Raw genomic sequence first — 121,785 nt, 5'->3', positions numbered from 1 at the left:
TTTGAGAGAACCTCAGACACACACATCAGAAACATACACGATGTGATGCCTTTTACTTCAATTCCCCTCTCCACATAACATGGGTTAAAGCTGGTTTATGATACGCATGATACACATTGAAAGATTCCAGCCTCTTATTTTCATTGTGATTGTTGTATTACCTGTTATGAGGTGATGATCGATATTACTGATATGGCTGTAGTAGGCATTGGCATGTCATCAGCCTTTGACACACTCATATCTCAGGTATGTACCTAAACAGGTGTGTCTCTGGGCTCCTGTGGTTGTTGTTTCTGTGTAACTATGCTGCCTACCTGCAGTAATCTAAAGTACGTGGGGTTTCCTGATTCATTTTTATGTATGTTTACAGTATATCCGTGTGATGACATTTGGGAGCAGTATTCCAAGTGCATGGGTGTTGTGTTGAGTCTTGAGAACAGTAACTGTGAAGGGTTTATGATACGGACTCTACCTCAAGTCTACAGGTTCTATCTCTACAGGTGCATTCATCCCATACTGTCTTTGTGCCTACCCTGCTTCCCTGCTAGGACTGAACTGATGGTAATATGACACAAATAAGATAAGCTAATTAGCCATATCAAAGAGTTCCACTGAGCCCCAACCGACCAGCAGACCAGGGAAAGGAATGCAGCAGCTGGTATGAATAATTAAAGTTAAGAAAAAGCACAAAACATTTTGTCCTACTTCTTTTCAACGCCTGCAATATTAATGGCCACAAGTTAAACAGAACACTGAAGGCCAACGGCAAGAGCTTTCCAGCAAAACAAGACCTTGTTTTCATTTTCATGTCTGATCCAGCCAGGTCCCCTGAAACTATATCAAAGCTTGGGTTTGATCCCAGAGTACACAGACTAACAGAACCTTAAGGTCAGTGAGGAGAGGAGAAATGGGGGGAACTTGACAAAGTGACAGTATGGGAGAGGACAGAAGACTGGAAGATGTACGGTGCAGGGGTTGAGGGGTATTGTGGAAGTATGAAGTATGTTTGGATATGTTAGATAAAGATAGAAAGATGAAGTGAGTGAGATTAGAGGAAGCAGTGAAGGATGGATGAAGAAAGAAATGGGGTTGCTCTAGTTACCACCATCCCTGGAGTCATTGTGGCCCAATACTAAGTCAGTGCTGAGAAGGAAAGAGAGAGAGAGAAACAGAGAGAGAGACTACGGGAAAAAAATCCCTCTAAAGAACCTGAAAGACATTTTGCTCTACTTTTCGCTAATCCATCATGTCTTTTCCCGCTGGGCACAGACGTCAGTTCAACGTCTAGTTTTGATTTACATTTGGTTGAGTTGTCAACTAAATTTTACCATGTCTTTGCTTTTAGGTTAAAAGTTGGGTGAAAGAAATATGAAATGCCCTTATGTTGATGACTTTTTGCTAATACTATTAGTTTTCGACGTTGATTCAACATAATCACATTTTTTTTGTCTAAATTATTTGGAAACAACATTTGATTCAACTAGTTGTTACCAAGTGGGTTGTGCTCTCCCTCTACCTGAGCCTGTCTCTCCTTGTTCTCAGTGTTTCTCTCTCTCTCTCTCTCTCTCTCTGCAGGAGCCAAGGAAAGAGGAATCAGAGACGGGTCACTGTGAACATGCTCAGATCAATGGAGTCTGTCTGTGTTCTGTAGTGCCCTCAAGGTGAGAGTGGAGCTCTAAAGATATACAATGACAATTCTTTCCCTCCTTGGAAAGTTTTGGATCCACAATCAGGAGAGAGTGATTCATTGACTGGTGGAGGGATGTAGAAAGAGAGAGAGTCAGAGAAAGGTTGTTTAATTGAGGCATTTTTTAATTAAAAGGGCTTCTCTCTCCAGTGGTTCCAGTGTGACCTTTCCTCCTTGTCAGCATTCCAGGGATGGTCCATCCTTTACACTGCAGATAGGAAACACCTGACCAGGCTTCAGGATCAGGGGTCAGTTAATCATCAGGAAGCATGGTGTTTATTTGAAAATAAGTCATTTTTTTTAAAGCAGGGCGTTCGATTTCTGTGAAAGTCCAAAGTAAGAAATGGAGAGTACAGTACACAGGAAGGGATAATGTGTTTACCAATAGAACATCTAGTTCAAATTTAGTACAGAACATATTTTGTGCTTCAGATCAGAATGTACTAGTGTCCATTCGATAATCAGGCCATCTATGTCATCTACAGTATAGGCTAGCATGGCATGTAAAGCATGTCAAACAGATGGACAAGCCTCTAGGTGTTTGTAATTTCTTCAAAAGTTTTCAAGATAAAAAAAAATCAGTTAGTCAGTGGCTAAAATAGGAAAGTAAGGTTTTGCTGCTTTTCGAGAGTGATAAGTGTTCAATAAAGTGTTTCAATGTTTGACACTCACACTGTCTCCATGTATGTGTAAAACATCTCAGTGTTGGCCAGAGCAAAATAGATTGGTTTATCACATGCTTGTGTGTAAGCCAATTTAAACGGGAAGCTGATATCTTACTCTCCGCGTGTGCGCACACTCGCACCACAAATAGTAGCCTATTCGTACAGAAAGCCACTGTGTCAGTTTAAGAGCAATGTTATGGTTTGATGAAGCTCACATTAATAAAGACAGGCTTTAGGACATGTGAAGGAAGGAGACAAGAGGAAGTGAAAAATGACAGGAGGAGACGAAGAAGAGAGAATGGATGGAATAGTAAGAGAGGAAGGACATATAGAGAAAGGTTTGCTTCTTACATTTACATTTTTACATTTAAGTCATTTAGCAGACGCTCTTATCCAGAGCGACTTACAAATTGGTGCGTTCACCTTAAGACATCCAGTGGAACAGCCACTTTACAATAGTGCATCTAAATCTTTTAAGGGGGTGTGAGAAGGATTACTTTATCCTATCCTAGGTATTCCTGAAAGAGGTGGGGTTTCAGGTGTCTCCGGAAGGTGGTGATTGACTCCGCTGTCCTGGCGTCGTGAGGGAGTTTATTCCACCATTGGGGGGCCAGAGCAGCGAACAGTTTTGACTGGGCTGCGCGGGAACTGTACTTCCTCAGTGGTAGGGAGGCGAGTAGGCCAGAGGTGGATGAACGCAGTGCCCTTGTTTGGGTGTAGGGCCTGATCAGAGCCTGGAGGTACTGAGGTGCCGTTCCCCTCACAGCTCCGTAGGCAAGCACCATGGTCTTGTAGCGGATGCGAGCTTCAACTGGAAGCCAGTGGAGAGAGCGGAGGAGCGGGGTGACATGAGAGAACTTGGGAAGGTTGAACACCAGACGGGCTGCGGCGTTCTGGATGAGTTGTAGGGGTTTAATGGCACAGGCAGGGAGCCCAGCCAACAGCGAGTTGCAGTAATCCAGACGGGAGATGACAAGTGCCTGGATTAGGACCTGCGCTGCTTCCTGTGTGAGGCAGGGTCGTACTCTGCGGATGTTGTAGAGCATGAACCTAAAAGAACGGGCCACCGCCTTGATGTTAGTTGAGAACGACAGGGTGTTGTCCAGGATCACGCCAAGGTTCTTAGCGCTCTGGGAGGAGGACACAATGGAGTTGTCAACCGTGATGGCGAGATCATGGAACAGGCAGTCCTTCCCGGGAGGAAGAGCAGCTCCGTCTTGCCGAGGTTCAGCTTGAGGTGGTGATCCGTCATCCACACTGATATGTCTGCCAGACATGCAGAGATGCGATTCGCCACCTGGTCATCAGAGGGGGAAAGGAGAAGATTAATTGTGTGTCGTCTGCATAGCAATGATAGGAGAGACCATGTGAGGTTATGACAGAGCCAAGTGACTTGGTGTATAGCGAGAATAGGAGAGGGCCTAGAACAGAGCCCTGGGGGACGCCAGTGGTGAGAGCGCGTGGTGAGGAGACAGATTCTCGCCACGCCACCTGGTAGGAGCGACCTGTCAGGTAGGACGCAATCCAAGCGCGGGCCGCGCCGGAGATGCCCAACTCGGAGAGGGTGGAGAGGAGGATCTGATGGTTCACAGTATCGAAGGCAGCCGATAGGTCTAGAAGGATGAGAGCAGAGGAGAGAGAGTTAGCTTTAGCAGTGCGGAGGGCCTCCGTGATACAGAGAAGAGCAGTCTCAGTTGAATGACTAGTCTTGAAACCTGACTGATTTGGATCAAGAAGGTCATTCTGAGAGAGATAGCGGGAGAGCTGGCCAAGGACTTCTTTAGCAGAGGTCAGGATGAAAGGACAATTCTCTCATTTTTTAGGTGTTTTTGCTTTGCCCTCCATCTATTCCTTCCTCTCATTACTCACCCTGATGTTTGCCCTGGCACCATAGGGACAACAGCAGCAGGCATAACCGCAGGAAACGTCTGTGTTCCCTGCCCTAACGTCCAGTGCCAATATGAAAACAAAGTTACACTGTCTGGGGCAGGACACACACTCTAAAAAGTAAAGATTCCTGGAGGATCCTTTAGGGGCTCTTCAAATTGAAACTGTGGGGGAACTTGTAAGTTCTTCAAAGAACCCTTTTTAATGGATCCCCTAAGCAGAATAAAAAATCTTAATACGAGGTAAACTCACAGCAGAGCCCCAAGTCCAATGGGTATATCCTCTGGCGTGTTGATGTTAGTGTGTTGATGTTCTCCGTATCCACAGCCAGAATGATTTTGCTGTTCATGGTGATCAAACAGGTTTCCTGTTATATTCATCAGAGGTGAAGTCTGTGAATCGCCCAAAAATGTGTTATATAGATGTTTAACAAAACATGCGCCTCAGCTACTAGCCTTCAACATATTCTTATAGCATACATATTCTTACCTCTGTTGAATTTCTGTTTTAGAAAGATTTGCACTTATATGAAAAGATAGATGGAATCATCATAAAACAATATCAACTTAGACCATGCAAGGGACAAACCTTACCTTAAATTGAAGTGTAACGGCAGTCCTCTTCGTCTGAGGAGGAGTAGGAAGGATCGGACCAATATGCAGCCTGGTAAGTGTTCGTCATCTATTTAAAATGCCCTGAACACTAAAATACAACGTAAAAAAAAAGAACACCCGAAACAGTTCGGTCTGGTAACTAATACGAAGACAGAAAACAACTACCCACAACCCATAGTGGGAAAACAGGCTGCCTAAGTATGGTTCTCAATCAGAGACAACGATTGACAGCTGTCTCTGATTGGGAACCATACCAGGCCAAAGACATAGAAATCTAACACACAGAACAAAACATAGAATGCCCACCCCAACTCACGCCCTGACCAAACTAAAATATAGACATAAAAAAGGAACTAAGGTCAGGACGTGACAGCATTACTACAACCGATCGGAGAGTGGACCTAAGTTCAGTTAAGTTCATCTTTCAATCACACATATGCTCCTAAAAACCAATGAGGAGATGGGATGCCGGACTTGCAGTGCTTTGAGCATCACAAATAGAACCCATTTCTATTTTAGCGCCTGGCCACACAGACGGTCGCAGAGGTACACGAGTGGTGTGGGTGCAATGATTGAATAACATGTATGTGTACATTTATTTTGCAACGCTCGCGCACGAGATGCAAGCCATGTGGTCAGCATGTAAGGTTCTTCAAAGAACTTTGAGGGTCTTAGAAGAACCCTTGTTGAGCCCCTCATTTTTTAGAGTGCACAGAAGTGGTATCCCACACATCATAATCAGAGCTAAATTAATGGTATAGAAGACAAGTCAAACGTACCACTGTTTTAACACTGGAATGTGATGACAGCACAGGAGAACAATCTGACAAAAGTAAGGTTAACAAAAGCCAAGCATCTCTTTCACACTAAGGTTGACTGTACATGTCAAACACATGCATACTTTAGGAAAATAACCAACCTAAAATATATTGTGTGTGCAAAATAGTACAATAACATTTACATGACCTTACCTTGTCTAGGGAATGTGCTACGTCTATACCATTTACACAAGACAGTACACAAACACATTAATAACACACTTTACTTTCTTCTCTCACAGCAGTGCCACGATCATAGGTACGACATAAGCATTAGGAGGTTGAATATGATTACTCAACCACTGGCACCTCTTATTAGAAACCTCTGTCTTTTATTTAAAAGTTGGGAGTACAACACCACACCATGGTGATTATGGATATGATTGATGAAAAACCAAATCTGTGTCAGCATTCACTTCCAATTAGAAATACAAGTCTGTGTGACACCAATCAACTTTGAATGGGACTACAAATAGCCCTATAGAAGCTGGGACAGATTGGCTAAATTTAGAAGCTTCTTGTCTCTTATAGCCAGAGAGGTGGGCGGGTGGGGTATGATGACTCTTGATTCACTGCCTTGTATGGGTGAGGAGGATGGATGGCTGGGAGCATGTAGGTGGGACTGGGTTGGTTTAACCAAGCCTCCAAAGGCAGTTTCTGGCTGCTCTAACCCAGGGATCATCAACTAGATTCAGCCGCGGGCCGTCACTTTCTTGAGCGGATGGTCGGGGGGCCGGAACATAATTATAAATAATTTATAGAATGCAAATTGACCGCAAGAAGCCCAAACAGATGTTTGACTAAAACGTAATCTTTTCAAACCTTGCTGGCATTTGTATACAATCACTTCCTGTCTTTCTATTACATGTGGGAATACTTGGAAACAGATTTCTTAAATGAAGATCACTTAGAGCTGATTTTTTATATCCAACAATAAAAATTCCCCTAAAAAAAACTAATATTTATTTATTGCTCAGAAAACTTGGGGGGCCAAATAAATCCCTGCTCTAACCTATGGAGTGAGGGACTACATTTTCTCTGTGTGTGTGTGTGTGTGTGTGTGTGTGTGTGTGTGTGTGTGTGTGTGTGTGTCTGACCTCTGCCAAAAACATGTTTTCCTGGAAAGAAAGTTACAGACGCAGCCTTGAATTCTGTGGCCTATTTATGAACTTTACTGGGTTTTATTTTCAACATATAAACATTGGCTAAAAGTCCATTGGAACATTTAGAGGACTGAATCGTGTTGATACTGTTTGTTACAAAAAAAAAACATCAACCTGAATATTATTCTTTGGAGGGATGTCTCCAAGCAGTGAAAAGGACAAATGTGGTAAAAATAGATTCTCAAGGGCAGACAAATCACAGGAGCCCGTCCTCCCCAAATGAGGTGCCACTGGCCACCTGTGGCAAACATTTAGATGACTGCATCTTAGGTACCATTGTTGATACTGTTTGTTACAACAATAGAAACCTGTATGTCTTCTTCAAGGCATGTCTCCAAGCAGTGAAAATGACATATGTGGTAAAACTAGATCCTCAAGGGCATTGTACTGTGCTGGTAAATGTACAATCTCTCTATCTCCAATTGATTGTACAATATACATACATACAGTACCAGTGAAAACTTTGGACACACCTACTCATTCTAGGGTTTTTCTTTATTTTTACTACTTTCTACAGTGTAGAATAATAGTGAAGACATCACAACTATAAAATAATACATCATGTAGTAACCTAACACAACGTGCCATTAGAACACAGGAGAGTGATGGTTGCTGATAATTGGCACCTGTACGCCTATGTAGATATTCCATTAAAATTCAGCCGTTTCCAGCTACAATAGTGATTTACAACATTAACAATGTCTACACTGTATTTCTGATCAATTTAATGTTATTTTAATGTACAAAAAAACGTAATTGTCAGGGACAGGGACATTTCTAAGTGACCCCAAACCTTTGAACAGTAGTGTATATATTATATTTGATATTCTTCAAAGTAGCCAACAGCTTTGAACACACTTAATATTCTCTCAACCAGAATCACCTGGAATGCGTTTACAAGAGTCTTGAAGGAGTTCCCACATATACTGAGCACTTGTTGACTGCTTTTCAGGTCAGGTAATTGTGGAGGCCAGATCATCTGATGCAGCACTCCATCGCTCTCCTTCTTGGTCAAATAGCTCTTACACAGCCTGGAGGTGTGTTGGGTCATTGTCCTGTTGAAAAACAAATGACAGTCCCACTAAGCCCAAACCGGATGGGATGGCATATCGCTGCAGAATGTGGTGGCAGCCATGCTGGTTAAGTGTGCCTTGAATTCTAAATACATCAGTGACAGTGTCATCAGCAATGCACCCCCACACCATCACACCTCCTCCTCCATGCTTCACGGTGGGAACCACACATGTGAAGATCATCGGTTCACCTACTCTGCGTCTCACAAAGACACAGCGGTTCGAACCAAAAATAAAATTTTGGACTCACCAAGCAATTCTCTCATTATTATTGGTGTCCTTTAGTTGTGGTTTCTTGGCAGCAATTCGACCATGAAGGCCTGATTCACGCAGTCTCCACTGAACAGTTGATGTTGAGATGTGTCTGTTACGGAAACTCTGTGAAGCATTTATTTGGGCATCAATTTCTGAGGCAGGTAACTCTAATGAACTTATCCTCTGCAGCAGAGGTAACTCTGGGTCTTCCTTTCCGGTGGCGGTCCTCATCTCATGAGAGCCAGTTTCATCATAGCGCTTGATGGTTTTTGCGAGTGCACTTGAAGAAACTTCCAAAGTTTGTGGGTGTGTGATATGGAGGTTGGAGACATGTTTATTTTGACAATATAAATAACAACTTCTATAAGCAACTGCAACACTGCCATGTTGCACTGAGTCTTTCTGTTGGAAAACCACATTAATGTTCGACTTTCGGATGTTGCAGATGCACCTCCCCCGACTTCACTCCTCGACTTTCGTGTACAGTCGGTTGCTTTCGCATCACCACTCAAACGAAACCCCTCTCTCTCTCTCTCACTCTCTTGGGAATGCACCTGCCCGACGTCACCAATGACAAGCCTGCGAGTGAGCGAACGGTCGAATGTTTCCTCAAACACACTCTAGATGTCCAGTGTAAGATACCTGTCAGTCTAGGTGCCGAGCACAAGGGAAAGCAAACTTGATCAGGAACACTTTGAACACGAAGGTAAGTCGACTCCCTAACTTTTAAATCATTGCAACAGTATTGGAAGAAATCTTCAATAGTTGACAGAATTAAGATACTTGACAAACCAGACAGTATAACTGCACATTGACAGCACCAGGGGAGGACTTACTTTCGATATTCGCACACGTGCATTATATATATTTTTTAAACTAATTTTAGTGTATTTTAAAGTTTGAGTGAGACTTTGACACTACCGCGTCTGCTGATTGTTGAAAATGAGCAAGTTGGCTACAAAATAATCACTGCGGCAAAGTGTTCGGTAACCTATGCGCGCTTCAAAGCACAAAAACCGTTGCGAGAACCCTCCATCTCTGTTGATGTAGGTAATCTATGTTCTGTAGGAATCCTTACACAAACTTTTCTCGATTGCTCTTGGTAGATTAACTGTCTTGTCAAATGTTTTTTGGTTAGTCATTTAATACGCATTACTCACGCTTAGTTTCTGTGAGAATGAAGTTGAGCAAAAATAAACATCAAGCAATGTATCCTTGTCTAGTGTATTTCTTTCCATGGGTCTTGATGCTATCATGGTATTTAGAATGGATTGTTATTTGTGCGGAGGGATCTTGCTAATTTCAGCCACCGCAAGTCCTTGATGTGTGATATTTCACTTAAATTTTTCTCCACACATACCACAATATTCGAATTATATATTACCATGTTTGCCACAGATATGAGTCACTCCTGTTTGCTAGTGCCACTTGTGATCTAGGAATGTTGCACCACAAGTCCACAACCCCAAATTGTGTAATTTGTTGTCCATGGTGCCAATCACCACATAGTACAGTACATTTATACAGTATGTGATTTATAAATTAAAGATTTGTAGACACTGGCCCAGTTGTTTTTCAACATGTGTCTGTGCTGCCTACTGAGAGGAAATTTGCAGAAAGATGGTCAACTAATTATTTTGGTGAGGTTGAATTCCTTGTACTCAGTGGTGTCTGGAGAAATTAAGATACTAAAATGTTTCCCAAACAACACGCCAGGCGAAGGAAAGCTGCCCTGTGTGAAAAATGATTTGAGAAACAGTGACATGTACTCTTAAAGACCTAAAAGGCTAAATCCCATATTGGGCCAACTTAAGATGTATTGTGCAGGTAGATGAATATTAGGCATACTATTGAAATTGATAAATGAGGCCGTCACCTGAGTCAGAAATTCACAAGTTTCAGATTCTTTTTTTTTCTTGACAACAACGTTGGATGTTTTAAGTCCACAACAATGGGGTCTGGGAAAAATCGAAGAAATTAGGATTTGTGAGTGTAGTTACCCTTTAATTGAAGTGGCAGCCACCTAGCATTGTTTGGTTAGCGGTGTTTCTGTAGTGCACATGAGATGGAGTTTGCAAAACAGATGGCCACTGGGTTCATGCAAGGTATCATGATATCATTCTACCAGGTAGGCATAGGCTACTTTGTAGCTAGTTAACGTTTAATTGAGAAGGTTTCTGGGAAAGCCTTTCCATCTACGTGTCAAAAGACAGTACGGCCTATCATTAGCATCACTATATTTTCCCTGTTCCTTAATTGTTTGAAACCTGGATGTTTTACTTTATATTATGAGGCATGTCTTACTGTCATATCTGCTATGCTCTTTTAGTGAGAGATGTAACGACAATATTTGAAAACGGTGATTAGTAAAGCCAATGGGAGCTCGCCAGAGGAGAAGCCAGTGAGATGATGTTGTTGTATCGCGTCACCCAGAATGTGTAGACTCTCGAGCAGGAGCAATGACTGCTACTAGTATGCGTTTGTAATTTATGCCGTAGTGTCAAATCTTACAGCTCTGACAAACTCTTTACACACAATGTTATTCAATTCCAAATGTATTGGCTAGATATTTAAACTCTGCGAGACAGCGTGGGTTCCAGAATCCTCAAGACCCTGTGAAGAATGTTGTGGTGTGTGACCCTCCCCCCTGTCTGTGCCACATCATTTAGAGAGTACAGGAAAGAAGTTCCTTCTTTGCTGTCTTATCTGTTAGCCTTCGTTGATACCTAACCTGACCGTTTTTGTACTTGACCATACTACCTCATTGCCTTGCCAATGACTTGTTTGGCAAGACAACAAGTCGACTAAGGCAGAAACAGTGTGTCACCCAGGCTACATATTTTGTCAGATACAGTTTTTCATTATCTCTTTGACAGGCCACAATAGCACAGTAAAGGTAATCCTATACACAGTAGGAGACAGGAGAGGTGTGTCTACTTGCTACTACCTTTGTAACAACTGCTCAGTGAAGAGCTCCCAAACAAGGAAGCACAACAAATATGGCCAGCTACCCTCTATGGATCTGCTAGAGCACAATGTGTGAGCTTGTACATGTGATTTATAAGTAGGTTTAATTGACTCTGCTTTGATTCTCTCTCTCAAATTGTTAAGCTGAGGCTAAAGACTACTAATAACACTCTACACTAGCATAGCCAATAAGGCAAACTCTTTTTAAGAGGGTGAGTCATCTTTTTGAAGCGCAGCTGTCTTTTTGTCCTTAATCTCTGGAAGGAGAGAGATGGTGGTTAGAGCAGAGGTTCCTAAACTTTTTTCGCCAGTAATGACCCCACCATGTAAAAAAAGTGATACAATCAACGGGCAATGTTAACTTTTTTAATTGAGCCTATGACAGTTTATTAGTAATCCGTTGGCCAGTACTTTTGACTATTTCAATCTGAAGGAAGTATGGTATGAAGTGACTGAAATGCATCAGAAAGGTATTGGGAAGTTCAGAAGATCATTCAGGCAATCATTTTGTATGATCTTCTGTGTGGAAAAGGACGTAATCATTTAATGACAATCTCTCCCCCCCCCCCCCCCCCCACTCTGATTTAGTTAGTGTCTGGTCTTGTCCACCTTGTTATAATGAGTCGTGCGCAGCTTGTGGGCATTGTATGACAGACTGTGTGTTTTATAATCCTGTTTGCCACCCTAACACAGACCTTTTGTTGTCTGCTCCGTTGTGGTTTAGGCTACATGGCAATGATGTATTATTTATTCATTTTGACCAGAACTGCTCCCAGGCATGGCTCTCAGCACATCACACACAGCGAGAGTGAGTAGAAGAGAAACACGGGTAATTGGGCTGAATCTACAACACGCTCCCGTACTCCATTATTTATCCCAGCAGTTAGAGAGGTGATGAGTTAGCTTCTTTTTTCCCTTTTTTACACGTTCTGCTACTTATAGTGACACTCTCGAAACACGTTCTCTCTGTCACCCACCTTGGATGACAGCAGTCTAGTAGCACCCAATGTTGCCTTCTTACATCATTTAGCATCTCTCTCAGCACCATGCTTGTCTCCATCCCACCCTGTGGTGTATTGTTTGTCGGTCTACCTCAGTCCCCACTGTGCTCTCTGTTGTCTGGCCATTGCACAAGGCTGTCTGCGGCTTGTGGTAATCAAGACCGTGTCGACTGTGAGCAAAGCAGAAATGGATACCTTAATGCAGAGAGAGAGGCGCCTACACGACCACACGCACTAATGAGCAGCATTCCTGTTATACTGAGTGTGAATGAGCAGGTTTAAGGCATGCAGCAGAAACTAGATTTTTTATATTTTTTTACATTAAATGCATTATGTGGGTGGAATGCTGTAACAACACAGAATAGAACAAATAATAAAAGTCCCATGATGGTAGTGACTTCCCATTACTCCTTATTTTATTAACCATTTATTCCCATTCATTTCCTTTTAATAAAATATTTATTATATTTGACTTTATTTCATTATAAATAATCTGCTACCTATGCTGTCTGACAAAATCACTATTTTAGTAGTTATTTCAAGTAAATAAGGCATACTTTTATCAATCACTAAGATAATGTATTTTCAGGTAGAGATACCTCGCAAGTGACTGCTTTCTATCCCTCTCGTGCGTTCTCTCTTCTCTCGATTAACAGGGTCTCCGTGTCTGCTCACGGACGAGTAAGCGGACGTGCAATGGATTATGGTCATTGTAGTTAGTTTAGCACTGGAAATGTGGTAATTATGTAGAATGTTGGCTTGTTGGAAACTTCAACTCCCTACTACTACATAGCACAGCTTGATCTGATTTATCTCTTCAGAAACGGAGCATCGAGTTCACAGAAGGGGAACAAAACAATGAAATGTAATTCAAATAATTGAACCTACGTCGGTCAATTAGTTGTTTAAAAACCGAAAAATGACCTTTTTGAACCCATAGCCACAGGCAAAAAGCTTAAGGCCGTCGCTCAAAAATTATAATGGCAACAATTTAGTGTAACCCTTTATGTATTACAAGGACATTGTGTAAGTGTTTGTATTGATTTGAGAGTCGGGTAAGTACGGTGGGGAAATTGAATGCGAAAGCACTCCATGACCACAGACACGCTGCTCTGACCTTGAACTTGTTATTCCACCCCTCTCCCTCTGACTTTCTCTGTCTGTCTGGTTGGAATGTCTCATTGACCTGTGTGTGTTGGTGTCTGCCCATGTGCGCTCTAGGCTGTGTCTGCTGTCATGACCTCTGTCAGCGTGTGTGGTGTAGGTAGAGTGATGCATTATCATCTGATGGACGGGAAAGGAAGGTTTTCATTTACTCAGTATAGTCTCTACTGTAGAATACTTCCTCACACTCAAAGTTATAAGGGGTGTTAAAGTGATATGCAAAACTGTGGAAATGGGTTTACATATTATATGTGAGTGTGTTGTAAGACAGGTCCAGATAGAATCAAAAGCCCAAAATGCTAGTAACAGTATCAAATCTAGTCCAATCAAATCATCTTAATACTTTCTTGCCACAGCAGTAGTTACTATTAAAGAGAGCATGTCATGGTAGTTTTTATTTATTTTGTTTGTCAAAGCTTAGGTGAAAGTGGAACACTTTATAGGGGATGGTCATATTCCAAGTTGATCACAAAAGTGTCCTTAAATATTCACTAATCATTGTAACCCCCCTCCCTAAACGGGAAGCCTGGGGGAAGTCCAATGCACAAAATCAGCTGGAAAAAATGGTGGGAACCTGGTCTAAATTGGTGGCGCCTCGCAACACATCAAACCAATCAAATGCCTTGTTTGGGCGGAGGAGCTCAATAGATTAGTGTCGTAGGTGCAATTGTGCATGAGTATGGCTGTGAAATCGCAGATTAAGACCCCATCAAAATATGTTGATGTAGCCTATACCTTGTTTGTGGTGAACCGTATGACTGTAACAGGAGCAAACAACCTTTTGCAAAGTAAATCTTCTTTATTGCGACTTGACTACACACGGGCTTTAGAAGAGATAATGGGACCTGTCACGCTGAGTGATGGGTTTTCAAAAGCAGAATGTGACTCCTGTCGCAATCTTCTACTCATATAAAAGTATATACAGTGCTTTCGGGAAAGTATTCAGAACCCTTGACATTTTCCACGTTTTGTTACATTACAGCCTTATTCTAAAATGGATTAAATTATTTGTTTCCCTCATCAATCCACACACAACATCCCATAATGACAGCAAAAACAATTTTTTTGAAATTTTAACAAATGTATAAAAAATTCAAAATAAATATAGAATGTGCATAAGTATTCAGACCCTCTACTCAGTACTTTGTTGAAGCACCTTAGGCAGCAATTACAGCCTCAAGGTTTTTGGGGTATGACACATCTGTATTTGGGGAGTTTCTCACATTCCTCTCTGCAGATCCTCTCAAGGTCTGTCAGGCTGGATGGGGAGTGTCGCTACACAGCTATTTTTAGGTCTCAAGAGATGTTCAATCGGGTTCAAATACGGGCTCTGCCTGGGCCATTCAAGGACATTCAGAGACTTGTCCCCGAAGCCTCTCCTGCGTTGTCTTGGCTGTGTGCCTAGGGTCGCTGTCCTATTGGAAGGTGAACCCCCTGAACACTCTGGAGCAGGTTTTCATCAAGTATCTCTCTGTACTTTGCTCCGTTCATCTTGCCCTCGATCCTGACTAGTCTCCCAGTCCCTGCAGCAGAAAAACATCCCCATAGCGTGATGCTGGCATCACCATGCTTCACTGTCATTTTAAAAATATATTTTTTAACATTTAACCTTTATTTAACTAGGCAAGTCAGTTAAGAACAAATTCTTATTTACAATGAAGGCCTACCCCGGCCGAACCTGGACAACGCTGGGCCAATTGTGTGCCGCCCTATGGGACTCCCAATCAGAGCCGGATATGATGCAGCCTGGATTCGAACCAGGGACTGTAGTGATGCCTCTTGCACTGAGATGCAGTGCCTTAGACCACTGTGCCTCTCAGGAGCCCAACCACCGTAGGGATGGTTCCATCAGACCAGAGAATCTTGTTTCTCATGGTCAGAGTCCAAGCAGGCTGTCATGTGCCTTTTTACTGAGGAGTGGCTTCCGTCTGGCCACTCTACCATAAAGGCCTGAGTCGTGGAATGCTGCAGAGATGGTTGTCCTTCTGGAAGGTTCTCCCAACTCCACAGAGGAACTCTGGAGCTCTGTCAGAGTTACCATCGGGTTCTTGGTCACCTCCCTGACCAAGGCCCTTCTCCCCCGGTTGCTCAGTTTGGCCAGCGGCCAGCTCTAAGAAGAGTCTTGGTGATTCCTAACTGCTTCCATTTAAGAATGATGGAGGTCACTGTGTTCTTGGGGACCCTTAATGCTGAAAAAAATTGGTACCCTTCCCCATATGTGTCTCGACACAATCCTGTCTCGGGTCTCTATGGACAATTACTTTGACCTCATGGCATGGTTTTTGCTCTGACATGCACTGCCAAATGTGGGACCTTATAGACCGGTGTCTGTCTTTCCAAATTATGTCCAATCAATTGAATTTACCACAGGTGGACTCCAATCAAGTTGTAGAAACATCTCAAGGATGATCAATGGAAACAGGATGCACCTGAGCTAAATTTCAAGTCTCATAGCAAAGGGTCTGAATACTTATGTAAATAAAGTATTTCTGTCTATTTCTAATAGATTTGGAGAGAAAAAACAACAGTTTTTGCTTTGTAATTATGGGGTATTGTGTGTAGATTGAGGGGGGAAAAATATTTTAACCATTTTAGTATAAGGCTGTAACAAAACAAAATGGGATTAAGTCAAGGGGTCTGAATACTTTTCAAATGCAATATACATAAATGTGCCAATGACATGGAAATAATTTCTGTTTTGTGAGGGAAAGTGCAAATTCTAGAGTTCGAACGAAAAGATGTGTCGCAGCTGTCTCAAACGCCAGAAGTACCAAAATACTGTCTGTTCAGGAAAGCACTGAGAGTCTGGCGAGACGAGGCCTATTCAGGGACCCAGAGACAGATGACCGCACGCCAGATATAGGAATTCAACTGCTATAAGCATCGTTTTTGGTGCAACCTCGACTAGAAGTGACAACTAAAGTGATCAGTTTTGGGGTGGAATTGTCCATTTTAATTGTTTCATTAGTCTGTTGTTGGCGTAGTCCCAAAATGTTTCTCTTTGTCAGCAATCAAGTTTTCAAAATATGTAACTTTCAAAATACAGAAATCATCCCAGCATGATGCAGTGGTATATGTCTTCAACATAGTCAGCCCAGAGCAATACCAAAGTATTTGATGCAAGAATTGCAAACATCATGTGCGCCTCACAAAATACCTCATCCAACATCCAGGGGTCCATGTCCAGTTTGACATGGCACAGAAAGACAGCAGGACCGTTGCAGAGCAGACAGACCTCATGCAGTGATTTGATGAAGACTGTTAGCTGAAGCCAGAGTCTGGAAAGCACTTAATCTCAAGTAGATCTGAGACATCTACCATATAGTATGTGTGCTTCTTGATCAGAAGGTGTTTGCTTTGACACCTGGAAGGTGCTACCCAAGCTTCCAGAACTTTCAAATAAATCTGTTGCACAAATTGAACTACGAGGAACTAGTGTGGTGGATCAGCAACCACAAACTGAACTTACACCGGGAGAAGAAGAACCGGTCTGCTCGTTTGGCATGCAGACAAGAGGCACAAACGTTGACGGTTGATTTCAGCTGTAGTGCTGAGACCCTAGAATGGAAATGATCTTCAATTCCACAGAGAAGTAATGTAAGAAAGAGGAAATAAGACGTAGTACTGAAACCAATGACAATGTAGACTCACAAAACACGTGTATTTACTTTTATAACGTTACATTCTTTGTTGTGTAATTATTTGAATAGAACATATTCTGTGTTCCTTTTTTTACTGTTTATTTTGGTCATAATTTTTTTACTTACAATTTGATGTACTGTTAACATCGTTCCTGTTGTTGCTGTCTGAAACTGTATATCGGTATATGTTTTATGGGCTGTGACGTGTACACTGCAAAAGCAGTAACACAACGGCTATAGCCTTTTCACAATTCTCTAGGCCAACACTGGGGGGAAAGCCCACACGTTTTCTGTTTTGAAAGTTGTGTAGTACACTTTACTTGTTTCATCCAGAAATGGCAACTACAAGTTAATTTACAATAGAGTCATAACATCCACTGAACATGGATGTTTCCAAATATGGATTTTATTGGTCAAGTGAAAAGCGAAAGATTAAAACAAATAACTTTATGAACAGGTAACTATGGGTGACAGGTCACATCTTGGCCCACTCTATACTTTAAATCAGTGGTTCCCAACTGGGGGTACTTGGCTTATCCACAGGGATTCATGAGACCATAGGCTTACTGGTAAAATGCACATAATTCAGTTAGTGGTACAGTAACTGAAAAAGGTTGGGAACCACTGCTTTAGATAAATGAGTATTAGGACAAATCTTTAAGCTAAATTATTTATTTACAGTGTGTGTATGGCATACATTCTACTCTTCCATACAGCTCAATGGTAAAAGGGCCTGTTTCCACAACAAGAATATCTTAGACTACATACCGTAAGGCTTTTGAAGTGTTAAGCAGATGAGACGATGCCTACAGTATTAATCCAAAGCCCTAAATTGTCATAAATCATCATCACTTAAGTGTTCATCATCCTCCAAAACCTCAGTGGTGATAGACAGTAAGGCTATTGCATGTCTCATTTCAGTAATGGGCAGAGCAGATCATTTTTTCCTCATTTCAGAAAATTAAAAGAATTGCGCTCAGAAAGTTGACAATTTTGTCACAGGTACCCTCATTGGCTGATGTGCAATAAACAGAGACACTCCCATGAACACCTGATGCTCCTGATACTCAACTAGTCTAAAAGGCCAGTTTTACTGCTTCTTTAATCAGGACAACATTTTTCAGCTGTGCTAACATAATTGGAAAAGGGTTTTCTAATGATCAATTAACCTTTTAAAATGATGAACTTAGATTAGCTAACACAACATGCCATTGGAACACAGGAGTGATGGTTGCTGATAATGGGCCTCAGTACGTCTATGTAGATATTCCATTAAAAATCTGCCGTTTCCAGCTACAATAGTCATTTACAACGTTAACAATGTCTCCACTGTATTCCTGATCAATTTGATGTTATTTTAATGGACCAAAAATGTGCTTTTCTTTCAAAAACAAGGACATTTCTAAGTGACCCTAAACTTTTGAACGGTAGTGTGTATACTAAAATGCACAAGCACAACTGATCAAAGAATTAGCAGATAACACACATCAGACACTCATTTTACAAGTCAAATAATACCAGGGCATATCAAATCATAGGTACATACACATACACATGGTATGTCCCCCACCCCACATAGCTGCAACCATATCCACTCACCACTCCCTCTCTCACCATATAGCCATACCTCCATCCCCCCAAATCACCATTGAACCATTGTGTGGACCTCATCGACAGCCAATCCAATGAGACGCTCGTGGAACAATGACGTTTAAAGTAGGCCTCACCATTTCTCTGAGCCAATTTAAAGTTTCCGGAGTCCAGAAGACAATCGTGTATTCACCCGTGGCAATTTTCTTACCCTTCTTCTCACTTTGACCTGTGTATGTGCCTGCTATTCCTTCAGAATACAAACCTGATCGTTGATTATTGTGAAACTACTATTAACATCCATTTATCCACTTTCAATAAATCACAGACTGTTGGCCACACTTGATACACTACATGTTTACCATAGCCTGTAGGTAAACTCACCAACATGTCTCTTTTCTTTGAGTGTTCAAGCAGAAGAGGGAGGGTCCTTGAAATGTAACAGCCAATCAAAATCTTGCATCTGGGAGCCAATGGACCATTCAATACAATACAGAATTCTCCAAACAACAATGTGATTTTGGAGGTATGGCAAAATGAGACTACCCCCCCTACCTAATTTATGCTTGCTCTATTGCTCTAGTTGTGTGTAAGGACATGGTTATCTTGCACAAGCAGCTGCCATATAGTTTAACCATATTAACACAAAGAGATGACGTATTAACAGACATAGAGTAGTAAATTACACTGACGCCCTTTTTTTCCAAAGTCAAAATGGTAATTTCAGTCACAAAGAGCAATAACTTCAGTAGAAAACATTATTCTTTGAGTTGACACACACAGTAGCTATTATCTAATCCAGGCTGACGTAGGTTCAGGTTCATTATTGCGTGGAGGCTGTTTGCTTAACTGTAATTGCTAGGGCCTGGGCCTGGCCCTGCTCAATAGACCCTCCTTGTCCTCTGGTTGGAGACGTTTGTCCCCCCCCATCTCTCCTCTCTCACATCTCAGGTTCCAGTCACTCTGGCCATCTAGGTCTAAGTAGAACTTTGTCAACAGCACAGAGAGCCTTTTACCGTTCAGAGGACACAGTCTTCGCTGCTCAGTCTTGGAGTCAGAGTGACAAAATGCTGTTTGAACTGAATTGAGCTTGGCCTGGAATAGCCTGGGTTCTAATCTCATAATCCTGGTGCTAGAGGAATCCCACGGCTTGGGAAATGGTTTGTGTAATATTGATTCTTAACATTGTGCACCAGCTGTGTTTATGTCATATTTCCCGGGTGAGTGAACATTTGGTTGTGGTGGGGCCTGTGCATGTACTCTACACACTCACTGTGAACTCAGACAGATTGACGGATCCATATTCTGTAGTTGAACAGAGAATTCACATCAAGGCACCTTGATTAATGGACAGGCCAACACAGACCCTGAGCCAGCCCAGCAGCAGACAGTGTACAGTATGAGAGAGAGCGTGTTTGGTAGAGCGATGAAAAAGAAGATGAGACTGACTGTTTATTCGTCTACAGTAAACAGACCATCGGGTCAGCTGTTTGGGTCCACCCATTTTGTCCTAAAACAGCCTGCTGTATGTGTGGTCAGAGAGGATTCCCACAAATCTTAGCATGGCACCCACAGGGCATGATTGGAGAACCAGGAAAACCTGTCACATCTGTAAAATTAGAACAGCAAGGGGATTGAACAGGTATACAATTTGGTTTTGAATAATACAATGTACAATGCAGCCGTTTTTATCTCCATCACATAATTTCTGGGTAACAATGAATGACTTTACTGTTTTTAAATTATTTCATAGCAAAATGCAATTTCTCAAGCAAGAATTTTGCTCGGACAGTGGGAGTGGTCTGAGAGAGGGGTCTAATGGGAGGGATGTGTAACCTTAACTAGATGTTATTGGCAGAGAGCATGGCTAACTCTCTTTTGTTATTGGTTTATTAAATGATACGTCCAAAAACCTCACCCAGCCAAACAAGCTGAAATTTCAGCCGGTGTTTTCAAACAGCTCTTACACTAAAGGGGCATTATCATAATGTTCACCATTTCACAGTATTTTTCCAACCTCATATTGTGGACATATATATATATATATATAAAACACACAACTCCACATTTTAACTGACCTGCCCCTTCAAAGCAGGTCTTTCCGCCCACCTAGTCCCACCTTTCACCTGTATCTGTATAATAAGAGCAGAAAACTTAAGTCTTTGATTTAGGGTGTTTTTTAAAGAAGCTCCAATGGTGTTTGCAGAGTGGAAGGTTGGTGCTCAGTGGGTGATAGGGCTGTTTATAGTAAATGGAGAGAGTGGAAGGTGGGTGAGAGGGCTGTTTAGAGTAAATGGAGAGAGTGGAAGGTTGGTGCTCAGTGGGTGAGAGGGCTGTTTATAGTAAATGGAGAGAGTGGAAGGTTGGTGCTCAGTGGGTGAGAGGGCTGTTTAGAGTAAATGGAGAGAGTGGAAGGTTGGTGCTCAGTGGGTGAGAGGGCTGTTTACAGTAACTGGAGAGAGTGGAAGGTTGGTGCTCAGTGGGTGAGAGGGCTGTTTAGAGTAAATGGAGACAGTGGAAGGAGAGAGGGAGGGGTTGTCCAGACTGTTTTCACAGTCTTGCTTTGACCACCAGATGACAGTTATGATAAGAAAACAGTTAGGAGCTGAACATGACAGTATGCCAGTGGAGGGGAGGACAGTAGCAGGTGACCCAACTTTGGTTTGTCATAGCGATGTGCACTGTTATTCACATTTTTGAACGAACGTTAGTATTCAAATAGTTTTCTTAGTATTAATTTTTGCGAGCTAAAAATATATAGCCTAATATACAGTGCCTTGCGAAAGTATTCGGCCCCCTTAAACTTTGCGACCTTTTGCCACATTTCAGGCTTCAAACATAAAGATATAAAACTGTATTTTTTTGTGAAGAATCAACAACAAGTGGGACACAATCATGAAGTGGAACGACATTTATTGGATATTTCAAACTTTTTTAACAAATCAAAAACGGAAAAATTGGGCGTGCAAAATTATTCAGCCCCTTTACTTTCAGTGCAGCAAACTCTCTCCAGAAGTTCAGTGAGGATCTCTGAATGATCCAATGTTGACCTAAATGACTAATGATGATAAATACAATCCACCTGTGTGTAATCAAGTCTCCGTATAAATGCACCTGCACTGTGATAGTCTCAGAGGTCCGTTAAAAGCGCACAGAGCATCATGAAGAACAAGGAACACACCAGGCAGGTCCGAGATACTGTTGTGAAGAAGTTTAAAGCCGGATTTGGATACAAAAAGATTTCCCAAGCTTTAAACATCCCAAGGAGCACTGTGCAAGCGATAATATTGAAATGGAAGGAGTATCAGACCACTGCAAATCTACCAAGACCTGGCCGTCCCTCTAAACTTTCAGCTCATACAAGGAGAAGACTGATCAGAGATGCAGCCAAGAGGCCCATGATCACTCTGGATGAACTGCAGAGATCTACAGCTGAGGTGGGAGACTCTGTCCATAGGACAACAATCAGTCGTATATTGCACAAATCTGGCCTTTATGGAAGAGTGGCAAGAAGAAAGCCATTTCTTAAAGATATCCATAAAAAGAGTCGTTTAAAGTTTGCCACAAGCCACCTGGGAGACACACCAAACATGTGGAAGAAGGTGCTCTGGTCAGATGAAACCAAAATTGAACTTTTTGGCAACAATGCAAAACGTTATGTTTGGCGTAAAAGCAACACAGCTCATCACCCTGAACACACCATCCCCACTGTCAAACATGGTGGTGGCAGCATCATGGTTTGGGCCTGCTTTTCTTCAGCAGGGACAGGGAAGATGGTTAAAATTGATGGGAAGATGGATGGAGCCAAATACAGGACCATTCTGGAAGAAAACCTGATGGAGTCTGCAAAAGACCTGAGACTGGGAAGGAGATTTGTCTTCCAACAAGACAATGATCCAAATCATAAAGCAAAATCTACAATGGAATGGTTCAAAAATAAACATATCCAGGTGTTAGAATGGCCAAGTCAAAGTCCAGACCTGAATCCAATCGAGAATCTGTGGAAAGAACTGAAAACTGCTGTTCACAAATGCTCTCCATCCAACCTCACTGAGCTCGAGCTGTTTTTCAAGGAGGAATGGGAAAAAAATTCTATCTCTCGATGTGCAAAACTGATAGAGACATACCCCAAGCGACTTACAGCTGTAATCGCAGCAAAAGGTGGCGCTACAAAGTATTAACTTAAGGGGGCTGAATAATTTTGCACACACAACTTTTCATGTTTTTGATTTGTTAAAAAAGTTTGAAATATCCAATAAATGTCGTTCCACTTCATGATTGTGTCCCACTTGTTGTTGATTCTTCACAAAAAAATACAGTTTTATATCTTTGTTTGAAGCCTGAAATGTGGCAAAAGGTCGCAAAGTTCAAGGGGGCCGAATACTTTCGCAAGGCACTGTATATATATATATATATAGGCCTATTTTGACCTGATTTTAACCCTGAAAATTATATTTCTAAATGAAATTAAAATATCCTCGTGACATTGGTACATACAAGGATTTACCATGACATTTCAAATAATACATTTTAAAAAATGTACAACTTTTCAATGTATTTTTTATGATGTGTGTTGTGCCCCCATAAAAAGACATGTAGCCTTCACACGTGTAGCTTGTTTTGCTTGGCCAGACAAAGTGGAAAAGAGAGGCTCAATGTGTATGTAGCAAGTGGAGTGAGAGTTCACTAATGCAATATAACATTTAGCGAAATGAGAAGGAGTAGTCTACAACAAGCTGTTCTTTTAACGGAATGGGGCTGGGGAGAAAGTGCAGCATGTGGCCTCAAGCTACTCTTAGCTGTAGCAGAGTTGTCTGCTTGCCCCGTATAACCTCCGCAGCTGCAGCAATATAGTGCCAGCCTCTCCCTCACGCAGCAGTGCTCAGGCTAAAAACTACAGTACCAGTCAAAAGCTTGGACACACCTACTCATTCAAGGGTTTTTCTTTATTTGGACTATTTTCTACATTGTCAACACTATGAAATAACACATTGGAATCATGTAGTAATAAGTAAAAAAGTGTTAAACAAATCAAAATATATTTGAGATTCTTCAAAGTAGTCGCCCTTTGCCTTGTTTTTTTTTTTTTTTTTTTTACCTTTATTTAACCAGGCAAGTCAGTTAAGAACATATTCTTATTTTCAATGACGGCCTGGGAACAGTGGGTTAACTGCCTGTTCAGGGGCAGAACGACAGATTTTTACCTTGTCAGCTCGGGGGTTTGAACTCGCAACCTTCCGGTTACTAGTCCAACGCTCTAACCACTAGGCTGTTGACAGCTTTGGTAACAGAATGACACATTTTAGTCACTGTGAACTCTCATTATCCTCCCTCCTCATGAAGGACAGCATTTGAAAATATCTTAAAGATATGTGGGGTTTTGGCAACAGAAAGACAAGACACTAGGTAATATTTCTTCAATTTATAGAAGGCAAATCATTTCTGCTAATCTAAATATAAATGTTGATAGGGTTCTTCAACATTATTGTGCTTTAATGTATTTCTAATACTTTTAAAATACCTTTTCTGCAAGATGTTTCCTAAAACCTTGTTTCCATTTGTGTGACCAGAAATCTAAGCTTAGTCCTAATTTTTAGGATGGAAAATGGTTGAAACATTTTACATATGGAAATTCCCTCAGTTGTTCACCTTTATAAACCTAGTCATCTGTATTCTCCTGGAACTCCTTATCAGCCTCAACCTCCTCCACTCATTATTTAACTAGGCAAGTCAGTAAATAACAAATTCTTATTTTCAAATGCGGCCTAGGAACGGGCAGAACGACAGATTTTTACCTTGTCAGCTCGGAGATTTGATTTTGCAACCTTTCAGTCACTAGTCCAACACTCTAACCACTAGGCTACCTGCCGCCCCAAATATGGCATCCACAGTAGAGGGAAACGGCGCCCCACAGACATTGTAATTGTTATTGGGTTTTCTTTGTTCAGTAACTTTTTTTGTTAATATAATATCGCAAATGGACGTGGCAGTTTCATCATGAAGGATTCCAGCTTTAAAGGGAATTTTCACCATTTTCCCACATCAAATTAATTATCTCCAGCCACCCTCCTAACATCAACATGTAAAAGTTGCAGGTACATGTATCTGTGCTTTTGTAGTCTAAAAGATGGAAGATAAGTGTTTCAGTGGACATCAGCCGGTGACATTGATAACATCTGGTGTGCATCATGCGACTTTAACCAACTATGAGCAGGCAAAGATTACTTTACTCATCCATGTATGTAGGTAGCAGCCAGGAGTCAGCAGCTACTGAAACACTGCATGATGACATGATGGAAACGCACAGTCATTGCCATTGCCCCTGTCCCATACTGTAGATAGCAGATCAGCTGAAAGTAATGATGATTGAGCCAAACAGAAGCTCCCAGTCTAAACCTGCCAGTCCTGCTTGGGCAGAGCCCTGTGCTGAGGCCACTGCCTCCCTCTCTAATGACATCTCTCTTGAATGCCAACCTTTCTACGAATGTACACTGGTCTGTGTTGTTCCACTGAATATTCCTTCCCTCAAGATATATACATTGAGAACACCTTCCTAATATTGAGTTGCACCCCCCTTTTTGCCCTAAGAACAGGCTCAATTTGTCAGGGCATGGACTCTAAAAGGTGTCAAGCTTTCCACAGGGATGCTGGCCAATGTTGACTCCAATACTTCCCACGGTTGAGTCAAGTTGGCTTGGTGTCCTATGGGTGGTAGACCATTCTTGATACACACAGGAAACTGTTGAGGTGTGAAAAACCCAGCAGCATTGCAGTTCTTGATACAGTCAAACCGGTGCACCTGGCACCTACTACCATACCCCGTTTAAATGCACTTACATCTTTTGTCTTGCCCATTCACCCGCTGAATAGCACACATACACAATCCATATCTGAATTGTCTCAATGATTAAAAATCCTTCCTTAACCTGTCTCCTTCCCTTCATCGATACTGATTTGAAGTCGATTTAAGTGACATCAATAAGGGATCATCACTTTCACCTGGGTTCACCTTGTCAGTCTGTCATGGAAAGAGCAGGTGTTCTTAATGTTTTGTACACTCAGTGTATATTAACACGTACTGTACCTAAATGCGATATTTTAGTTTTATATTTATGGTTACTCTGGCCCTTTAATTTCAGCACAACAGCTAAATAGTTACTTGAGTGCCTAATCTAAATAGCACAGTTGAGGCCCTCTGGCTCCAAGTCATATTCCCTAAAGAAAACACACACACAGAGAAACCTATTCTACCCACAGCCTCTTCAAGTGGACGTCTCTGTGACTCCACTCTCGAGAGGTCTGAAGACTGTATATGTCACTAATGTTTGATTTTCACTCCTGTCCACTAGCCTGCCTTTCAGTATGCTGCCCACCTCCGCTGTTTCCCTCCGTCTCTCTTTCCCCTCTCCTGTTATTTTTGCACACTCCCTCCCCGGCTGCTTGGGCACACTTTTTCCAGTCTCTCTGGGGAGACAACAGTCTACAAGAGAGCGCAAATGTATTTACTATGTCTATGGTATATATCAATGTTATGCAATGTACTGTAGCTGTTTCAGACCGCTGGCATCCAGTCTTTAGTTGCTTTTGGGCTTATTTCCAAGTCGACTCCAAAGTCTACTTCCGGAAGCAGGGATTCCCAATTTCCCATGCAACCATATCTTTTGTGTTTATCTACATGGGTAGCGCGTGGGCGGAGGAAGACAGTGGGAGAGTTTCACTCACAGCTGTTTCAGCCCTCTTGACCTCAGGCCATTAGGCTCGGGTGATATACTGTATACCGGGGTATTTCAAAATACCGATGGTATGATTTTCAATACGTGCTGCGTCACTGCTTATAACTATAAGAAATCTAAGCTGTGTCAAATAACTTCTATCCAGCTCAGGGCTCCAGCTATGCATTTGGTTTGCTAACTTGCTAGCTAAGTGGTTAGATGTCAAGCTTCTTGGTTACAGCCGATGCATTCAATCCCCTCCTGGATCAAGATGCCTATCATGTTTTGGGTGCACATTTGGTAATACTGTATACCCTGGTATGGTACAGAAACGGTATGAAAATCAGGATATCACCCAACCCTACTAACTACTATCTCTCAATGGGATCAGATTCACAGTTCACTTTAAGTCCCGGAGAGGGAGTGAGTGAGAGCAGTACCATTACTTAACCTAATGAAACCAGAACCCGTTCTGACTTCAGACATGTACAATACCAGTAACTGTGAGCTGAATGCTCCTCAATGCCACAAGGTGTTCCAGTCTACATGACTAACCCAGATAATGACTGACATACAATAATGTAAAAATGAGCATGAACACAAAGCAGTGTCTGACTGATTTTTCTCTTTACACACAAGGACACTTGTACCACTACATTGGCAGTACATACTGTATGTTATGTTGCAGAGAAGTTAAAGGATAAGACCATATCATATCCTTAGCTAATACCACACTGTACCAACACACAACGCTTTGATAAGAACAGCCACAGGACATCTGAGTGGCTGGAGTCACGAGATGTCACATTAGTTGGGTTACGGGGGAGTAGTACTTCACTGAAATCACTGTTTGTTAATCCACATGAGTATTGCCACAAACACTGAAAAGAGGAAATTGGAGTAGCTACAACACAAAGCTCACAAGAAAACGGCTGTGTGGAAATTCTTGAAGGAATTCTGTAGGATTTCATGGCTGCTTGGGGAATTATGATGTAGGCTAATGCCGCCTCCCTCTTTGGCATGCTAACGTTAGCTCTGTGACGAACTGTAGCTCTGCTGTTCAAATGTTTTGTTCTAAAGAAGCCTTATGTAAGAAGGTAGTTCACCATTCACTCACTTACCATTAGCCTTAGTGATGAGGGGGAAATGGATACAGCTGCATATTATTTTTGACGATATATCGTATAGTTTTGACGATCTCGCAATATTTTTTTTGCGCTAGTTGTCTGCACCCTCTTACCTATTTTAATTGGGGTGGGGGGTCTACACTTTCAGCAGTTTTCTCATGGCTCTCTTGTCCCTCTGCAGCAGACAGGATGAGCAATATATTTGGGTAATGTAAAGCAGGAGCTGGCGCACACACAGAGAAAAATGTATTTAGTTTAGAGGTGCTAACTAACAGTGAATAAACTGTAAGCTATTAAAAAAAAAATTGTCGCTTACTCATATATGGAGTACCAGTCAAAAGTTTGGGCACACCTACTCAGTCAAGGGTTTTTCTTTATTTTGACTATTTTCTACATTGTAGAATAATAGTGAAGACATCTATTATGAAATAACACATATGAGAACATGTAGTAACCAAAAAAAGTGTTAAACAAATCCAATATTTTAGATTCTTCAAAGTAGCTACCCTTTCCCTTCATGACAGCTTTGCATTCTTTGGCATTCTCTCAACCAGCTTCATGAGGAATGATTTTCCAACAGTCTTGAAGGAGTTCCCACATGTGCTGAGCACTTGTTGGCTGCTTTTCCTTCACTCTGCGGTCCAACTCATCCCAAACATCTCAATTGGGTTGAGGTCAGGTGATTGTGGAGACCTGGTCATCTGATACAGCACTCCATCACTCTCCTTCTTGGTCAAATAGCACTTACACAGCATGGAGGTATGTTGGGTCATTGTCCTTTTGAAAAACAAATGATAGTCCCATTAAGCACAAACCAGATGGGATGGCGTATCGCTGCAGAATGCTGTGGTAGCCATGCCGGTTAAGTGTGAATTCTAGAATTCTAAATAAAATCACAAAGCACCATCACACCTCCTCTTCCTCCATGCTTCACGGTGGGAAACACACATGCGGCAATCATCCGTTCACCTACTCTGTGTCTCACAAAGACACAGCGTTTGGAACCAAAAATCTCAAATTTTGACTCATCAGACTGAAGGACAGATTTCCACCGGTCTAATGTCCATTGCTCGTGTTTCTTGGCCCTAGCAAGTCTCCTCTTCTTATTGGTGTCCTTTTTAGTAGTTTTTTTTGCAACAATTTGACCATGAAGGCCTGATTTTACACAGTCTGTTGGAAAAAGCATTCCAGGTGAAGCTGGTTGCGAGAATGCCAAGAGTGTCCAAAGCTGTTATCAAGGCAAAGGGTGGCTGGCTACTTTGAAGAATCTAAAATAAAATATATTTTGATTTGTTTAAAACCTTTTTTTTGGTTACTACATGATTCCATATGTGTTATCGTAGTTTTGATGTATTCAATATTATTCTACAATGTAGAAAATAGTACAAATAAAGAAAAACCCTTGACTGAGTAGGTGTGTCCTAACCATTGACTCATACTGTATATAGTGTGCAACTCTCTTTATTTTTATAGAGCAATTTATTTGGAACATTGAAATCTCAATATATAGACAATCTTGCAAATTGCAATACATATTGCACTTATCGTGATAGTATTATATCGTGAGGTCCCTGACAATTCCCAGCCCTAATTAGACCCGTTGGGTTATGAAAGACATTGATTCCCCGAAATGACATGTAGGAACAAAAGGTGTCCTAATCCGGGAAACTGCTGTCACCTTTTCAAATTGTTGGTAGCAGTAAACTGATGAGTGAGCAGTCTTACTGGACTTGCCAGTTCACATTTATCCAGCCAACGTCATGGATCCTTTGACAGTGAGTGCAGCCTTCATGAAAAAATGTGGTTTGTTTAGCTTTGAAGCTGTATGGGAAACATTGTCAGGCCTTTTGTGGTCTGTAAGATTGTGGAGTCCACAAACGGCATGCTGGCCACAATCTTTTGTGTTGCTGTGCTGTGTATCCAGTCAGCTGTCTCACAGCCTTGTCTCCTCTTTCCTCTATGCTCCTGGTCTCCGCTTTGGTAGAGGTTTTAGTCACTATATCGTCAAAACCGACCTCATCCTTTCTGGGTTTCGATAAGGTTTTTGCAGGTGTAGGGATTTGGTTGGCCTCATGACCCAGGGAAGGACCCCTATGACTACATCTCAAAGGCGTGTCTAAGTCAGCCAACAAAAAACTATTGGCAGAGGGAAAGGAAAAGCCGGCGGACCAAATTTAGAGCACTCTCCCTCTCTGTGACTTAATGTGGCGTGTGTTTCTGATCCCAATTATTTTCTGTCTGATTCTCTCTTCTTCTCCCGCTGTCTTATATTGCTCTCTCTCTCCAACTCTCTCACATAGTCCCTGGGACAGGAGAGGAATTTCTTCTTCTCCTGAGTCTTTCACAATGGTCTCTCTCCCCTCTGATGTCGCAATGTAGGGTGTTATTTTAGCATGGTACGTGACAGTGGGTAGCTTCCACTTCCTCTGTATTTCCTGTCTCTTTGGTGGCCCACAGCTGTGCCTTTTGTGTTTTTACTTTGTGTTTTTAGGATATGTGTTGAGTATGAGTGTTTGTTTGTGCTGTGCAGCCTTATGTCTTTCATAATTGTAACCCTGACTGCGTATGTTTTACAGGAGGCTGCTGACTGAGTGGTCACCATGGAGCCCTTCCTGCGCATCGCCTTTAATGCGTTTGATGTGGGAGTCCTGGCCCCCTCGACTAACGATCCCTTCTGTGCCATTAAGATGAAGGAGTCCCTCAGCACTGGTCAGTAGCACTACCCATAGAGTACTACCAAACTGTACATACACACCTCTCACTCTCACCTTTTTCTCTCTCTCCCTGCCTTTCACATGTACACAACCACACTTTGTGACAAGCACATGTGTAATCTGTATGTAGTAGTGTAACTCATCTCCCTCCCTCTCTCCTCTTGCTCTCCAGAGCGAGGGAAGACCCTGGTCCAGAGGAAACCCACTATGTACCCAGCCTGGAAGTCCTGTTTCGACGCCCACATCTACGAGGGCCGTGTCCTGCAGGTGATTCTGATGAAGACCACAGAGGAGCCATTGGCCGAGGCCACGGTGGGCGTGTCCGTGCTGGCCGAGCGCTGTAAGAAGGGCAATGGCTGTGCTGAATTCTGGGTAGACCTGCAGCCTTCTGGGAAGGTTCAAATGGCCATCCAGTTCTTTACGCAGGACACAGACACAACAGGTAGTAGCCCAAACATACATGCTCTCAATCTGACACTTACTGTATATCTCTCTGTCTCTCTCTGTACTCTCTAGCACTCATAAACACTGATTAGACAGTAAACAGTGGCCTCTAGTGGTAAATGGATAATTGTGCTGGAGGGAATGGCCGCCGTTTTACGGGCTCCTGAACAATAGTTAAACATTTTTATTATTATAATTATTTCGATTTTTATATTTTTATCTCCCAAAATTTTGATCTTGTCTCATTGCTGCAACTCTCCAACTGGCTCGGGAGGTGAAGGTCGAGTTATGTGTCTTCCGAAACATGACCCACCAAGCTGCGCTTCTTAACACCCATCCGCTTAACGCAGAAGCCAGCCGCACCAATGTGTGGGAGGAAATAGTCTTTCAACTGACGACCATGGTCAGCCTGCAGGCGCCCGGCTCGCCACAGGAGTCGCTAGAGCGCAGTAAGCCAAGTAAACCCCCCCCCGGCTAAACCCTCCCCTAACCCGGACAACACTGGGCCAACAGTGCGCCGCCCTATGGGACTCCCAATCACCGTCTGTAATGACTCCTCTAGCACTGCGATGCAGTGCCTTAGACCACTACGCCACTCGGGAGGCCCCGGATAGTCATACTCAAAGCTGCTCCTGATCAATTGTGCTATTTTGTGTGTTTTTTTCTTTTGCGCTGCTTCTAACATGTTTCATCCATCGTTTCATATGATTGAAAAGAGCTTCTTGACATCAAAACAGAGATCAATAACCTCGATTTGGATAAGGACTTCTATTTCAACGAATCAGAGGGAAAGGACATAATGCTCATCCCAGAACGGTCCCAAATCCCCGTCACTCGGAGGCGGCGGCGCTATAGATAAGCTGTAGACCACACTATTTACCAAGAGAGTTTTTTATTTTTTATAGTTGTCTATTTACCACCACAAACCGATGCTGGCACGAAAACTGCACTCAACGAGCTGAATAAGGCCATAAGCAAACAAGAAAATGCTTACCCTGGACCCACTCCAAATCACATTCCGCCCCAACAGATCCACAGATGACGCAATCTCTATTGCACTCCATACTGCCTTTTACCAACCTGGACAAAAGCAACACTTAGAATGTGGTTCATTGACTACAGCTCAGCATTCAACACCATAGTGCCCTCCAAGCGCATCACTAAGATAAGGATCCTTGGGATTAAACACCTCCCTCTGCAATTGGATATTGGACTTTCTGACAGGATGCCCCCAGGTGGTGATGGCAGGCAACAGCGGTAGGCTTGACTGGCTGCATCACCGCAAGGCTCTACAGAGTGTAGTGCGTATACCTCAGTACATCACTGGGGCCGAGCTCTCTGCCATCCAGGATCTCTATACCAGGTGGTGTCAGAAGAAGGCCCTACAAATTGTCAAAGACTCCAGCCACCCAACTTAGTCTGCTCTCTCTGCGACCACACGGCAAGTGGTCCTGGGGCGCCAAGTCTGGGACCAAAAGGCTCCTGAACAGCTTCTACCCCAAAGCCAATAAACTGCTGAACACTTAATCTGCTTTTCACCCCCTACCTACATATTACCTCAATCACTCACCCAACTCCCTCAAACTCTAGTACACTGACTCTATAGGTACTCCTTACACATAGCCTCGTTATTGTTATTTTATTATGTTCATATTTTATTTCTGTCTATTTGTTAATTTTCTTACATTGCAACTGCATTGTTGGAAAAGGGCTCGTAAGTAAGCATTTCATGGTAAAGTCTGCACTCGTTGTATTCGGCGCATGTGAGAAATATATTTGATTTGATTTAGAGAAATATGCTGCTGCACAAGTCTGCCAGGCCAGCTCGTCACATTGAGCTCAGCCTAACCCAGAAGCCCTGCAGGCCCTGAAAGGGGGAGTGTGTGTATCTACCGCTGGCATATGACCCAGGCCTAGGGAGGGACTGTATGTGGGAGTGTCCCATTCAGGCTGCAACTGCTCTGGCTTGGCCTGGGCTAGGCTAGGCTGGAGCAGCATCCATCATACCCCCTCTCTCTGCAGGTTTCCTGAAATGCAGCCCAGACTGTGGTATATTTCGTCCTGTGTGTCTGAGTAGCCCCCTCTGCCTGACTCTGTCACCAGCCTGTATCCAGAGCTGGCAGGCAGGAGCAACTCCTCTCTAAACATACACACCAGTCAATGGAATGAGATCTTTTTTTCTTCTTCTTGATCTATTCATCTTCCCGTCTGTCTGTGTCCTCCCTCACTCTCTTTTGTGTTTTCTCACAGTCCTCATATCAGTTTTTATTTTCTTTGTTTACCTCTCTCACGCCGCTCTCATTTTCTTTTCATGACCTTTGACCCAGCCCCCTTGGCTTCCTCCAGCTGCATCCACATTTCCCAGAAGGTCGTCACGGTTTACTCTGAAAGTCAAACAAGTGTGACCTCAGTCTGTAGATCTCTTTTCCTTAATCTATCCCAATTTGATGGTTCATGTTTTATAAATGGTATTTCTATAGCAAATAGATCATCTCTAACTCTGAGACTCAACTTATGCAGGTTTAGAATATAACAATGTAGATACAAGGTGCATGAATTTTTGCAATTCCATTTATTTCATTTTTTTTACCAAGGTGCCATTTGTAACAATGTTTCCATCACCAGTTTTCCACCATTTCATGATGATTTACCTGACACATGAAAAAAGTCACGATCAGGCTGATGGAAATGCCAACAGACAATTTGTTCATCGACATGGTGGGATCTTTTTGTCTCTGTAAAATGTATTATGCGAGAAATGGTGATTGGAAACCCCTTTTTATGTGCAAATATTGAACTAAAAACCATCATATTGGAGTAAACTTGGTCTTCCCACTATGACTCGGGAAACCATACAGTTTATTAGGCTACAGATGAAATAAGTTATGAAGAACTTTACAGGGTGGTGAAAGTGCAAGGCTTTGATGCTCCTTTGCAATAAATATCGAAGGTGACATGATGATCGATGCTTGGCTGCCGTTTGACAGTATTAATATCACTGTTAACCATAATAATGTCATAATGTGGCTACCCGCTGCAAGCTGATGATTTAAAGTGCACGTGCCGAAACCATTGTAGGCACATTTGCTATATAACGCAACATTTGTTGTGACAAAACCATCGGTAGAGTTGAAAATGCCATGGAAACCCATTTAACTTTGTATTTCTCCTTTGGTACATGGGATTTTAACAGCAAAAGTTATTTTTATGTGCACTACATCAACACGGACAGCCTTTTATATGCAAAAAGTCATTTTGATGGAAACACATTCTGGTTGAAAATGCGCTTATAGTTTTATGCAGATTTGTTTATGTTTGCATGAAAATCTGTCGCAAATTGGATGGAATCCTAGCTACTGTAACAAAATGTCTCAATATCACCCACAGACACAATGGTATGACTGAGAACATAGAATCATTAGCTTGATCATTTTCATGTGTCCCCAGCAGCGTTTAAATCGACAGTGAAGATGCGCGAAGTGGAGGACGAGCCGAAGACACTGAACCGAAGGAGAGCCATTAAACAGCCCAAGGTGCACTTCATCAAGAACCATGAATTCACCGCCACCTTCTTCGGACAGCCCACCTTCTGCTCTGTCTGCAGGGAGTTTGTCTGGTGAGAGACGGAGAATACCTATCCTAACACCACCATGACCAAATCAAAGTGTATTGGGCACATACACATGGTTAGCAGATGTTAATGCGAGTGTAGTGAAATGCTTGTGCTTCTAGTTCTGACAGTGCAGTAATATCTAACAAGTAATCTAACAATTCCACAACAACTACCTAATACGCACAAATCAAAGGGATGGAATAAGAATATGTACATATAAATGTGTGGATGAGCGATGACCGAGCAGCATAGGCAAGATGGTGTATAATACCATCCATACTGACCATGGAAAAAGAGCATGACTTTCTCACACGTCATTACTACATCAAAGAGTGGGCTTTCAACCTGGTTTACTTGTGTAGTTGTTTGTTTTACACGCAAACAGTATTATGCCTTGGCCTAGCAGTAAACCAGAGTACAGAGAGAGTTGACTGATTACCCCAAAACCAGCCCCCATGGGGTCTCTAAGTAGACCCATTAGCAGTCCTAATTGTTCCCTGACTGGAGGAGCCAGGCCAATAATAACAATAAGACTGGCTATCGCGCGACCTGTAATGTGAGCTCTGTAAGACACTGTCTTGGGAAAACCCACAGGGTGTTCCAACAAGGTCAGCAGCTCAGCACAATCCCCAGGGCAGGGCTGTCCCCTTCCGACCAGAGAAGAAAACTGTTATTGGTTCCTAATGGTGACAGGTTGAGGAATGACCAATGTCCCTTTTGGCCTTCGAAGTGTGTGCGGACGGTGTTTGTGCAAAAGATGAATGAATGTCTCTCCTCTCTTTCATTCTGTTAAGCTACCGTTGTTTATTGTCACCATCAATTATTTTCATGAGGTTTTCTCACCTTCTGGGAAAAGTGCACAAAGATTAGAAATGTATTGTATGACTCTTACACCCTGTTTTCTTTTCAAACAGGGGACTCAACAAGCAAGGCTACAAGTGCCGACGTGAGTGTCTCTCTGACCACTTGCTGTTTAGATTTTTCCACTATATGGACATTGTTTTGTAGCTTGGAGGCATCCTAAACGTTCGCTGTGCAATCATTCACTCCCAAAAATATACACATTTCTCATATCAATAGGTGAATGTCTCAACTGTGAGCTTGCCCTAATGTGGCTTTATCTCTGTCCTCAGAATGCAACGCGGCTATCCACAAGAAATGCATCGACAAAATCATTGGGAGATGCACCGGAACAGCAGAGAACAGTAGAGACACTGTGGTAAGCATTATGACCACCTGTCATAATACATTGCAAATAGTAGTTGGTGTTTGAAGATCAGTTTTCAACGAAGCATTTCCCTTGATCAATATGTTTACTTGGATCGTCATTTTCCCACAACAATTCCTCTGATTGCATTGCGGTCATGCAGCTGTGAGGGAACTGTGTCACGCTTCTCTGCATCCCTTTAACGGCAAGACGAGACCCATTCAGGGAGGCCAACGGCCGTCAGAGACCAGGCAAATCAATGGGCTCGTGTTTAAAACTGAACAGTGGTGCTCCGTTCCAGTTGTAATTTAGCTAGCAAAGGACCAAAGTAGCCAGTATAGTGCCAGTGGTTTCAGCATAAGACCATTGTTACCAGTAGTGGAGCACTTTTAACTAGTGTTGCTTATGAAGTATACAGCCAGGGAGATCGTAAGGCTGCTAGTATCTGCAGCAGTAGGATCAGCTCTTCAGCACCTGAGGCAGCTAGGATAGATCTGCCTTCTCTTGGAGGGGAGAGTCCCCTGTCTGCAGCCTGTATGGGAGTTCCCCTGGGTGTGTAGGTGGATTTATAGGCCAGTCAGTGCTGTGAGGGTGGAGTCAGTCCACCAGTTAAGGGTGTAGGTGTGTGCCCCCTGCTCCCTTTGTGGAACCATGAGGAGCTTCAGAAGGGCTGTGAGGCCCCACATACTCCCAGGTTTTTGGGCAGTGCTCATTGGTACTATGGACTGGCTCTTTGATGACAGTAGCTCTGTGTCCACAGTTCCAGAAGGAGCGCTTTAAGATCGACATGCCGCATCGCTTCAAGAGCCACAACTACATGAGCCCTACCTTCTGTGACCACTGTGGCAGTATGCTGTGGGGAATGGTCAAGCAGGGCATCAAGTGTGAAGGTGGGTGTGATGCCCCTTCTCTCTCATTCCCTCTGTCTCTTTCCATCTATCTTCAATACACACAATCTGTTAGCTCTGGCCCTCTATCTCTTTCCCTCTCCGTCTTTCACAACCAGTGTCTTACTCTTCTCTCCTTTCTCCTGCCAGATTGTTCCATGAACATCCATCACAAGTGTCAGAAGAAAGTGGGCAATCTCTGTGGAATCAACCAGAAACTTCTGTCTGAGGCCCTCAACCAAGTTAGCCAGGTGTGAAAGGCAGGGATATGCACTTGGTCATACTCACATTCACACATATGAATGTGTTTTTTAGAATCATTAATGCACATTCATAAACCTATTGTAATGGCATTTTTACCCCCACAGAAATCCATAAGTAGGTCTGAATCCAACAAATCCGAGTCAACGGACATCTACCAGGACTTCAACAAAAGCCCAGGAGCGGACCCTAGTGGTGAGTAGCTGTCACTGTTGCAGCTGAGAGCAAGGTATTCTGCATTATAAACTGGGTGGTTCGGGTCATGAATGCTGATTGGCTGACAGCCGTGGTATATCAGACCGTATACAACGAGTATGACAACATGTATTTTTATTGCTCTAATTACATTGGTAACCAGTTTATGATAGCAATAAGGAACCTCAGGGGTTTGTGGTATATGGCCAATATACCACGGTTAAGGGCTGTATCCAGGCACTCCATGTTGTGTCGTGCATAACAACAGCCCTTAGTTGTGGTATTTTGGCCATATACCACACCCACTCCTCATGCCGTATTGCTTAAGTATACCAGGTATATGACAAAACATGTATTTTTACTGTTTTAATTACGTCCTTAACACGTTTATAATAGTAATAAGGCTCCTAGGGATTTGTGATATATGACCAATATACCACGGCTAAGGGCTGTATCCTGAACAGCCATTAGCCGTGGTATATTGGCCATGTACAACCCCCCCCCCCCCCCCTCAAGCCTGCTTAAGTAAACTACACTTTTTGTTTTTTCTTATCCATATTTTGTTGTTGTTGTGTCTTTACATGTGGAAATGTATCTATTGAAATTATGCCCCTCTTTTTGTGTGTGTGTGTGTGTGTTCAACAGAAGCCAATGAGAAGTTGTGGGAGGGTGGTAAGGTCCCTGCCCCCACCAACATCACCCCCACGATCCACCTCACCATCGATGACTTTGTGTTCCACAAGGTGCTGGGCAAGGGCAGCTTTGGCAAGGTAATGTAGGCCCCAGGCCAACCACTCTGGTACATTTACCCTCACATCACTGACACCCATGCACACACACTCAATTGCCTTCCCACAAGTGTCACATGCTAATACTGCTTTGTCTAAAAGGTTCTAAGGCACTCTTCAACTGCTGCAAACTAACCTACTTTAGGTGTTTAGTTACTATATGTTATTATCTGTTGTCAATGACAATAGCAACCCAGTGACCTGCTCTGGTCTGATAGTTGTTCAACATGTGTTTTCTCTCTGGGAGTATACAGCCTAACAGTATCACCTTTCCCGTCTGGCGCTCCAGGTCCTGCTGGCTGAGCTGAAGGGGCGAGGGCAGTACTTTGCTGTGAAGGCCCTGAAGAAAGATGTGGTTCTGATGGATGATGATGTGGAGTGTACCATGGTGGAGAAGAGAGTCCTGGCCCTGGCCTGGGACAACCCCTTCCTCGCACACCTCTACTCCACCTTCCAGACCAGGGTGAGACCCCTCTCCAAAGCTTCGCCTTTTATCATGAGAACTATTTTCCCTCAGACTGATTTGTGTCACTATACTTATCTGTGTAAATGATAGGATTATGTGCGTGTGTGTGTTTTTCCAGGAACACCTGTTTTTCGTGATGGAGTACCTGAATGGAGGGGATCTGATGTTCCACATACAAGATAAGGGTCGCTTTGATCTCTACAGAGCCACGTGAGTGACAGACAGAGTCTACATAACACTGCAATCTCACCATCCACCAGCCACTAAGTAGTTATGTTACTTTAAAACTCATCCAAGAGGGTTTGATAACAGGTTAAGGACAGACTGTAGGCCTTTCATAATGATTATGCACTCAGAAGTAGTTGGGCCTCTACCATTGTTCTCCCCCAGGTTCTACTCAGCTGAAATCGTAATTGGACTGCAGTTCCTCCATTCCAAAGGAATTATTTACAGGTGAGCTCCATGAACTGCGATGGCCTGATCTTGTCGTGCACATGATTCACCCCTGTATTAATGCTTAATAGATTAACTTAATTCCCTTTAATCAGGGAGCGGATTGAACCCCTCTCCCCCCTGCCTTAACCCTTCCCTGCTACAGGGACCTGAAGCTGGACAATGTGATGCTGGACAGGGACGGCCACATTAAGATTGCTGACTTTGGGATGTGCAAGGAGAACATGTTTGGAGAGAATCGGGCCACCACTTTCTGTGGGACACCAGACTACATCGCACCAGAGGTTTGTGTGACTGTCTGTGTCTATGCGGGATAGGGTTTTGTAGGATTCTGTTGAAAGCAATTTACTCTCTGTCCTGCATTTGTTAGCCTGTGTTTTGATCCTGACTGTAGTTGACTCTTAACATAGTTGACTCTTAACATGTGTCTCTGTCTGTCCATCCTCAGATCCTGCTGGGACAGAAGTACACCTTCTCCGTGGACTGGTGGTCGTTTGGCGTGCTGGTGTATGAGATGCTGATTGGCCAGTCGCCATTCCAGGGTGATGACGAGGAAGAGCTCTTTGAGTCCATCAGGATGGACGTGCCTCACTACCCTGGCTGGCTCACCAAGGAGGCCAAGGACCTGCTGGAGAGGGTGAAGCTACTGCTCATTCTCTTCTCTCACTGACCCCCCGACCTCCTTTTCACAATGTTGTATGTCTGTGACAGTTGGTGGCAGATGGGGCTCCACTAGTAAACAATGTAATCTTGCATTCTCCCCTAACTTTCATCCACACTAACCATGCACACACAGACATTCACACGTAAACTCAGCAAAAAAAGAAACGTCCCCTTTTCAGGACCCTGTCTTTCAAAGATAATTTGTAAAAATCCAATTAACTTCACAGATCTTCATTGTAAAGGGTTTAAACACTGTTTCCCATGCTTGTTCAATGAACCATAAACAATTAATGAACATGCACCTGTGGAATGGTCGTTAAAACTTCTTAGGGCTGAGATCCAACTCCAGCCACTTTAATAATGGGAATTGATGGGAAATGATGTAAATATATCACTAGCCACTTTAAACAATGCTACCTTATATAATGTTACTTAACCTACATTATTCATCTCATATGCATATGTATATACTGTACTCTAGATCATCGACTGCATTCTTATGTCACTAGCCACTTTAACTATGCCACTTTGTTTACTTTGTCTACATACTCATCTCATATGTATATACTGTACTCGATACCATCTACTGTATGCTGCTCTGTACCATCACTCATTCATATATCCTTATGTACATATTCCTTATCCCCTTACACTGTGTACAAGACAGTAGTTTTGGAATTGTTAGTTAGATTACTTGTTGGTTATCACTGCATTGTCGGAACTAGAAGCACAAGCATTTCGCTACACTCGCATTAACATCTGCTAACCATGTGTATGTGACAAATAAAATTTGATTTGATCCCGCTAACGGGATCGATATGACAACAGCCAGTGAAAGTGCAGGGCGCCAAATTCAAAACAACAGAAATCCCATAATTAAAATTCCTCAAACATAGAAGTATTTCACACCATTTTAAAGATACACTTCTTGTTAATCCCACCACAGTGTCCGATTTCAAATTGGCTTCACGGCGAAAGCACCACAAACGATTTTGTTAGGTCAGAGCCAAGTCACAGAAAAACACAGCCATTTTTCCAGCCAAAGAGAGGAGTCACAAAAATCAGAAATAGAGATCAAATGAATCACTAACCTTTGATGATCTTCATCAGATGACACTCATAGGACTTCATGTTACACAATACATGTATGTTTTGTTTGATAAAATTCATATTTATATAAAAAAATCTCAGTATACATTGGTGCTTTATGTTCAGTAGTTCCAAAAACATCCGGTGATTTTGCAGAGAGCCACATCAATTTACAGAAATACTCATAATAAATGTTGATGAAAATACAAGTGTTATGCATTGAACTTTAGATACACTTGTTCTTAATGCAACGGCTGTGTCAGATTTCAAAAAAGCTTTACGGAAAAAGCAAACCATGCAATCTGAGTACGGCGCTCAGTCACCAAACAAGCCAAGAAGATATCCGCCATATTGTGCAATCAACATAAGTCAGAAATAACATTATAAATATTCACTTACCTTTGATGATCTTCATCAGAATGCACTCCCAGGAATCCCAGTTCCACAATAAATGTTTGTTTTGTTCGATAATGTCCATCATTTATGTCCGTAGAGCTACTTTCGTAAACAAATCCAAACTCACGAAGCACGTTCACTAGGAGCAGACGAAATGTCAAAAAGTTCCGTTACAGTCCGTAGAAACATGTCAAACAATGTATAAAATCAATCTTTGGGATGTTTTAACATAAATCTTCAATAATGTTTCAACCGGAGAACTCCTTTGTCTTCAGATATTCAATGGAACTCAAGCTAACTCTCACGTGAACAAGCGTCACGAGCTTGTGGCCCTCTGCCAGACCACTGACTCAAAGAGCCCTTATGAGCCCCTCCTTTACAGTAGAAGCATCAAACAAGGTTCTGAAGACTGTGGACATCTAGTGGAAGCCTTAGGAATTGCAACATGACCAATATCCCACTGTATCTTCAATAGGGAATGAGTTGAAAAACGACCAACCTCAGATTTCCCACTTCCTGGTTGGATTTTTTTCTCAGGTTTTTACCTGCCATATGAGTTCTGTTATACTCACAGACATCATTCAAACAGTTTTAGAAACTTCAGAATGTTTTCTATCAAATACTAATAATGGTATGCATATATTAGCAACTGGGACTGAGTAGCAGGCAGTTTACTCTGGGCACCTCTGGGCCCCTTATTCATCCAAGCTACTCAATACTGCCCCCAGCCATAAGAAGTTAAGACACTAACAGCTTACATATGGTAGGCAATTAAGGTCACAGTTATGAAAACTTAGAACACTAAAGAGGCCTTTCTACTGACTCTGAAAAACACCAAAAGAAAGATACCCAGGGTCTCTGCTCATCTGCGTGAATGTGCCTTAGGCATGCTGCAAGGAGGCATGAGGACTGCAGATGTGGCCAGGGCAATTAATTGCAATGTCCGTACTGTGAGACGCGTAAGACAGCGCTATAGGGAGACAGAGCGGACAGCTGAACTTCCTCGCATTGACAGGGCATGTGAAACAACAGCTGCACATGATCGGTACATCCAAACATCACACCTGCGGGACAGGTACAGGATGGCAACAACAACTGCCCGAGTTACACCAGGAATGCACAATCCCTCTATCAGTGCTCAGACTGTCCGCAATAAGCTGAGAGAGGTTGGACTGTGGGCTTGTAGGCCTGTTGTAAGGCAGGTTCTCACCAGACATCAACGGCAACAATGTCGCCTATGGGCACAAACCCACCTTCGCTGGACCAGACAGGACTGGCAAAATGTGCTCTTCACTGACCTGTCGCGGTTTTGTCTCACCAGCGTTGATGATCGGATTTGAGTTTATCGTCAAAGGAATGAGCATTACACCCAGGCCTGTACTCGGGATCGATTTTGGAGGTGGAGGATCCGTCATGGTCTGGGGTGGTGTGTCACAGCATCATCGGACTGAGCTTGTTGTCATTGCAGGCAATCTCAATGCTGTGCGTTACAGCGAAGACATCCTCCTCCCTCATGTGGTACCCTTCCTGCAGGCTCATCCTGACATGACCCTCCAGCATGACAATGCCATCAGCCACACTGCTCGTTCTGTGCGTGATTTCCTGCAAGACAAGAATGTCAGTGTTCTGCAATGGCCAGCGAAGACACGGATCTCAATCCCATTGAGCAAGTCTGCAACCTTTTAGATCGGAGGGTAAGGGCTAGGGCCATTCCCCCAGAAATGTCCGGGAACATGCAGGTGTAACTTCTCACAGCAAGAACTGGCAAATCTGATGCAGTCCATGAGGAGGAGATGCACTGCAGTACTTAATGCAGCTGGTGGCCACACCAGATACTGACTGTTACTTTGATTTTGACCCCCCCCCCCCTTTGTTCAGGGACATTAGTCCATTTCTGTTAGTCACATACATGTCTGTGGAACTTGTTCAGTTTGTCTCAGCTGTTGAATCTTATGTTCATACAAATATTTACGCATGTTAAGTTTGCTGAAAATAAACCAGTTGACAGTGAGAGGATGTTTATTTTTTTGCTGAGTTTAGTCACACCCAGACATACAGAGAAAGACAGGCATTGGAATGTCACAACGTTGCCCCTGGGGGAAAAAAAGGTTATTTTTCCATAAATATGCAAACAATGTTGCGATTACAGTATAACCCTCTCGACCCCTCCCATCTACACACTCACAAGCTCAAGCTCTGCACACACACACACACACCTTACATCTCAGATGGGATGCCTGTTTCTAAACTCTTGTGCGTCTCTGTGCTCGATCCCCAGCTGTTTGAACGAGACCCTAGTAACAGACTAGGGGTGGTGGGGAACATCCAAGGACACTCCTTCTTCAAGACCCTCAATTGGCCTGCCCTGGAGAAGAGAGAGCTGGAACCCCCCTTCAAACCTAAAGTGGTACGATCTGGTTCTCTGGCTTTAATGTGGATAGTGAAACTCACACACTGATGCTTTTGATTGGTTTACACCATTGTGAATGACTTGTTTGGAGTTGTGGTGTGAATGTTTCTATTGGTCACTTGTTGAACTGACACCCCTTCTCTGCCGAGCACAGAAAGCGCCCAATGACTGCAGCAACTTTGACCGGGAGTTCCTGCGTGAGAAGCCCCGCCTCTCCCACGCGGACAAGAACCTGATTGACTCTATGGACCAGGCGGCCTTTGCAGGCTTCTCTTTCATCAACCCCAAGATGGAATGCATTATGGTCAATTGAAGGCACAACATGATTCCTCCATCTATCCATTATAAACATAGGAAGGAAGGAAGGAAGGAAGGAAGGAAGGAAGGAAGGAAGGAAGGAAGGAAGGAAGGAAGGAAGGAAGGAAGGAAGGAAGGAAGGAAGGAAGGAAGGAAGGAAGGAAGACCAGTATAGCATTTATCACTGTGGTGGGTCCAATCAATAGTGGTGTCTTTCTTTTCCTTGTGATCAAATATTGAATCAATATGAATCAGTCCATATACTGTACTTTATCCCCCAACAACACTTGCACCACCCCATAACTCAGATTGTTGTTTAATATTTTGCATGCTGGGAAGTCGGGGATCAAATGTGGCTCTATTATCACACCCCTGTGTGCCCTACCTACTGTCTGTCACTCTTTCCTGTCCTGAACATTCACATAATACTTTGTGTCTGTGCGTGTCAGCACTCGCTGTGCGTAAATGCATAAATGAATGTGTCTTTGTGAGTGACAGCATGAATGTCTAGTATTTCCCCCTAGCTGTAGCAGTTACTCTGATTTGGAGTCACATGCTGGTGCCAGTTATGAATTGTCTATAATGAAAAAAAAAGTTTGTACTTTCTCAGGTACAAAATGAAAGGGTGCTGCATACAAAATCTTGTTGTATAATACCCAAGAAACAGGACCAGTAGAGAACGCACAGATGTATGCTGGCATGGATAGTCTCATTCCCCTCTCACCGTGTGGATCTAGCTACCCATCCACACGGTATAAAACTAAGGGTTTGCAACCAGTACTGCAACTTCCCCACTTTCCTGAACCAAATACAGCTACTCTGATTAAGACCTGAGTAAGTGTGAAACAGAGTGGAACATCTTTCTGAAGGGAGTACGTTTAATGGTACTACACGGTGTGTCGTTTTGAAGGATATGGGTGTGTTGGGGGGTATTCCATTGGCAAAAGGATGGATAATTGGGTCTTGTGTTACTTGAAAGTATTGTCAGAGGCATCATGCCCATCGGGGCACAAGGGCACGTTACATTATTTACTAAATATCATTTTTAAGCCAATCATTCAAATGTATTTATAAAGCCCTTTTTTTTTACATCAGCCGATGTCACGAAGAGCTGTACAGAAACCCAGCCTAAAACCCCAAACAGCAGGCAATGCAGATGTAGAAGCACAGTGGCTAGGAAAAACTCCATCGAAAGGCAGGAACCTAGGAAGAAACCTAAAGAGCCCACATATTTTCATCATTATTTATAAAAAAAGATCTGTCAGCTGTATGTTGCGGAGGGGCCACAGAGTCTGGACCAGTAAGTGGCTCCTTCCAAGGTACATCGCGGACCAAAGATATGCGTGCAGAGAGTATTGTCCGTGGAGGAGGAGAGTAATGGAGTGAATCACAGTTGATTTTTACTGCCGGTTATCTGCAGGTCTCACAGGAGCTATGTATGAAAATAATTTTGATCACGCTATGTAGCCAATTGATTCATTCTTGATAAGTAAATAAAACACATGTTTGGTTGTTTCTCTGTAATACTAGCCACCTAGCAATTTTATGAAGTTGACTTTAGCTAGCCAGCTACAGTGCCCTTTGTAATTATTGGGACAGTGAAGCGTGTTTTATTATGAATAGTTTCCTAATCTCCCAGCCTCATAAATAGATTCCCAGCCATTTCAGGCTATCAGTCAAGTTAGAGTAGCTTGTCTAACTATCTTAGCTGGCATGTCTGCTGGCAAGGTTGCTAGACTTTAGAAAATACAAAAATAGCTTTAATTCTTGGGTTATGAGACTATATACCAGTGTGGCAGTTTGTACTAAACTCTTAAAATATACAAGTTCTTAAAGAATCAATGTGCATCATTAATTAAAATTACAATTAAACCGGTTAGGGGTATGGTTAAATAACCTATGCAGAAAAATATAATATATTTACATAGAATTAGGCATAACAATTATTGCTCTAGATTGCAGGAAAAAGCTGTTTCAGGTGATTGAAAAATGCTAAACTCTCCAACTTGTCAGAATTCCCACCATCCATCTTCATGTACTATATCACCCCTCTAAAATAATGGGTGCATGAGGCCCCTGGTATTGTAACAATAAAATAATCATATGCTGGATATGAAATGAAAATGTTGATTGCCCTAAACAGACACTTTATAAATATTGTATGTACTTTTTTACTGTCTTCATATTTTACATCTGATTATAAATAAACACATTTTTATTTATGGTGATGTGTTTTCCATTACGTTTTGATTGCCTCTATTTGCAAAATGTGACACTTTCTCATAAATGTGTTGTCACAACTTTGCTCCTCAAGAGACACATTCACAGCAAGATGATATTTTGACCATCGCTGGGCTTGATTTAATTCGATTTATTAGGATCACCATTATCTGATACCAATGGCTAGTCTTACAGGGGTCTGACATATAACGAAAAAACACATTACAGACCAAATACAACTTACGAGCAAGATGGCGGTCAATGCAGATAAGTTGTTTTAGTAGCTGAAGGAATTATTGGATTTCCTTACCCAAATATGACTATTTGGTCATTTCTACGGTCAAACGCCGTATGAATATGGTTTAGTTTACGACAATACTAGATAGCTAGCTCAAAATCTAATTTGTCGAACGTACATGGACACTTCCAGAACCAAAATAAAATAAATGGAGAGATCGTCAGATGGACAATTAACCACAAAAGATGGTATGATTTTGGAACTCCTCTTCAGAATGTAACTGTGGGGGGAAATACTGCAATGGGTGATGAAAATGTGGTGAGCACGGACAACAATGCTCACAACTCGCGCCCCTCCAGTCCACAGCTCAGGCCGTTCGTTACCTTACGACCCCGGCACTCCAGTCAAGCCACAGGGGAAAAAGATGAGGCCAAGAGGGTATGTCACTTCTTGAGATGCAAAACAATATTGTAATGCTTTTGACAGCAAAGATAGATGAAAAGGCAAATGGCTTGGAGGACATAGTGAGGGAGAATACGATGAAAATTGAGGCCATGAAAAAATCTGTTGACTTTATCTTTCAAGAAGTGAAAACCCTCAAAAGTGACATGAAAATGTTAAGAATGTGGCTGATCTCGAGCAAAAGGTGAATGAGGCAGAGAGATATCAGAGCAGTTGGGTGAGGACATCAAATGCAGAGTTGTTGACATCTGTGGAGCTGTCATTCCTGAATCAAAAGCCAAACTTCAGGAAAGTGTAGACATCGTTCATTGTTTGGGCCAGCTACAGTGATCAAGACGAGACCGAGGACAACCATCATCCGGTTCACCAACAGATCTACACAGGATCTTCTCTGGAGGCGAGCGAAGAATTGTGAATTCCTCATCAAGCAAAAATTGAGGTTCACAGAGGATCTGACCTCAGCAGACAAAGTGACAAGAGAGAAACTGTGGATGATGGTGGCTGCAGCTCGAAAGGCACGGAAAACTGTTTTTTTTTTGTCGGTGCAAGAGTGATCATCTTTGGGAAAGAAATGCGGCCAAATCAGAACATTTGAGAGAGCGACAGAATCTAACTCGGACAGAACTGTCAGGCCAAAAAGCTGTCTAAGTGCCAGGTGAAAAGCTGCCTTCAATTATAAAAAATGTACACAAACACTTGAATGAGAAAAGGCTGACCTGAGAACTGGTAAACTAAACACTAACTCTGGGTGAATAACTGCTTATTGTAAAGTCTACACAATGTCTCCCCCTTGTGGGAGTAAGAATACTTTGGTAACTTTATGACCAGTATTTGTTTGTTTTTGTTGGAGAGGTTAATAATGGGATGGAAATCCTTTTGAGTTATGTATCCTTAGAAAAAGCTTATATTAGCATAACAAGGTTGTTGGTTGAAGTTTGTCTTTATCTCTTTGTTCAATTAATGTCAGGGGTGTTCGTAATTTACTCAAACGTAAGGCTATTTTCTTGTATTGCAAACGGTTTAAGGCAGACTTTTACTTTCTACAAGAGACTCATGCTTGTTCTTCCGCTCTATCTTTTAGGAAAAATCAATGGGGTAACGATATCTGGCATATGGCATATGGTTTACTATATGGTTTACTACATGATTCCATGTGTTATTTCATAGTTTCGATGTCTTCACTATTCACTATATGAATAATACTTCACTATTATTCTACAATGTAGGAAATAGTCCAAATAAAGAAAAACCCTCAAATAAGTAGGTGCGTCCAAACCTTTGACTGGTACTGTACATTTTCTCAACAGGTTATGGTCAATAATATCAAAGGCTGCACACAATCTTATCAATTTCTTTCAACCAATCATCAGTCATTTGTGTCAGTGCAGTACATGTCGAGTGCCCTTCTCTATAAGCATGCTGAAAGTCTGTTGTTCATTTGTTTACGGAGAAGTACAGTGGCTTGCAAAATCATTTTCGCTGTTTTGTTGCCTTACTACCTGGAATTAAAATAGATTTTTTGGGGGGGGTTTGTGTCATTTGATTTATACAACATGCCTACCACTTTGAAGATACAAAATAAAATAAAAAAGTGAAACAAACAAGAAATAAGACATAAAAACAGTGTGCATAACTATTCACCCCCCAAAGTCAATACTTTCTAGAGCCACCTTTTGCAGCAATTACAGCTGCAAGTCTCTTGGGGTATGTCTCTATAAGCTAGGCACATCTAGCCACTGGGATTTTTGCCTATTCTTCAAGGCAAAACTGTTCCAGCTCCTTCAAGTTGGATGTGTTTTCTGCTGGTGTACAGAAATATTTAAGTCATACCACAGATTCTCAATAGGAGTGAGGTATGGGCTTTGACTAGGCCATTCCAAGACATTTAAATGTTTCCCGTTAAACCACTCAAGTGTTTCTTTAGCAGTATGCTTAGGGTCATTGTCCTGCTGGATGGTGAACCTCCATCCCAGTCTCAAATCTCTGGAAGACTGAAACAGGTTTCCCTCAAGGATTTCCCTGTATTTAGCGCTATCCATCATTCCTTCAATTCTGACCAGTTTCCCAGTCCCTGTTGATGAAAAACATCCTCTTGGTGTTCTCGGGGTGATGGGAGGTGTTGGGTTTGTGCCAGACATAGCGTTTTCCTTGATGGCCAAAAAGCACACTTTTAGTCTCATCTGACCAGAGTACCTTCTTCCATATGTTTGGGAAGTCTCCCACATGCCTTTTGGCGAACACCAAATGTGTTTTCTTATATTTTTCTTTAAGCAATGGCTTTTTTCTGGCCACTCTTCCGTAAAGCCCAGCTCTGTGGAGTGTACGGCTTAAAGTGGTCCTATGGACAGATACTCCAATCTCTGCTGTGGAGCTTTGCAGCTCCTTCAGGGTTATCTTTGGTCTCTTTATTGCCCTCCTTGCCTGGTCCATGAGTTTTGGTGGGCGGCCTTCTCTTGGCAGGTTTGTTGTGGTGCCATATTCTTTCAGTTTTTTAATAATGGATTTAATGGTGCTCCGTGGGATGTTCAAAGTTTCTGATATGTTTTTTTTAACCCAACCCTGATCTGTACTTCTCCATAACTTTGTCCCTGACCTGTGTGGAGAGCTCCTTGGTCTTCATGGTGCCGCTTGCTTGGTGGTGTTGCAGACTCTGAGGTCTTTCAGAACAGGTGTAAATATACTGAGATGTGACAGATCATGTGACACTTAGATTGCACACAGTTGGATTTTATTTAACTAATTATGTGACTTCTGAAGGTAATTGTTTGCACCAGATATTTTGGGGATTCATAGCAAAGGGGGTGAATACATATGCATGCACCAATTTACTTTTTTGTATTATTTTTTATTTTTTGAAACAGGTTCTTTTTTTCATTTCAATTCACCAATTTGGACTATTTTGTGTGTGTCCATTACATGAAATCCAAATAAAAATCAATTTAAATTACAGGTTGTAATGCAACAAAATAGGACAAACACCAACAAGGATGAATAGTTTTGCAAGGCACTGTACCTCATGCAGCACAACACATCTCCTTTGCATAGAGTTGATCAGGCTTTTGATTGTGGCCTGTGGAATGTTGTCCCACTCCTCTGTGCGAAGTTGCTGGATATTGGAACACACTATCGATCCAGAGCATCCCAAACATTCTCAATGGGAGACATGTTTGGTGAATATGGAGGCCTTGGAAGAACGGGGCCATTTTCAACCTCCAGGAATTGTATACAGATCTTTGCGACATGGGGCCATGCATTATCACGCTGAAACGTGATGGTGGCAGATGAATCTGTGGCATTGTGTTGTGTCACAAAACTGCACATTTTAGAGTGGCAATTTATTGTCCCAGCACAAGGTGCACTTGTGTAATGATCATGCTGTTTAATCAGTTTCTTGATATTCAAGACCAGTCAGGTGGATGGATTATCTTGGCAAAGGAGAAAATCCCACTAACAGGGATGTAAACAAATTTGTACACAAAATTTGAGAGAGAAAAGCTTTTTGTGCGTATGGAAAATGTCTGGGATCTTTTATTTCGGCGCATGAAACATGGGACCTACACTTTACATGTTATTTTCCAATTTGATTAATTTATCAAAACTCTGAATAGAATAGGAATGGAGTTATAGGCCTTCTCAGGCTGGTTATAGGCAGACTATCACTCGACCTGTACCATAGCCCATAAATCCCATCTATCTTATTTAAAAAGGACTGAAGAGAGAAACAGATTATTTGGTTACATTTCAACATATTTATTAGTATAACCAAAGTACAGTAACATAAATTAAATCAAATTGCCTAGTACACACCAAATCAAAAGGCTATTGTACAGAAAAATATGGACAATCACAAATTCAGAACCGCTGGACAGCAACATAATAAACTAATGCACTGATGATTGGGAATGAGATGAGAATGACTGCTAAGGCTTAATCGATTAATTAAATACTAAACAATCCATATTTTTTAAATTAAAAGGCCTGATTAACGTGACATCAATAACGCAGCCACATCCCGAGTTCCTGGTGCCGAGACATTCAGAAACGTAAAGGATAGTTTAGAATTTAGTTTAAAAGCTCTGATGAAGTCCAAGAGAACAATAAACACTTTTCAATGAGGAAACAGAAATCCACTTTGGGTAAAACAAATCAAATAATTTTATTCTCAACGATGTAGCCTATACTCGTGATAAGTTTAAGGAGAACAAAAACGACTTAGCCTCCATTTGAACACTGCCGAAGCTTCTCTATTCGTAATCTTCCCAATGAAGTGGCCTAGCTGTTGTTTAGCTACTTGAAGAGAACTAGGACGGCAGGGTAGCCTAGTGGTTAGAGCGTTAGAGCGTTGGACGAGTAACCGGAAGGTTGCAAGTTCAAACCCCCAAGCTGACAAGGTACAAATCTGTCGTTCTGCCCCTGAACAGACAGTTAACCCACTGTTCCTAGGCCGTCATTGAAAATAAGAATTTGTTCTTAACTGACTTGCCTAGTTAAATAAAGGTAAAAAATAAAATAGGGCCTATCACTCGCAGCCCAGCTCTTCCAACCACTAACCGGATTGTGGAAAAGTGTGCATCGAATTCTACTAAATGAAGAACCAAAATTAGTATAATCCTGGCATTTAAACCATATTCGGTTTTAGAAAACTTATGATACATTCTATTTTTGCATACTGAGAATGTGTCATGCGCGATTGTGTTGTTTCACAGCTATTAGTTGATTTCAGTAGCGCGTCCCCATCTAATAGATCAGCTTTTGTCAAAGCCGAAATAAGTATGACATCCGGGCATTTAAAGTTCAACGTATTTTGGGGGACAATCATTTCCTCTTCCAGGCTAGATGGTCATCATATTGTACAAAACAAATTTTGTCTCCCCTTTTCGTAGGGCTAGATTAGAAGGAGTAGGCTGCAATTTCTTCAGCGGAGTAGGCTACTAATTTGTGTCATATTAAAAATGATGTTGGTTATGTCTCCAGTCATACAAAGTGTAATAGAATTGCATGAACTATGTATATAAAAGTAGCCTATCTTACATTAGTCTGCAAATTTGATGATAGATGCATGCAATCCATTATTATGAAGGTGCAATTTTATGGTAGAAAAATAGCTTCCTCAAACTTGAAACTCATGGACGTTGACATTTGAAGTCGGCCTTGTTCTGACTTGATAGCGTGTTTTATGCATCTATTTCACGTTGAACTGTATATGTGCCGTTCCACAAGTAAATTAGTCAATTTATGAGGTTGATTAGTGGTTGACATTGTATATGCTGTTCCACAGACCTTTAAACCTAATATTTCGGTGATGATACATTTGGTTTATTTTTGCTGTTCTCCAAATACGATTTTTTTTGCGTTTTAAATTGTGAATAAAGGCAGTAAATGAGCTTCAACTTCCAAAAACATCCACCCCCCACCCCACTTTGCCATACCCTAGGTTTGGCTGAACGGACACCACTGCTGTGGTAGGTGGGAAGGTGCAAGTTACCTGAATGTCTTGTATGGTATTTATATTGTATTGGCTTTTGAATAGAATTTACATGTTGATTCTTCTTCTTAATGTTAATTTCAAAGTCCACTATATTGATGCATTTAGCTGTTAAAATTCTAGTTTTTTCTTCCAGCGGAGACCCCCAGAATCCCCTGCTAGGTTTCCTCCTCTGGCTTTGGGCTAAGCCCCCAATGTCATCAAATCGTTGTAACGCCCCTGCATTTGGCTGTAGGTTACAATAGGTTGACTACCCTGCCATCTAGCGGTCAGGTTCTACAATTACTATTAATCTCATTGTCTGAGCCTCGGAGGCCGACGACATTCCTGCAGTGCGCACGGCAACTGTCCTCTGAGTCCGCTCCCTCCCTCTCTGCCTGGCATCACATAAACTCACTGCACTAACCAACAATGGTTGAAAAGTTGCATCATTGGGACATCTGCCAAGCTTCCAAGCCTTAAGAAGGCTCATAAAAGCCTGTATAAATTAAGATTATCTCATGTTATGGCTGCATATTATTCTATCCCTAGCAACTCGGACACCATTGGCATTTGAGGTTTATATTAGGAATATAAATCCACATCATTTTCCCCTCCAAAATAAAACCACATAGGCCCATGTCATGTCTCAAAATGGCACTAGACCTATTTCCCCTTTGATTTATTGATGGTTATCATATCTGCGGCTACTTCTTGTTGGGAAAAAAATATTTAAGAAAGATCAAATCGATTTTGTAAAATTGGAAAGAAATAGGCTAATAAACTGTTGTTTTAATGTTCAAGCCATTCGTACATGTTCATTCTAGCGAATGGGTTATTGTTATGCTACATTTATTGAATTGTAGTTATGCCATTTCCATTCTCAACGACTGTGGGACAGCTCAGACATTTTTTTGTTACCAAATGGATTGGTATTTGTGGGGATTAAGCTTTAGCCTATAGAGTCAACAGCCTAGTGGGAACCTGCTTTTAACAAACGGGTCTCTTTATAACGACTTTCAAATCTAGAACACATTGGGTTCGCCATGAAAGCATATTTCTAAAAAACTCTACACCCAAACATTTCATAAACACCTTATCACCGCCCAGCCCCCCCCAAAAAAAAGCTGGGGGCGGGGGGGATAATTAATGTGCCGAACAATGGAGCAAAATTAAGCAACATCGAGTTATTTTATGCGGTTTCAGTCAAAAGTCGATATCACCTTGACAGTTTTGTGGAGAAAGAAATGCCATTCAACGAAAGTGGCTCGATTATATAGGCCAATGCAATCCATATTCTAGTTCAACGATTAACAAAGTGTTGAATCCATAAGGGAATTTGCCAAACGTAGGCTAAAGGTTCTTTCTCAATCAACGTTAAAGAAGATTAACATTATTAACATTATTAAACAACGTTAAAGAAAACATTGTTTTCTGTTTCTTTGCATCTGTTAATTCTGGTTTTTGGATATTAGATTTTTATTGTGTTTGAAGGTGGAAGTCATATTTTTATTCTCAACGCCGACAATATCAGCTACTCTGGTTTAGAACGTAGATATAGGCAGCAGAACATGCGCAGTGGCAGTTTGTGCCATATTGGAATGAGGTCGTGAACGACTAGGCGGAAAGAGACGGCATCTAAAACCGACTTGAAAAACTATTTACTGGTAAGAATCAGATTTTGTGACCAAATACTCACATACAATATTTTGTTTATTAAGATCTTAATATGATATAATGTAATTTGGTGCTGTCTGCGTCTTTTTTCCCGTCTCTGAAAAAGATGACTCTGGCTCGGTCGAGTGCAAGCGCCCTTATTGCTTAGTATAGCCTATCGCTCAAGCCATGACGTTTCAGTAACTTGACTTGGTCACAGGCGTTTTTAGCATGTGCCGAATCATCCGCATTCTACTGCGGTGCCGTTGGCTTCTGAACTGACCTATATGGCATAAACACAGAGAGGCTATGAAATACATGTTCTTTATTGCATTCGGTGTTCTTCGCACGTTCCAGTGTGAAAGTTGGATCATCGGCGCTCGTGCGTTCAAATTAATATCCAAATTGCGGTAAGCAACCTTCTATCGGAATTCCCACAAATGTTGTTAATGTACTTAATCCATTTATTTAGTTGGATATCGCTCCTATATAATAACGGTTGCACAAGCTTGATGGACGTCTGCGGATGTATTTTATTTTACAAATAGCCTTGCCATTTTTATTTTTTATTTTGTTTTAAATTAAATTGTAGTTGATTGAATATGCCTAACAGATCAGGCCTAAATTATGCTATACACATTGATATTTCCACGTAGGCTACTCTAAGCACTAAACTGCCCATTTCTCTCCAGGTCCAACTTCCCACTTATGCAACTTGAGTGATCGCGGCAACATTTTTTCAAATGACCTGCGGCATTAAACTGCAACATTGTTTCAATTGATGTGCATCTATAGCCTAAAATGCTACATTGTTTCTTCCACTTGCCAATGAAATAGCAATGCGAAGTGGGTTTTTTTTGCGCAAAACTTTTATATTTACTTCTGCCATTGGTTAATTAAGTTGGAGCTATTTATGGTCAGGCTCTCCTATGGCCATTTACACGAAAAATCCAGTTCAAAGAACAGTTTCAACACTGCAACAACACTGGGACAACAACACTGCCCTCTGACGTGCAAGGGGCTCACGAACACCCCACTAACATTAGGCTCCTACTTGACATTGGCAACATGCAACCCTGAAATAATACAATCTCTCAAAGAAGAAGTAGCCTATGTGAAGGCAAATTGCTGACAGAAAGGATTCATAAACAAATAGGCTACTATTATTGTAATTGTGTTACACTTGATGAAAATACTCCCAACAGTCTAACTTTATTCTTGACATAAACCCTTGTCATCAAGACTTCACTTTCATTTAAAGTGCATTTCTCAAACCCTTGTGTGTTCAATCAATGCATTTATTTTGCTTGCACTTCCTGCCCAGTGATCACCCAGTGACTAAGAGGACTTGATTCAGTCAGCTGCATGTTGAAAATATGTTTGTTTTTGTGTATGCATTCTAGTTTCTCTTTCAGGGCGAGTCAGTGTATTTCTGCTGGGTCTATCTATTGGTGGAGAGAGTCAGAATGGCAGGGAGCCTGGTGGTGTGTGTGTGTGGATACTGGGCAGGCCTCTTTCAACCCATAGGGGAAGTTGTTAGTCATCCTGTTCACGTTGGTGATGAACTGAGAGTTAATTTAACTGAATTAGCTGTGAATTCCCAGAAATATCAGCATAATAAAATAATATTTTATCAACCCCCTCATCCTTCCCTTCTCAGCTTCATTCTAACTTGTCTATATCATATTACAATAAACTTGCTGATATTTTCAATCTTTATCAACAACTGTTAGAATACTTTTTTTTTGTGATCATCGGGTATATTAGAATAAAACTCAACAGTGAGGCTTGGCTGTTTGCAAATGGCTAAATGGCTCTGCTGCTCTTTTTATCCTCCCTAGTGTGAGACGTCAGTATGACCTCCAGCACAATGAGGCCCTTTACACGGTCTGTGTGTGTCAGAAAATTCAGTCGGGCTTGGTTGGATAGCTCTGTGTGTGTACTCTGAGGGCGGCAGGGTCGTGGGTGAAAGGATGGGCTGATCCTGGGTCGCGGTGTCCGTGCGGTGGTCAGAAGGACCCTGTCTGATGGCTGTCTCTACTTTAATAGAGACATCAGACTTGACAAAGACGGGCCTGACAGCCCTGCTGAATGGAGCAGCAGTGACCGAGCAGCTATCTTCTACATCCTATACACAAACCTCTCAGCTATTGTCATTTCCAATGCGCTCTCATGCCTGGTATATAAATGCCATTTCTCTTTTGTGTTCAATTCTTTAATCTGCTTTGTTGTCACAGACTGGCTATAAACCTACAGCTCAACTTTGGTTCAAAGTTATCGTGTCTTTAAGAGGCCTCACTCATGCTTTTAGAAACTTAGCTAGAAGGCTCATTTGTATTTTCAAAACCCTTACCTAAATGTTCTCAGTTTCACTTCTCTCACACACACTAACTAAACTTTGTTTATGCTTTTGTTTGGCAATCCACATCAATTTTCACAAAAATAAATGTAATCACTGGACAAATTACCTCTCTTTCACCAGCTGTACCACTTTTACCAACCACCTACTATTCTTACTTGCTCTCCTGATTTTGGCTGTCAAACACAAATAATAATCCAGCTCTCCTTTCTTCCCCAGAGCTTCTAGACTTGGCCTGTGGGAGGAGCTAACATGAGTCACGAGTCACTGGAGTCTGGTGAGTAATTACATGGACCTCCAGCTTTGTTACTGGTGACGAGGGCTTTCTAACGTAACAAACTGAACTGGTGTATGTGTGTGTTGCAGATGAGGACTCGAGTCAGCACGTGTCTGACTTTAACTGGGATGAATATCTGGAGGAAAACGGGACCTTGTCTGTGCCCCACCATGCCTTCAAACACGTAAGTACTGAGACCGCTCACAATCCTCTCATAACCACACAGAATACTCACACACTCTTGATCCCAAATCCACCTTGCAAGATATTTCAACATCCCCCAGGTGGACCAGGGCTTGCAGACAGGGCTGACTCCAGGTATGAAGCTGGAGGTGTGTGTGCGTTCAGAGCCTGACCAACCCTACTGGGTGGCCACCATCATCACCACCTGTGGCCAGCTGCTCCTCCTGCGCTACGAGGGTTACCACGATGACCGCCGCGCTGACTTCTGGTGTGACATCATGACGGCGGACCTCCACCCCCTGGGCTGGAGCCGGCAGCAGGGCAAGCCCATGAGACCCTCCGAGGGTAAGAGAACTAGAGCTGGGGATGAAACTCAGTTGGACGGGTGTTGTTTTACAAGGGTTATTACAGTAAAATCTAAAAACATTTCTGAGGTTTCTTTCCATATTCTGTAATCGTGCCTCTCCATCGCCCTCCTCAGGTGTGAGAGAGAAGCAGCCAGACTGGGAGGGGATCCTGGAGAAAGCCCTGGCTGAGAAGTGCAGTGCACCTGCCAACCTGCTGGAAGGGGTAAGGGGGTGCTCAGTTATAAACTGGAACAACTGGGAATGTATGACAGATAGGCAAGGGTTTTGAACTCTGTGCGTGTGTGTGTGTGTGTGTGTGTGTGTGTGTGTGTGTGTGTGTGTGTGTGTGTGTGTGTGTGTGTGTGTGTGTGGCCTCAGCGTCGTAAGGACCCAGTGGACCTGATGTCTCCAGGCTGCAGTGTGGAGCTGCAGGACAGTTTTGACCCTGGGGTGGCGTGGGGCGCTGAGGTGGAGGAGAATGTGGGTGGCAGGCTGAGACTACGCCTAGCAGGCACAGAGGGGCTCCCTGAAACACACTCCACCCTCTGGCTCTACTACCTGCACCCCCGCCTCCACCCACCTGGCTGGGCCAAGGAGCATGGCTGCACCCTCAGGCCCCCTTTAGGTAAGCTGATCCTCTTTTCAAAAAGACCTTGGGGAAATTCAGTTTTCACGTGTGTTCCACAAATCTCTAACGGTCGCCCCAGCGTTTCTTTTATATGTGTGATGTCAGAATGCACTCACTGTTCCAAAATGGGATTGTTACACAACAGGACAGTGAACCCACACTGTCCTCAAACCATGGCACACTGCCTGCTATTTATCTATAGGCTATGTTTTAACTTATCAATTTCAAGTTATTTTCAAAGAAGTTTTATTTTCTATCAACAGTTTCAATTGAGGTGTGTTCCGCCTCCTTGTTAATTCACATAAGAAGTAGCCCATTTCACTGTTGTGGACCACTTATATTTGAGGCTTTATTGAGCTGGACAAACTTCTCTCTTCGAGGAGATCCCAAACACTCCCCAAGTGTTTCCCCAGATCAAATATACAGACATTTGCATATCTCTAGTCAGAACACAAACTTTTTTCCCCTGGCATATTATCCAGCTGGCGCCCACATCGCCTTAATATTAGTTTTCCTTACTAATAAAAACTTTGGACGTGTGCGTTCCTATCAAAGTAAGTGCCTTATTACGTTATCATTATAGTTTCTTTATTGTGATGTCATTTCTACTGTAGCACACCGTACATACAGTTGGAAGTTTACATAGTCGTGACAAAGTTTTGGGAATGACACAAATATTAATTTTCACAAAGTCTGCTGCCTCAGTTTGTATGATTGCAATTTGCATATACTCCAGAATGTTATGAAGAGTGATCACATGAATTGAAATGAATTGAAAAGTCCCTCTTTGCCACGCAAATTAACTGAATCCCAAAAAACATTTCTACTGCATTTCAGCCCTGCCACAAATGGACCAGCTGACATCATGTCAGTGATTCTCTCGTTAACACAGGTATGAGTGTTGACGAGGACAAGGCTGGAGATCACTCTGCCATGCTGATTGAGTTCGAATAACAGACTGGAAGCTTCAAAGGAGGGTGGTGCTTGGAATCATTGTTATTCCTCTGTCAACCATGGTTACCATGAGGTAACCAGAGGCAGGTGGACAAACAATAACACGTGCCGTCATCATTGCTTTGCACAAAAAAGGGCTTCACAGGCAAGGATATTGCTGCCAGTAAGATTGCACCTAAATCAACCATTTATCAGATCATCAAGAACTTCAAGGAGAGCGGTTCAATTGTTGTGAAGAAGGCTTCAGGGCGCCCAAGAAAGTCCAGCAAGCGCCAGGACCGTCTCCTAAAGTTGATTCAGCTGCTGGATCGGGGCACCCACCAGTACAGAGCTTGCTCAGGAATGGCAGCAGGCAGGTGTGAGTGCATCTGCACGCACAGTGAGGCGAAAACCTTTTTGGAAGATGGCCTGGTGTCAAGAAGGGCAGCAAAGAAGCCACTTCTCTCCAGGAACAACATCAGGGATAGACTGATATTCTGCAAAAGGTACAGGGATTGGATTGCTGAGGACTGGGGTAAAGTAATTTTCTCTGATGAATCCCCTTTCCGATTGTTTGGTGGCTCGGGGAACAAAACTTCAATATTTTGGGTCCATGGCCACTGAACTCCCCAGACCGTAATCCCATTGAGAACTTGTGGTCAATCCTCAAGAGGCAGGTGGACAAACAATAACCCACAAATTCTGACAAACTCCAAGCATTGACTCTGCAAGAATGGACTGCCAATCAGGCAGGATGCCAGTGTGAATTGCAGAGGTCTTGAAAAAGAAGGGTCAACATTGCAAATATTGACTCTTTGCATCAACTTCATGTAATTGTCAATAAAAGCCTTTGACACTTGTGAAATTCTTGTAATTATACTTCAGTATTCCATAGTGACGTCTGACAAAATATCTAAAGACACTGAAGCAGCAAACTTTGTGAAAATTAATATTTTTGTCATTCTCAAAACTTTTGGCCACGACTGTACACCTTAGCCAAATGCATTTAAACTAAGTTTTTCACAATTCCTGACATTTAATCCTAGTAAAACTCCCTTTCTTAGGTCAGTAAGGATCACCACTTTATTTTAAGAATGTGAAATGTCAAAATAATAGTAGAGTGATTTATTTCATCACATTCCCAGTGGGTCAGAAGATTACATACTCAATTAGTATTTGGTAGCATTGCCTTTAAATTGTTTAACTTGGGTCAAATGTTTTGGGTAGCCTTCCACAAACCACTATAAGTTGGGTGAATTTTGGCCCATTCCTCCTGACAGAGCTGGTGTAACTGAGTCAGGTTTGTAGGCCTCCTTGCTCGTACACGCTTTTTCAGTTCTGCCCACAACTTTTCTATAGGATTGAGGTCGGGACTTTGTGATGGCCACTCCAATACATTGACTTTGTTGTCCTTAAGCCATTTTGCCACAACTTTGGAAGTATGCTTGGGGTCTTTGTCCGTTTGGAAGACCCATTTGCGACCAAGCTTTAATTTCCTGACTGATATCTTGAGTTGTTGCTTCAATATATCCACAGAATTTTCCTACCTCATGATGCCATCTATTTTGTGAAGTGCACCAGTCCCTCCTTCAGCAAAGCACCCCCACAACATGATGCTGCCACCCCTGTGCTTCACGGTGGGGATGGTGTTCTTCAGCTCACAAACCTCCCCCTTTTTGCTCCAAACATAACGATGGTCATTATGGCCATATTTTTGTTTCATCAGACCAGAGGACATTTCTCCAAAAAGTACGATCTTTGTCCCCATGTGCAGTTGCAAACCGTAGTCTGGCTTTATAGCGGTTTTTGAGAAGTGGCTTCTTCCTTGCTGAGCGGCCTTTCAGGTCATGTCGATATAGGAATCGTTTTACTGTTGATATAGATACTTTTGTACCTGTTTCCTCCAGTATCTACACAAGGTCCTTTGCTGTTGTTCTGGGATTGATTTGCACTTTTTGCAAAGTATCTCTTGGAGACAGAACGTGTCTCCTTCCTGAGCGGTATGATGGCTGCGTGGTCCCATGTTGTTTATACTTGCATATTATTGTTTGTACAGATGAACGTGGTTACTTCAGGCATTTGGAAATTGGTCCCAAGGATGAACCAGACTTGTGGAGGTCTCCAATTCTTTTTCTGAGGCCTTGGCTGATTTCTTTTTGATTCAAATGATGTCAATTAGCCTATCAGAAGCTTCTAAAGCCATGACATCATTTTCTGGAAATGTCCAAGCTGTTTAAAGGCACAGTCCACTTAGTGTATGTAAACTTCTAATCCACTGGAATTGTGATACAGTGAATTATAAATTAAGTAAATCTGTCTGTTAACAATTGTCGGAAAAAGTACTTGTGTCATGCACAAAGTAGATGTCCTAACCGACTTGCCAAAACTATAGTTTGTTCACAAGAAATTTGTGGAGTGGTTGAAAAACGAGTTTTAATGACTCTATCCTAAGTGTATGCAAACTTCTGACTTCAACTGTATGTATGGAGCATAATATATTTACTGTTTTATTCACATTTTCAAGTACTTTTGACAAATCATGCATTCCCGATTCTTGCATAGATTATAATGGACACATACACTATATTTATAAAATCATATGGACACCCCTTCGAGTAAGTGTATTTGGCTATTGCAAACACACCCGTTGCTGACAGATGTACCAAATCGAGCATATAGCCATGTGATCTCCGTACACAAACATTGGCAGTAGAATGACCTTCCTAAAGAGCTCATTGACTTTCAACATGGCACCGTCATAAGATGCCACCTTTCTAACAAATCACTTTGTCAAATTGTTGCCCCGGTCAACTGTAAGTCCTGTTATTGTGAAGTGGAAACGTCTAGGAGCAACAACCGCAGAGAACGGGACCACCGAGTGCTGAAGCGTGTAGTGCGAAAAAATAGTCTGTCGTTCGTCGGGTCCAACTTTGTGGCAACAGTTTGAGGAAGGCCATTTCTTGTTTCAGAATGGCAATGCGAGGTCCATACAGAAATGGTTTATTGAGATGATAGGTGTGGAAGAACTTGACTGGCTGCACAGGGCCCTGACCTCAACCCCATCGAACACCTTTGGGATGAATTGGAACGCCGACTGCGAGCCAAGCCTAATTGCCCAACATCTGTGTTCGACCTCACTAATGCTCTTGTGGCTGAATGGAAGCAAGTCCCCGCAGCAATGTTCCAACATCTAATGGAAAGCCTTCCTAGAAGAGTAGAGGCTGCAAAGGGGGGACCAATTCCATATTAATGCCCATGATTTTGGAATGAGATGTTCGATGAGCAGGTATCCGCTTACTTTTGGTCATGTAGTGTATGGCGTGTAAAATACTTTTTGGAAAGTTGTACTGATTATGATGAGTGAATGCCAGCTATGTGTGGCGCCATGTTTGTTGACATCATATAAAGCTTTCTGGTTGTCACGTAAATATCTGACCAAAGATGTTATAACAAAACAAGGTAAAGGGATGGTTCACTCAACTGACTTCGATTGTAACTATCGTTACTCCAGGTTGCTAGCTCAGACCCCCCCCCCCTTTCCAGGGTTTTACATTTTTAATTTAGCGTATAATCTTCTCCTGTTTTTGCCCCCCGAATATTGATAAATCCTGCATCATATCCCCCCACAATACCTTACCCCATTTCTACCCCTTATCGACTTGAAATCCCCGACAAATTAAATTAATCGCCCCCCACAAACCATCTGTTGTCGAAATTCTTACGCAGGGGCACTCGAAGTCAATCATAAATGAATCATTGTTTATTTGTCAGCGTGCTGGAGGGGTTCCAACCAACTCAATGCACCATAGTACACATGTCAATCAGGAGCTCTCCTTGGGCAGACCCAGCAGCTGTCTTTTATATATGACTATACACAGACAAGTTATATTTACAAGATTTAGCATAATGAATTCATTCATGTGACCAACCAATACTGTTTCATAACATGCGACAGACCAATACCTCACAAGGCTTCTCTCTAAACTGAGACCTTAACTGAGATATCTTTAGTTCGTTCTCAAAACAACATCTGGGTGTACTGCCAAATTGCAGCTACTGATAAATGAGGATTTGTACAGTCAGCCAATTGCATGAACAGAGAAATTAGCTTATCGAACAGCACATGAATAGAACACAGAAATGAGTTATAAGAAAAGCACAAACATTAAAATTCCCATTACACATCCTAAAATGGTTTTAACTAAATCTGGCAACCCTGTTTAGCTTTCACACTATGGTTAGGCTAGGCAGGAGGCTTTTATTTGGTGGTGGTGATCTGTGAGTTGATAACATTTTAATTGCTATGTGATTTGTCAAACACTGTAAATGACTTGTCAAGTCATGTACTCCGGTTCTTGTAAACGCTGTAACAAGTACATCGAAGATTTGTAATATGCTGAAAAGTGGCCAAACAAAGTTCATGTTTTTTAGACAATGGAAGCAGCCATCTTTGACTTAGTTTATTTGTGTCTTCTAGTGAATGTCATTCTGGGATTAGGGAGTTTTCACTTGTCAAGCATAAACAAACATGGCTGCCATCATAAAGAATTTACCTGCTGTTATCTTAGCTGACATGCATGTCTTTTCTAAACAATATTACATTATTACAATATTACACCCTTGTGCTCACCAGAGATGTGGTACATTGCAAACAAGTCTAGCAGTTAGGTTGCTAACTTATGTAAAAAAAAAAATTAAATAAAAGAAACTCAGCACAACCTATTATTTAGACTGGTTTATGGAATGAGTTTGGCTGTGGATGTGTTCCGTGTGATGCTTGGATGACGAAGTTTGCGTTTTATCTTTTACAATAAAAGGTGAAATTGAGGAATAAAGTTGTAAATACCTTTTTTATTTCCTTTTTTATTTCCTATCAGTACATAACATTGTTTTTCAGACAGCAATGCTGTTTAGACATGTTGGTTGCATCCTGCGTTCTGTTGCTATTTGCTATTTGTGATGGTAAGCTGCAGGGACCACTCAACAATGATCACAAATATGTTATCTTATGCATCAAAGGGCTAAGATACAAACATAATTTATGAATAAATCGGAGGTTGCGGTTTTTACTGTTTTAACGTGATAATTTGTGTGTGTGTGTGTGTGTGTGTGTGTGTGTGTGTGTGTGTGCGTGCTTGTTTCAGCCCTGGTCGCCCTGCACACAGAAGAGAAGTGGGAGGAGGTCAGACAGAGGATGATTGATCAGCCTCATGATGAAGCCCTCTCTGAGGAGTTCTATAAGGTGATGGCACTACCAAGCATCATTTACTAACATTACAAGGCTCTGTGCAATATTAATATAATAAGCCATCACTGTGTGTTGTGTGCGTGCATCAGGACCGGCCTGTCATCGCTGCCCACTGCTTCACTGAGGGGATGAAACTGGAGGCCGTTGATCCTGCATCCCCATTCTGCATCAGTCCTGCCACCGTTACCAAGGTAACAACCTCTTTACTGTCCCCCTCTCACCTCAGGCTCCTGGATTTGTCTGAATGCGTCCTTCCTAGGCCAAAATGAATGACTGGGTTGGATGATGGCAGTAGAGTGATGAAGGTACTCCACCCAACAGTTTCCACCATATCGTTGCTGCCTATTCAGTCCACTCAGATCAGTGTTCACCTCAGTGCTAGGAGAGTAAAGATGAATCCTGACATAGTACCCATATAAACTCTGGGAGTCTATCCACTCCATGCGGAAGTGGGTAGTCAGTGAGATACAGTATGGTTGTGTATGAGGCTAGCTTTGGGTGTGATATGGTCATGGAGGAAGGGTAGGGTAACTACTGCATAGAGCCAACATGAGTATGATGTCATAACCTACCTCTTCTCTTCAGGTGTTCAGTGACCAGTACTTCCTGGTAAAGATGGACAATCTCTGTGGTGATGATTTGGTGTCAGAAGGCAGTGGGAAGTCCTTCCTGTGTCACAGGGACAGTCCTGGGATCTTTCCCGCCCAGTGGAGCCTGAAGAACGGTCTCCCGCTCAGCCCCCCTCCAGGTGGGGAAACACTAGTAACATTTACAGAACTACTTTTAAAACTGTGCTCAACTTTTTTTTAAAACGTTAAGCTAATTGTATTGTGTTCTCTCTCTCCGGTTGTGTAGGGTACCAGGGGCAGGACTTTGACTGGGCAGACTACCTGAAACAGAGTGAGGCCGAGGCAGCACCACAACACTGTTTCCCCACAGTGAGTCATGCGCTGTCTGACAAACGGCCTCATAGAACAATGCATGTTATAACATGAGTGTATAGCATGGATGAACAGGGGCAATGAATAATCTCTCTCTCCTGAAGTCTCTCTGTCTGTCTCAGGAACAGTCTGATCACAGCTTTAAAGAGGCCATGAAACTGGAAGCGGTCAACCCACTCTCACCTGAGCACATTCATGTGGCATCAGTAATCAAGGTTAAAGGGCAACATGTCTGGCTTGGCCTGGAAGGTGAGAACCCGTAGCTACGCCTCATATCTGGGCCCTGCGTTTTTAAAGCTTAGTTTAAGACCATTTAAGTGTGAGCTTGTTCACAATGATGGTATTGATATTAGATCATTAATAAGTTGTGTGATTAAATCATTTGTGTCCCTGTGTGTCCAGGGCTGAAACAGGCTATGCCAGAGCTTATAGCTCATGTGGACTCGTTGGACATCTTTCCTGTCAGCTGGTGTGAGACCAACGGTTACCCTTTGTTGTACCCCATCAAGCCCGAAGGTGGGCGTCCCATAATAGGATCCCTCTGTGTTCCTCTCTCTCATCTAAAGGGGTGCCATGCCACAATATGCATGGAATTGTTAATATTGCAGTCACAATATTTGACAGTACTGTGTATAGTTTCAGTAGTTTTCATGTTGATTATACATTGTCTTACAGTTGAGAAGCAGAGGAGGATTGCTGTGGTGCAGCCTGAGAAACAGTAAGTAGGCCTATGGGAAAGGAAGGACTCTTATCATTGGCTGTTCATTGGCTGTTTGTCCACTTGTGATTGGTTAATATTCCAGTCCCGTGCACTTTGACCACTAACCTGTATCTTTGTCCCTAAAGCCGAGCTCCACCCAAATCCACAACACCTGATGCACTCAAGCAGCAGATGACCAGCCAATCAGAGACTGGTGAGTGTTCTCTTTCTCATCTAGACATACCAGACAAATACATTAGGATTGTTTCTGAGGTGAGGCACAGCTATTACATTGTGTGTGTGATGTTTTTTTGTACAGGACAGGGGAACGGGAAGTACTGCTGTCCTAAGATCTACTTCAACCACCGCTGCTTTTCTGGCCCCTACCTGAACAAGGGCCGCATCGCTGAGCTGCCCCAGTGTGTCGGCCCTGGCAACTGTGTCCTGGTGCTCAAAGAGGTGAGGAGCACCCGAGTGGGATCGGAAAACCATACTACACAATATTATAACTATATTACAATATACTCAAAAGTAAACTACTCAATTCTTCTAGAAACTGGTTAGTAATAGAGCAAAATTGTACTATCCCTAAAGATCACTTCCCACTTTGAATAGTATCTATGCTAATCCGTTCACGTCTCTCTCCGTCTCCCTGTGTCGTGTCCAGGTGTTGACTCTGCTGATCAACTCTGCCTATAAGCCCAGCCGGGTGCTCAGGGAGCTGCAGCTGGACCAGGAGAACCGCTGGCATGGACATGGAGAGACGCTCAAAGCCAAGTGAGGAACGCATTCTCTGTCATTAACATCATTACGTTTGTAACTTTTCTGCTCCTATTTGTGCTTGAGTTGATTTTATTAAATTGTGTACTGGACCTGGCTAAGCAGTCCTAGCGTTGCAAACCTGAGGATCTATTTTTGGCCGGCAGGTACAAGGGAAAGAGTTACCGGGCTACGGTGGAGATAGTGCGTACAACAGACTGCGTGGCTGAGTTTTGTAGAAAGACCTGCATGAAGCTGGAGTGTTGCCCAAACCTGTTTGGACCTCGCATGGTTCTGGAGCGCTGCTCAGAGAACTGTTCTGTGCTCACCAAGACCAAATACAGTACGTGTCACCGGTGTTTGACTTGAACTGTAATAGGTGCCAGTACTCATTTTGGATGCTTTTACTGTTTATATTTAGATGCAGGCACTCCACAATACTTTTGAGTTAATATTCTATAAGAGGGACATGAGCTCAAGCAGTAGAACATTTGACGTGCCGTACTCTGGTGAGCCCCTGCCCTAATCAGTCACTCTAGATCTAATGCATATCTGTGAAAACGGGTATTAAAATAGCTGGTGTTATTGAGATCAAGCTGATATGCAGGGGGGGGGGGGGGAATCTAAGGGAACCAGTGTCTGTTTTTATGTGTACTTAGATGAATAAACAATATTGATTGTAAAGTATTGGTTTCATAATGCTCAGGAGGACAAAGATTGTAATATTGATTTTTTTTCTACAGCTTATTACTATGGTAAGAAGAAGAGTAGGCGAGTGGGCCGCCCACCAGGGGGGCACTCTAACCTGGAAGGGGGGGTGAAGAGGAGAGGTAGGAGGAGGAAGAGGAGGAAGCAACTCTTCGTCCATAAGAAGAGACGCTCCTCAGCCTCACTGGACAACACACCTGCCGGTTCACCACAGGTAACACACACACACATACATATCTCTATATATCCAGACATCTTTAAACTGAACCATCCCTTTCTCTAACCCAGGGGAGTGGAGAGGAGGAGGATCTGGATGATGAGGACTCTCTGAGTGACGATACTGGCTCTGAACTCCAGGATGATCAGGACGATTCAGAATATTCCATTGGGAAGTCACAGCCACCCACCCCGTCCCCTTCTCCTCCTGCAACGCCCCGGCCAACCCGAAAGCGCAGGAAACCTCACTCCCCATCCTACTCTGATGATGAGAACCACCCACCTTCACCAAAGGTAAACTACTGTGCCTTGACTTTTTGTTTGTTCACTGTTAATACAGTGGCTTACTAAAGTATTCACCCCCCTGGGCATTTTTCCTATTTTATTTCCTTACTACCTGGAAGTAAAATGACTTTTTGGGGGGTTTGTATCATTTGATTTACACAATATGCCTACCACTTTGAAGATGAAAAAAAGAACAATTGTGAAACGAACAAGAAATTTAACCCCCCCTCCCCCAAAGTCAATACTTTGTAGAGCCACCTTTTGCAGCAATTACAGCTGCAAGTATCTTGGGGTATGCCTCTATAAGTTTGGCACATCTAGCCACTGGGATTTTTGCCCATTCTTTAAGGCAAAACTACTCCAGCTCCAAGTTGGATGGCTTCCGCTGGTGAACAGCAATCTTTAAGTCAAACCACAGATTCTCAATTGGATTGAGGTCTGGGCTTTGACTAGGCCATTCCAAGACATTTAAATGTTTCCCATTAAACCACTTGAGTGTTGCTTTAGCAGTATGCTTAGGGTCATTGTCCTGCTGGAAGGTGAACCTCCATCCCAGTCTCAAATCTCTGGAAGACTGAAAGGTTTCCCTCAAGGATTTCCCTGTATTTAGCGCCATCCATCATTCCTTCAATTCTGACCAGTTTCCCAGTCCCTGTTGATGGAAAAAGATCCCCACAGCATGATGCTGCCATGACCATCACTGTGGGGATGGTGTTCTCTCGGGGTGATGAGGTGTTGGGTTTGCGCCAGACAGTGTTTTCCTTGATGGCCACAAAGCACCATTTTAGTCTCATCTTGCCAGAGTACTTTCCATATGTTTGGGGAGTCTCCCACATGCCTTTTGGCAAACACCAAACATGTTTGCTTATTCTTTTCTTTAAGCAATGTCTTTTTTCTGGCCACTCTTCCGTAAAGCCCAGCTCTGTGGATGCCCGGCTTAAAGTGGTCCTATGGACAGATACTCCAATCTCCGCTGTGGAGCTTTGCAGCTCCTTCGGGGTTATTTTTGGTATTTTATTTGCCTCTCTGATTAATGCCCTCCTTGCCTGGTCTGTGAGTTTTGGTGTGTGGCCCTCTCTTGGCAGGTTTGTTAGTAATGGATTTAATGGTGCTCCGTGAGATGTTCAAAGTTTCTGATATTTTAAAAAACAACAACCCTGATCTGTACTTCTCCACAACTTTGTCCCTGACCTGTTTGGAGAGCTCCTTGGTCTTCATGGTGCCGCTTGCTTGGTGGTACCCCTTGCTTAGTGGTGTTGCAGACTCTGAGGCCTTTCAGAACAGGTGTATATATATACTCGGATCATGTGACACTTAGATTGCACACAGGTGGACTTTATTAACTAATTATGTGACTTCTAACTTTTCAACTTAAAAAAACATAATTAACTGCATCTTTGTATCTTGCATGTTGTTTTGCAGCGCTCAAGAAGTGAGGCTCCCCAGAAGCTGTGTTTGGACACCAGTCCCCTAGAGTGGAGTGTGACTGATGTGGTGCGTTTCATCAGGACCACCGACTGTGCTCCCCTGGCTCGCATTTTCCTGGATCAGGTAATAATTACACACACAGACACACACACACAATAATTATCTTTACTGTATAACTGTGTGTACACTGTGGCCTACATCCATGACCATTGTTGTCTTACCCCATGACCGTGCTTGTGTTTTCAGGAGATTGATGGACAGGCTCTGCTCCTTCTCAACCTGCCCACGGTGCAGGAGTGTATGGACCTGAAACTGGGACCAGCCATAAAGCTGTGTCACCATATCGAAAGGGTCAAACTGGCATTCTACCAGCAATTTGCTACGTAGCTGAGGGTTCTAAAATAAGAGAAACTTTACATAGTCAGTAACCTGAAATGATTCCATAACTCATCTACCACTGGACATCCTTTGGACTCTGCACCCAGGCCCAGCACAACAGCAGCAGCAGTCAGGCATGGATATCAGATGATTCAAGACTTGCATTGTTTCTTTGCAATTTCTACTGTATGGTCAGAGAGGGGTTTACCCCGCTTTATTCTAGGCAAAGACATCTCACATGGATATTCATATTCAGGTTTGTCACCCACAATCTCAAAATGACTCCTGGTTTCATTTGATCAACATTCAAGCATGGACAATGCAAGGTTCTAAGCACAAAAGACAAATAAACCACTTGTACTATATTGTGGTATGCAAAGTGTATCTAACAGGGTGTATTTGTGTATAGTGTACATATTTAAAAGCTATTCTAGTACAACAGGGTGATTAATGGTTATAGCTTGATTTTCTACAAAACATATTTGCTTTGAAAGTATTTGTGAAGGCCTTCATTCAAAACAGCCTTTTTGTTTTCTCTGAAAAAGATTTGAACTTATAATCATATTGAAGACATTAGGGCCTGTGGTAAAAGCATTTAGGATTGAGGTGTTTTTGGAGCAGAAATCAGATACATTTGATAGTTTTACCTTTTTCCTACAACCCTCGGTAGATTACTGGGTATTGTGTGGTATTTTATTTTCGTTAGCCAACTAACTCTTTGCTGTGTTTTTAGTTTCTCTCGTTTACCCGGCTCTGCCACTGAGATCAAATATATTTTACAGGAGATACAATTGATTAATTTGACTGTATATGTTTGTGGAATATGATATTTAAGAGAATATGGAATAAAAGCCTGAATCTCTTCCCCATGAGATTCACGATCTTTCCTACACGTCCCATGATGCCGTTAATTGTGTCACGTCGAGCACGTGAACCTTCACGTCTTGTCAACATGAGTGGGCAGTCTGAACAGACTCGGAAGGGATGTAGCTTGAAATTCCAGTGGTAAATTAGCTAGCTATGCAACGAATGGACTGGATACTCTGGTCATTATTCATAGATTTTATGCTAAACAGCTTTTTCAAATAAAATCTGGAGTCGTGAAAATATCAATATCATGCATTTCATACATGCAGGAGGGATCAATTGCATGTAACGTTACTTGGACTGGACCAGACAATGTAGCTAATTTAGCTAGCCTAGCTAAATTACCGGCGTTAGCAACTACCTGCTTCACCCTTGTAGCGTTAGGCTAGCTAAAATGACAACTGGTGGTTTGTACCTGACGCGATATTAGCGCAACACATTTGTATTTACTCAAGGCGCTTGATAGCATAGCTAGCTAACGTTAAGTGGTACAGAAATAGCCTAAATCAGCTAGCTTCATTTGCTAGCTAAAATGACATGAAGAACATGCCTTGGGATGACTCATCTTTTACCCGACTGATGTTAAATGCAACTTTGTTGTTAATGTTTCCGTTAGTAAAACATTGAGTAGCTGCATGCATGTAAGTGTGGTATATGCGTGAAGTATCCTTGTCCATGCTTGCCTGTGTATCTAGCTAAGCTAACTAGTTCACGTTAGGTAGGGACCCAAGATGGGTTTTGATTTGTCAAAAGAAGATGCTGACGCATGGTATGTATCTCATCCCTTTATGGCTTTTCGGGAATAATATTATCAACAATGGCATTTGTTTGCTGACACTGGCTACATAGGAAACGAAAAGATATGGATCCGCGGTTAAAAGGGAGAATATTCCATTACTAGTGGCTAGTTATCGTTCTCTGTTTTGCCGAGATTGTCTGCATAACTAGCTAATCGATTGCTAGCTGGATGACGAAGACACCCATTCTATGTGGATGAGACATTTAAATTGACGTTATTGCTTGGCTATCTACCTATATGCCATCGCCCCAACAACCCATTTTTTATCTGGTCAACCATGGCGGTTAGCGGGGTGAGTCTCCTTTCTCAAGCCGGGGACGTGGCTGCTCCGGCCGCTATGTCCTCTTCCAATACGTCAGTGTCCGCCAGTCCCACGCCAGATGCGGACACCCGTGGCTGCGAGAACGGTGCCCTGATGGACTCTTTCGGCATCTTCCTACAAGGCCTGCTAGCGATGGTGGCCTTCAGTACGCTGATGTGTGAGTACAGCCAGCCAGAAGCACACCCAGGCTGGAAATTTGACTTGTTTGTTCAGTATAGGCTTATTGTTGAAATTGGATAACCTGCTTAGGCTACTTGTTTTGAATTGTCTGTCTGTTTTGAATTGGCAAGAATCACTGGCAGTCATAGCATTCACTGTGTCTCAAAAGACTGGATTGGACGGAGTTACTTTGGACACAACAGACATCTATGTTGGCCCATCCCCTTAGTGTGCCTTTTTGGTCATGTAGTTTGTCCTCCCCTTTGATTCAGTGTCAGTGTTTCCCTGGTAAAGAGGAACTTCAGTCACATCAGCAAGAGGTGAGGAATGTTCAGCTCTCAGAGCAGCGATGATGCCTGATGCAGGTTCTAAGCAGGAATTGGCTGGGCCTGAGTCTGCATCAGTCACACAGCCCAGCCCACAGCTTACATGCAGGGTGTGTCAGTAGTTACATACACAACACATAACAGAGTAGTATGAGGGAGCCTAAAGTTACCGCACAACCATATGAAAATGCCACTGTAAACATTAGTTTGGGCATCACACTAGGAAAACAAGCTCCCCTTTTGACAGGTGACATAGACACATACTTTACACACAGGCATGCACACACACAGTAAAGTACTTAACACACACTAGGAGACTGTTGTCTAGTGGTACCATGGCTGAAACACAAATTGAGGATTAGGGTATGTCCAGTAGATTAATGACCAGTTGAGTCATAAAGCATTGAACCACTTCTCACCCAGCAATCAATCATGTGTAATGGATGTTAGGAGAAAGGGGGGGCATGGAAACAAGATTACTATTGTTGGGAACAGCCAGAGCTTTATTTGTCAGCCATTACGTCACATTGGGAGAATACACACGCTCACACAGGGATTAATTAAAGTGTAGGCCTAGACTTTAAAATAACCCAGTGGCTTGTGCCTCTCGTACACATAGGGGCCTGAACCCCAGAGTAGCAGTCGGGCAGTTTCTTTCATGTAGGCTATTGTGTCTGTAGGGGAAAATGTTTGAACACATTCTCCCAACCTAGAGTATCTCATCCCCATTTTTGCATAGCCAGGTTGGTAACCCAGGTGGTCATGCTGAAAGATTCAAGTCACTGATATACCAGTCACGTGGTCAGGACAGTGTGATATGTAATATGACCATGCCTGGTGTAACATACTCATAGCACTAGCCGGTCCTCTTGATTACAGTGCTAAAGGCATATTTCTTTAAGCTCATAAGAAACAACCCAAGTATTTCCTCTGCTCACAGGCCATGTGAGATTTGGCTGATAATGATAGGCACAGTAACATCAGCTTGACTACAATTTTAGTACAGTAGTGTGCCACTTCCTCTTTTACCATTCACCCTTCCTCTATAGTCTGACCTTGCGTAAACATGGCATCTCAATAGCTGACTTGTTAAGAGAATGTAGCCTAATGAACATTGTTTGGTTCAGTCTTAAGTCTACTAGTTAGGCTATGGTGCCAGGTGTAGCCTAGTTAAAAGGGAACACTGAACTGCATTTCCCATCACACTGGCCAATACTCAGAAAAAGGCCCCTTACATTTCATGCTGATATGTTGACCATCATACTAAACTTGATGATGAAAATGTAAAGCCTATTTAAGTTCAGACTTGAGCGGTCCTAAATTAATTTACATGAATAGGCTGATTGAATCTGCTCCTTGACATAATTAGGACAGAGGTACTGATTCATCCCACCGCCGTCGTTTGTGTCCGCGTGGGAAAGAGAGCAGCAGTCCTATATGTGACTCTGTCTGTCTCCTGTCCACAGTAAAGCGCTTCAGGGAGCCCAAGCATGAGAGAAGGCCCTGGAGGATCTGGTAAGACAGGAGCCATCTCACACCCACTCCCAACCAGTGTATTCAAGCTAATCCTCTTCAATATTGCTTATGACCTAGTTACAATGTGAATACTGAATTGCAACTAAGATAAACACAAGAATGGTGCATGTTGTAATGTTATGTTCAGCTTTTGAAACAACTTGAATGCTCAAAGAGTTTTTAAAATATCCTCCTGTCCTGGCCAACTCTTCCAGGTTCCTGGACACCTCCAAACAAGCCATTGGGATGCTGTTTATTCACTTTGCCAATGTCTACCTTTCTGACCTCACAGAGGAGGACCCCTGTTCACTGTGAGTGTCTGTATATTTGTATGTGTCCGTCAGTCATTGTGTTTGTCTAACTGTGCGTATGACTGTATGTAGGATAGTCTCTTTATAACGTTGTCTACCTCTTCTTCAAAAGTACCTTCCTCACCATCTTAAATAAGCATGCCCCTTTCATAAAATGTAGAACTAAGAACAGATATAGCCCTTGGTTCACTCCAGACTCAACTGCCCTTGACCAGCACAAAAACATCCTCTGGCGCACTGCACTAGCTTTGAACAGTTCCTGCGATATGCAACTTTTCGGGGAAGTCAGGAACCAATATACACAGGCAGTTAGGAAAGCAAAGGCTAGCTTTTTCAAACAGAAATTTGCATCCTGCAGCACTAACTCCAAAAATCTTTGGGACACTGTAATAAAGTAAATGGAGAATAAGAGCAGCTGCCCACTGCACTGAGGCTAGGAAACACTGTCACCACCAATAAATCCACGATAATCAAGAATTTCAATGAGCATTTCTCTACGGCTGGCCACACTTTCCACCTGGTTACCCCAACCCTGGCCAACAGCTCTGCTCCCCCCGCAGCTACTGGCCCTAGCCCCCTCCTTCTCCTTCACCCAAATCCAGACAGCTGATGTCTGGAAAGAGCTGCAGAATCTGGATCCCTACAAATCAGCTGGGCTAGACAATCTGGACCCTCTCTTCCTAAAATTATCCGCCACCGTTGTCGCAACCCCTATTACTAGTCTGTTCAACCTCTCTTTCGTATTGTTTTTCATCGTTTTTCGCAGACGTTTTCATCGACCTGGCCAAGGCTTTCGACTCTGTCAATCACCGTATTCTTATCGGCGGACTCAACAGCTTTGGTATCTCTAATGACTGCCTCGCCTGGTTTACTAACTACTTCTTAGAGTTCAGTGTGTCAAATCGGAGGGCATGTTGTCCGGACCTCTGGCAGTCTCTATGGGGGTGCCACATGGTCCAATCCTCGGGCCGACTCTTTTCTCTGTATAAATCAATGATGTCGCTCTTGCTGCAGGTGATTCTTTGATCTACCTCTACACAGATGACACCATTCTGTATACATCTGGGCCTTCTTTGGACACTGTTAACGAACCTCCAAACAAGCTTCAATGCCATACAACACTTTCCGTGGCCTCCAACTGCTCTTAAACGCTAGTAAAACCAAATGCATGTTCTTCAACCGATCGCTACCCGCCCGCCTAGCATCACTACTCTGGACGGTTCTGACTTAGAATATGTGGACAACTATAAATACCTAGGCATCTGGTTAGACTGTAAACTCTCCTTCGACTCACATTAAGAATCACCAATTCAAAGTTAAATATATAATTGGCTTTCTATTTCGCAACAAAGCCTCCTTCACTCATGCTGCCAAACATACCCTCGTAAAACGGACTATCCTGCCAATCCTCGACTTCGGCGATGTCATTTACAAAATAGCCTCCAACACTCTACTCAGAAAATTGGATGCAGTCTATCACAGTGCCATCCGTTTTGTCACCAAAGCCCCATATACTACCCACCGTTGCGACATGAATGCTCTCGTTGGCTGGTCCTTGCTACATATTCGTTGCCAAACCCACTGGCTCCAGGTCATCGTAAAGTCTTTGCTAGGTAAAGCTCCGCCTTATCTCAGCTCACTGGTCACCATAGCAATACCCAAACAGAGCACGCGCTCCAGCAGGTATATTTCACTGGTCATCCCCAAAGCCAACAGCTTCCTTTCCTTTCAGTTCCCTGCTGCCAACGAATTGCAAAAATCACTGAAGTTGGAGACTTATCTCCCTCACTAACTTCAAGCATCGGCTGTCAGAGCAGCTTACGGATTGCTGCAGCTGTACACAGCCCATCTGTAAATAGCCCGTCCAACTACCTACCTCATCCCCATATATATATATATTTTTTCTACTCTTTTGCACACCAGTATTTCTACTTGCACATCCTCATCTGCACATCTATCACTCCAGTGTAAATTTCTAAATTGTAATTACTTCGCCACTATGGCCTATTTATTGTCATACCTCCTTACTTCATTTGCACACACTGTATACAGATTTTCTATTGTGTTATTGACTACGTTTGTTTATCCCATGTGTAACTGTTGTTTTTGTCGCACTGCTTTGCTTTATCTTGGCCAGGTCGCAGTTGTAAATGACAACTGGCCTATCTGGTTAAATAAAGGTGAAATAAAAAAATGAAATAAAAATACCTCAACCTTGATGTGGATAATGTCTCCTCTCTCTTCCTCAGTTACCTTATAAACTTCCTCCTGGATGCGTCTCTGGGCATGCTGCTTATCTATGCCGGGGTGAGGACTGTCAGTGCCATTGTAGAGTGGAGGCAGTGGGATGCTCTACGCTTTGGAGAATATGGTGAGGATCAGGAGAGTGTGTGTTTGTTGGTGTGGATGAGATCCTTTCACCCTGTAGTACACATGATGTCCAGAAGAGGGCAGAGGCTACCTGGTGCACTGCAGTGCTGCAATGTCATCCAGATCAAACAGTGGACCACTGTTAACTTGTTCAACTGAGGCAGAGTTTATGTTTGCTACAATGAACTTTCCCTGGTTCTTTGATTTAAAGACACAATATGCAGTTGAAACAATTACAAAGCAGTCACCCTGCTTCTGTTTTGGTAAAAGGCTGAGATGGGCCTGGAGAAATGTAACCACTCAACAAATATTCAGAGAAGTTGGGACATTTTTTGCCTGTCCTCACTTGTAAAATACTATTTTAGGCTTTGGGGTTTGGGTTAGAATTGGGTTTAGGTTTAGAGTTAGGGGTTAGGGAAAACAGTATTTGGAGTGGGATTCAATTGTTGTTCCCAAAAAAGTCCTCACAAGTATAGTAAGAGGTGTGTGTGTGTGTGTGTGTGTGTGTGTGTGTGTGTAGGAGAGCCTGTGCAGTGCACTGCATGGGCGGGCCAGTGTGCTCTCTACATCCTCATCATGATGTTTGAGAAGGTCCTCATCATCCTGGTCCTACTCATCCCCCAGTGGAAGAAGGTGAGTAGGGGGGGCATATTGGGTAGGGTCCTGACCTTATGACCATTTCAGTTCAGACCATTTCGTATCCGTTCAGTTATATTATCCCTGTGGGAAGTGTATGAATTCTAACAGTAAAGTAAACTTTGTCTGTTTTAACTTAGTTGTTTTAATGTTTGTATTTCCTGTCTTGTTTGTTGTGCTCATTCGTGTGTCTGTGTATCACAGCTGGCTCTCCTGAACCCCATAAACAATCCTCAGTTGGAGCTGGCCATCGTCATGCTCATCGTCCCGTTCTTCGTTAATGTAAGTTAAGTGTGCAGTGCCTCCGTGAGGCAGGGCTCTATGAAGAACATGGTATCATATGGAATGGTATTACTTCATAGGTTGTTGTTTGCGACAACTATGTGTATTTGATGTTATGTTTGTTGACAGATTTTAGCCAGTTAGGCTTGTGGTGTGTGTGATCAAACTGTCTCAGTCATGTGTGTCTGGTGTTGTACTTGCTCAATGGGCTGTGTACCATGTGTTGTCCTCAGGCCCTGATGTTTTGGGTGGTAGATAACTTCCTGATGAAGAAGGGGAGGACAAAAGCCAAGCTGGAGGAGCGGGAGGTGGGGGAGGATGTGCGGGGCAACCGTAAGGTGCGCTACAGACGGGCACTCTCCCACGACGACTCGGAGTCTGAGGTAAGACCTGGACCCCACCACTAACACAGGGCCATTTATAAAGTCATGAACAAAAAAACGGTAAAAACACAATCATACATACATTACACACACAAGCTGGTTTTGGATAGAGCTCCTTGATTTGAGTACTTGATTTGATTCTGAGCCTCGTCCACCTCTCCTCCTTACCCCCAAAATCCCTCTCCTTGCAAACCCTGTGTGGCCTCTTGCTCTCCTCCATTGCCTCAGGCTGGTGTAGCCACTGTGCTAAGCTACATCCTCCCTGAACTCCACTGGCAGTGTAGACAAACCCTGTGTGGCCTCTCGCTCTCCTCCATTGCCTCAGGCTGATGTAGCCACTGCGCTAAACTACATCCTCCCTGAACTCCACTGGCTGTGTAGACAAACTCTGCCCAGCACCAGCAGGAGCCTCTCTCTGGGCTGTAAATCATTCCACCTGGTGCCCATGGTCAGTCACTTTACAGGCCTGTAATCTCCTCCACAGACCAGAGACAACCACCACACTCACAAACATTCATACATTAAGTCATTTAACAGTCTGCCTCAAGCAGGGGGAATTCTTATGAATCAGAAACTGTAAAAACAAACTGTTCATCCGTTAGGAGTTTTTTTTAGAGTCCAGAGTTGTTGCTTTGGTATCAAAGGTTGAGTTTATTGTGAAACCTAGGCGATTGGTTTCTCCAGTAACAAGAGGGTAACTCATGACTCAGCCATAGCACTTAGAGAATTTTTATTTAACCTTTATTTAACTAGGCAAGGATTACCGACACCAACTTTCCCTCTTATTGAGGCAAATGTGCTTACGTCTGTAATATTAGGTGATTAGGCTACACAACTTTCCTGCATATTTTTTGGTTCCAAAACAATTATTTGTTTAGCATTTAATATGCATTTGCATGCTTCCTGCAATGAAAATATCTACCCTGTCCCTGTTTTTGGGTTCCAGCTCACACTCCCTCTCCCCCTTTCCACACAGATTAAAGGGAGAGATGCATCCTGATAAGCACAAGCATACGACTGTTGAGGAACAATTTTAAATGTAATTACGGGGGGATTTTTTATTTATTTTTTAAACATTTACTGTTAGGGTAAGTGGACCTATTAAGCCCACTTATCTTTGGATATAGATATTTTTCTTAAACAAATTCTGCTGTTTTAACCAATTCATCTGGTTGTTATATCCAATTCATCTGGTTGTTATATCCATAAGTTTTTTTTCTTCCAAGCCAATCAAATGTTATTGACAGTTATGTGTAAGTTCCCACTAGTAGCCAATTTCAAAGTTGCAAAAGGTGTGGATTAACATTGAATTCTTACTTACAGGCCTTTCCCAACGATACAGAGAGAAACAACATTTAGAAATGATAAAATAGTCAAACACATAATAATACACGTTGTCCTAGGTCTCTCTTTATGTAGTGTTGTCTCTTGTCGTGATGTGTGTTTGTCCTATATTGTTATTTAATTATTATTATTTCATCCCAGCCCCCTCGGGAGGCCTTTTGCCTTTTTGGTAGGCTGTCATTGTAAATAAGAATTTGTTCTTAACTGACTTGCCTATTTAAATAAATAAACACAATTTATACAAGGGGTTCCACTGCTGAGGTAATTGAGGGATATATGTACATATAACTAGGAATAAAGTGACCAATTAGTAAACCGCAGCATGTGGTCAGTCAAAAAAAGTTGGTCCAGGTATCAATGTGTTTAACTATTCAGTCTGGGTTCTACTAAGCTAACATATGGACTTGTTTTTAGATAGTAATACCACGTATCATTTAGCTATTTGATTTCAAATTTGAGGACCCCTTTAGGTATAAAGAAATTATACAGTACTAGTCAAGTTTGGACACACCTACTCATTCATTGTCATCTCCCGTCTGGATTACTGCAACTCGCTGTTGGCTGGGCTCCCTGCCTGTGCCATTAAACCCCTACAACTCATCCAGAACTCCGCAGCCCGTCTGGTGTTCAACCTTCCCAAGTTCTCTCACGTCACCCCGCTCCTCCGCTCTCTCCACTGGCTTCCAGTTGAAGCTTGCATCCGCTACAAGACCATGGTGCTTGCCTACGGAGCTGTGAGGGGAACGGCACCTCAGTACCTCCAGGCTCTGATCAGGCCCTACACCCAAACAAGGGCACTGCGTTCATCCACCTCTGGCCTGCTCGCCTCCCTACCACTGAGGAAGTACAGTTCCCGCGCAGCCCAGTCAAAACTGTTCGCTGCTCTGGCCCCCCAATGGTGGAACAAACTCCCTCACGACGCCAGGACAGCGGAGTCAATCACCACCTTCCGGAGACACCTGAAACCCCACCTCTTTCAGGAATACCTAGGATAGGATAAAGTAATCCTTCTCACCCCCCTTAAAAGATTTAGATGCACTATTGTAAAGTGGCTGTTCCACTGGATGTCTTAAGGTGAACGCACCAATTTGTAAGTCGCTCTGGATAAGAGCGTCTGCTAAATGACTTAAATGTAAATGTAAATTCAAGGGTCTTTCTTTATTTTGACTATTTTCTACATTAGACTAATAGTGCAGACATGAACTATGAAATAACACATGGAATCATGTAGTAACCAAAAAAAGTGTTAAAGAAATCAAAATATATTTGAGATTCTTCAAAGTAGTCACCCTTTGCCTTGATGACAACTTTGCACACTCTCAACCAACTTCACCTGGAATGCTTTTCCAACAGTCTTGAAGGAGTTCCCACATATGCTGAGTACTTGTTTGCTGCTTTTCCTTCACTATGCGGTCCAACTCATCCCTAACCATCTAAATTGGGTTGAGGTCGGATGATTGTGGAGGACAGGTCATCTGATGCAGCATTCCATCACTTTAATTCTTGGTCAAATAGCCCTCATTGTCCTGTTGGGGGGAAAAAATGATAGTCCCACTAAGCGCATACCAGATGGGATGGCGTATCGCTGCTTAATGCTGTGGTAGTCATGCTGGTTAAGTGTTCCTAGAATTATAAATAAATCACAGACAGTGTCATCAGCATAGCACCATCACACTTCCTCCTCCATGCTTCATGGTGGGAACCACACATGTGGAGATCATACGTTCACTTACTCTGCATCTCACAAAGACACGGCGGTTGGAAGCAAAAAATCTCTAATATGGACTCATCAGACCAAAGGACAGATTTCTACCGGTCTAATGTCCATTGCTCGTGTTTCTTGGCCTAAGGAAGTCTCTTCTTATTGGTGTCCTATAGTAGTGGTTTCTTTTCAGCAATTCAACCATGAAGGCCTGATTCACACAGTCAACTCAACATCAACTGTTCAGAGGAATCTGTTACTGAAACTCTGTGAAGCATTTATTTGGGCTGCAATCTGAGGTGCAGTTAACTCTAATGAATGTATCCTCTGAAGCAGAGGTAACTCTGGGTCTTTCTTTCCTGTGGCAGTCCTCATGAGAGCCAGTTTTCATCATGGTTTTTGCGACTTCACTTAAATAAACGTTAAAAGTTTGTGAAATTATCTGCATTGACTGACTCATGTCTTAAAATAATTATGGACTGTCGTTTCTCTTTGCTTATTTGAGCTGTTCTTGCCATAATATGGACTTGGTCTTTTACCAAATGGGGCTATCTTGTGTATACCAACCCTACCTTGTCACAATACAACATTTACATTACATTTAAGTCATTTAGCAGACGCTCTTATCCAGAGCGACTTTCAAAAGAAGGAAAGGAATTCCACAAATTTTAACAAGGGACACCTGTTAATTTGAAATGTATTCTAGTTGACTACCTCTTGAAGCTGGTTAAGAGAATGCAAAGGTTGGCTAAATATTTGATTTGATTTGTTTAACACTTCTTGGTTACTACATAATTCCATGTGTTATTTCATAGTTGTTATTCTACAATGTAGAAAATAGTACAAATAAATAACCCTGGAATGAGTAGGTGTTTTCAAACTTTTGACTGGTACTATGTATGTATGTGTATATTAGTTGTATTTATTGTTATCAAGAAAAATGGGTCAATTTATATTATTACTTTTTGTCTATCACCCAGCTCTAATAACACTATTGACATTGTTGGGTGACTAAAGTCGCTCTGGATAATAGCATCTGCTAAATAACTTGAATGTGTATATATATATATATATATATATATATATAGCGGTGAGTGCATCGAATCCTTAGTTCTTGACCACCAGGGAGCTGTATCTAATATTAGGAATGCATGTCCTATGGAATTACCGTCACATAGACTTTGTGGCACTACACACGACTGGCCGTGGCATGTGTGATGGGAGTAGTTTCTCATAGACATCTGGATGTAGTGTAGCAGACTGCCACCACATTGCGCATTTCCTCCAATCAGAAGAACCATCTGCAATCCACCAGTGTGGCCCTAACCCACTATTAAATTACCCTCCTGTACACCAAGCATATATAGCTTTAGTAATCTGCCTCAAGCTATAAAAAAAAATGAACAGTGTCTACATAGAGATTAAGAGCAGTGATCTTATAGGTGGTGGGAAATAGCAGGCTTGTTTTATAGTGATGATTTGGACCTAGTTGTTGAAGTTACAGATGCTGACATATTGGTTATGCTGTAAACAACCCCGATAGCAACCCTCTATACTACACCCAGATGCTGACATATTGGTTATGCTGTAAACAACCCCGATAGCAACCCTCTATACTACACCCAGATGCTGACATATTGGTTATGCTGTAAACAACCCCGATAGCAACCCTCTATACTACACCCAGATGCTGACATATTGGTTATGCTGTAAACAACCCCGATAGCAACCCTCTATACTACACCCAGATGCTGACATATTGGTTATGCTGTAAACAACCCCGATAGCAACCCTCTATACTACACCCAGATGCTGACATATTGGTTATGCTGTAAACAACCCCGATAGCAACCCTCTATACTACACCCAGATGCTGACATATTGGTTATGCTGTAAACAACCCCGATAGCAACCCTCTATACTACACCCAGATGCTGACATATTGGTTATGCTGTAAACAACCCCGATAGCAACCCTCTATACTACACCCAGATGCTGACATATTGGTTATGCTGTAAACAACCCCGATAGCAACCCTCTATACTACACCCAGATGCTGACATATTGGTTATGCTGTAAACAACCCCGATAGCAACCCTCTATACTACACCCAGATGCTGACATATTGGTTATGCTGTAAACAACCCCGATAGCAACCCTCTATACTACACCCAGATGCTGACATATTGGTTATGCTGTAAACAACCCCGATAGCAACCCTCTATACTACACTCAGATGCTGACATATTGGTTATGCTGTAAACAACCCCGATAGCAACCCTCTATACTACACCCAGATGCTGACATATTGGTTATGCTGTAAACAACCCCGATAGCAACCCTCTATACTACACCCAGATGCTGACATATTGGTTATGCTGTAAACAACCCCGATAGCAACCCTCTATACTACACCCAGATGCTGACATATTGGTTATGCTGTAAACAACCCCGATAGCAACCCTCTATACTACACCCAGATGCTGACATATTGGTTATGCTGTAAACAACCTCGATTAGCAACCCTCTATACTACACCCAGATGCTGACATATTGGTAATGCTGTAAACAACCCCGATAGCAACCCTCTATACTACACCCAGATGCTGACATATTGGTAATGCTGTAAACAACCCCGATAGCAACCCTCTATACTACACCCAGATGCTGACATATTGGTAATGCTGTAAACAACCCCGATAGCAACCCTCTATACTACACCCAGATGCTGACATATTGGTAATTCTGTAAACAACCCCGATAGCAACCCTCTATACTACACCCAGATGCTGACATATTGGTAATGCTGTAAACAACCCCGATAGCAACCCTCTATACTACACCCAGATGCTGACATATTGGTAATTCTGTAAACAACCCCGATAGCAACCCTCTATACTACACCCAGATGCTGACATATTGGTAATGCTGTAAACAACCCCGATAGCAACCCTCTATACTACACCCAGATGCTTTGACATTTGTTCCTTCCACTTTCACACCTCCCTGGTGGTCTAGTGGTTAGGATTCGGCGCTCTCACCGCCGCGGCCCGGGTTCGATTCCCGGTCAGGGAACAAGCTTTTTGGAAAGAATACCCGTCAGCACAACTTTTTATTTACACCCTTGAGTACTTCTCATTTTACCTGTGCATTCAGAATGTATTCAGACCCCTTGACTTTTTCCATATTTTGTTGTACAGCCTTATTCTACAATGGATTAAATAGAGGTTTCCCTCATCAATCCACACAATGCCCTTATATAGGCAGATGTGTGCCTTTCCAAATCATGTTCGATCTATTGAATTTACCACAGGTGGACTCCAATCAAGTTGTAGAAACATCAAGGACGATCAATGGAAACAGGATGCACCTGAGCTCAATTTCGAGTCTCATAGCAAAGGGGCTGGATACTTACCTAAATAAGGTATTTTGGGTTTTATTTTTAAGACATTTGCAACAATTTCTAAACCCGTTTTCACTTTCATTTTGGGGTATTGTTTGTAGTTTGACGAGGGACAAAAACCAATTTTAATACATTTTAGATTAAGGCTGTAATGTAACAAAGTGGAAAAAGTCAAGGGGTCTGAATGCATTCTCAATGCACTGTATGCATGTGTATTTTAAGATCTGAATGAATGGGTAAAAGGAGAGGTACTCTAGTGTAAATAAACAATTATTGTGGTGACTGGGCTACGGTTGTCGGGCCTTGGAAAGAATAAAACGTGTGTTCCCTGACCGGGAATCGAACCCGGGCCGCGGCGGTGAGAGCGCCGAATCCTAACCACTAGACCACCAGGGAGCTCTGTGTGGAGCCTGAATTTATGTCAGATGGAATGCGTGACAAAAGGGAGGCACCTCTCCAAAAGGTGTAATTTACCAGACTGCCACCAGGGTGAGCACTTTTTTTTACCCTAAGCAATCAGCTTCTACCCCCATCTTTCCACCCCTCTGAGACAGATGGATAAAGAATGATGCATTTCTTCTGACATGGGAGATTTGCTGGCTGCTGTGAGCATTTTAAACTCTGGGATTCAACTCATTTGACCCATATCGCAGTGTTCTTTGAATATCAGCCATCCAGGCAGTGTGACTTCCTTTGGTCTCATTTCCAATCTCTCTCTTTCTCTCTCTCAGATCCTGTTCTCGGCTGACGATGAGATGGACGACTCGGAGGAGGAGGATGTGCGCCGGCTCACTGGCCTCAAAACGGTCAAGAAAAAGAAGCACCGTATGGGGATCCCTGTTTAACCTGGGCCTACCCAGGCTCACTTGGTCTAACCCACTCCTGTATCCACTCGCCTCACTTCACGTCCCGACTCTCTCCCTCTCCAGGCCCCGCTGCCCAGACTGGAGCCTCCTGGGAACATATCGTCTAGATTCCTCTAACAGCAGGCTAGCATTGGTCTCTTTGTGAGTAGGGCGCCTCTGTAGGGAGGTGGGATCATGGAGGACTGCAGATCATGGGGACTATTGGACTGCCTTTACTACACATTTGCATGGGACTCCTGCAGCCTCTACACTGGGAATAGAAACACTCGGGAAAGTATTTTGCTGCAGCTAACCACGTCTGAGATTCCACCATAGATCTATCACTTATGGTGGTGACACTCATTGAAGAAATTAATTGTTATGATTGTGGAAAACCGTTAACACTGGTGTATTTTGGGACTGGTTGAGTGAGTGACGCAGTATAATTGCTAGCACGCCTTCACTGTGGTTCCACACGGACTCTTAAGAGGCCACGGATAATATTAACTGCATCAGGTTAAGCTGTGAATGGTTGTTACTTTTTCTGTGGTTTAACAGATGACCCCTGTTGGATGTAGTGGGAGAGAACAGGCACCTGGGATTGCACTCGGTATTTCCCTTGCCTTCAAGCAAACCTCTGTCATTTTAACATTTTAATACATTTGATACTTATCTTCCGAATCTAAAAGTAATTGTATTCCTCATTTAGATTCCGTATATAAAATGTATGTCTCTTCCTCAGCTAGGCTGACTGCAATGGCCTGTTATAAGAGTTGGTGGAGGTGTGCGTCTGTCTGTGTGAACTTCTCATTCATGCATGTGCGGGAAGTTTAGGATGATGCTCCTATGGAGGCTTTGCTCTGTAAACATGCAGTGTTTTATAATAACACTTACATTTCTAACTCCTAAGCCTATATCATGACTGCAGAGGGAGGACAGGTCAGGACAGTGCAGCTTGGCTGTGTGTGTCTCAACCATGCACCACCCAACCTTAACCTAAGGGACCGAGACCCCTATCCCACTGACGGTACAGCCAGGCTTTTAGGTCTGCAGGCCTGGATCGGGCCCTTCTCTCCCTGTGTGTGTGTGTGTGTGTGTGTGTATATGACTTATCTAGGATCTCTTCTGTTACCTCTTTATTCCTAGTCTTTGGTGTGTCCTGTTTATTTTTTTACAGTAAGTTATTTTGGACTAAAACCATGAGACTGAACCTATACCATGTGTTCTTAATTCAGAGACGGAGTAGATATGGGACCTGAGGGTGTGTCCTCACAACCAATATTCAAACTCTCTGCTCTTGCCCCCATCACTGGTCTAAGGATGTTCTTTGTTTGTTTTGTATTTGTTTTGTTCATTCCTTGTTTTCGACAATGTGCCTGTGTGAATTTACCGTGTTTGTGGATGTTCATCTTGTGCCTCAGATCTTCAGACTTGCAGTAGCATTCAGTTGGTTTGGCTCAGATGTTGAGAACTTGACAGAAGCACAGACCTCTAGACTGGGAGTGACTTTTGGGCCGGTGTACAACCTACAGTACAGTGGAGAGCAGTGCGGGTATGTTTGTATGTTTGTGTGTGCAGTGGTGTAGTACTCGAGACTGGTCTCGAGACCACATATTGAGTGTCTTGGTGTCAGATACATTTGTACTCTGTCTTGACTCGGTCTAGAACAGTGACGACTCGTAATTTCTTCCCGATACCAGCAGAGTAAAAATAAAACATAATTATCAACTTCCATTCAGTCAGTACATAAAACCACTTTGCCAGGCCAAATATACAGTGTATTCAGACCCCTTGACTTTTTCCACATTTTGTTACGCTACAGCCTTATTTTAAATCCTCAATCTACACATACTACCCCATAATGACAAATCAGAAAGATTGTTTTTAGACATTATTTGCAAATTTATACTGAATAAAAACTGAAATAACTTATTGAGGTAAGTAATTCAGACCCTTTGCTATGATATTCTAAATTTAGCTCCGGTGCATCCTGTTTCCATTGATCATCCTTGAGATGTTTCTATGACTTGATTCGAGTCCACCTGTGGTAAATTAAATTGATTGGACATGATTTAGAAAGGCACACACCTGTCTATATAAGGTCCCACAGTTGATAGTGCATGTGAGAGCAAAACCAAGCCATGAGGTTCAAGGAATTGTCCGTAGAGTTCCGAGACAGGATGGTGTCGAGGCACAAATCTGGGGAAGGGTACCAAAACATGTCTGCCGCATTGAAGGTCCCCAAGAACACTGTGACCTCAATCATTCTTAAATGGAAGAAGTTTGGAACCACCAAGTCTCTTCCTAGAGTTGGCTGCCTGGCCAAACAGCAATCAGGGGAGAAGGGCCTTGGTCAGGGAGGTGACCAAGAACCCGACGGTCACTCTGACAGAGCTCCAGAGTCCCTCTGTGGAGATGGGAGAACCTTCCAGAAGGACAACTATCTCTGCAGCACTCCACCAATCAGGCCTTTTTGGTAGTGGCCAGAAGGAAGCCATTCCTCAGTAAAAGGCTCATGACAGCCTGCTTGGTGTTTGCTAAAATGCACCTAAATGACTCTGACACGCGAAACAAAATTCTCTGATCTGAAACCAAGATTGAACTCTTTGGCATGAATACCAAGCGTCACATCTGGAGGAAACCTGACACCATACCCAATAAGACTCAAGGCTGTAATCGCTGCCAAAGGTGCTTCAACAAAGTACTGAGTTAAGGGTCTGAATACTTATGTAAATTATATATTTCTTTATTTTAAATACATTTGCAAAATGTCTAAATCTGTTTTTGCTTAATATGAAAATAGTCACGGGGTCTGAATACTTTCCAAATGCGCTCTATACACTTTCTTAACATTATCTTAACAGCCTTTATCTATTATAGACGTTTGAGCAGTGGCGAACCTATAGGCGTTCCGTGTGTAACATGTTTGTGATTCTGAAAGGACAACAAGCGTAATACCAGCGCACTCATGTAGGAGAGTGCACTATTTGTAAAACACAAAGGGCCAGTGGTGTAGTGGAGGGTATACGCAGGTATAAGCCATATCCCACTTTCTTTTCAGTGGGCATTGCTTATACTCAACAACTTAATCCCTACTGATGCGTATCAGTGTTGTGGAGGTATAAGACTTATCAATTATGTAGTACAATAGAGAAATGATGCACTAAGCCACCTACACAATCGCAAACCCTGTGAAATACACTGCTCCAAAAAATAAAGGGAACACTTAAACAACACGATACAATGTAACTCTAAGTCAATCACACTTCTGTGAAATCAAACTGTCCACTTAGGAAGCAACACTGACAATACATTTCACATGCTGTTGTGCAAATGGAATAGACAACAAGTGGAAATTATAGGCAATTAGCAAGACACCCCCAATAAAGGAGTGGTTCTGCAGGTGGGGACCACTTCTCAGTTCCAATGCTTCTTGGCTGATGTTTTGGTCACTTTTGAATGCTGGCGGTGCTTTCACTCTAGTGGTAGCATGAGACGGAGTCTACAACCCGCACAAGTGGCTCAGGTAGTGCAGCTCATCCAGGATGGCACATCAATGCGAGCTGTGGTAAGACGGTTTGCTGTGTCTGTCAGCGTAGTGTCCAGAGCATGGAGGCGCTACCAGGAGACAGGCCAGTACATCAGGAGATGTGGAGGAGGCCGTAGGAGGGCAACAACCCAGCAGCAGGACCGCTACCTCCGCCTTTGTGCAAGGAGGAGCAGGAGGAGCACTGCCAGAGCCCTGCAAAATGACCTCCAGCAGGCCACAAATGTGCATGTGTCTGCTCAAACGGTCAGAAACAGATTCCATGAGGGCCCTGACGTCCACAGGTGGGGTTTGTGCTTACAGCCCAAGACCGTGCAGGACGTTTTTCATTTGCCAGAGAACACCAAGATTGGCAAATTCGCCACTGGCACCCTGTGCTCTTCACAGATGAAAGCAGGTTCACACTGAGCACTTGTGATAGTCTGGAGACGCAGTGGAGAACGTTCTGAACAACATCCTCCAGCATGACCGGTTTGGCGGTGGGTCAGTCATGGTGTGGGGTGGCATTTCTTTGGGGGGCTGCACAGCCCTCCTTGTGCTCGCCAGAGGTAGCCTGACTGCCATTAGGTACCGAGATGAGATCCTCAGACCCCCTGTGAGACCATATGCTGGTGCGGTTGGCCCTGGGTTCCTCCTAATGCAAGACAATGCTAGACCTCATGTGGCTGGAGTGTGTCAGCAGTTCCTGCAAGAGGAAGACATTGATGCTATGAACTGGCCCGCCCGTTCACCAGACCTGAATCCAATTGAGCACATCTGGGACATCATGTCTCGCTCCAATATTAACTAGGTGAAATTATGTCACTTCTCTTGCGTTCATTGCACGCAGAGTCAGTGTATATGCAACAGTTTGGGCCGCCCTTTTGCCAGAATCTTACGTAATTATGACATAACATTGAAGGTTGTGTAATGTAGCTGGAATATTTAGACTTATGGATGCCACCCATTAGATAAAATACGGAACGGTTCCTTATTTCACTGTAATAATAAACGTCTTGTTTTCGAGATGATAGTTTCCGGATTCGACCATATTAATGACCTAAGACTCGTATTTCTGTGTGTTTATTATGTTATAATTAAGTCTATGATTTGATAGAGCAGTCTGACTGAGTGGTGGTAAGCACCAGCAGGCTTGTAAGCATTCATTCAAACAGCACTTTCGTGCATTTTGCCAGCAGCTCGTCGCTGTGCTTCAAGCATTGAGCTGTTTATGACTTCAATCCTATCAACTCCCGAGATTAGGCTGGTGTTGACATCTTTGCTGAAATCCAGTCAGGTGTGGTTTTTTTTGTGTTTTTTGGCGAATGCGTAATAATGATTTAAAGTTGCGCTGTTGCAACTGCCTGTAAACACACAGTCCAGTTCAAAGTGAATGATTGCAGGCATGTGTTTCAAATGACTTGTTTGTATGAAGGTCTACTATAGCTCTGATTAGCTATAGCGGTCCGTTCCGTGTCGACTCCGGTCCTGGACAAGACCAATGTTTTTATTCGTTTTTTTGTACAGCAGTATCTATTAATTGTCCAAACGCTCGGCCGCTTTCCCACTCTCTATTTTCACAAATCCCTTAGAATACTTCATTCCAAAACATTCTAAGAATTTAGGAAACCATGAAAATGACCATATCTAATTTGTCACTTGTCAGAATAATTTTTTAAAAGTGTCATTCTTCCTGGGGGTGTATATGAACAGATTTCATGTTGAAAAAATGCAGTCAGTTCCACTTTGAATGCAACAGTGTTCCACACACAAGTTATTTCTGTGCTTCTTTCTACATCTGCATTGCTTGCTGTTTGGGGTTTTAGGCTGGGTTTCTGTACAGCACTTTGTGACATCTGCTCATGTAAAAAAGGGCGTTATAAATACATTTGATTGATTGATTGCTAACAGCAAGGTCGCTGCAATAGAAAAGTTCCACTCACCAGATGATGATCATTTGAAACTTCTTGTTGAAAGTTATTCTTGAAATGGGAGAAGCTAACAAATCATCAACAACATCCTCTTTGATAACACCTGCTGCAGCCCTGTAAACTGTTAACCCTTTCCATCCAACAAAAACTGATGATTAAATCAGAACATAATTTTAAAATAGTATAATTTATAATTATTTTATAAATCTTTCGCTATTTCCTTAGCCCATTGTTCCCCAGTGTGTTTGGGTTAGTAATAACTTGTAGAGTGGCTCTATTTGCCCTCGGCATGCATTTATTCACTATTATGAATATCTAAAATATCCATATGCTATTCTGAAATATGAACACTGGACATTTTTAACTCTTATGGTAGTGATTCGACAATAACATTCATGGTCTTGAATTGGACTTGCATTTTTCTGTTCTTGACTTTGTCCCCCCCCCCTTCCTCAGGTCTAGGTGTTGAATCGGTCTCGCTTTAGGTGACCACACAACACTGAGTGTCTGTCTTAATGCTTCTGTAAGTAAGGAGTGGTGATACAGTAAATGTGGTGATGATGAACTGTTTGAGTGTTGGCTGAGGCAAAGGAATAACTGACTGTGGGGTTTGGTAAACGGTGGTACAGGTTGTCCTCCGTTCAACAGAGGGATTTTATTGTAAAAACTAAAATGACTGGCAAATGATCGACTTACATTACCATTAAAAATGATTTTACAATAAAGTTTGTAAAACACTGAAATAACAGATTTTGTCTCTGAACAGAGAGCGCTTTCTGTAGGGTTTAAAAAACATGTGTTCCCTGACCGGGAATCGAACCCGGGCCGCGGCGGTGAGAGCGCCGAATCCTAACCACTAGACCACCAGGGAGCTCTGTGTGGAGCTGCCAGAGCATAGAATGATTTGTAGTAATAAGTCTCTTGGAATGGAGGGGGTGGACAATGAGAGTTATAAGACAGGGGAAGGAGTCTCTGAGATCATAGGTCTTCATAATACTCTAGACTGCCAACTGGGTACACATTTTCACAATGACAGAGTGGGCCCTCAGTACATTTACATTTAAGTCATTTAGCAGACGCTCTTATCCAGAGCGACTTACAAATTGGTGCGTTCACCTTAAGACATCCAGTGGAACAGCCACTTTACAATAGTGCATCTAAATCTTTCAAGGGGGTGAGAAGGATTACTTTATCCTATCCTAGGTATTCCTGAAAGAGGTGGGGTTTCAGGTGTCTCCGGAAGGTAAACTGTAACAGGTGCAGTGAGACGTACACCACTGAGTGAGGACCTATTTCTTCCCATAGAGTAGACTGACTCCGAGAGTAATGTCTCAGTACCCACAAATAGACCCCTCACTACACACAGACTTTTCTAGCATTTAAAATGACTCAAACTATTATTGACACACAAGCCTGGCTCTCAAACACTTTTTGCATTCTGTCCTGACTCGCTTGCCATTTGAATGCACACAGACGTATGTTGACAGGCAAGCGTTTGCTTTTCTCCCAAACAGAAAGGTTGACTCACTAGTCTCCCTGTGATATGTATGGTCTTGCCCCCTCTCGGAGTCAAGTCGAAATTGTATGACCAAGTGTTGTCTGCAAAATCTCTACACCTTTTAGGTAATCAATTCAGAAAAGTACTTTTGACCTCAGGTTTAATGTGATGGAAGAAGAACTCTGCCTGTAGACTAGCAGTTGGAGAGTAGCCGGAAGGTCGCTGGTTTGAATAGTTGAGCTGACAATGAGTGAAAAATATGCCAATGTGCCATTGAGCAAGGCACTTAACCCTAATTTGCTCCAGGGGTGCCATACTATGACTTTTTTTTTTTTTTTTTTGTGCAGTTGGGTGTAGGCCTGTTACTTTATGTCATGTTGAATTTATCTAATGTGTTCTGCCAGTTGAGCTGAAGTGCATTCAATGAGCCCCAAAAGGACATTCCCTGACTGGGAATCAAACCCAGGCCACAGTGGTGAGAGTGCTGAATCCTGACTACTAGGGACTAGCGTGGCTTCCCATAGTTATTTCTGTTCCTTGGAATCACTCCCAGCAGAATGTTGTGGGGAAAGGGCTATTTGTTGTCTCGTTCCCTCAGCTGTTCGCTGAAACCACATCGTAAACGAAGGAAGACCCGTTCCAGCTGCACAATCACTCACGTCAGGCCTAATAATACACCCTGATAATGGTCAGAGAGCGAGAGAGGAATAGAAAGAGGGTGGGGGTCCACTGACTCACTCCCAGGGTCAATAAGAGAGAATAGCCCCCTGAGGATCTCGGGTTATAAATATAATGGACTGGACAGAGAGGATCAGTCCATACACACCAACGCGCGCACACAGCTCCACTGACCAGAACTCTGGGATTAAGACAACCCACACACCATGTCTCAGGTAAGCCAACTTCCCTGTATCCTACTGTACTGACCTACTGTATCAACTATCTGTCACTGTTTTTGATCATAGCCACATTTCCATATTATTTCCTATGTTAAGGATCCCACAATGTTTACTTTTAGAATAGAAAGATTGAGACAAATCAGAGGGAGCGTTGTAGGATCAGGGAAAGGTGTGAGATTTTGTCCTGTCTTTAACCTCCATTCTCTCTCCTGCCCTCCATAGCCCGTTGAGGTGAAGAAGAAGAAGCGTCCTGTGATGAAGGAGGAGGACTTGAAAGGAGCCCGCAGCAAACTGGGGCTAAAGGGCGAGCCCAAGAGTAAGACCTATGAGGTCATGGTAGAGTGTGGTGAGTAGGAGCTTTACCACTCCACAGTGTGTCATCGGAACAGCGTTTTACACACTGGCCTTATTGTAAGTTTCCATTCTGGCTCTACAGACTCAGTACCTATAGTACTGTCGCTTGCATAACATTCATTTCTATTTGTGTGTCAAATATAAGTAATGAATCACTTTCACTAGTTGTAGACACTAGTGTAGGGAACATATCAGGGGGGAGTAAAGTTACACAGTCAAGTGAGACGTGAGCTCGGTTATACTTTTTAGAATGTTATCTCTGAACTCTGGCATGTATTTGGCCCGAGCCCAGCTCGGATTGAAGTAGGGACAACGTTTCCACTCCTTCTATAGAGACTGAATCTTGTATAGTCCGTCTGTAAGACCAAGGGTATACATAGTTGGTGGCAAGATAACTAGAAAGGAGGATAAAATACAACAACTACAGCACTTCTAAAGATTATAGACACATTTCAGTATATAGATTTGTCAGTGTGTGTATGTTGCGTCATGTTTCTGTGGTAGTGTGGCGTGCCAAGCACTATCTTCGCTCACAGCCTTGTCTCTTGTCCATCCACAGAGCGTATGGGAAAGGTGGCTCCCTCAGTGTTCAGTGGGGTGAAGTCTGGAGGAGAGACTGTACTGGAGAAGCCTAAAGCCCCAGGAGACAGCATCTTTGGCAAGTAGAGCCGTCCAGTGTGGAGTGTTGGCTATCATCACTGCGCTAGAGTCTAGAGGAGAAACGGGACAGACTCATCAATGGACAAACGGCAATGAAGAAGCCAAACCTTGCTGTTATTGAATGGTTTGATACCTGTTTTTCCATTTTCAGCACGGAAATAGGCCCATCTCATTTTGAGCAGGTTGTTCATAGTAGGGTTTGTTCATACTGTATGATGACTGTTTATGATTGATTGAGAATTAAGGGAAATTCCAGCATCATGGATGTGATATTTGCACACACAATGAAAAACCAAATGTCTCACAGAGTTGACTTATCAGGTAGAAATGAAAGTGCTATCATGATTGCCTTACGCAGCAATGCTGACTGATCATGTTATGACGTGTCTGTAACGGTCACATTCGTTACGCTTAGAACGAGTACCTACAGCGAGGAAGGAAACCAATTATACATCACATAAGCCCTTGATGAAGTTAGCTTTGCACAGAAAGTTTGTGTAAAATCATACTCAAAACATGTCCACAATAACAACCTTTCCTCAAAAACATTACAGTTGTGACACTTCCTGTCCAAATCAGCACTCTATCTTCACTAGACTGTAGAATTCTATACTAGCAATCAAAGGACAAAAATGTGTTTCATGAACCTTCCGGCTTGGTCAGAAACAGAGGGACAGATGTTAGTACCAAAACAAGTTCTGTGAGCCATTACCAAAAGCTATGAAATATGGTTGACTGAAAATACTTATTTTGAGACTTTGTAGCCTACTTTGTAGTAACATTAAATTTGGCAAAAATAAAGGCCAAATGTAGTCTTTACTTCAAAATACACACATTCAAATATAATTTTATTGGTCACATATTTTGCAGATGTTATATATATATTTTGCAGAAAATATGGTAAATATTTTCTCTAAATATGAAAGTTTAATTATGAAATAAGCTAGTTTTTCATGTTCGGGTTGACCTTACTATGAAGTTGCTCAAATTGTAAATGCTGAAATATTTGTCTTATGTTTTTATAAACAAATGAATGACTTCCCTACTTATTGATTCTGTATCCCATTGTTTGGAGTGTTAAAAAAGATTGCAGTGTCACCATTACTACACTACAATGTTGTTACTACAAGATGAGCGTCTTAAACACGTGGACAAAGTCATGTAAAAGTAGGGGTGGCAAACATACGGGCCGGATCTGGCTTGAATCTAGACATAGGAGATAGTGAGCGAACTTTGGTCAGCTCTGAGTTCAACTCGGGATAACCGATCCGGTGACATGAAAGTGGCTCACCTTTTAGCCAGGCAAATTTCTACAGGTTGACGTTTATTGTAATGAATCTTACACTGGAGGCAGAACTAAATGATTTCTGCTAGATGGGCCAGCTGCAAAGTCAAAATTGTCTATCATAAAAATGTATGGTTAGGCGTTAAGGTTAGCTCTGTGTGTGTGAGGTTTAAAATCAGGATTTATGACTGACTGTGCCAGCTAGTGACCACTCTGCAGAGCTGCCTCCAGCACAAGTTTCATGACATGCCAACCTGCTAAATGTATATGGGAACGAATCCTTCAGAGCTAACCTTCCCCAGAGCAGTCTAACTCAGGGCTAACTTCATTTATCATGAAATGTTTGAGCTGTAAGTTAAGGACCAATCAAATTAGGTTCCCTCCAGCAATTGCCGCAAAGAGTGCGCCATCATCCCTTCATTCTCCTGAAACATATTTTGGGGCATTTTAAGTATTTTATTAATCAAATGTGAGTTTTAAAAAATTATATTATTGAAATGCAATATGACAGGATGCATTTGAAACTTTTGTATGACTTAATAGAATTGTATCGATAGCCATATTACAATTGTTTTGTGATAATTGCATTGTTTGCTCTATAACCTGTTAATTCGTATGCTTTGCGACCGTGATAAAAAGGCCTAAAGGCAGAGACAAGAAAACGGTGGCAGAATAAAACCACATCTTTGTTTTATCACAAAACCGGATAGCAAGTCCACAAAGCATATTGCATGTACAGTAACAGACATGACCTACAGGGTGGTCAGTCAAGTTAATGTTTGCCTTTAAACAACTATTTGACACTAAACTATTGATTTAGAACCACCAAGAGTTGCCGCAAGTCAAAGAAAATATACCTTGACTTTGTTGTCCTTAAGCCATTTTGCCACAACTTTGGAAGTATGCTTGGGGTCATTGTCCATTTGGAAGACCCATTTGCGACCAAACTTTAACTTCCTGACTGATGTCTTGAGATGTTGCTTCAATATATCCACATCATTTTCCTGCCTCATGATGCCATCTATTTTATGAAGTGCACCAGTCCATCCTGCAGCAAAGCACCCTCATAACATGATGCTGCCACCCCTGTGCTTCACGGTTGGGATGGTGTTCGGCTTGCAAGCCTCCCCCTTTTTCCTCCAAACATAACGATGGTGATTATGGCCATATTTTTGTTTCATCAGACCAGAGGACATTTCTCCAAAAACTACAATCTTTGTCCCCACGTAGTCTGGCTTTTTTATGGTGGTTTTGGAGCAGTGGCTTCTTCCTTGCTGAGCGGCCTTTCAGGTTATGTCGATATATACTTTTGTACCTGTTTCCTCCAACATCTTCACAAGATTGATTTGCACTTTTCGCACCAAAGTACATTCATCTCTAGGAGACAGAACGCGTCTCCTTCCTGAGCGGTATGACAGCTGTGTGGTCCCATGGTGTTTATACCTGCGTACTATTGTTTGTACAGATGAACTTGGTACCTTCTGGCATTTGGAAATTGCTCCCAATGAGGAACCAGACTTGTGGAGGTCTAAAAATTGTTTTCTGAGGTCTTGGCTGATTTCTTTTGATTTTCCCATGATGTCAAGCAAAGAGGCACTGAGTTTGAAGGTAGGCCTTGAAATACATCCACAGGTACACCTCCAATTGACTCAAATGATGTCAATTAGCCTATCAGAAGCTTCTAAAGCCATGATATTATTGACCCACTGGAGTTGTGATACAGTGAATTAATCTTTGTGAAACAATTGTTGGAAAAAATTACTTGTGTCATGCACAAAGTAGATGTCCTAACCGACTTGCCAAAACTATAGTTTGTTAACAAGAAATTTGTGGAGTGGTTGAAAAATGAGTTTTAATGACTCCAACCTAAGTGTATGTAAACTTCCAACTTCAACTGTATATACAATTAACAATGGTGTGTGTAAGTGAGTGGTTGCGTGTATAGATGCCCAAGAAAACAAACCAAAATCAAACTGTCTACAGGGAGAGTGTTTTTATCCCAAAACACAAGGCCCAGGTGTGTCCCATTTTGTTGATGACCCTCCTGGCTCCGCCCACCGACATCCTTATAAGGAAAACAAGAGCAAAGAGAAAGAATTCGGCAGACAGAGTGGGAGGGTCGTCACACTCGTTTGGACCAGACATCATCAGATAGATGGCCTACACGTAGAGAGACAGATGGGTGCAGTTTAGATCGCTCGGATGCTTTCGAATTGAAGGAAAATGATGAAACACTGAGAGACAAAATATACATTATTTTATGTTTTTTTGCGGAACACTGGTTTCTCTTGGCACCCATGAATACACGCCACTGAGTAGTGGGGGGAGAAAAGGGACTTGTGCATTGATAAGCACACCAAATTAACCATTTGTGAAGAAAGACAGCACTTCTAATAGGCCATTTCACATCAAAGCCTGATGAATTTGCATGTTATTCTTTCATTTTGATTTCCGCATCAATAAAAAACGGGGCACTGACTCGGCCAGGAATTTATGTTTCAGCATTGTCTCAATGAAGAGTTTGGCATTCGATTAGCCATGTGCGACATGCACACACAGTTACAAGTGTGGCGGGTGCACGATCAATATCTACCTTCGTAACATGGATGAAGCCTGATCTGGATTGTGTAACTAACTGAAATTAGCTCAATTCCGAAAAGCTTGAGTACATCTAGCAAGATTATTGGTCTACCCCTCTGGTCTGAATGAGGCTTCAGTATTGGGCACACAGAGCCCTCCTTGATATGGTGGTCCAAATATATGTACAGTGCCTTGCGAATGTATTCGGCCCCCTTGAACTTTGCGACCTTTTGCCACATTTCAGGCTTCAAACATAAAAATATAAAACTGTATTTTTTTGTGAAGAATCAACAACAAGTGGGACACAATCATGAAGTGGAACGACATTTATTGGATATTTCAAACTTTTTTAACAAATCAAAAACTGAAAAATTGGGCGTGCAAAATTATTCAGCCCCCTTTAAGTTAATACTTTGTAGCGCCACCTTTTGCTGCGATTACAGCTGTAAGTCGCTTGGGGTATGTCTCTATCAGTTTTGCACATAGAGAGACTGACATTTTTTCCCATTCCTCCTTGCAAAACAGCTCGAGCTCAGTGCGGTTGGATGGAGAGCATTTGTGAACAGCAGTTTTCAGTTCTTTCCACAGATTCTCGATTGGATTCAGGTCTGGACTTTGACTTGGCCATTCTAACACCTGGATATGTTTATTTTTGAACCATTCCATTGTAGATTTTGCTTTATGTTTTGGATCATTGTCTTGTTGGAAGACAAATCTCCGTCCCAGTCTCAGGTCTTTTGCAGACTCCATCAGGTTTTCTTCCAGAATGGTCCTGTATTTGGCTCCATCCATCTTCCCATCAATTTTAACCATCTTCCCTGTCCCTGCTGAAGAAAAGCAGGCCCAAACCATGATGCTGCCACCACCATGTTTGACAGTGGGGATGGTGTGTTCAGGGTGATGCGCTGTGTTGTTTTTACGCCAAACATAACGTTTTGCATTGTTGCCACAAAGTTCAATTTTGGTTTCATCTGACCAGAGCACCTTCTTCCACATGTTTGGTGTGTCTCCCAGGTGGCTTGTGGCAAACTTTAAACGACACTTTTTATGGATATCTTTAAGAAATGGCTTTCTTCTTGCCACTCTTCCATAAAGGCCAGATTTGTGCAATATACGACTGATTGTTGTCCTATGGACAGAGTCTCCCACCTCAGCTGTAGATCTCTGCAGTTCATCCAGAGTGATCATGGGCCTCTTGGCTGCATCTCTGATCAGTCTTCTCCTTGTATGAGCTGAAGGGACGGCCAGGTCTTGGTAGATTTGCAGTGGTCTGATACTCCTTCCATTTCAATATTATTGCTTGCACAGTGCTCCTTGGGATGTTTAAAGCTTGGGAAATCTTTTTGTATCCAAATCCGGCTTTAAACTTCTTCACAACAGTATCTCGGACCTGCCTGGTGTGTTCCTTGTTCTTCATGATGCTCTCTGCGCTTTTAACGGACCTCTGAGACTATCACAGTGCAGGTGCATTTATACGGAGACTTGATTACACACAGGTGGATTGTATTTATCATCATTAGTCATTTAGGTCAACATTGGATCATTCAGAGATCCTCACTGAACTTCTGGAGAGAGTTTGCTGCACTGAAAGTAAAGGGGCTGAATAATTTTGCACGCCCAATGTTTCAGTTTTTGATTTGTTAAAAAAGTTTGAAATATCCAATAAATGTCGTTCCACTTCATGATTGTGTCCCACTTGTTGTTGATTCTTCACAAAAAAATACAGTTATCTTTATACAATATCTTTATGTTTGAAGCCTGAAATGTGGCAAAAGGTTGCAAAGTTCAAGGGGGCCGAATACTTTCGCAAGGCACTGTATCTCCAGCTCTACCCTCCATGAGTCAGCAAAATTACTAATTTTCTTAGCATTTTGCAATCAAACCTCAGTGAGGGAACATATACCTGCTGTACATGTATGTACAGACTTCTCTGGTAATGAGTGAGAACAGGAACACACATACAATACTGTACCAGTGGGAGCAATGTGTGAGCCAAAGAGGACAGGAATGGGTGGTGAATACAGGACTTCGGTGTGTATTGATTTTAGTTTTGCTGAATTGCAATGTATTCTGGGAATAGCCCATTGGCATGCAAAGGAATATGCACAGAGTGGAGAGGCAAAAACTACTCTGGTCAAAGGCCACTCCACTGACCAGTTAGGATAGAGCCTTCTCAGAAACTTGGTTTGGCAACAGAACTAACAAAAATTGGACAAGCAGTGGTTGTAGTAGCCTGGTGTTATATTGACCGATAGAATTAAGTCCATACTTGTTGAATAACAGCTCTTACAAAAACTAACTTATTTACTTTTTGTGCTTACCAGATTCCACGCAGTCAGAATAAAAAGCAACCTCAAATGTTCAGTTGCTTTTTTTTTTTACTACAGTAGGTAGAGAGAGTAGGCTATGTGGACAGACAAACAAATATATGTAAACACGCTGACACAAATCCCTAGAGGCATACAAGAACACAGACCTACACACACCTCGGGCCTCCTGCCACGCTGAGGTCAAGTCTTCTGGTCATTGCGCCAGTATAAAAGCAGACAAACGCACACACTCTGACACTTCTGCTTTGAGCTGGGCGGTAGGAAAGGGTTGAGTTTTCTAAGCAGTGAAGTCGGTGTTCAGCTGCAGTTTGGTCATGTCTGGAGTGTGGACTGTGCTGCTGCTATTGGGATGTGTCTTTCTCCCGTCTCTGTCGCATGGAGCTCTGGTTATCTCATGGGATGATTCCACACCACAGGTGACTCTCCATTGTTACTATAAAGATGCAGGTTCTCAATTTGACCCCCCTGTTGCAGGAGGACTTACTGCACTGCAGGACATGTTAAACTTGTTAAACTTGTATTGTTTGTGAGGTTTTAAAAGGCTTCGAAAGTTTACAATTTCCACTTTGAAATGTCAGACTTGATTTTCCCTGAAGAAATATTGATCAACTCCTACAAAAAATATCAGTGAATTACAATCCACATAATAATTCACATTTCCTGTTGCTGCGGGATTATTTTCCTGCTGTAGCTAGATGGCTCAAATTAAGATCCTACATCTGTAGTATTTACCCTACTGTTACATCTCTCCCCTCCTGCTATATTCTACTGTTACTACATCTCTCCCCTCCTGCTATATTCTACTGTTACTACATCTCACCCCTCCTGCTATATTCTACTGTTACTACATCTCTCCCCTCCTGCTATATTCTACTGTTACTACATCTCTCCCCTCCTGCTATACTCTACTGTTACTACATCTCACCCCTCCTGCTATATTCTACTGTTACTACATCTCACCCCTCCTGCCATATTCTACTGTTACTACATCTCACCCTCCTGCTATACTCTACTGTTACTACATCTCTCCCCTCCTGCTATAATCTACTGTTACTACATCTCTCCCCTCCTGCTATATTCTACTGTTACTACATCTCACCCCTCCTGCTATACTCTACTGTTACTACATCTCACCCCTCCTGCTATACTCTACTGTTACTACATCTCACCCCTCCTGCTATACTCTACTGTTACTACATCTCACCCCTCCTGCTGTACTCTACTGTTACTACATCTCTCCCCTCCTGCTATACTCTACTGTTACTACATCTCACCCCTCCTGCTATATTCTACTGTTACTACATCTCTCCCCTCCTGCTATATTCTACTGTTACTACATCTCTCCCCTCCTGCTATACTCTACTGTTACTACATCTCACCCCTCCTGCTATATTCTACTGTTACTACATCTCTCCCCTCCTGCTATACTCTACTGTTACTACATCTCACCCCTCCTGCTATACTCTACTGTTACTACATCTCTCCCCTCCTGCTATATTCTACTGTTACTACATCTCACCCCTCCTGCTATAATCTACCTTTACTACATCTCTCCCCTCCTGCTATACTCTACTGTTACTTCATCTCTCCCCTCCTGCTATACTCTACTGTTACTACATCTCTCCCCTCCTGCTATAATCCACTGTTAATACATCTCTCCCCTCCTGCTATAATCTACTGTTACTACATCTCTCCCCTCCTTCTATAATCTACTGTTACTACATCTCACCCCTCCTGCTATAATCTACTGTTACTACATCTCACCCTCCTGCTATTCTCTACTGTTACTACATCTCTCCCCTCCTGCTATAATCTACTGTTAATACATCTCTCCCCTCCTGCTATAATCTACTGTTACTACATCTCTCCCCTCCTGCTATACTCTACTGTTACTTCATCTCTCCCCTCCTGCTATACTCTACTGTTACTACATCTCTCCCCTCCTGCTATAATCTACCGTTACTACATCTCACCCCTCCTGCTATAATCTACTGTTACTACATCTCACCCTCCTGCTATTCTCTACTGTTACTACATCTCTCCCCTCCTGCTATAATCTACTGTTACTACATCTCTCCCCTCCTTCTATAATCTACTGTTACTACATCTCACCCTCCTGCTATTCTCTACTGTTACTACATCTCTCCCCTCCTGCTATAATCTACTGTTAATACATCTCTCCCCTCCTGCTATAATCTACTGTTACTACATCTCTCCCCTCCTTCTATAATCTACTGTTACTACATCTCACCCTCCTGCTATTCTCTACTGTTACTACATCTCTCCCCTCCTGCTATAATCTACTGTTAATACATCTCTCCCCTCCTGCTATAATCTACTGTTACTACATCTCTCCCCTCCTGCTATAATCTACTGTTACTACATCTCTCCCCTCCTTCTATAATCTACTGTTACTACATCTCACCCTCCTGCCATTCTCTACTGTTACTACATCTCTCCCCTCCTGCTATTCTCTACTGTTACTACATCTCTCCCCTCCTGCTATACTGTCCTGTTACTACATCTCTCCCCTCCTGCTATAATCTACTGTTACTACATCTCTCCCCTCCTGCTATACTGTCCTGTTACTACATCTCTCCCCTCCTGCTATACTGTCCTGTTACTACATCTCTCCCCTCCTGCTATTCTCTACTGTTACTACATCTCTCCCCTCCTGCTATACTGTCCTGTTACTACTTCTCTCCCCTCCTGCTATTCTCTACTGTTACTACATCTCTCCCCTCCTGCTATACTGTCCTGTTACTACATCTCTCCCCTCCTGCTATACTGTCCTGTTACTACATCTCTCCCCTCCTGCTATACTGTCCTGTTACTACATCTCACCCCTCCTGCTATACTGTCCTGTTACTACATCTCTCCCCTCCTGCTATTCTCTACTGTTACTACATCTCACCCTCCTGCTATACTGTCCTGTTACTACATCTCTCCCCTCCTGCTATTCTCTACTGTTACTACATCTCTCCCCTCCTGCTATACTGTCCTGTTACTACATCTCTCCCCTCCTGCTATACTGTCCTGTTACTACATCTCTCCCCTCCTGCTATTCTCTATTGTTACTACATCTCTCCCCTCCTGCTATACTGTCCTGTTACTACATCTCACCCTCCTGCTATAATCTACTGTTACTACATCTCACCCCTCCTGCTGTACTCTACTGTTACTCTATTTACTTGAAGTGTATCTGTACCGTTTCTACTTTTCTGTCAACACATCTCTACTTTGATTCATATCTGGTCTGCTTTCCTGTATGTGGGTGTGGGTGTCTGTGCGTGCGTCTGTGTACATTAATCCATTTCTATTCATGCCAATATGTATATGCTTTACAATGAATTAGACTATGAGGTGTTAAATTAGTTTGACATTCTGACCCTAAATTCAAACTTCTCCCTTGTGCTTTGTATCCCAGGGCTCTGATGGTGCTACACGGCTACTTAAGGTATCACGGTAGCTCAGCATCGACATAAACCGTACTGACACAAATCCAAAACAGGAATCTGTTGCAGAATCCGTCAGACTTCTACTCTTGACCACCCAGTGGTGCATCTGATGATATCTTCTGAATATATTGTTATTTTGTATTTTCCCAAAAACAGATCTTTGAGAACGTGGTTGAGTAAATATTTGAGGAAATCCTTCGCTCTTTGCCACGGTTAAACTACTCTCTATTTCTGTGAATACAACAGTATCATTGGCACCTAGAAGTTTCAGCCACTTGAAAAGTAAAACATGTCTAAGTCGTACAGTGTGCTCTGTAAGAAACTTGTTTTTTATAACACTGTGTCTAAATGTTATTCTTTTTTTTCTTTTTTTTACAGAAAAGAAGTACAGATAATGCGGAGGTAAGGAAATCACTATATTTACGTTCTATTTGTGATGATCATGCATCGCCACCACTATATTCAACACTAGAAATACATGCCTTTGCTCACCCAGATTGACTCATCTCGTCTTTCTACTGGAAACACTGAGTTAATGTTTTTCACAAGAGTACAGTGGTAATCATTTGTTTTGGCAGTAATCTTGTAGTCAATGCAGCTTACTTCACACTATTCACCTGTTACAGGAAAATACATTTTGAGAAAGTTTGTGAACGTTTTATAGGCAGATTAGACAGTCAAGAAAACATTTCAAAACCCTTCTGTTTCTGTTTCTTTCTTCTTTCTTTCACTCTCTCCCTGTCTCTCATCCTCTCTCTCTCTCTTCCCCTCTCTCTCTCTTCCCCTCTCTCTCTTACTTTCTCTCTTACTCTCTCAGGTGGAGGTGTACAGTGTAAAGGTGGACTGTAAGGTCGCTTCTCGTTTTGCTCACACGGTCATAACCTCCAGTGCTCTGAACAAGGCCAACTCCTCTCAGGAAGTGTTCTTCGAGGTGGATCTGCCCAAAACCGCCTTCATCACCAACTTCAGCATGTCAGTCAGCACCCATGTCATGTGTAGAAGCCACGTTATGTCTAGAAATGATAACACACCAATACATAGGACTGTTACTCTGCGCTGTGTGTGATGTGTGTGTTTGTATGTGTGTATATGTGCGTGTGAGTGCAGATATACATATGATATACGTATGCAGATATATGTGTTTCTGTGTGTTTGTTTGAATGACTGTGTTTGTGTATCTCAGGGAGATAGAGGGTCAGACGTACACGGGCGAGGTGAAGGAGAAGGAGAAAGCCAAGAAGCAGTATCAGAAAGCTGTTTCCACAGGGCAGACTGCAGGACTGGTCAAGTGAGTGGACCAGGGCAATGAGGAGGGTACAAATGTGTTTCCATTACACCAAGCACTCCTATTCTCTTTCATCACAGCCTGTGTTTTGTTTCAAATGTTATTGCCCTCCTACTGGGCCTGTGTTTGTGTGTTTTGTTTCAAATGCGATTGCCCTCCTACTGGGCCCGTGTTTGTGTACTCTAGGGCATCAGGGAGGAAGATGGAGAAGTTCACTGTGTCTGTGAACATCGCGGCCAATAGTAACGTCACCTTCATTTTGACCCACGAGGAGTTGCTTCAGCGTAAACTGGGCCAATACGAGATCATGACCCGGGTCAAACCCAAGCAGCTGGTTCAGCACTTTGAGGTCTGTAGATGTTTACACCCTATACCCCAAAACACCTTGTCATCATCTTGACTCCTCAGTCCTGTGTCTCATCAGTCCTGTTAATGTCTCTGTGACAGATTGTGGCAGATATCTATGAACCCCAGGGCATTGCCTTCCTGGAGGCCTATGGAACTTTCATCTCCAACGAGCTTCTCCCCCTGGTGGAGAAAACAGTCAGCGACAAAAAGGTATATGATGCGGTTCTGTTCTATGAAACAACTGCATGTGGAACATATCCTCCGAAAGAGATGAATACTATTTGTCTGTGTTGTTTTGTGTTTAACTCTATTGCCCTCACTCACTCAGGCACACATCTCATTCTGCCCAACACTGGACCAGCAGAGGAAGTGCCTGGGTTGTGAAGGCACCCTGATTGACGGGGATTTCTTCATCAAATATGACGTGAACCGAGCTGAGACCATCGGTGACATCCAAGTCAGCTGTGTTGAATATAATATAGAATCAGTATTGGGGTCAATTCCATCAATTCAGGTTGTTCATGTCATACTGATATTCATTGTATGCATTTTTCAGATAGTGAATGGGTACTTTGTGCACTTCTTTGCGCCTTCGGACTTACCCCGAGTTCCAAAAAATGTGGTGTTTGTGATCGATAGGAGTGGGTCAATGCACGGTATCAAAATGAAGCAGGTAAGAGAGAAACCGTGTGTCTGAGAGAATGAATGAAAGAAAGATCAGAGAAGATGAAAGAGAGAAGGATGCAGGAAACATATCACTTGGTTGCAGTGCTGTACTTGTAGTTCATGTTCAGATTGACCTGAGAGCCTTTGATCCCTCGTAGACAAAGGAAGCTATGCTGGCCATCCTGAATGACCTGGCTGAGGACGACTACTTCGGCATTGTCCTATTTGACTCTAGCATCTCAACATGGAAGGAATCTCTTACCAAGGCCACCAAGGAAAATGTGTCTGAAGCCCAACAATTTATCCAGGGAATAACTGATTTGGGAAGTGAGTCATTATGTGTTTAATGGGAACATGGTGACATACAGAGATAGATCATTAATGATGTTTCTGTCATTAGGACTTTAGTAGTAAAACTATGGCAGTACAACACTTGGGCAAGCAGTATGATAAAACTGAGTGAGGTGCATTTATGTTACAAAATTATGTCTATCAAATATTTATTTTTGATAACACCTGGATTGATTTTTGGTGTTCTCCTTTTAGCCACTAACATAAATGATGCTGTGATGAAAGCTGTGGACATGATAATGAAAGGCAAACGAGACAAGAAGGTCCCGGAGAGGAGTGTGTCTATGGTTATCTTAATGACAGATGGAATGCCCAACTCCGGTGCGTACAGGTTTCCTTCCCTTCTGATCTTACTTATTTGGTTGGGACTGCCATTTTAACGTTGAAGTAGCCATCTGATTTATTGCTCTATATTAGATCCAGCCAGTAAGGTCATGGTACATGCCATGTGTGTTTGTGTACAGGAGAATCTTCTGTACCACAGATTCAGGAGAATGTCCTTCTTGCTATTGGTGGGAACATGACTCTGTTCTGTCTGGGCTTTGGGGATGATGTGGACTACTCCTTTCTGGATGTGATGTCTAGACAGAACAAGGGACTGGCCCGAAGGATCTATGAGGGCTCTGATGCCACAGTCCAGCTTCAGGTGTGGACCAGGGCTCTCTCCCAAATCTCACAATAGTCACTTTTCTGTGTCTTTCTGGTTTGACCATATCACTTATGAGGAGCGTCACAGGACAGACGAAACTATGTAGGTCGAGGTCTTATATCGATCCTACGTTTTGGCATTATTGATCATGTACTGTCAAAAATTGCAATAGACAAATGACTTGGTGATGTGTGCATTTGTGTCCCAGGGTTTCTATGAGGAAGTGGCCAGCCCCCTCCTCTCCGAGGTGGACCTGCGTTACCCTGACAACCTGGTGAACTCTCTGACTACCAGTCACTACAAGCAGCTGTTCAACGGCTCAGAGATCGTGGTAGCTGGCCGGCTCACTGACTATAGCCTGGATAACTTCCTGGTGGAGGTGTTTGCACATGGGGTGAGGAACAGACAGGCACAACACAACACACCACCCGGATACTGAGCTTAGAATGATGATATTTTCTTTGCACCTGAAGGGCATTGCGACTCAAGTATTGGACAATGCTCAACCCAACTAATGCTTCTCTCTCACTCCTTCTCTGTGTCTAATACCTCTTTCTCTTCTCTCTGTCTCTCACTCCCTCACTCTCTTTTTAGTTTGAGGAGGACTTTATTGTCAAAGGCCAGGCCAGTGCCCAGGAGTGGGATATACTGTACCCTGAGCAGGAGTACATATTTGGGGACTACACTGAGCGTCTTTGGGCTTACCTCACCATCCAAGAACTGTTAAGCAAGAGGTCTGTGTGATCAGCTAACTTCTATTACTGATGTCTGGTGAATGAACTGAATTGTGTCTTAGCATTATTAGCATCACTGGTGGATGAGCGCTTAGCTTTGGGATCTAATGAATGGAACTGGGTATATTAAAGGAACTCAGTTCGTAAATATTCCATTCTTTTCTGCCCTGCGGTGTAAGTTAAACCAAACCTAACCCAAGTTAAACCGAACCTAACCTCTAATCCTAACCGAATGCAATAACACCATTCATCCTATGTTTCTATTGTCAGAGAGACTGGTACTGCGGAGGAGAAGGGAAATGCCACTGCCCAGGCTCTGGAGATGTCCCTGCAGTACAGCTTCGTCACCCCCCTTACCTCCATGGTGGTCACCAAACCTGAGACTGAGGAGGAGCCAGAGGGCCCCCTCATCGCCGACAAGCTGACCGAGGGTATGTGACCCAGTGGGTTGGGAGAGGGGCAAGGGCAGGGGGAGACAACCAGTACATCTGGCGTGTCTTATCTGACATGTTTATCTCAGTGGTTATGGAAATCCTTGCATCGATTGTCAAATGTGTGTGTCTGACTGTTTTTCTCCTGCTACTGTTTGACAGATGAAAGGCAGAAAGCCCAGAGATTTGGTAAGCACCTGACATGAATGGACATGACTGGATCCTTCAACGAAATGGCTTTCTATGTCATTATAGTGGGTCACCTGGATTTATGACATGGAAAGCTGACACCATCAAATGCATCACTTTGAATGTGGAAAACTTTATTTGCCATCTGACATCTTGGCGTGATTTTCAGGTCATTTTGTACCCCAGCAGATGAGCAACTCCTGGATGCACAGCAGGATCTCACCTACAAACTTTGGTGAGTCCCCCTTCATTCAGAGTGACACTCTTGCCAGACATGGGTTACTTCAGGATTTTCTATGTAGTGAAACTGTCCCAAAAATGACTACAGAAATGTTATATTTATATTTAGTATTTTCAATGCCCACCATGCTGTCACGCACAGACATAAATATAGGGATCCAAAGTTAGGATGGGCTTAGCCTCAACCAAATCAAATGTAAAAACTGGATCAATCTGTTGATGGCTCTGCAGTGGATGGAGACCCTCATTTCATGATTGAGTTGCCAGAGCAGGAGGATGCACTGTGCTTCAACATAGACGACAGGCCTGGTACCATCTTCAACCTAGTGAGAGACCAACTGGCAGGTGAATATGGAGAAAGTAGACATTATTTGACCAACCTTTGACAGTAATGCGTCTTTTGAAGGCATGAAATCAAAACATGACACTTGTTTTATCAAATAAATAACACATATCAAATCTATATCAACGGCTTGCCTCAATCCCATGCTGCCTTGCAGGTATTTTGGTCAACGGCCAGACCATTGGGGATAAGAAAGTGGCCCCTGATGGTAAAGTGAACACCTACTTTGGTCGCTTTGGCATCGTTCACCAGGGGCTGGGGGTGAGACTGGAGGTGACCACTCATGACATCACTGTGTCCCAGGATGGCAAGCAGGCCAAGCTCTTCTGGTCAGACACCGCCTCTCTCAAGGGAGCCAAGTAAGCACCCTTACCCATTCTGATTTTGCCGTTCTGGCTTCCATATAACTCCTATAAGTTATTAGTGACCAGAGTTTCTACCTGTAATGCAACCCCTCTACCACATAAGGTTGAAGGGGCATCTAACGTTTTATTCTGTGATCGTGGTTAAACCACCTCTCTCTGCCTCTCTCCCTCCTACAGTATGGACCTGCAGGTGACCAAAGACCGCAGCTTGACTGTCACCCTCAGGGACTCGGTCCGGTTTGTGGTCATCCTACACAAGGTGTGGAAGCAGCACCCCTACCACCAGGACTATCTGGGATTCTATACCCTGGACAGCCACCTCTTATCCCCCAGCGTCCACGGCCTTCTAGGTAGGACAGCCACCTCCTCTTAGGACCGCCACCTCTTCTCCCCCAGAGTCCCTGGCCTTCTAGGTAGGACAGCCACCTCCTCTTAGGACCGCCACCTCCTCTCCCCCAGCGTCCACGGCCTCTGCATTATATTGGACAATTGTCTGTTTGGTTGATCAATTAAAATGTATTGTATTTTCCCCATGCAGGTCAGTTTTACCATGGCGTGCAGTTTGAGGTGAAAGACATGCGTCCAGGAGAGGTGCCAGAGAAACCAGATGCCACCATGCTAGTGAAGGGACAGGAGCTTACAGTGACTAGGTAGATGTCTACACACACACACATGCAGTACATACACACACTTTTCTCATCATTGTCTCTCCTCCTTGGTGTGTTTCCACAGGGGCTGGCAGAGGGACTTCCGCTGGGATGTGAAGAAAGGAGAGAACATCCCCTGCTGGTTCATCCATAGCAACGGCAGCGGCCTCATCGATGGAAACCACACAGACTACATCATGTCTGGACTCTTCAAGACTGTCTGAGTCTGGTACACTAGCAGTCAACCTCCTCAAACTGTACAGTACATTAGTCACACATTTCACATGGATTCAATACCCCCTATGTGCTAAAGATATACCATCATGACATGAGAATAATTGTGGGTAACGTTAGATAAAATCTGACTGGAGTACATTTAATTAAAAGATAAGTGGCAAGAAAGGGGACATTTATAGATATTGATATAGATAGTGATGAGCAAAACCTGTTGAAATAAATGGACCCACTTCCACCTAACTTGCGTGTATTTTTTCCCATGTTGAATGGCCACGGAGAGAGAAAGATATGCAGAGTGATTAAAAATCAACGCCCCTGTGTGCTTGACGTAGGGGCGTTGGTCAGACCTGACCTCAGCCTTGGTATGTGTGTGTTTCTTGCTCTGCCCAGTTTAACTAGGCATAGGCGCTCATGCCAGTTACTTCATCCGGATATGAGGTCACTTCCCAACAGCATCACATAAGGCGTCTCTGTTAAAAGGCTTGAAGAGTGACTGAGCTAATAAACCAGACAGAGTGTTTCTGTTTTAATACAGTAGGTCCTTTACAGTCATTTAGAAATCACACCTTTGATTCAGTGGGATACAAGGATAGTGACAGGCCCCTTGGAGGGTGTGTGTGTGTGTGTGTGTGTGTGTGTGTGTGTGTGTGTGTGTGTGTGTGTGTGTGTGTGTGTGTGTGTGTGTGTGTGTGTGTGTGTGTGTGTGTGTGTGTGTGTGTGTGTGTGTGTGTGTGTGTGTGTGTGTGTGTGTGCGTGTGTGCGTGTGTGCGTGTGTGCGTGCAGTACATCTGTGCACTAACTTTACTGTAACAGTGTGCTTTGTCTCCCGGCTTTGATTACATGGCTGGGGTGTGTTTCCTAATGGGTCCTGGGCAGGAGCGCTGACCAAAGTCATGTCGGAAGTTCAGGAGTTGAGAGGGATTTTCTTAGGGGGTATGCATGCACTTGGAGGAGGGACATTAATCAACACCAGATGTGGGAGGTGTTGGGGATTGTTTGGAAGGCCTCCAGCCCACTGTACTCCGAGGGCCAAATCCAAACTTGATATACACTGAGTGTACAAACATTAATATTAAGAACACATGCTCTTTCCATGACATAGGCTGACCAGGTGAAGGCTATGATCCCTTATTGCATTTTAAGCCTGAAGACAATTGAGCCATGGATTGTGTATGCGTGCCATTCAGAGGGTGAATGGGAAAGACAAAAGATTGAAATGCCTTTGAACAGTATGGTAGTAGGTTCCAGGTGCACCGGTTTGTGTCAAGAACTGCAACGCTGCTGGGTTTTTCACGCTCAACAGTTTCCTGTGTGTATCAAGAATGGTCCACCACCAAAAGGAAATCCAACCAACTTGACACAACTGTTGCACGCATTGGAGTCAACATGGGCCAGCATCCCTATGGAATGCTTTCGACACTTTGTAGAGTTCATGCCCTGACGAATTGAGGCTATTCTGAGTGCAAAAGGGTGGGGTTGCAACTCGATATTAGGAAGGTGTTCCTAATGTTTGGTATACTCAGTGTATGTGCTCAACTTCAACTTTCACGCATGTCTTGGTGTGATTTGTCTGAATGTCTCTCTCTTTCTCTGTCCCTTGTCCTAGATGTCTGTCTTTCTGTCTGTCAAAGACCAGTGGAGAAACTCCATTCTTGAGTCTTGATAATTAAGTCCTGAAATACATTTTAAAGGCTTGAAGCTATGATAGCTCAGCTCATAGCCAGAGTGTAGGTGTCCTTTTTAACCACAGGAGAGCAGCAGAGACCTGTGACAATACTGTAGTGTAGTTTCTAATCAATGGCTGTCAGGTCATCAGTCATTATCCATAGAGAATGATAGAGGCCTCTAGTGGCCAAAAGGCTATAGCATTGATGGCATTGAGGGCTTCCACCATTTTAATGTAATCAACTGGGTGGGACTTCCAACTTTATTGGCTGATCTCTCCTGGTGACCCAGTTGGAGTCACGTCCAACCGGGTCATCAGCAAAGATCAGCCAATCATGAAGAATAAAATGGAGCCTCAATTGCCCTGTCTGTGCTGTCACAGACGCTATAATGGCTGATATAAAGAAGAGTCCACTATCTACCTCTGTCGTAATCCCATTACTGTAATGCCTCTCACTGCCAATGAATGGCAACTTGGATTTTGGACTACTAAAATCAACCACTGGACACAACAAACCCACTTTAAAAACACATTTCACTTTCCAAGACTTCAAATAATACTCTTGATTTTTAAACATCAGTGCTGAATCAGACTCTATGACAAATCAACGTTGGAGGGCGTTACTGTCTGGACCAGAGGAGTTGGGAAACACTGGTTTATATCTCAAGCAAATAAAAAAATATATATTTCGGTGCTCCTAGATTTTATGTTGTGCTACCAACAAAACATATTAACTTAGAGCCCTGACTGTCTCATTGAAGCAGTCTGATTGGGACAAAAAATATTAACTTAGAGCCCTGACTGTCTCATTGAAGCAGTCTGATTGGGACAAAAAATATTAACTTTGAGCCCTGACTGTCTGCCTCACCCCCTTCCTCACCTCTCAGGACTCATCTCCCACCCGCCTCCCGGCTCTGCCTCACCCCCTTCCTCACCTCTCAGGACTCATCCCCTTCCTCACTTCTCAGGACTCATCTCCCACCCACCTCCCGGCTCTGCCTCACCCCCTTCCTCACTTCTCAGGACTCATCTCCCACCACCTCCCGGCTCTGCCTCACCCCCTTCCTCACTTCTCAGGACTCATCTCCCACCCACCTCCCGGCTCTGCCTCACCCCCTTCCTCACCTCTCAGGACTCATCTCCCACCCGCCTCCCGGCTCTGCCTCACCCCCTTCCTCACCTCTCAGGACTCATTTCCCACCCACCTCCCGGCTCTGCCTCACCCCCTTCCTCACCTCTCAAGACTCATCTCCCACCCACCTCCCGGCTTTGCCTCACCCCCTTCCTCACCTCTCAGGACATCTCCCACCCACCTCCCGGCTCTGCCTCACCCCCTTCCTCACCTCTCAGGACTCATCTCCCACCCGCCTCCCGGCTCTGCCTCACCCCCTTCCTCACCTCTCAGGACTCATCTCCCACCTCCCTCCCCCATGGCGACCTTTGTCCTCGTTAGAATTTTTCACATTGCTGTTGCCGCTGGTGCGTGATGCCGGGACTGAGCACTCTTTGTGCATACGCATGTGGGAACTGCGGTATGCAGGCCCTTGGTGTGTAGTGTGCCATGACACGCGTTTGGCTGCTGTCGCCTTCCCGCCTGTCTGTCTGACGGTGGCAGTGTTTGGACACACCTGACCGGTGCTGCCAACACCCCCACAAGGGCCTGGTGCCCAATGCTTATCACCCTACAGGAGACAAAAACTCCAGCCTCCTCAGTTGGTCTCCACACAGACCCCAGCACAATGGGGCTGAAGCATTGTGACATTGCAGTGTAGTTTGGTGTTGTCAAGTGTTAGATGATCCAGTGTTATTTGGTGTCAGGGGAGACAGTAATGATTTAACCAGAAAAGCATATCGAAGAGCTGCGCAGTGCATTGTGGTGCTCTTTAGACTAGTGTGGTATTGTAATGTACTGTATGTGGTGCTGTGTAGACTAGTGTGGTATTGTACTGTATGTGGTGCTCTTTAGACTAGTGTGGTATTGTAATGTACTGTATGTGATGCTGTGTAGACTAGTGTGGTATTGTAATGTACTGTATTCGGTGCTGTGTAGACTAGTGTGGTATTGTAATGTACTGTATGTGGTGCTGTGTAGACTAGTGTGGTATTGTAATGTACTGTATGTGGTGCTGTGTAGACTAGTGTGGTATTGTAATGTACTGTATGTGGTGCTCTTTAGACTAGTGTGGTACTGTAATGTACTGTATGTGGTGCTGTGTAGACTAGTGTGGTATTGTAATGTACTGTATGATGCTGTGTAGACTAGTGTGGTATTGTAATGTACTGTATGTGATGCTGTGTAGACTAGTGTGGTATTGTAATGTACTGTATGTGATGCTGTGTAGACTAGTGTGGTATTGTAATGTACTGTATGTGATGCTGTGTAGACTAGTGTGGTATTGTAATGTACTGTATGTGATGCTGTGTAGACTAGTGTGGTATTGTAATGTACTGTATGTGATGCTGTGTAGACTAGTGTGGTATTGTAATGTACTGTATGTGATGCTGTGTGGACTAGTGTGGTATTGTAATGTACTGTATGTGATGCTGTGTAGACTAGTGTGGTATTGTAATGTACTGTATGTGATGCTGTGTGGACTAGTGTGGTATTGTAATGTACTGTATGTGATGCTGTGTAGACTAGTGTGGTATTGTAATGTACTGTATGTGATGCTGTGTGGACTAGTGTGGTATTGTACTGTATGTGATGCTGTGTAGACTAGTGTGGTATTGTAATGTACTGTATCTGGTGCTGTGTAGACTAGTGTGGTATTGTAATGTACTGTATGTGATGCTGTGTGGACTAGTGTGGTATTGTACTGTATGTGATGCTGTGTAGACTAGTGTGGTATTGTAATGTACTGTATGTGATGCTGTGTAGACTAGTGTGGTATTGTAATGTACTATATGTGATGCTGTGTAGACTAGTGTGGTATTGGAATGTACTGTATGTGATGCTGTGTAGACTAGTGTGGTATTGTAATGTACTGTATGTGATGCTGTGTAGACTAGTGTGGTATTGTAATGTACTGTATGTGATGCTGTGTGAACTAGTGTGGTATTGTACTGTATGTGATGCTGTGTAGACTAGTGTGGTATTGTAATGTACTGTATCTGGTGCTGTGTAGACTAGTGTGGTATTGTAATGTACTGTATGTGATGCTGTGTGGACTAGTGTGGTATTGTACTGTATGTGATGCTGTGTAGACTAGTGTGGTATTGTAATGTACTATATGTGATGCTGTGTAGACTAGTGTGGTATTGTACTGTATGTGATGCTGTGTAGACTAGTGTGGTATTGTAATGCACTGTATGTGGTGCTGTGTAGACTAGTGTGGTATTGTACTGTACTGTATGTGATGCTGTGTAGACTAGTGTGGTATTGTAATGTACTGTATGTGATGCTGTGTAGACTAGTGTGGTATTGTACTGTACTGTATGTGATGCTGTGTAGACTAGTGTGGTATTGTACTGTACTGTATGTGGTGCTGTGTAGACTAGTGTGGTATTGTACTGTACTGTATGTGATGCTGTGTAGACTAGTGTGGAATTGTAATGCACTGTATGTGGTGCTGTGTAGACTAGTGTGGTATTGTAATGTACTGTATGTGATGCTGTGTAGACTAGTGTGGTATTGTACTGTACTGTATGTGATGCTGTGTAGACTAGTGTGGTATTGTAATGTACTGTATGCGATGCTGTGTAGACTAGTGTGGTATTGTACTGTACTGTATGTGATGCTGTGTAGACTAGTGTGGTATTGTATTGTACTGTATGTGATGCTGTGTAGACTAGTGTGGTATTGTACTGTACTGTATGTGATGCTGTGTAGACTAGTGTGGTATTGTACTGTACTGTATGTGATGCTGTGTAGACTAGTGTGGTATTGTACTGTACTGTATGTGATGCTGTGTAGACTAGTGTGGTATTGTACTGTATGTGATGCTGTGTAGACTAGTGTGGTATTGTACTGTATGTGATGCTGTGTAGACCAGTGTGGTATTGTACTGTACTGTATGTGATGCTGTGTAGACTAGTGTGGTATTGTACTGTACTGTATGTGATGCTGTGTAGACTAGTGTGGTATTGTACTGTACTGTATGTGATGCTGTGTAGACTAGTGTGGTATTGTACTGTATGTGATGCTGTGTAGACTAGTGTGGTATTGTACTGTATGTGATGCTGTGTAGACCAGTGTGGTATTGTACTGTACTGTATGTGATGCTGTGTAGACTAGTGTGGTATTGTACTGTACTGTATGTGATGCTGTGTAGACTAGTGTGGTATTGTACTGTACTGTATGTGATGCTGTGTAGACTAGTGTGGTATTGTAATGTACTGTATGTGATGCTGTGTAGACTAGTGTGGTATTGTACTGTACTGTATGTGATGCTGTGTAGACTAGTGTGGTATTGTACTGTACTGTATGTGGTGCTGTGTAGACTAGTGTGGTATTGTACTGTACTGTATGTGATGCTGTGTAGACTAGTGTGGAATTGTAATGCACTGTATGTGGTGCTGTGTAGACTAGTGTGGTATTGTAATGTACTGTATGTGATGCTGTGTAGACTAGTGTGGTATTGTACTGTACTGTATGTGATGCTGTGTAGACTAGTGTGGTATTGTAATGTACTGTATGCGATGCTGTGTAGACTAGTGTGGTATTGTACTGTACTGTATGTGATGCTGTGTAGACTAGTGTGGTATTGTATTGTACTGTATGTGATGCTGTGTAGACTAGTGTGGTATTGTACTGTACTGTATGTGATGCTGTGTAGACTAGTGTGGTATTGTACTGTACTGTATGTGATGCTGTGTAGACTAGTGTGGTATTGTACTGTACTGTATGTGATGCTGTGTAGACTAGTGTGGTATTGTACTGTATGTGATGCTGTGTAGACTAGTGTGGTATTGTACTGTATGTGATGCTGTGTAGACCAGTGTGGTATTGTACTGTACTGTATGTGATGCTGTGTAGACTAGTGTGGTATTGTACTGTACTGTATGTGATGCTGTGTAGACTAGTGTGGTATTGTACTGTACTGTATGTGATGCTGTGTAGACTAGTGTGGTATTGTACTGTATGTGATGCTGTGTAGACTAGTGTGGTATTGTACTGTATGTGATGCTGTGTAGACCAGTGTGGTATTGTACTGTACTGTATGTGATGCTGTGTAGACTAGTGTGGTATTGTACTGTACTGTATGTGATGCTGTGTAGACTAGTGTGGTATTGTACTGTACTGTATGTGATGCTGTGTAGACTAGTGTGGTATTGTATTGTACTGTATGTGATGCTGTGTAGACTAGTGTGGTATTGTAATGCACTGTATGTGGTGCTGTGTAGACTAGTGTGGTATTGTAATGTACTGTATGTGATGCTGTGTAGACTAGTGTGGTATTGTACTGTACTGTATGTGATGCTGTGTAGACTAGTGTGGTATTGTAATGTACTGTATGTGATGCTGTGTAGACTAGTGTGGTATTGTACTGTACTGTATGTGATGCTGTGTAGACTAGTGTGGTATTGTACTGTACTGTATGTGGTGCTGTGTAGACTAGTGTGGTATTGTACTGTACTGTATGTGATGATGTGTAGACTAGTGTGGTATTGTAATGTACTGTATGTGATTCTGTGTAGACTAGTGTGGTATTGTAATGTACTGTATGTGGTGCTGTGTAGACTAGTGTGGTATTGTAATGTACTATATGTGATGCTGTGTAGACTAGTGTGGTATTGTAATGTACTGTATGTGGTGCTGTGTAGACTAGTGTGGTATTGTACTGTATGTGGTGCTCTTTAGACTAGTGTGGTATTGTAATGTACTGTATGTGATGCTGTGTAGACTAGTGTGGTATTGTAATGTACTGTATGTGATGCTGTGTGGACTAGTGTGGTATTGTAATGTACTGTATGTGATGCTGTGTAGACTAGTGTGGTATTGTAATGTACTGTATGTGATGCTGTGTGGACTAGTGTGGTATTGTAATGTACTGTATGTGATGCTGTGTAGACTAGTGTGGTATTGTAATGTACTGTATGTGATGCTGTGTGGACTAGTGTGGTATTGTACTGTATGTGATGCTGTGTAGACTAGTGTGGTATTGTAATGTACTGTATCTGGTGCTGTGTAGACTAGTGTGGTATTGTAATGTACTGTATGTGATGCTGTGTGGACTAGTGTGGTATTGTACTGTATGTGATGCTGTGTAGACTAGTGTGGTATTGTAATGTACTGTATGTGATGCTGTGTAGACTAGTGTGGTATTGTAATGTACTATATGTGATGCTGTGTAGACTAGTGTGGTATTGGAATGTACTGTATGTGATGCTGTGTAGACTAGTGTGGTATTGTAATGTACTGTATGTGATGCTGTGTAGACTAGTGTGGTATTGTAATGTACTGTATGTGATGCTGTGTGAACTAGTGTGGTATTGTACTGTATGTGATGCTGTGTAGACTAGTGTGGTATTGTAATGTACTGTATCTGGTGCTGTGTAGACTAGTGTGGTATTGTAATGTACTGTATGTGATGCTGTGTGGACTAGTGTGGTATTGTACTGTATGTGATGCTGTGTAGACTAGTGTGGTATTGTAATGTACTATATGTGATGCTGTGTAGACTAGTGTGGTATTGTACTGTATGTGATGCTGTGTAGACTAGTGTGGTATTGTAATGCACTGTATGTGGTGCTGTGTAGACTAGTGTGGTATTGTACTGTACTGTATGTGATGCTGTGTAGACTAGTGTGGTATTGTAATGTACTGTATGTGATGCTGTGTAGACTAGTGTGGTATTGTACTGTACTGTATGTGATGCTGTGTAGACTAGTGTGGTATTGTACTGTACTGTATGTGGTGCTGTGTAGACTAGTGTGGTATTGTACTGTACTGTATGTGATGCTGTGTAGACTAGTGTGGAATTGTAATGCACTGTATGTGGTGCTGTGTAGACTAGTGTGGTATTGTAATGTACTGTATGTGATGCTGTGTAGACTAGTGTGGTATTGTACTGTACTGTATGTGATGCTGTGTAGACTAGTGTGGTATTGTAATGTACTGTATGCGATGCTGTGTAGACTAGTGTGGTATTGTACTGTACTGTATGTGATGCTGTGTAGACTAGTGTGGTATTGTATTGTACTGTATGTGATGCTGTGTAGACTAGTGTGGTATTGTACTGTACTGTATGTGATGCTGTGTAGACTAGTGTGGTATTGTACTGTACTGTATGTGATGCTGTGTAGACTAGTGTGGTATTGTACTGTACTGTATGTGATGCTGTGTAGACTAGTGTGGTATTGTACTGTATGTGATGCTGTGTAGACTAGTGTGGTATTGTACTGTATGTGATGCTGTGTAGACCAGTGTGGTATTGTACTGTACTGTATGTGATGCTGTGTAGACTAGTGTGGTATTGTACTGTACTGTATGTGATGCTGTGTAGACTAGTGTGGTATTGTACTGTACTGTATGTGATGCTGTGTAGACTAGTGTGGTATTGTACTGTATGTGATGCTGTGTAGACTAGTGTGGTATTGTACTGTATGTGATGCTGTGTAGACCAGTGTGGTATTGTACTGTACTGTATGTGATGCTGTGTAGACTAGTGTGGTATTGTACTGTACTGTATGTGATGCTGTGTAGACTAGTGTGGTATTGTACTGTACTGTATGTGATGCTGTGTAGACTAGTGTGGTATTGTATTGTACTGTATGTGATGCTGTGTAGACTAGTGTGGTATTGTACTGTACTGTATGTGATGCTGTGTAGACTAGTGTGGTATTGTAATGCACTGTATGTGGTGCTGTGTAGACTAGTGTGGTATTGTAATGTACTGTATGTGATGCTGTGTAGACTAGTGTGGTATTGTACTGTACTGTATGTGATGCTGTGTAGACTAGTGTGGTATTGTAATGTACTGTATGTGATGCTGTGTAGACTAGTGTGGTATTGTACTGTACTGTATGTGATGCTGTGTAGACTAGTGTGGTATTGTACTGTACTGTATGTGGTGCTGTGTAGACTAGTGTGGTATTGTACTGTACTGTATGTGATGATGTGTAGACTAGTGTGGTATTGTAATGTACTGTATGTGATTCTGTGTAGACTAGTGTGGTATTGTAATGTACTGTATGTGGTGCTGTGTAGACTAGTGTGGTATTGTAATGTACTATATGTGATGCTGTGTAGACTAGTGTGGTATTGTAATGTACTGTATGTGATGCTGTGTAGACTAGTGTGGTATTGTAATGTACTATATGTGATGCTGTGTAGACTAGTGTGGTATTGGAATGTATGTGGTGCTGTGTAGACTAGTGTGGTAATGTACTGTATGTGATGCTGTGTAGACTAGTGTGGTATTGTAATGTACTGTATGTGATGCTGTGTAGACTAGTGTGGTATTGTAATGTACTGTATGTGATGCTGTGTAGACTAGTGTGGTATTGTAATGCACTGTATGTGGTGCTGTGTAGACTAGTGTGGTATTGTAATGTACTGTATGTGATGATGTGTAGACTAGTGTGGTATTGTAATGTACTGTATGTGATGCTGTGTAGACTAGTGTGGTATTGTAATGCACTGTATGTGGTGCTGTGTAGACTAGTGTGGTATTGTAATGTATGTGGTGCTGTGTAGACTAGTGTGGTATTGTAATGCACTGTATGTGATGCTGTGTAGACTAGTGTGGTATTGTAATGTACTGTATGTGATGCTGTGTGGACTAGTGTGGTATTGTAATGTACTGTATGTGATGCTGTGTAGACTAGTGTGGTATTGTAATGTACTGTTGGTGATGCTGTGTAGACTAGTGTGGTATTGTAATGTGATGCTGTGTAGACTAGTGTGGTATTGTAATGTACTGTATGTGGTGCTGTGTAGACTAGTGTGGTATTGTACTGTATGTGATGCTGTGTAGACTAGAGTGGTATTGTACTGTACTGTATGTGATGCTGTGTAGACTAGTGTGGTATTGTACTGTATGTGATGCTGTGTAGACTAGTGTGGTATTGTAATGTACTGTATGTGGTGCTGTGTAGACTAGTGTGGTATTGTAATGTACTGTATGTGATGCTGTGTAGACTAGTGTGGTATTGTACTGTATGTGATGTTGTGTAGACTAGTGTGGTATTGTACTGTATGTTTAGCTGTGTAGACTAGCGTAGTATTGTAATGTACTGTATGTGGTGCTGTGTAGACTAGTGTGGTATTGTAATGTACTGTATGTTTAGTTGTGTAGACTAGTGTGGTATTGTACTGTATGTTTAGCTGTGTAGACTAGCGTAGTATTGTAATGTACTGTATGTTATGTGGTGGAGATGGCTGGGTATTTAGTGTCTCCGTTCAGGCTGAGGAGGTGAAAAGTTGAACCTGCTTTTGACCTCAGAGAGAGGCTTAACTCTGGAGTCATGAACAGGCCAGGGAACAAGCCAAGGGATCAGGGAGGATATTCTCATGTCTAACTTATCCTCATGTGGAAACAATTAGCATCTCTGATAACATGCTGTACATATTTCCACCTCTCTGTTATCTTATTTGTTCTTTTTTTCCCCTCATGACAAAAGTCTTGTGTCCTCACTATCACGCCTGTGTTAAATCACAATTCCATCTCATCTGGCTACATTTCCCTCACTACATTTAACCATAAGCTTTCTGAGCAGCTAACCGATCGCTGCAGCTGTACATAGTCCATCTGTATATTGCCCTCCCAATCGACCTATCTCATCCCCATTTTGATTTTATTTACTTTTCTGCTCTTTTGCACACCAGTTTCACTACTTGCACATCATCCTCTGCTCATCATCATCTGCTCATCTATCACTCCAGTGTTAATCTGCTAAATTGTAATAACTTCGCTACTATGGCCTATTTATTGCCTTACCTCCTCACACCATTTGCACACACTGTATATAGACTTTCTTTTTTTCTATTTTGTTATTGACTGTATGTTTGTTTATTCCATGTGTAACTCTGTGTTGTTGTTTGAGTCGCACTGCTTTGCTTTATCTTGGCCAGGTCACAGTTGTAAATGAGAACTTGTTCTCAACTAGCCTACCTGGTTAAATAAAGGTGAAATTAAAAAAAAAATAAAAAGGGAAGGTAATGACAGGACCCATTGGGGAAGAAACTGGTTGAATCAACGTTGTTTCCACGTCATTTAAAAATAATATATGTGCAAAGCAATGACTTTGAATCAATGTGGAAAACTGATTGGATTTACAAAAAGTCATCGATGTCAGGGAATTCTTTTTTTTTTTTACTCAACTTTTAACATAAATCCAATGACATGGTAAAATGTTTTGTTGATTTCACATTGAATTCACGTTAGTTGACAGCTCAACCAAAAGTAAATCAAAACTAGATGACATGAAATGACATCTGTGCCCAGTTGGGTGGAGAGAGAGACAAACAGACAGAGAGAGAGAGACAGACAGAGAGAGACAAATAGACAGAGAGAGAGAGAGAGACAAACAGACAGAGAGACATAGATGGAGAGAGAGAGACAGAGCGAGAGAGAGACAAATAGACAGAGCGAGAGAGAGAGAGAGACAGACCGAGAGAGAGAGACAAACAGAGAGAGAGACAGAGACAAACAGACAGAGAGAGACAAACAGACAGAGAGAGACAAACAGACAGAGAGAAAGAGAGACAGACAGAGAGACAGACAGAGAGAGAGAGACAGAGAGAGAGACAAATAGACAGAGAGAGACAGAGAGACAGACAAACAGACAGAGAGAGAGAGAAAGAGAGACAGAGTGGGGCCTCATGTTTATCAGAATCAGGGAGTTGAATTCCAGATGGAGTGATAAGGCAGAAAACAAGCAAACAAAATGAAAAACTAGATTGAATGTAAAAGATAGTGCAGGTTGATGGACAACGTGGGTAAATACATGATGTTGGGGGCAGGCAGACAGACGGACGACTTGAGTGTGTGGTGTTAGGGGCTAGAGAATCAGTGAGCTGCTTCCATGTACCCACTGGAGTTATCAGCAGAGAACAGGTCACTTCTTCTGACTTATGAAGGTATCTGTTCATGCCACATTGGTTATTTATTTGTTTATCTCAGTCATATATACAGTTGAAGTCGGAGGATTACATACACTTAGGTTGGAGTCATTAAAACTCGTTTTTCAACCACTCCACAAATTTCTTGTTAACTAACTATAGTTTTG

At 42.7% G+C, this 121,785-nt stretch overlaps 5 protein-coding genes and 3 non-coding genes across 14 annotated transcripts; 6 read left to right on the top strand and 2 right to left on the bottom strand.

Annotated features, from left to right (window-relative positions):
* The first annotated feature begins 8,663 nt into the window (after positions 1 to 8,663).
* Positions 8,664 to 45,475, top strand: LOC115138121 (protein kinase C delta type-like). 4 transcript variants are annotated; one of them, XM_029674631.2, is made up of 18 exons: positions 8,664 to 8,868; positions 18,943 to 19,051; positions 29,941 to 30,073; positions 30,251 to 30,520; positions 33,970 to 34,138; positions 35,050 to 35,081; positions 35,269 to 35,354; positions 36,103 to 36,232; positions 36,380 to 36,480; positions 36,598 to 36,685; positions 37,331 to 37,455; positions 37,763 to 37,936; positions 38,058 to 38,149; positions 38,330 to 38,392; positions 38,538 to 38,676; positions 38,841 to 39,029; positions 42,819 to 42,947; positions 43,105 to 45,475. In XM_029674631.2, the coding sequence occupies exons 3-18, from the start codon at positions 29,965 to 29,967 to the stop codon at positions 43,261 to 43,263; spliced, it is 2,055 nt and encodes a 684-aa protein (XP_029530491.1). In that variant the 5' UTR covers positions 8,664 to 8,868; positions 18,943 to 19,051; positions 29,941 to 29,964; the 3' UTR covers positions 43,264 to 45,475. The 4 variants fall into 4 exon arrangements, with proteins under 4 accessions (XP_029530491.1, XP_029530509.1, XP_029530486.1 ...); XM_029674649.2 differs by lacking the exon at positions 18,943 to 19,051 and having other exon boundaries at positions 8,665 to 8,868; positions 33,973 to 34,138; XM_029674626.2 differs by lacking the exon at positions 18,943 to 19,051 and having other exon boundaries at positions 8,665 to 8,868.
* Positions 45,476 to 53,212: 7,737 nt separating this feature from the next.
* Positions 53,213 to 69,569, top strand: LOC115138091 (scm-like with four MBT domains protein 1). 3 transcript variants are annotated; one of them, XM_029674579.2, is made up of 21 exons: positions 53,213 to 53,298; positions 55,866 to 55,923; positions 56,013 to 56,107; positions 56,208 to 56,451; positions 56,588 to 56,676; positions 56,832 to 57,078; positions 63,159 to 63,256; positions 63,352 to 63,453; positions 63,848 to 64,010; positions 64,118 to 64,200; positions 64,326 to 64,452; positions 64,606 to 64,719; positions 64,879 to 64,921; positions 65,050 to 65,117; positions 65,223 to 65,362; positions 65,571 to 65,680; positions 65,830 to 66,005; positions 66,406 to 66,584; positions 66,659 to 66,880; positions 68,294 to 68,422; positions 68,546 to 69,569. In XM_029674579.2, the coding sequence occupies exons 2-21, from the start codon at positions 55,899 to 55,901 to the stop codon at positions 68,684 to 68,686; spliced, it is 2,595 nt and encodes an 864-aa protein (XP_029530439.1). In that variant the 5' UTR covers positions 53,213 to 53,298; positions 55,866 to 55,898; the 3' UTR covers positions 68,687 to 69,569. The 3 variants fall into 3 exon arrangements, with proteins under 3 accessions (XP_029530439.1, XP_029530420.1, XP_064856266.1); XM_029674560.2 differs by having other exon boundaries at positions 64,308 to 64,452; XM_065000194.1 differs by lacking the exon at positions 53,213 to 53,298 and adding an exon at positions 53,543 to 53,697 and having other exon boundaries at positions 64,308 to 64,452.
* Positions 69,570 to 69,636: 67 nt separating this feature from the next.
* LOC115138103 (store-operated calcium entry regulator STIMATE-like) lies at positions 69,637 to 90,148 on the top strand. 2 transcript variants are annotated; one of them, XM_029674601.2, is made up of 8 exons: positions 69,637 to 70,822; positions 72,617 to 72,665; positions 72,881 to 72,976; positions 75,226 to 75,347; positions 75,867 to 75,979; positions 76,187 to 76,264; positions 76,498 to 76,647; positions 77,624 to 78,721. In XM_029674601.2, exons 1-8 carry the CDS (start codon positions 70,621 to 70,623, stop codon positions 77,645 to 77,647), a joined length of 834 nt encoding a protein of 277 aa, XP_029530461.1. In that variant the 5' UTR covers positions 69,637 to 70,620; the 3' UTR covers positions 77,648 to 78,721. The 2 variants fall into 2 exon arrangements, with proteins under 2 accessions (XP_029530461.1, XP_029530453.1); XM_029674593.2 differs by lacking the exon at positions 77,624 to 78,721 and adding an exon at positions 83,828 to 90,148 and having other exon boundaries at positions 69,641 to 70,822.
* Positions 82,697 to 82,768, top strand: trnae-cuc (transfer RNA glutamic acid (anticodon CUC)). The gene has a single exon. It is a non-coding gene; the product is annotated as a tRNA-Glu (tRNA).
* Positions 83,421 to 83,492, bottom strand: trnae-cuc (transfer RNA glutamic acid (anticodon CUC)). The gene has a single exon. It is a non-coding gene; the product is annotated as a tRNA-Glu (tRNA).
* A 49-nt stretch (positions 90,149 to 90,197) lies between the features above and the next one.
* Positions 90,198 to 90,269, bottom strand: trnae-cuc (transfer RNA glutamic acid (anticodon CUC)). The gene has a single exon. It is a non-coding gene; the product is annotated as a tRNA-Glu (tRNA).
* A 1,407-nt stretch (positions 90,270 to 91,676) lies between these two features.
* Positions 91,677 to 93,856, top strand: mustn1b (musculoskeletal, embryonic nuclear protein 1b). The gene is made up of 3 exons (XM_029674614.2): positions 91,677 to 91,789; positions 92,018 to 92,141; positions 92,709 to 93,856. Exons 1-3 carry the CDS (start codon positions 91,781 to 91,783, stop codon positions 92,813 to 92,815), a joined length of 240 nt encoding a protein of 79 aa, XP_029530474.1. The 5' UTR covers positions 91,677 to 91,780; the 3' UTR covers positions 92,816 to 93,856.
* A 5,324-nt stretch (positions 93,857 to 99,180) lies between these two features.
* Positions 99,181 to 109,298, top strand: LOC115138085 (inter-alpha-trypsin inhibitor heavy chain H3-like). The gene is made up of 22 exons (XM_029674546.2): positions 99,181 to 99,420; positions 102,432 to 102,461; positions 102,841 to 102,864; positions 103,280 to 103,434; positions 103,646 to 103,750; positions 103,934 to 104,096; positions 104,195 to 104,305; positions 104,424 to 104,552; positions 104,652 to 104,768; positions 104,920 to 105,088; positions 105,308 to 105,433; positions 105,577 to 105,758; positions 105,970 to 106,155; positions 106,356 to 106,495; positions 106,766 to 106,926; positions 107,089 to 107,115; positions 107,285 to 107,350; positions 107,587 to 107,700; positions 107,856 to 108,057; positions 108,241 to 108,413; positions 108,602 to 108,713; positions 108,796 to 109,298. The coding sequence occupies exons 1-22, from the start codon at positions 99,319 to 99,321 to the stop codon at positions 108,932 to 108,934; spliced, it is 2,733 nt and encodes a 910-aa protein (XP_029530406.1). The 5' UTR covers positions 99,181 to 99,318; the 3' UTR covers positions 108,935 to 109,298.
* The last annotated feature ends 12,487 nt before the right edge of the window (positions 109,299 to 121,785 follow it).

This window comes from Oncorhynchus nerka, linkage group LG2 (assembly GCF_034236695.1).
Source record: "Oncorhynchus nerka isolate Pitt River linkage group LG2, Oner_Uvic_2.0, whole genome shotgun sequence".
NCBI classification, from domain to species: Eukaryota; Metazoa; Chordata; class Actinopteri; order Salmoniformes; family Salmonidae; genus Oncorhynchus; species Oncorhynchus nerka.
This window is presented reverse-complemented; position numbering and strand designations above follow the sequence as displayed.

Coding starts and splice junctions, on each gene's coding strand:
- LOC115138121 (XM_029674631.2), top strand. CDS start 29,965: ATGGAGCCCTTCCTGCGCATCGCCTTTAATGCGTTTGATGTGGGAGTC. Junction 35,082..35,268: donor GCAAGGCTACAAGTGCCGAC/GTGAGTGTCTCT, acceptor CTCTGTCCTCAG/AATGCAACGCGGCTATCCAC. Junction 38,393..38,537: donor TCCAAAGGAATTATTTACAG/GTGAGCTCCATG, acceptor TCCCTGCTACAG/GGACCTGAAGCTGGACAATG.
- LOC115138091 (XM_029674560.2), top strand. CDS start 55,899: ATGAGTCACGAGTCACTGGAGTCTG. Junction 57,079..63,158: donor CACCCTCAGGCCCCCTTTAG/GTAAGCTGATCC, acceptor TGCTTGTTTCAG/CCCTGGTCGCCCTGCACACA. Junction 65,363..65,570: donor GTGTCCTGGTGCTCAAAGAG/GTGAGGAGCACC, acceptor TGTCGTGTCCAG/GTGTTGACTCTGCTGATCAA.
- LOC115138103 (XM_029674593.2), top strand. CDS start 70,621: ATGGCGGTTAGCGGGGTGAGTCTCCTTTCTCAAGCCGGGGACGTGGCT. Junction 72,666..72,880: donor AGAAGGCCCTGGAGGATCTG/GTAAGACAGGAG, acceptor CAACTCTTCCAG/GTTCCTGGACACCTCCAAAC. Junction 76,648..83,827: donor ACGACGACTCGGAGTCTGAG/GTAAGACCTGGA, acceptor TCTCTCTCTCAG/ATCCTGTTCTCGGCTGACGA.
- mustn1b (XM_029674614.2), top strand. Junction 92,142..92,708: donor TGAGGTCATGGTAGAGTGTG/GTGAGTAGGAGC, acceptor GTCCATCCACAG/AGCGTATGGGAAAGGTGGCT.
- LOC115138085 (XM_029674546.2), top strand. CDS start 99,319: ATGTCTGGAGTGTGGACTGTGCTGCTGCTATTGGGATGTGTCTTTCTC. Junction 108,058..108,240: donor GCCTCTCTCAAGGGAGCCAA/GTAAGCACCCTT, acceptor TCCCTCCTACAG/TATGGACCTGCAGGTGACCA. Junction 108,414..108,601: donor CAGCGTCCACGGCCTTCTAG/GTAGGACAGCCA, acceptor TTCCCCATGCAG/GTCAGTTTTACCATGGCGTG.